The 144179-nt window shown below is 39.5% G+C and overlaps 1 protein-coding gene and 1 long non-coding RNA gene across 9 annotated transcripts; one reads left to right on the top strand and one right to left on the bottom strand.

Annotated features, from left to right (window-relative positions):
• Window positions 1-38422: 38422 nt before the first annotated feature.
• On the bottom strand, window positions 38423-109187 carry LOC104226925 (uncharacterized). 5 transcript variants are annotated; one of them, XR_011402283.1, is made up of 4 exons: window positions 108963-109187; window positions 107723-107763; window positions 87040-87096; window positions 38423-38783 (listed from the first exon to the last, which is right to left on the bottom strand). It is a non-coding gene; the product is annotated as an uncharacterized lncRNA (long non-coding RNA). The 5 variants fall into 5 exon arrangements; XR_011402285.1 differs by lacking the exons at window positions 38423-38783; window positions 87040-87096 and adding exons at window positions 42509-42532; window positions 93924-93980; XR_011402282.1 differs by lacking the exons at window positions 38423-38783; window positions 87040-87096 and adding exons at window positions 92706-93060; window positions 93924-93980.
• An 8729-nt stretch (window positions 109188-117916) lies between these two features.
• Window positions 117917-139822, top strand: LOC104226924 (uncharacterized). Of its 4 annotated transcripts, none has more exons than XM_009779026.2 (7): window positions 117917-118161; window positions 123076-123183; window positions 123927-124355; window positions 124437-124678; window positions 124758-124960; window positions 126782-126875; window positions 127161-128498. In XM_009779026.2, the coding sequence occupies exons 3-7, from the start codon at window positions 124151-124153 to the stop codon at window positions 127380-127382; spliced, it is 966 nt and encodes a 321-aa protein (XP_009777328.1). In that variant the 5' UTR covers window positions 117917-118161; window positions 123076-123183; window positions 123927-124150; the 3' UTR covers window positions 127383-128498. The 4 variants fall into 4 exon arrangements, with proteins under 4 accessions (XP_009777328.1, XP_070011998.1, XP_009777330.1 ...); XM_070155897.1 differs by lacking the exon at window positions 127161-128498 and adding an exon at window positions 139685-139822 and having other exon boundaries at window positions 117919-118161; XM_009779028.2 differs by lacking the exon at window positions 127161-128498 and adding an exon at window positions 129186-129501 and having other exon boundaries at window positions 117919-118161.
• The last annotated feature ends 4357 nt before the right edge of the window (window positions 139823-144179 follow it).

The raw sequence follows: 144179 nt of genomic DNA, 5'->3' as shown, positions 1-144179 counted from the left end.
ACATTGGCCAACCACTCGGGATATCGAGTGACCCGAATGACCTTCGCCTGCAACTGCTTAATCACTTCTTCTTTGATCTTTACACTCATTTCTGTTTTAAATTTCCTTAGTTTTTGCTTGACCGGAGGGTATGCCGGGTCAGTGGGCAATTTGTGAACCACTAAATTGGTGCTTAATCCAGGCATATCATCATATGACCATGCAAAAACATCTTTGAATTCCACGAGGGTTTTGACCAATTCTTCCCTGATATTCGGCTCAATGTGGATGCTAATTTTGGTCTCTTGGACGTTATCATCGTCTCCTAGATTCACAGCCTCAGTGTCATTTAGGTTAGGCTTGGGTTTCTTTTCAAATTGGCACAGTTCTCGGTTTATCTCTTTGAAGGCTTCACCTTGGTCACATTCAGATTCATCGTCACAAATGACCTCTTGCATCATTGAGTCGGATTCAGATTGATTTATTAGACTAGGTCGAAGATCCGTTGTGCATGCCATGTCATTAGAACCAGTAAAAAGAGAACTGTTCAGAAAGAAAAAGAACAAAACAAAATTAAAATGGGACAAAAGAAAAGAACTTTATTAAACTTGCGGGATAAAAGGGTTCACACTTTTACAAAAACGAAAGTAAAATTTGGATTACACCCTTGAATAATCCGAACAAACAAACAAACAAAACATAAATCAAAGCCTACTACCAAGACTCCCCTCGGACAGGAAGAGGAGTAACTGTCCAATTGTTGGTCTTGGCCTCAGGCCCCACAAACTGTATCTCTGTTCCGCTGGAACCTTCTCCAGCTTCCACCATACTGACATCAGCGAATAGCCTCTCAAAACTCTGATTCAGGTCCTCATTTATACCGACCAATGGTCCTAGAATCTTCGGGACCGGTGACCCCCTGGCACTTGCTTTGACAAAAGACCGTGAGAGACGCGGCACTGGTTTAGGCAGAAACCAAACCCTCTTCTTCATTTTTCGTGCTCGCTTCCTATCTGATGCGGTTGGTTTGAACCCTAATCCGAAAGTTTCCAGATTTTTAGGAAGGGAGACAGGTTGGACAATCCCTTGAAGTTCGACTCCCAGGCCTTTTCCTGGTACAAATCCATTACCCAGCATTTCCGAGACCATCATGACTGTCGCGGCAGCTACCCTAGGGTGCGGGATGATTTCTCCTTCAGAAATTTTGTTGCCCGACCCTGTGTCAAAAATCTGGTAGACCCAAGGACCTTTATCATCAGCGGTCTCTATGAAAGGTACAATGGCTCCGCCCATGGTGCATGTTGTATCCTCGCCGTGTAACACGACCTCTTATCTTTCCCACTCAAACTTCACCATCTGATGTAGGGTGGAGGGCACCGCTTTGGCTGCATGAATCCATGGTCGTCCCAACAGCATGTTGTAAGATACTGTGGCATCTAACACCTGGAATTCCATGGTAAACAGGACTGGACCAATGGTCAATTCAAGCACAACATCCCCTACAGTGGCTGTTCCGTTTCCATCAAACCCTCGGACACAAATACTGTTCTTGTGGATCCTTCCGTGGTCGATCTTTAACTGGTTCAAGGTAGATAGTGGGCAAATATTGGCGCTTGAGCCGTTATCCACCAATACTCGAGTTACCACCGAGTCTTCACATTTGACAGCTAGGTATAGAGCTTTATTATGCTCCGTACCTTCCACCGGCAGGTCATCATCTGAGAATGTTACCCTGTTCACCTCGAAAATCTTGCTGGCAATGGTTTCCAGGTGGTTTACAGAAATCTCACTGGGTACATGAGCTTCGTTCAATATCTTCAACAGGGCCCGACGATGCTCCTCAGAATGGATCAGTAATGACAACAGTGAGATCTGGGCCGGTGTTTTTCTCAGCTGTTCGACCACAGAATAGTCTTGTACTTTCATCTTCCTCAGGAACTCTTCAGCCTCTTCTTCGGACACAGGTTTCTTGGTTGCAACTGGGTTGGTTCTTCTTAGCTCCACCGGAGCAAAACATCGACCTGATCGAGTCAGCCCTTGCGCTTCACAACTGACTTCTTCCACCTGTTTTCCTTTGTACATCACCACCGCCTTTTCATATTTCCAAGGCACAGCCCTGCTGTCAATCATCGGCAGCTGGACCACAGGCTTTATGGTCACCCGTTCTCTACATACCCCTTTCAACACGACCGCCGGTGTGGGCGGGATCCCTGGTATTACCAACTTGCTTGGCTCGGGTTTGCTTGTTATGGCGGACGGGCTCTTTCCCAATATCACTACCGGCTTGACGCCTTCTCCCTGCGACTGTACACTCGTTCCTCCACTGGTTGAGACTTCTTTCGGGGCGGCTTGGATCATCATCACTGTTTGTGAGGGTTTTCTCAATTCTCCTCCCTCACACACCAACTCAATCATGTGAGTTTCGTGGTGCGCTGGCAGTGGGTTTTGGTTGATGTTAGGAGCTTCTGGTGTCTGGACCTCGATCTTATTGGTGTCGATAAGATCCTGTATGGCATGCCTTAACTTCCAACACTTCTCGGTGTCATGCCCGAGCATCCCTGAGCAGTATTCACAACTTATTGATCGATCCAAATTCTGAGGTGGGGGATTTGGTTCTCGAGTCTGGACAGGACTAACCAAACCCAATTGCCTCAGCTTGTGGAACAAAGCGGTGTAGGTTTCTCCCAACTCCGTGAAAGTTCTCTGTTTCCGCAACCTGTCATTCCTAGCATCTGGATTTCCCCGAAATCCTGCCCATGAAGGGTTTCTATACGCCCTTGGTGGTGGATAGGTATTTTGTGGTGGTGCATATATGTTCTGGGGAGCCGGCGCGCGCCATTGCGGGCGAACCGGAGGCTGGGTGTATGCCTGGGCCTGGTGTACGGAACAATGTGGTTCTTGAGGTGGATAGAAATTTTGTGGTGGGTTGTATGGGTAGTTTGACCTGTGAGGTCTGGGTTGGTTGTAGTGTGGCCTGCCAGCCCTAGACCAACTGCCTGCCTCGATCGTGGCAACCTCTTCTTTCTTTCTTCTCAGCGCACCTCCCGTGCCGCTTTGAATAGCCTGGGTTGTGGCCTTGAGTGCCGAATAGTTTAAGATTTTGTCAGACCTCAGACCTTCTTCTATCATGACCCCTATTTTGACCACCTCGTTGAAAGATTTTCCAACCGTTGTCACCAAGTGACCAAAGTAGGTTGGATCCAATGTTTGCAAGAAATAATCCACCATCTCTCCCTCTCTCATGGGAGGATCGACTCTAGCTGCTTGTTCTCTCCAGCGGAACCCGAACTCACGAAACTTTCCCCGGGTTTCTTCCCAGTTCTTAATAAGGTGAGACGGTCAGGGACTATCTCGAGATTGTACTGGAAATGACCTGCAAAAGCCTGGGCCAGATCATCCCAAGTATACCACCTACTGGAATCCTGCCTGGTATACCATTCTAGTGCAGATCCGCTCAGACTTTGGCCGAAATAAGCTATCAGCAGCTCATCCTTGCCGCCTGCCCCTCTCATCTTGCTACAGAATCCCCGCAAATGTGCCATGGGATCACCGTGTCCTTCATATAAATCAAACTTAGGCATCTTGAACCCAGCCGGGAGTTGGACGTCTGGGAAAGGGAATAGATCTTTGTAAGCTATGCTAACTTGGTTGCCCAGTCCGTGCAAGTTCCTGAAGGACTGCTCCAGGCTTTTGAACTTTCCCAATACTTCCTCCTGTTCAGGGGCCTTAGCCGGCTTCTCAATCTCTGCCGGAACTTCCAAATGTGGATTGTAAGCCTGTGGTTCGGGGGCATGAAACGTAGGCTCGGGGGGATAGTATTGTGTATCGTGAGCCTGAAACAATGGCTCACTGGTCGTTCTTTGCAAAGGGGCTGATGTTGGTCCCACAAAAATGGGAATATTGGGTGTTGGGAGAGGTTGATGGGGTGGTGGAGCTTGGGAATCATGAGGGCTTCTTTCTTGATGATAAAGGGGATTTGGGCGGCTTGTGGAAGGGCCAGAGTGAGGGTATTCCGGCGTGTGTCCCAGTGTTTCAGGGCTCTTTTGTGTTTTGGCTATGGCTAGCTGCATTGCATTCATCTCTAGTCCCATCCTTTCAATCTTTTCCATCGCTTCTTTTAGCAACTGGCTCATCGGCCTCTCTTCCTCATTACTATTCTCTGAAGTAGTCATGCTTGTTGCTATCGGTCCTTTGGATCTGGTTTGATAGGAGTGTGTTGCCGGAGTTCTTTAACAACTAACTTGTCTGAATCAGACAACAACAAACTTTGTTAGCGTTAGTGTTAACAGATTTGATCACAACACATAGAGGATGCAATGCTCCTAGGCAGTTAACCGTTTCTACATGCTTTGTTTCATACAACATGTGTCATCCCGGCTTGGTCATTTGTCCCTTTTTAAAGTATTTTGGAAACCCTGTATTTTATTTGTATTTTCTTTTCTTTCTTTATTAAAAGCGGTTGAATCTTATGGGGATTGCCTACGTATCACGTCCCAGCGCGAATCAGACCAGGCGTAGTTCTGCCTTAAGGTAAAGAAATACAAAATTCTTGTGAAATCATTAAATTCATTCCCAAAATTTTGCTATTACAAATTACTTCAAACAAGGAATAACAACAATACAGACTCCACAGTTCTTTGACCCTATTTGATTGAAGGAAAATAGAAAACAACATATGGGAAAACATCAAAGCCTAAATAAACAAGACTCGACCAAAGGTTAATTTTCCAACTTATGGACCCGCGAGGCATCATTCGGCCTTTTCGCGGTTCAAGGTGCGAGATCCCTTTCGAGCTGCTCCAACTCGTGGATGGTCTGTTTGACATAACCCATTACTGCTGCGAGAACGGTAACACTGGTCATGTTCTCACACCGCCGACACCATCTGATGATGGCGTGGGCAATGGCCCTGATCTTATCTCTGGTTTGTTTTTTCTCTATGAGTAGGTGTCTTATCTGATCACTGCACGTCTTGAATACCTGTGAGTCATGTATATGCTGATTCTTCAGCTGCCGCACTTCTGTCTTCATTTGGGCCAACAAGTCGTAACAGTATCTACTCTCCAATTGGAAATCCCTGGCCTGCTTAACTGCTTTAAACTCAAGTGTAGCCATCTCTCTCTTTATTTTGGCAACAGTCTTCTCGTGGTCACGTTTCAATTGGTTCAAGCATCGACGATGCTTATCTACTCTTGTTCCCCACTGTGCCTTGAACTCTGCCATGACCTTTTCGGATTCTTCTAACCCGTCTCGCCATTCCGTGATTTCTCTTTTCAAACCCTTTATCAACTGCTGGTCTGATCGACTTCTGGGCTGCTCATCAAGATACAATCTCAATTTTTTGATTTGGGCCTTAAGTTCTTCATTCTCTTGGATCAATCTATTCTTTTCGCTTCGATCCGCCGCGATTTGTACGCTGTTATCGAATTTCAGGCTGTCCATTTGTAGCTTCAAATCACCAATCTCTGCCCGATAACCCTTTTCTTTTGCTAACCAGTTCCATTGCCCTTGGGATGATTCTACGAAATCTTTGAGATGCGGTCTCTTAGCCGGTCTTTCGTAGGACAGGCTACCTCTAAACCAAGCGTGATATCCTGGGGCGACTTCCCCTTTTGCCGTATCAATCACACAAGTGTTTGCTGTCAGATGTTGGCACTCACTCCAGATTTGGCGAACTTCTTCTTCAGGGAAATGACCGTTCGGACTGATTTCAATCACTTGGGTACTCAAATCTTCATCTTTCGGTACCACTTGGTACCTCCCAAGTTGCCTCAAAACCCGATACGGTGCATAGGGTTGGATACTTTTCAGTCCCATCAACAGAAAGTGAGGCCGGGTTGCCGGCATGTATATGATTTCCTCAATAGGTGACCATCCGAGCGTCCACTGGATTTGGCTGGCAGTGAGAGTTCGGAGAAATGAGGTCCATGATGTGACTCCCTCAGGTAAATTGAGCCCTTTGATTCTCGTGTAGAATTCTCCAATACAAGTTTTTTCTGGCGAACCATAACCCAAAAGTGAGGAGCGATGGCATAAATGATCGGTCATCCACATTTGCAACAGTAGGTTACATCCTTCGAAAAAGTCGCCCCTGGCTCGACAAGCAGTGAGAGCCCGGAAAATGTCAGCCATAATCATAGGCGCCAGAGTACTTTTATCTTGGGTAAGCAAAGTATTGACGACCCCGGTTACCTTTAGATCAATGTTTCCATCTTTCCTAGGGAACACTATAAGACCCAGAAAGGCTGTCATAAAAGCCACTAGCCTGTGTTCGCCCCACTTTTGTCGGTTGCCTCTACTGCATAGTTTGAAATCCGGCTTATTGAACCCGCCCACGTGGCCGTATCCAGCATATATGAGGTGGAGACTGCAGAACCCTTTGGCAAGATCTGGATGGTGGAACGTTCGAGGTATTTTTAGGAAATCCAGAAACCGGTGTACCGTGACAGCTCTAGGTGCAATCAAGTATTTGAACCTAAAAGGGGCTTCATCACTTCCGATGTACCCTGCTATTTCTTCCAACGTCGGGGTGAGCTCGAAGTCCGAAAAATGGAACACGTTGTGTGCGGAATCCCAACAAGTGACCAATGACCTGATAATATCACCCCGAGGCTGAACGTTTAGTAGGTCCGGGAGACCTTTCAGATATTTCCTTACTTTGTCTTGCCCTTCTTTGCCTAAGTCGTTCCACCATAACCGCAACTCAAAAGGGATCTTGGTCATTACTGAAAAAGGTTCGTTTTGTATCGTGTTCATCCTGCACATTTATTAGGGTGATTATGCCAAGTGAATAAAATAAAAACTTTATTACTGAAAAAGGTTCGTTTTTTTTTTTTTTTTTTGAAAATTAGGGGTCTAAAAACTTTTCAAGACTTTTTGGCAAGACAAATATTTTTGCAACAAATAAAGACATATATTTATATATATATTTTATTATTATTACTCGGATTTTCATAAAAATAATAAAAAAACATTTTTTTAAAGAAAAAATAAGACTCTTTTTCATCTTCATTTTTATGACAAGACAAACTATATATTTTTGAAAAACAAAACAGAACAACGACCCTTTTTTCTTCTTTTTTTTTTCTATTTCTCCTTTGCTTTTAATAAAACAAACTAATAAGACGTTTTTTTTTTCATTTTCTCAAAATTTCGGCAGAGTTTTGACAGTATTTTGGCATTGGTTTTTTTCAAAAATAAACAATTAGCTCTTTAACCGCTATTTCTTCTTCTTTTTTTGTTTCCAATTTCATATTATTCATAATATTCAAACATCGGTCAGCATGCGGGCGCGAGACAAATAAATGCACGGAAAACAAATAGGATGCATTAGGATGGTCCTTTCATATCAGGTTGCTAGTCCTAGACGGACCCAACCCCTGTGTTGAGTCCCCTAAGTCAAATGCAACGTGATGCAAATAAGCGTTCCTACTAGGGATCCGGCATGGAGTTTCGTTATACTAGGTTTATAACCTGGGTATATGTTCTAGACTGTGTACCCGAGCGGACAACTCGAGTCGAGGAGGGGCAACTTACCGGGAACCAAAAGGCCGTCCAGCTTCGTAACTTATCCGTCCTCTTTCTTATTTTGGGTATTGACACTAACAGAATAGGGAGCCTCGACCAGCGAGCTTCTCCCCGGAGGTAAGAAGAGAGAGGTTTCGGCACAGTTTATATACAGTTCAAATAATATCAAAGCGGTAAAAAGTAACATTTAGCACATTAGGCCTAAACATGTAAAAATTAGATAATAATAAAGCCAAATATAACAGTTACTATAAGCTTGAATTCTTGAACCCTGAACCAAAGATTCTGGGTTCCTTCCCCAGCAGAGTCGCCAGAGCTGTCACACCTCCTTTTTACATACCCGCGAGGGTGCTAGGGAGTTTTTTCCAATTAAAGGACAGTCGAAACGGGATTGGTTTAATTATTTCAGAGTCGCCACTTGGGAGATTTAGGGTGTCCCAAGTCACCAATTTTAATCCCGAATCGAGGAAAAGAATGACTCTATATTACAGTCTGCGTACCAGAAATCCGGATAAGGAATTCTGTTAACCCGGGAGAAGGTGTTAGGCATTCCCGAGTTCCGTGGTTCTAGCACGGTCGCTCAACTGTTATATTTGGCTTATTTATCTGATTTTAAATACAATATGAACTTATGTGCAAATTTTAACTTTTAACCGCTTTTGTCGTTATTATTATTTTACAAAAATTGCAACGTCGTGAAAACATATCTCGAACCACGTTACATCAATGCACCCGTGGCTATCGATATATCTTGACTCGGTTGAGATTTGGATTTGGGTCACATAAATGTGCACCCGAATTAAGAAAAATAAATTATTAAGACGTGCCTAAAGCAACTAACGTATTATTATATTGGGGAAGGCCGCAAAATTTGCTAAACGGCATGTCCCGAATTCTAAGTATTTTTAAAATATATACATTTAGAGGGCCCCGCAGCTTTTACATTTTTTGTTTGTCGAGGCTCGTCTCATTTATTATTAAAAGGAATTTACAACGTCATGGAAATGCATCTCGGGCCACACCATAATCAATATACCCGTGATTAGAGACACATTTCGATTCCGTTGAGATTTGGATTTGGGTCACATAAATGTGCACCCGAGTTTAAGGAGATAACATTATTAAACACGCGCTTAAAGAGGCTATCGCGTTATTATTCCGGGAGGGTCGTGAGATTCGCTAAACGACCCACCTTGGAAACTGAATGCTTCGATATTTACATTTAACGAGGGCCCCGCAGCTTGTACATTTTTCTTTATTTTTTTTGTCGAGGCTCATCTCGTCCTTATTTTAAAAGGATATCCTATAGCAACTACGTTTCTTGTCGCGTTTGTCTCTACTAATAGAAAACGGAGATAGTCCTAGTTAATTACATGCTTGCCGGCTTATTTATAACTGGATTCAAAATGCTTTTACAGAATAATAAAAACGTGATTACGCCCATGGACAACTAATCGAACATTATGGGCCCAAACCTAGCTCATGCGAGATGGGCCATACTTGGGCCACTGTTTATCCGATACGGGCCTGCTTGGTCTGTTTCGATCTGGGCTCGACCTTCATGAGGTTGAGGCTCTGAACTGGTTCTTTGTTCTGAGAAATGAGTTTATCAATTTATATGCGACAATTTGACAGAAGGGAAAGAACTTAACTAATAGTGAATAGTTTTCATACTTGACCTACATTAGAGAATACACTACACCATCAAACTAAGTCTAAGATACAACTTATGGCAATGGGAATATTTTCATCTAACAGCATACATATATGAACTAGCATTCACTAACCTGCATCGATATACTAAGCATGTAGGCTACTTCTATTGTCCAAACGAAAATGTAACTATTATATATTACATGACATTTAATACAACAGTCCAACAATCTGCAGGTCTTCTCTTTTGCATTCATGCTCAAATTTTCAAATTACATTGGTGGTATTAATTGTGTACCTAGTAAGGAAAGGAAAGGAAGAAGGAGAGTAATCAGTTGAGTAGTATGCAACAAGCAACAGCAACAACAACCAAACAGCAACAACACAGCAGCAAACCAACAACCACAAATGTTCTCCACAGTCCACAGACAAACAGCAACAGTTTCCAGAACAAAAGAACCCACAGATGGTCTAGCCCCAAACAAACAATCCCAGAAAAAGAGTAATGAACCAGCAGAAAACCCAAGATACCGAATGTAACAGCAACAGAAAATCCAATAACCACAAAGCTCAGCAAGTACCCAGTACAGTTCCGACAATCAGGAAGACTAAAACTCAATCCACAGCACACAGAAAACTCAGTGTGGCAACAATCACAGCAGAAAACACACAGCCTTCTCTTAATGGAACAGTAATAACCCTAGTTAGAATAACTGACTTGGCCAGAACAGCTCAACCAACTTAGTTCCTTGTGTAGTTTTGGGCAGTGTTTAGTTAAAGTGTTCTGAAAATTTTCTCTTTGTTTTCTCTTTTTCTGAAGACTAAAAGTCTAGCCCCTTTTAAGTTCTGAAATGGCCTATTTATAAGCCAAACAACCAGTGCAGTCAAGCTGCCTGGATTCTGCCAATTTGCAGACTGCCCATACCCTTTAAACCCATGCCTAAGCATCTTTTGATGCCAGCCATTTGTTCCCCACGCCTGGCTTATTCTTTAATCAAGAGTTATGGGCTCATTTTAGTATTCATTTTAAACCCCATACTCTTGTGTCTTGTTCCCCATTGGTATTAGTTTAATCCCAAATTAGTACCCTACTTGTCAGCTCATTTAAACTAATCATTTTTGTTCTTTTCAAACCCCAGACTACCCCTGTCAACCTTGATTATTACTGCCCCTGCCTATTGCAGCATCAGGGCATTTTGAACTTCTGAAAGTTCAAATTCAGAACTGCCCATGGGCTAAATCTTTTCAGTCGTTTTGCAATACAGAAAAACCCATTTCAAACAGTGTCGGGCATTCAGTTAGTGACATGGTTCGATCAGTCATGTGACATTATTAGTTCATTTGATCAATTAGTTATAGAAAACTAATCGACGATGTTTATCGAGTCGACTATACTAAATACAACAGGTAATAATCAATCGTTCACATAAACAATACGTACAGGGACCCAAAGGGCATCGGACAACTTTTGTTCAATTACTGGGAACCTATATGAATTATTTATGCGACGACTATCCTAATCGAACATGTATATCACAGAATATATTCAGAACATACACAGAAAACAAACGACCAAATAAAAGGTCTTTGACAGAGATGGAAGAAATTAAGAAAATTATCAGACAATAACACACAGTCACAACAAAGCATGCTAACAACTTAATTAGCAGTTGAATAAACAAAAAGGAAAAGAAAAACTTACCAAAAAATGTTTAAACCCAACTGACCCAAATCTGACTCAACTTTGACCGTTTGAGGCCGAACAAATTTTAACCAGGGTGTTCTCACATGAGAACACCTTGGTTAAGGTCCATTAGACCTCAAACCCCTATCAAGACCGGCCGGAATCCCCAGGTTCATGTGTTCTAAGGTCTGGCTTTTCGGATCTGGTTTTTTAGAAGTTGTGGGTAGATTCGGACCAAACCAAACTTGATTTGGTCACGAGTGAGGTCTGGGGACTGTCTAGTGTGAATCTGGGGTGGTTTGGTATAGATCGAGCTTCGTCTCGAATCTTCAAATCCAGATTCGAGACGATGGAAGATGATTCGAGGTACATGGCTAGTGGATTCGTGCTCAGGGTGGTTGGATGTATTGGTGGTGTGAAGGGGGTGGTCACCGGCGTTCATGCCGCCGGGTTCTGGTGAAAGGGAAACTAGGGCGGCTGCTAGGGTTTGGGGGTTTCAGGGCTTGGGGAAGGAGATGAGTGAAGGGTGGGGTTCGGATGGGGGCGTGGGGTACGATGGAAAGCTTATATACGATCTAGGGGTTTAGATCCTGGCCGTTGGATCAAATGAGATCTATGGCCAGGACCTATTCACTTGGGGAAGATGATGTCGTTTTGGGTTTGATAGTGGGTGAGACCGGGTGAGGCTGGATCGGGTCGAAGTTTGACGGGTTTAGGGGGAATGGCCTAGGTCCGTTGGATCAAGGGGTTGGACGGCTTAGATTAATCTGCCTGAAACGACGTCGTCGAAGTGAAGTGATCAACCTGATCAGGACCGTTTGTTTGAGTCAGATCAACGGTTCTGATAAGGACGCTGATACGGCGTCGTTTGAATCAGTGTTTGGGCAGGCATGACTTGGACTGGGTCCTTGTGCCGGTTTTGGGCCTATTTTTATTTCATTTCTTGGGCCCAAATCACTCTTTTCTTTGTTCTCTTATTTTAAAACAAAAATGAACTAACAAAATAAATAATAAAACAAATGAAATTAAAATAAACAACATTGTGACACTTCAACACCATTATCACACCAGATTAAAATATTTAAGTAAGTTAAATCACAACCTAGAACGAACGATGCATATATATTTTTTGAATTTTCGTTCTTTTTAATGATCGGATTATGGTTTTAATTACCCTGACATACATGCTTTGTATTTTGATCGGTAAGATTAAATGCAGAATGGACAGACCCACAAATGACTAACAACACATGTCACGGAAAACTCGAAACATTGTACAGCAAAGTCATTTGTCACTATTTTTATTTTCTTTTGGAGCGAATGTCCGTGAAGCAAAAATCTCGTGCTTACACCTTCCTCTTTATGATACTGGGAACCCGAGCTGATCGTCCTCTATCCTTATTTTTGACTCATAACATTTATGGACGTCCACCCATGTGGTTGCTTGGAATTCGAGCAGTATTTTCTTCAACTTTTAGGAGGCGTCGGAGCTCCATGGATTCAATCCCTTTGTGATCATCTCTGATTCTCACTCATTGGGTATAACCGGCAGCAACATCCTCTCTTTCTAAAATAGAATCACAAATTCTCGCAGAAGTCTGGACTCACCTTGTGCAATCCTGAATATGTCCGCATTTCTGGATTGGACCTTCTGTGCCCCGCGTAGGACTTAATGAATGAATCTTCAAGCATCTCAAAAGAGTTAATTGAATGCTTGGGTAAAAGATAATGCCATGTTAAGGCCCCCTTTGTGAGGGTTTCCCCAAACTATTTGAGTAATACCAATTCAAGCTCATGTTGAGCCAAATCGTTCCCTTTCATAGCCCTGGGGTAGGTTGTGATGTGTTCTTGCGAATCCGAAGTCCCATTGTATTTTGGTATGTCTTACATCTTGAACCTCTTTGGAATTAACCCTAGTTCTACGCTCGGCTTAAATGATAATTATGTGTATATTTTCGAATATGGGCCCTTTAGTATTGGTGGTGCGCCCGAAATCTAATCCATTCGAGTGTGAAACCCCTTTGCATTTTGATCCATTTATTCATTCATTTCCCTCAAAAACCTCATGAGTTAGTTTTTGAAAGTATCATTCTCGTTGTTGTTTCAAGATCGCTATCGGTCCCCCGGCTTTGTCGAAATAATCCTCGCCTCTTAGGGTGTTGTTGTTGACCCTCTGAGCCGTTTGGTTTTCAGGAGCACTAGGAGGAACCGGTCCCATTTCATTCGCATTATTGGAGGTGCCTGACAAAGCTTTTTTCAACTCCGTTATCACCCGATCCTGACTTGAGAGGTGTTTCATGATTCCTTTTCACGGCATGTTCCTCCTCCACATCATCAGGAGTTGGCTCCTGCATATACCGAAGGTACCGTCCTTCATGAACCGGGGTTGTTTCACCACCCTCGTTGTGGGTGACGTTGATTGAATCATCATGTTGGGATAATTATTCAATTATTCATGCTCCTCTATGTTGTGCATGGTGTTGACATCATTAGATGCCATATTTATTTTGCTAAGGAAAGAATCAAAACAAGTTAGTAAGAAACGTAAGGATTAAAGCAATTATGCAACATTCTGAGCCCCACGGTGGGCTCCAAACTATTTACACGTAAAAAGGTATAATTAAATTTGTTACATGGTTTATAGACAAGCGAACTGATTTGATCCAAAAATGATAAATAGGTAAGATTAAAAATGAGATTTAGCAATTGAAATTGAAGAAGATGACAGCCTGGCTCCGTATGTAATGCCTCCAAGGACAAAAGTGAAAGCAGTGATAAAGAGCAAGTAAAGTTGTTTAATTGAGAGCAAAAGTAAAATATACCATATGTTTGCAAATAATTTCATGTCTTATAATGGCTATTAAGACTGCTATTTATAGTTTTACCTAGGGAAACAATATCCTAGGATCAAGCTCCTCTTAAATGATAATAAATGAGTCATTGGTGAATATGTAACGGCATGCGACGAATGCAAATATTTTTTGCAATGGTCTCTCATTTAATGTTAGAGAATATTCCCTCATTGAATTCTATCCGGTGGAAAACCCTTGATCTTCTCCCTTTAAATATGCTCCAATTATGATTTACCGGGGGTCGATTATATTCGTTGTGTCTGGTATTGGTTGTTCTCTGACTTGCCTTTTTCTTACCTTCGGTTCCACGTGTCATACTATCATTCGACCATCTGTTAGTAATGGAGCGCAAAAAGGCTCCAAACAAATTTTACCGTATACAATCATGATGGAATTTTAGAGGAGCACGGAAAGGGCAGATTTGGAGTGGCTTACTGTGTTATTTAATGTTAGTTTTAGAATGACAAATATGTCCGAGGAATGGATGTTGTCATGATCTAAAATCCCACCAACGGTCGTGATGGGGCCTAACTCACTTGCTAGACAAGCCAACACTAACATCAATAACAGAATTTGATTATTAAGCCTCTAATTGATTCATGATATAAAAGCAAAATGGAAATTATCATAATTCAATATCAAATGTGCATAATTCTATCCAAAAATACAACTGTCTCACAAACTCTCCCACAACTCGGGTGTCAAAACTAGTCACAAGCATCTACTAAGAGTACAAGTTCTCAAATGAATAAAAACACTATTAGGAAATAACAAAGATACAAAGACAAATGTAAAGAATAGGGAAGAGGGACTCATGTGCTGTGGATCGGATCAAGTAAGTAGCTCACCACAAAGTTCAAAAGCACTCCTACTCTGGTTGATGAATACCTCCAAAGTCAGACTCGCAACCTATAAAATGCGTAGAAATGTAATATGAGTACAAAATACGTACTCAATAAGTATCAAGTATAGTCTCCAAGAAGTAGTGGCAAGAGATCAATAGTTAGACCTACTAACAACTCAATAATCATAAGAGGCATAAACAACATATGAGTCAACTGTTAACAACATATGAGTCAAATAAGAGATATCACACATTATTAGATATCTCTAATCTTTCGCAATCATGATATAAGTCAATTAACAACCATATAGAATAAGAGCGAGTCTAAGCTACAAATGCAAGCTCACAATTCAGTACTAATTCTCGCAGCACATTTTTCAGTATATCCAACACTGACAAAGTGTCTAAATCATTACCAATTTTAGTATCTTGCACTCATGGGGCCCAAAGTAACATAGGTAATCACTTGACTTCGAAGGGATGATACCAAATCCAAGCGCCATTGCAAACATGCAACCCAATTCAATAATAGTAATAATATTACGGCGTATAACCTGATCCACAAATATTTCTCTGGCAGCATGCCACCTGATCCTCACATACTCTTGTGATGGTATGCCACCTGATCCACACATAATATTGTTGCAGCGTACAATCCAAGCCATAAAATATCATCACTAACCAATATTCACTCGTAATATCTTTGATGTCAAAATTCTCACCTTTTCACAATACTCAACTCTCAAACTCATAGATATATGTACGAGACAATAAAATTAAAGGCACCAAATCATAATAATAGCAATGCGAATAAAAGCGCACATATGGCTATGGCTAATCATATAATTCAATTTAGCTCAACAATTCAATAAAATATTTCATCGTTCAAAAGATTTATCATTTGTTATCATGAATGAAATAAATCATTTAACCACCAAATCATGAATTAATAAGACAAGTTTATGACTACAGCTCGACAAAGAATCTCAATATGGCAAAATAATCATTCATGCCCTCTAAGACATATTTACAAGTCATCACATAGTCATAGGATTAACGAAACATGAATAAGCAGTTCACATAATCCACACAAGGCATAATCATAAGACAAACATTTACGATATATGGTCATTAGCTAACTACACATTTACACTCATCACCTCACATATACATGGCTCCTAAATCGAGCAACAAATAGCATATAAATCACTGATGCGGAGAATTCCCTTTTACAACGATAGACAAGAGACTTACTTGTACTCTTCAACCTTCAAAAATAACCTTCCATTTTAAGTCAACCTCCAAATGAGTCCAATATAGTCAAATACAGTTCAATAACGTCAAACAAAGCCATAGGAATTAATTTCAAACTCTAAAGCTTCAATCCTAAATTAAATCCCCAAAAGTCAATAAAAGTCAACTCGGGCCCACTTGGTCAAAGCCCATGTCAAGGGGTAGATCAAAGCTACCCATAACCCTATGAGTCCAAAATATGTTATTAGATTCCAAAATCGAGTCAAAATCGACTCCCAAATCCCCAATTTATATTCTCCAAAGTTTTAGACAAAACCCACAAATTTCTCTTCAAAATTCCATGACTAAAGTGTGTAATTTTATGGGGATTAAAGATATATAATCAAATCCAAATAGAAATCACTTACCCTCAATCCAAGTAGAAATCGTTTCCAACATCGCTTTTAGCCGAGCTCCAAAACTCAAAATAGTGATAAATGGGTCAAAATTTGACTTAAAACCCTTCTGACAGGCCTCTCGCATCTGGGGCCCTTAATGTTCCTTTTGCGACAAAACGCCAAGCATCCGCAAGCTTCACTTAAATGTCGATCCTTCAAACATGAAGCTAAACATCTCGCATTTTATACATCGTAGGTGTGACAAAACAACATATGAGCGGTCTCCGCTGGCGCAACCAACTTGCGTTGCTGCGCTTTTCTAGCTAAAAGAATGCCTTCGCAGGTGCGGACCACAAACCTCGCAGGTGTGACATTGCACCTATGCCACACCTTTTGCAGAAGCAGCATATCTCCAAAGTTTAACATCTTTGCATATGCGAGTTGAACCCTCGCATATACGACGTCGCACCTGCAATCAAAGCTCCGTAGATGCGACACACTAGCACAAGAGCCATCAAAACCCAAAAACACTCCGGAATCAATGCGAAGCCCACTCGAGTCCCTTGGTCCCCCATCCAACCATACCAATAAGTCCAAATACTTAATTGATACACCTCACATGTTTCACCACACATAAAGTAACGAATTGACAAGTTTGATTTTTAGCACGGCCAATCCGCCGGTGACACGTATGAGGTCAGAAGGTGGCTACAAGTTTCATTTGACTTGCGCCACCCGTTCCACCGGGTGCAACAATTGGGGTAGGACAACCCATTTTTCATATAGGAGCGATGGAATTTTCTGGACATGGTATAATATAAAAGGTAGTGCAACTCTGTTCTTCTTCACTCCAGAAGGCATTACCCATTTTAGCTCACTTAAAATGCTCTAAAACCCCTTTTAAGAAGCTCCCACACAATCTAAAACTGAATAAACGACGATTTTAGTAGGATTTAGTGTGAAGAAGCTTTGGATCATCACTATCATACATGTCATCTCAATTTTTGTAGACTTCTTAAAGGTTGAGTAATCACCACGAAGATGTAGGAATTTAGGAAAATGTAATTAGTTTTTCAACGAGGTAGGTAAGGCATCATTCTTTCTTTGCATGATTTGGTATAAATCTCTCTCTCTCTCTCCCTCTAAAAGATCTCTGTGTTGTAAGACTAGTTTGTCCTAATCCCTTCCCAATAACATTTGTCATGTTCATGTATGTCACCGACAGTAATTCTTTCAAGCCAGGTATGTTTCTAGAAAGCTTTTGATTTCGGAAAATGTGATTCACTATGAGTCTAGTCTTGATATCCCCTAACATTGATCATGCATTTTACATATATATATATATATATATATATATATATATATTTTACTTAACCGAGCTCCGCTATAGATGGCTGGGTACAACACCTATTGTGCAATCACCGATCAGTTGGGTATAATGAGATGCAAATATGAAATACTGTCGAGTGCTTGTGAGGCAGGGTATGACCGATCTCTTAGTGATGCCGGGTACGGAATAATGAGCTCCCAAATGCTATCAAGACCTTGTGTGGCCGGGTACAACCGAGACCTTCTGAGACCGGTAAACTTCACCGAGTCCTCTAAGAGGACGGGTACGATACGAAATGATATGCCCCAAATATTGGCTGAGTAACATTATAATATTTTATATTTAATGCACAGTCTTTATGAGTGACTTAACCTTTTATAAAGCTAGTACACTTTTAAATTTATGGTTTCCACGTTTTACGCCCCCGGTGGCTTGCCTTTAGCATTCAAGTTCAAATCTAATGGTATATCTCTTATGCTAAGACTTGAATTTATGTGCCTTCTTAACACTTTTAAGCATACTAATACCCCTTTTCTTTTGGGTGTTGTGCCCATGCCCACAAATGTAGATAGTCCCGGTGGCGTTCTTCCCCAGTAGGGTGTACGTGCCAACTGTTGACCATCACACTCCAGTTCTCCGGAGTAGATTCTCATAAGTCGATAGGTACTAAAGTGTATGTTCCAGTCAATTTGGGTACGGTGGGGCCCTATCTTGACCATGTTAGGTGGTATGGTACTCTTAGAGGCTTGTTGACTAGTGTTTAGTTGCGTCTATGTAACTCTGTTGTTAACGATAGTATGTATATAAAATGTTAATGGTCCTTCCATGGTCAGCTATGCACTTTTTTTATTCTGGTATTACACTTGGAGGCCTTGTTAACGACCAATTATGACCCACATTTTTAAAATTAATTTACTTGTACTTAATAATTTACCATAAATGTTTTAGAAGTATTTTTGTGGATAAATACCTATTTTACAAATTAATTAATTATTAATTTCAAAATTAATCCCCAGTATTAATATTATGTGACTACAATGTACTTTTACTTTAATATTGTTAAAACAATCTTTTACACATAACATAGGCTTTATAATTAATTTAACACGTCATTTCTCAATTTTAGTTAAATAGGCTACTATGTTAATAATTTGAAATTAGTGTCATAATTTAGAAGACAACGTATTTTACAAGTAATTAATTACAATAATTGGTAGTATATTTGACAATTATAATTTTATTATATTTTATTGAAAATTAATTAATTTTAATTAAATTAAATTTAAAGAGGTTAAAGACCAAATGGCTACAATTGCAATTCCTTAATTAATTACACAATGGCTATTCTTTAAAATAATTCTAGCCCAAATACTAGGCACAAATCTGGATATGGTCCAGTCCAAACAACTCCTTCTCTCCAAGTTGGCAATCTGCCTTAACCCATTTGAACCAATCAAAGCAAGCCACGTCATCAATATCTATCACTCACAAAATAAGCACAATAAATCCCAACCGTCCACCCTACAAATCAACACCCTTATTTATCTTCGGTTTTCTTTTAATTTTAATACCCTATTCGATTTAATTCCAACTGTTAAAATCAGAAGATCCAACAATCTCCATAATTCTTCAATTTTATTATTTAATCCCTAAATTATCAAGGCTGTTGATCTAAATAATCAACGGCCCATATTCCATCTCTAAACTTTAACCCTCAAAGACCCCTCAATCTTCTAACCCTAAATCACATGTTACTTCTTCAACCGCCTCTCTTTCTTCTTTCCCTCTCATTTCTCTCAAGCTCTCATGAACATCAATCAACAGACCTTGCATAAATTCGTGCAAGGTCATGAAATCTCTCAACAAATCATTCTCTCCCACTTCCCTATCCGAGAATCCTATTGATCTTTCCCTTTTGTTCTTCAAATTTTGAAGCGCCAGACTCTGACCTTAGCATTGAGACATTGCTTTGTCTTCATTCTTTCAAATTCAAACTTAGAAAATCATCTGCTTTGTCCCAAGGCTATGGGGCTTGCAATTTGCTTTCCATTTCACTGATAGGATTCAAAAATCCCGAATTTAAAACACTAGACTCAAAGGTGAAACTTCAAGTCTCTGGATTTCTTTTATGCTCGGAGCATGCATGAGCTCATATCGAAGCCTCATTATGATTATTTGTCACGACCCAAAACCCAAAAACCGGTCGTGATGGCGCCTATCGTGAAATAAGGCTAGCCGACACAAATCTCCAATCCATTTAAATAGTTATAATAATTCGATTTAAGTCATTAATATGTAATAAATCCCAATAATAGAGTGAAATAGAACAAGTGCGGAAATAAACACAGCCCGACATCGGAGCGTCACCAGTCATGAGCATCTAAACATCCCATCTAAAAGTAGGAAGAGTCTACATAGTCTACTACAATCTAGTACAAATTAAAAGAAAGATAGGAATGAGAAACACTGGGCTGCGAATGTCAAGCAGCTACCTAGTGAACTCCGAACAGACTGCTAGAAGCAGTCAACCGTCGCTAGCAGCACCCGAGGCTCCTGAATTTGCACACAGGGTGCAGGGAGTAATGTGAGTACGCCAACTTAGTGAGTAATAAAAGTAAATGTAGTTGAACGATAAGAAAACATGTAAAACACAGCATAATGCTACGAAGAGGCAGTATAAAACAAGAATGATGCAATAAAATGGTAAATAGCTCGTAGAAACATCTTAGTTCGGTAAAAACTTCTTTAAAACACTTTTTAACAGATCAAACGAATGAATGAAAACTGTGAGAAAGGATAGAAACATAAATCAGCCCCTTGGGCAAAATACCAACAGAACCAGCCCCTTGGGCAATAACATGGAACAACATCAGCCCCTTGGGCTATATCACATCTCACACTGGATACCCGCGCTCACTGTGGGTGTATAAACTCCGGGAGGGGCCCCTTACGACCCAAGCGTAATATCAAGCCATCTCGTGGCATAATCAAACAAGCTCTCAGCCTCATATCAAGCCACCTTGTGGTGTACAACTCAGGTCCTCGGCCTCATAATCATAAATCAGTTGGCACGAGGCCCAAATATGGCATTCAACTCAAAACATGATGTTAACAAATTGTTTTCAATCAAATACGTAGTAAAATAGTCATACGAGACGGACTAAGTCACAATCCCCAACAGTGCACGACCCCACGCTCGTCATCTAGTGTGTGCGTCACCTCGAAATAGCACAACGATGTGAAATCCGGGGCTTCATACCCTCAAGACAACATTTACAATCATTACTCACCTCTATCCGGTCCAAACTCTAGCCCGTGACGCCTTTGCCTCTCGAATCGGCCTCCAGATGCTCCAAATCTAACCAAAATTAGTATATAACCATCAAAATATGCTAAGGGAACAAAGCCCACTCGAAAGTAATCAAATTACGACAAAAATCTCGAAATTGACCAAACCTGACCCTCGGGCCCACGTCTCGGAATTCAATAAAAATTACATCAATAGACTCTTTGTCTTCCCATGAGTTCATACATATCCAATACATCAAAATCCAACCACAAATGACCCTTCAAATCCCTAGATTTAGGTCTCCAACTTTCAAGCCCTAACTTCAAATTTTTAGGCTTAAATTCCACAAATTCCATGATTAATTAGGTAGAAAATACATTAGGATTGAGTATTAAGTCCATAATCTTACCTCCAAGTGTTTTCTCTTGATTCCCTCTTCAATCTTCCTCAAAAAGCTCTAAAATCGCCCAACAATGGTGAAACTTAGGCTAAAAATCGCGGAATTGGTCTTTTAAAACATTCTGCCCAGCACTTAAAACCTTTTCTTCGCGAACGCGGTCAACGCCTCACGTTTGCGAAGTACAACCTTGCGTTGACCACTTTTTCCTTCTTTGCAATTTCGACCCCCGTATGCAAACACGAAATCTTGACTTCTCCACTCATCGCGAACCCGACTCCCCACCCGCGAACGAGAAGAACAAACCCTCCAGGACCCCATCTGCTGACTTACCTCTATGTGAACGCGGCAAGAACCTCGCGAACGAGATGACCACGAGCCTCAACCCTTCGAGAATGCGGTACCACCTTCGCGAACGCGAAGTCCAACTTCCCAGCCTCACATCTCAACCCTTCGCGAACATGGGACATGCATCGCGAACGCGAAGGTCAAAAACCTGCAACACCAACAGCAATTTTTCTGCAATTTCCTCCAAGGTAAAATAGTCTGTTTAACCACCCGAATCTCACCTGAGGCCCTCGGGACCTCAACCAAACATGCCAACATAACCCATAACATTATTCACACTTGTTCCAACCTTCGGAACGCTTAAAACAACATTAAAGCACTAAATTTGCATCGGATTCAAGCCTAAGAATTCCAAAAACTCCGAAATTCCGCGTTCGATCAAAACGTCTACCAAACCACGCCCGAATGACCTGAAATTTTGCACATACATCCCAAATGACACAACAGACCTACTACAACTTCCGAAATTTCCATTCCGACCCATATATCCAAATCTCACAAATCAACCGGAAAAAGCCAAAATTCCAATTTTGCCAATTCTAGCCTAAATGTACTCCGGGCCTCCAAAACACATTCTGATCCTGCTTCTAAGACCCAAATCACCTACCGAAGCTATCTGAACCATGAGAACTCGCATCCAAGCCCATTATCACATAATTTAATGTCCGGTTGACTTTACCAACTTAAGTTCACTCAAAAGAGACTATGTGTCTCACACCTTACCAAAACCTCTCCGAACTCGAGCCAACCAACCCGATAACACATAATACAGCCAAACAAGGCAATAAGAAGCAGAAATGAGGGAAACGGAGCGGTAACTCATGAAACGACTGGCCGGGTCGTTACATCCTCCCCCTCTTAAACAAACGTTTGTCCTCGAATGAGTCAAGAAACATACCTAAAGCCTCAAATAGGTGAGGATATCTGCTCCACATCTCCCGCTCGGTCTCCTAGGTAGCCTCCTCCATGGGACGACCTCTCCACTACACTTTCAGTAAAGCTATATTCTTTGACCTCAACTTCCGAACCTGACGCTCCAAAATAGTTACTGGCTCGACATTATAAGTCAAATCATCATCTGACTGAACAGTGCTGAAATCCAAAACATGAGACGGATCCCAAATATACTTCCGGAGCGTAGAAACATGAAATACCAGATGCACACTCGACAAGATGGGTGGCAAAGCAAGCTCATAATCCACCTCCCCAATCCTCCAAAGCACCTCAAAAGGCCGAATGAACTGAGGACTCAATTTACCCTTCTTCCCAAATCTTATAACACCCTTAATGGGTGAAACCTTCAATAGAACCTTCTCACCAACCATGTAGGAAACATCCCGAATCTTCCTGTCAGCATAACTCTTTTGTCTCGATTGCGCTGTACAAAGTCTCTCCTGAATCACCTTCACCTTTTCTAAAGCATCCTGCACCAAATCTGTACCCAATAGCCTAGCCTCACCCAGCTCAAACCAACCAACTGGAGATCTACACCTCCTCACATACAAAGCCTTATATGGAGCCATCTAAATACTCGACTGGTAGCTATTGTTTTAAGCAAACTCTGCGAGCGGTAGAAATTGATCCCATGACCCCCCGAAATAAATGACACAAGCGCGCTACATGTCCTCCAATATCTGAATAGTGCTCAGACTGCCCGTCCGTCTGAGGGTGAAAAGTTGTGCTCAACTCAACCTGAGTACCCAACTCTCGCTGCACAGACCTCCAAAACTGCGATGTCAACTGAGTGCCCCTATTTGAAATGATGGAAACTGGGACACCATGCAAATGAACTATCTCCCGGATATAGATCTCTGCCAACCGCTCTAAAAAATAGGTAGTACACACAGGAATGAAGTGCTCGGACTTGGTCAGCTGATCCACAATCACCCAAATAGCATCGAACTTCTTCAAAGTCCGTGGGAGCCTAACTACAAAGTCCATGGTGATCCGCTGCCACTTCCACTCTGGAATATCCATCTGCTGAAGCAAGCCACCCGGTCTCTGATGCTCATATTTCACCTGACAATTGAGACACCAAGCTACAAATCCCACAATGTCCTTCTTCATTCTCCTACACCAATAATGCTATCTCAGATCCTGATACATCTTTGTGGCACCCGGATGAATAGAATACCGCGAGCTATGGGCCTCCTCCAGAATCAACTCTCGAAGCCCATCTTCATTGGGCACACATAACCGGCCATGCATCCTCAACACCCTATCATTACCAATAGTCACATCTTTGGCATCATCGTTCTAAACTCTGTCCTTAAGGACAAGCAAATAAGGACCATCATACTGGCGCTTTCTGATTTGATCAAATAAGGAAGATTGGGAAATTAAACAAACCAATACCCGACTGGGCTCCAAAATATCCAACCTCACGAACCGATTAGCCAAGGCCTGAACATCAACTGCAAGAGGTCTCTCCCCAACAGGAATATATGCCAAACTCCCTATACTCACCACCTTCCGACTCAAAGCATCGGCCACCACGTTTGCCTTCCTCGGATGGTACAAATTAGTAATATCATAATCCTTTAGCAACTCCAACCATCTCCGCTACCTTAAATTGAGATCTTTCCGCTTGAACAAGTGCTGGAGGCTACGACAATCAGAAAACACCTCACAAGACACACCATACAAATAATGTTTCCAAATCTTCAACGCGTGAACAATGGCAGCCAAATCCGAATCGTGAACAGGATAGTTCTTCTCATGGGGATTTAACTGACGAGAAGCATAAGAAATAACTCTACCCTCATGCACCAACACACACCCAATACCAACTCTCGAAGCATCACAATACACAGTATATAAACCCGAAGATGATGGCAAAACTAACACTAGAGCTGTGGTCAAGGTAGTCTTGAGCTTCTGAAGGCTCTCCTCACACTCGTCTGACAACCTGAATGGAGCACTCTTTTGAGTCAACTTGGTCAAAGGCGATGCGATAGATGAGAATCCCTAAACAAACCGGCGATAATAACTCACCAAACCAAGAAAGCTGCGAATCTCTATGGTTGAGGATGGTCTGGGCCAACTCTGAACTGCCTCTATCTTCTTCGGATCAACCTGAATACCCTCGCTGGACATCACGTGCCCCAAGAAAGCCACTGAACTAAGCCAAAACTTATACTTAGAGAACTTTGCATAAAGTTTCTCCTCCCTCAATCTCTACAACACAACTCCCAAATGCTCTGCGTGCTCCTCCTGACTGCGCGAATACACCAGAATATCATCAATGAAAATTATGACAAATGAGTCAAGATAGGGCTGAAACACGCTGTTCATCAAATGCATGAACGTTGTTGAGGCATTGGTCAACCCAAAAGACATCACCAAGAACTCATAATGACCATCTCGAGTCCTGAAAGCTATCTTAAGAATATCCGAGTCCCTGATCTTCAACTGGTGATAACCTGAACGGAGATCAATCATGGAGAACACTCTCGCTCCCTGAAGCTTGTCAAACAAATCATCGATACAAGGTAAAGGATACTTGTTCTTGATTGTTACATTGTTTAACTGCCTGTAATCAATGCACATTCTCATCGTGCCATCCTTCTTCTTCAAAAATAGAATAGGCGCACCCCAAGGCGACACATTAGGCCGATTAAACCCCTTATCAAGGAGTTCCTAAAGCTGCTCCTTTAACTCCTTCAACTCCACTGGTGTCATACGATACGGTGGAATAGAAATGGGCTTAGTGCTCGGCACCAGATCAATACCAAAATCAATATCTCTATCTGGTGGCATGCCCGACAGGTCTGCAGGAAACACATCGGGAAAATCCCTCACAATAGGAACAGAATCAATACTAGGATTCTCTACACCGACATCCCTCACAAAGGCTAAGTAAGAAAAACAACCCTTCCCAACCATACCCTGGGCCTTCAAGAATGAAATCACCCTACTGGGAACATAATCGGTCGAACCTCACCACTCAATCCGTGGCACACCCGGCATAGCCAAAGTCACTATCTTAGCATGATAGTCCAAAATAGCGTGACACGGAGATAACCAATCCATGCCCAACATCACATTAAAGTCCACCATATATAACAACAATAGGTCCACTCCGGTCTCCAGACCCCCAATAGTCACCACATACGACCGGTCCACATGGTCCACAATAATAGTATCGTACATTAGAGTAGATACATGAACATATGAAACAAGAGACTCACGGGGCGTATCCAAATAACGAGCACAGTATGATAACACATAAGAATAAGTGGAATCGGGATCAAATAATACAGAGGCATCTCTACGACAGACTGAGAGTGCATAGAAACGGGCCTGACCGCCACCTGAACCTCCCCTTCTAGGGCGACCCCTAGCTGGCTGACTGGGTAGGGGTGAAGTAACTGGCGCTGAAGATGATGGCTGACTTCTCTACTGAGATGAACCCCCAAGATGATAAGTACCTTGCCTCCACATATGACCCAACTCTCCATACTCATAGAAACTCCCGAATGCTGGAGACGGGGACTAAAGGGAACCCCTAACACCGGAATGACTAGCAAATGTGCATGGAATAGAAGAGCCCTGATCTGATGGAGCAAGGGACGAACTATGGGCTGGAAGGGCATTGAGTGATGACTGGCCCTAATGAGAACTGTGAGAACCATGACCCGATGACGCCTCACAATAACCTAGGCAAGCTGACTGAGCATGTCTGAATGGGCAGCCTCTGCCGTGCTGAAACTGACCTCTCGAAGGAGCACCACCATAACTACCAAATCCTCGAGGCCTCTTAGCATCGCTCTCATCTCGTTCCTGGCGACGAACTGACTCAATCTCGCGAGCAATGTCAACAACCTCCTCAAAAGTAGCACCAGACACCCTCTCCCTGGTTATAAGAATACGAAGCTGATATGTGAGGCCATCAACGAACCTCCTAATCCTCTCTCTCGCTCTCCATAGGAACCAACCAAACAGCATGACGAGCTAACTCCGAGAACCTCATCTTATACTGCGTCATAGTCATCTCTCCCTGATGCAACCACTCGAACTGCCTGCGTAGCTCATCTCTATGAGGCTGTGGCACATACTTCTCAAAAAGAGAACGGAGAACTGCTTCCAGGTAAGGGGTGCTGCACCAACAGGCCTACGCCTCTCATAAGCCTCCCACCAAGTGAAGGTAGCTCCAGAAAACTAAAAAGTAGTGAAAGCGACCCCGTTGGTCTCCAAAATACCTGTTCTACAGAGAATCCTCTGACACTTGTCCAAGAATCCCTGGGCATTCTTGCCCTCTACACCACTGAAAGTTGGAGGCTGAAGTCTACCAAACCTCTCCAACCTGTGTTGCTCATCCTCTGGCATAGCAGGAGCTAGATAGTCCTGAACAGCTGCAACCGGCTAGGCTAGAGGTGCCCCCAGTGTCTGAAGTCAATGCACGACCTACTCAGGTGTATGAGTGGCGGGAGTCTGAGTGCCTCCCCCGGCCTGAGAAGTAGTTGCGGCTGCAGTAACTGAGACCGCCTGAGGTAGGCTAGTGCATGCTGATAGAATCTGAGTCAAGTCCTCCTGAAGACCTGGAATCACAATGGGCACAACTGGTGCCTGAGCTGGTGATGCTAGAGCGTCCACAACTGGGACCTAATCCTGAACTTGGGCGGCTGGTGGATCTGCAGGTGTTTCCCTAGCTGCTGTGCGGGCAACATCCCTGCGCCAATCGCGACCTCGACCGCGTCCTTGGCCTCTAGTGGCCCCAGCCAGTGGTACTAGAGGTTGTCCATCCTGACCGATCACTCGTGTCCTCACCATCTATAAAAGAATAGAATAACAGAAGTTTAGTACTCAGATCAACAGATTCGCACGACAAGAATTTCAAGAATATGAAGTTTTTTCCTAAAGATTCTATAGCCTGTCGAGGATAAATACATACGTCTCTGTACCAATCCACGAGAATCTACTACACCTGCTCATGACTCATGAGGCCTATGTAACCTAGGCTCTAATACCAACTTGTCATGACCCTAAACCGGACCCGGTCGTGATAGTGCCTATCGTGAAACAAGGCCAGCAGACACAAATCCCCAATCCATTTAGACAGTTATAATAATTCAATTTAAGTCATTAATAGTAATAAATCCCAACAATAGAGTGAAATAGAACAAGTGCAGAAATAAACACAGCCCGAGTGTCACCAATAATGAGCATCGAAACATACGTCTAAAAGTAGGAAGAGTCTACATAGTCTACTACAAATCCAGTACAAATGAAAATAAAGATAGGAAGGAGAAGCACTGGGCTACGAACGCCGAGCAGCTACCTAGTGAACTCCGAACAGGCTGCTAGAACTAGTCAACCCTCGCTAGCAGGACCCGAGGCTCCTGAACCTGCACACAGGGTGCAAAGAGTAATTTGAGTACGCCAACTTAGTGAGTGATAAAAGTAAAGGTAGCTGAGCGATAAGAAAACACATAAAACACAGCACAATGCTACGAAGAGGCAGTATAAAACCAAAACGATGCAATAAAATGGTAAAAAGCTCATAGAAACACCTTAGTTCGGTAAAAATATCTTTAAAATACCTTTTAACAGATCAAACGAATGAATGAAAATAGAGAGAAAGGATAGAAACATAAATTAGCCTCTCGGGAAAAATACCAATAGAACCAACACCTGGGGCAATAACATGGAATAACATCAGCCCCTCAGGCTATATCACATCTCACACTAGGTACTCGCGCTCACTGTGCGTGTACCGACTCCGTGAGGGGCCCCTTACGACCCAAGCGCAATATCAAGCCATCTTGTGTCATAATCAAACAGGCTCTCAGCCTCATATCAAGCCATCTTGTGGCGTACAACTCAGGCCCTCGGCCTCATAATCATAAATCAACACAATACCGCTGCGGCGCGCAGCCCGATCCCATAATAGCCTCACAACACAGACCATCGGCCCTACTCAGTCAAAAATCTCTAAAAGCCACTCGGGCACAGTAAAATATGGTGCTCAGCTCAAAATATCATTTAAGATGTGAAAACAGAGTAAACATGGCTGAGTTATGAAAATAGTAGAATATGGCATGATTGAGTATAAGTATAAAGTTAAAATAGTAAGGAATAGTAGTAAAAATCCCCTAAGGATCCAAAATAATTGGCACGAGGCCCAAATATGGCATTCAGCCCAAAACATAATAATAGCAAATAATTCTCAATCAAATACGCAGTAAAACAGTCATACGGGATGGACTAAGTCACAATCCACAATAGTGCACGACCCCAAGCTCGTCATCTAGCATGTGTTTCACATCGTAATAGCACAACGATGTGAAATCTGGGGTTTCATACCATCAGGACAATATTTACAATCATTACTCACCTCTATCCGGTCAACTCTAGCCCGCGACGCCTTTGCCTCTAGAATCGGCCTTCGGATGCTCCAAATCTAACCAAAATCAATACATAACCATCAAAATATGCTAAGGAAACAAAGCCCACTCGAAAGTAATCAAATTATAACACAAATCCCGAAATTGACCAAACCCGACCCTCGGGCCCACATATCGAAATTTGAAAAAAAATACATCAATAGACTCCTTGTCTTCCCACGAGTTTGTACATATCCAATACATCAAAATCCGACCACAAATGACCCCTCAAATCCCTAGATTTAGGTCTCCAATTTCCAAGCCCTAACTTCCAATATTTAGGCTTAAATTCCATGATTAATTAGATAGAAATCACATTAGGATTGAGTATTAAGTCCATAAATCTTACCTCCAAGTGTTTCCCCTTGAGTCCCTCCTCAATATTCCTCAAGAAGCTCTAAAATCGCCCAACAATGGTGAAACTTAGGCTAAAAATCGCGGAATTTGTCTTTTAAAACATTCTACCTAGCACTTAAAACATCTTCTTCGCGAACGCGGTCAACGCCTTAAGTTCGCAAAGCACAACCTTGCGTTGACCACTTTTTCCTTCATCGTGATTGTGACTCCCCGTATGCGAACGCAAAAGCTTGACTTCTCCACTCATCACGAACGCGACTCCCCACCCGCGAACGCGAAGAACAAACCCTCCAGGACCCCATCTGCTCACTTACCTCTATGCGAACGCGGCAAGAACCTCGCGAACGCGATGACCACGAGCCTCAACCCTTCGCATATGCGGTACCACCTTCGCAAATGCGAAGGCCAACTTCCCAGTCTCACATCTCAACCCTTCGCTAACGCGGGACATGCATCGCGAACGCAAAGGTCAAAAACCTTCAACACCAACAGCAGATTTTTCTCAACTTGGAATGATCCGTTTAACCACCCAAAACTCACTTGAGGCCCTCGGGACCTCAACCAAACATGCCAATATAACCCATAACATCATTCAAACTTGTTCCAACCTTCGGAACGCTCAAAACAACATCAAAACACTAAATTTGCATCGAATTCAATCCTAAGAATTTCAAAACTCCCAAATTCCGCTTTCGATCAAAAGGTCTACCAAACCATGCCCGAATAACCTAAAATTTTGCACACACATCCCAAATAACACAATGGACCTACTACAACTTTCGGAATTTCTTCTGACCCATATATCAAAATCTCACCTATCAACCGGAAAATACTAAAATTCCAATTTCGCCAATTCAACCCTAAATCTACTCAGGGCCTCCAAAACACATTCCGACCATGCTCTCAAGTCCCAAATCACCTCCCAAATCCATCCAAACCATCAGAACTCACATCTGAGTCCTTTATCACATAAGTCAACATCCGATTAACTTTTCCAACTTAAGCTCACTCAAAAGAGACTAAGTGTCTCAAACCTTACCAAAACCTCTCTGAACCCGAGCCAACCAACCCGATAACAAATAATACAGCTGAATAAGGCAATAAGAAGTAGAAATGGAGGAAGCAGAGCGGTAACTCATGAAATAACCGGCCGAGTAGTTACATTATTCGAGGTGCAAAGGTCTAATGCAATGACCTATGGACACTGGAGCTTTGACCGATGGATTTTGCCTTCAACGGTCAACAACTCTTTTTTCAGGTAAAAACTCTCACTAATTTTCCTCTTTGTCTCTGAATTTTTACTCGCCTATGCTTGCATCATCTGGTAGTCGTCTCTCTCCACTACCTATGCTTGAATATTGCTGAAACCCTAATCCATTAATGGCACTATAAATTGCACCTTGATTGCTCTTACCTAAGATCACCTAATACAAACCGAACAACCCACAATCACACTATGCAATACCTGCTAGACCTAACAATAGTCTAAATTTTCATACGATTTAAGGGGCCAGGTTTCTTTTTTGATTTATCTCTGTTCCTTTGTTTCCGCGTTTCTTCATTTCTCAAGATCTTGAAATTTTGGTTTTCATATGCATAAGTTAGAAACTCTGTTTGGTCCATTTCCCTCAGAAATGTCAATACACTTCCACCCTTTCTCTTTTGATTGCAGTCATTTGAAAACCATGAGAATACTACTATCTTTTCGTTAATTGATTCGTTTATAATGTTTGTTATCTGTATGTAATTGTTTACTTTGGTTTACCATGACTTATTGTTGATCTATGATTAGCAATCATATTTTATTCAGCATTGATTGAGTGTCCATGTGACCTTAATGACTTCAATTCCGTATTAAAACAACCTATGTGATTAAGCTGCTTAACATGCCTTAATGATTTCTCATAACTACCTAAGCTTCACACTTTCCTATAATGTTCTATTAAATCTTCATACCTATCACACTATATTCTTCTGAGTTCTGTCATTTTATACTTGGGGTTTCTGGTAGATGGTTCTAGCTAGAACATACGTGAAAGTACATAGTGTAACCCTGCATCACTTGGTTAAGGCTTGTAAAGTCTAAGTGTTCAAAATGCTTCCTCTCTTTACATAAATACTTGTTAACCTTTAAGTATTGTTTGTGGCATCACCATGAAAGCTTTATATCCATGTCTAAGTATTAGTTGTATCTCTAAATATGAAACAATCATTTTAGGATGAACTTCTGTGAACATCAGTGATCATTCAACACATAAGGCTATCTCTCACGAGTTAAATTGTAGTTATGTTTGCTATAGTTATATGTTAACTATTTTACAAGTTGAATGCAACTTCATCATGCTTAGATGCTAATCATAGTCTCTACGGCTGAGTTAAACATGTTTGATATATTGTCTCCCCTATCTTTGACCCTTAATAACATTGTTGACCTCATTTTACAATGACTGAGACTTATCCTGTTTTTGTAAGACTATGACATTAGTTGAAATATATATATGAGTGAAGGTTCTGTATGTATCTATGCATACCTCTTATGATTTCATGCTTCTATGTACAGTCTTGAAACTACATACAGTCTCCTTTTTCCTTTTTAATCTGAATTGGATCTAGTTTATGAACTTTAAGAGAAACTCTTATTGCTACTTTTGGGACATAATTGTCTGCTTATTTCATAACAAGATTAATATTCTTATAAAGGGTTGGTTCTATCACCAATTTTAATGTTAAGTAAGACTGATAGTCTGTGATCTTGTTAAGCATTCTTAAGTGTTCCATTTGAATCTGCAAACCTGTAATCATGTTAAAGTTCTGATTACATTCTGGTAGCTCTAATAGAACATATAGATGTTCTAACTATGGTTGTTTGTCTCAACCTTTGTTGATACTTTCAAAGGTACCAAACAATATTGTTAACCTATGTGTGCAAGACTTGAGTTAAACTAATATGTGATTAGTCTACTAGAGCAAAATCATTTGTCTATCTTTGAGATGTTTGATTCCAATTGTTTGGTTCTTTAGCAATAACATTATAATATTCCTGCCTCTATGTATGTGTTTGGAAACTTGAGCTTCAGGTCTGTTTAATATGTTAATCATTCACTTAGATTTAGAGGTATAGTTATAAGAAACAAAACTGTTTCAATATTCCTTATATTTTTTTGGTAAGAAAGTGTATGCTTCTATGGTAAGGAATGTTATAGTAGATGGTTTACATTGAAAGAGCCTCATTGGCACTCAAACCTATAGGTAAGAATGAGTCATTAGTAGTTAAGGGTATTTGGGAGTAGAGTTTAACTCTAGGTTGGGTTGCTCTCCCAGGCACAAGCATTGCCCTGGGCCTTGAGACCCTTGGGAACTTTGAAGTGTTGCGAGATTCAAATGGGACATCGACCTTGAGTGGAATTCTCTCCTTTGCCCTTAATTCATTAGCACTTGTTATTCTCTCTGGGTTTAGTATTTAATGATAACGAAGGGTGTTCAATGTAGATCATTTGCTATACATAACTACCACATTAGTATAACTTTCTTAGTGTTTGAATATTGTTAGTCAGCTTTCCTTTATTCTTTGCTTACAAATTTCATGTATGAGCATGTATATGGTATTGTCTTTCTAATGACTTTATTTCTTCTTTTTGAACATGTACAATTACTTGGGCCTGCTGAGTTCTTAAAGAAATCAGGCCCAAATCCAACATTGCTATATCTTGGGAGTCTAGAGTCGGTTGTCGTCCCTATTACTGCTGGGCCTGCCTCTTTGACGCCCAAACACCAGAGTCCTTTCTTTCTCTTTACCCATTTATTTACTTCTTTCGCTATTCTATAGCTCTAACATGTCGTTGTCCTTTATTGTTTTCCTGTTGTTCTATCTCACATGTACACAACAATTATATATTAGATTGAATACTTTAGTTTATGTCTTAAACCATGTGAAACAACTTAGGCAAGCTTTCAAAAATCTAAGATTAAAAGAAGCATTAGATAGTAATTAACCTTTCATCCGTTGATCATGAGCTGTTATTATTAATTTATTATGCTTTGCTAACTCTTCTTAATGATTTTGAAGCCCAAAGGCCTAACAAAAGGCAGCAGTCCCTCTTTCAAAAAAGGAAAAATCAGAACTGAATCACGAGTTTAACTTTCTAAAAGGAAATCAACATCTTTCGAAAACCAAGGTGCTGGTGCCCCAAACAAGGATTTTCAAACGATTCCTTCAAGTCCAATATTCAAAAACCAAGGTATATCATAGGCTTATTTTCATAACAACTTCATCTCCTTAGAGTAATATGAACTTCCATGCGTTAGGAAACAAAGTGTTTTAACTTAGCTTCTCTTTTACACATTTTCATACAATCACCACATCTTTATAGCTCTTTTCAAGCATATATAAAGTAATATTATTCTTCTATAAACCCATACCTCTTTAACTACACTCTTCCTTTATAGGTGTTATACCCTAATATATAGTAAGCTACACTCTTTAAACACTAGTTAAGCATATTACAAATAATTGGCCCTAAATCTAGTCTAAATCCTATGGAGGTACCTCAGGTAGATTTTAAGGGGTGCATAACACCTTCCCCTTAGAAGAACAAGAACCCTTACCCATAATCTCACCGGTTAGCAGAAAGAATATGACCTTTAGTAATTAAATAAGTACCCTAGTATACCTTTAAATATTTGGTGTCCACTCTCTTTAATGAACAATAGAGAAACCACAAGTTGAATCTTGTTTTGACTCGTGTAAACTAGGGTGCAACAACATGGCGAGTCTATTGGGGATTCACACTTAGGTTCTGACCTTCATAGACTTAGACTGAATTTGGCACTTAGATTTGTTTGTACATTGCTTTAACTATATTTCATTTGACATTACATGCTTACCTGCTTTACTTATTCCTTATGCTTGCATATTATCAAGTTTATTATTGTTACCCCATTATCTATTACCGTTTTACATATACAGTCATCACACCTCTTCCTATCGAGTCTTGGTCGTACACTATCACACACAATGGCACGCGAGGGTTGTCTTATATATCCCTTCGAACCTTCTTTTCCAAACTCTTTAGTTTTAGAGAATGGCTTTGTCAGGTCAACTGACATAACTTATCGCAGTCTTCAGTCCAATTCAAAAGTAGGAAACACTCTACTCTATAAAAAATAGGTCATAAACCTTAGTTGAGTCAATTCTTGGTATCAACACACAATTAGGAAAGACACCCTAATGTCAACGAGTCATACACCTAACGACATGAATTTTGTGGAAAGAAGAACAAACCTGACGAGACATCTAATGATCCGAAGCAAACATTTACCCAAAACCTTTCTTTACCTCTTTCAAAAACGAAACTCAACCTAAACATCCTCGAGATCAATATGGTGATGGGAGCGCCACACAAGTTGAAGTAGTGGTGGAATAATATCAACCGAGAATACAGAGATGAGATTCAGGCACGCCTGAGGGCACTGACCACTTTGCTAATCATTCGAGCGGACAGGGTGCTCACTCGCCTGCTGATAAAGTTCTAGGATCCGGCTAAGGTGGTGTTTAAGTTTGTTGATTATGTGTTAGTACCAACATTGTAAGAAGTTACTAGTTTCACGGAGCTGCCATTTACAGGGATGAGACCAATACTACCAGTCATTATGTACAGCTACAGGTTCCTAGATGCTCTAGATCTAGCTAATAGTTGAGGTTTGAGAAATATTGAGGACGGATGGGTGAGCCTAGATCAGCTATTCAATAGGTTCGAACATCGTGAAAGCTATGAGTGGTATTCAGGGGAATTTCAGTGTGATCAAGAAACATGGGAGAGCATCAGGCCAATCACTTTCTTATTGGCGTTGTTGGGATTGTTGGTCTTCCAGCAGAGGTCGGATAAACACCAATTTGTTACTCGTAGTTCTAGAGAGCTTCTATGGCAACCTCCAAGCTTCTCTGGTATCGATGGTGCTAACTGAGATTCTAAGGGATTTGTTTGCATGTGCACGGGGGTATGATTTCTTTAAAGGTTGTAACTTGCTACTTCAGATCCGGGCCACAAAACATTTCTTCCAGCGAGAGGCCACCATTGACTACTTTGTGGGCGTCAGCAACATGATTCACAACCACAACGAGAGGATGAGACGTTGTGTCTCCCCGCATGGACAAGAAGAGTTGAGTGAAATTATGACCAATCTAAGTGGAGAATGAGTCAATTGGAATCTGTCATGGTTAGGTGGGAGGGAAATCTTAAGGACTCCTCATAAATACTTCAATGAGCTGATAGAACTTGAGGGCATCCAACCATACTCACAATTGCGGGTTCTTAGACAATTCGGGATGATCCAGGATGTGCCTTTATGGACGAGGACAACTCTATTTGAGGATGAGTACAATGGACAGATTCCAATACCAAGGATAAAAAGGCTCCAAGAAGAGTGGAATGATTTGGTCACAATGCTGACGGGTCAAAACTCGTGATGCACTCCGGAGTATTATGTCTGGATAAATCAAGAAGTCAAGCTAGCCTGACCAAGCAAAGAGGTCATAGCGTGACTAGAGGATGCAGTGGCTGCTTTGCAAATTAGATTCAGCCGCATTACCTTGTGACTACCTCGATACACCGTCAAGTGGTCCAATCTATCACATGTTGCCACCCGCTGAAGACAATGACCTGGTAGTGGAGTGCATCCAGATAGAATCAGGGATAGAGCCGGAGGGAGATTTAGGAGATGAGTCTAAGTTAAACGATGATGAAGAGGAGTTTGAAGAAAATATGGAGGAAGAGCCAGAGGAAGAAGAAGGGATGGGGAATGATTCCGAGGATGGTTACTAGAACTTGGTTGGTTTTTCCTTCTTTCCCACTTAGTATCTTTATCCCTAGTTTTCTTAATTTTACCTAAGAACAAGTTTTCTAAGTCTATGCAGTTCTATGAATGCCTGAAACAGTGATGTAGCCTCTGTTCCCACCTATCTCAATCCAATTATTATAAATGAAAACAAAACTTTCTTCGGATCTAAATGTGTCAAGTTTAATTATTTGTCAGACATTCGTGATTTAGGCCCACCTCCGGCAATGAGAGGTCCCCCGAGTTATAGAAAAACGCGCTTCCCTGAAAACGTGAATTAATTGCTTTGTGTGATCTTCTACTTGTATTGATGAAGAATCTGACTCATATTTCTTTTTTTGTTTCTCACCTTATTATTACTCCCGAAAAGAAAGTTGGTTTGTGTCGACCCGAAACTGACGGAACCACCGTACAACTTAAGATCAAAGGGGATGATGTCTGCTACAGAAAACCCGACCGAACATGCTCTGGTCATAGCCGATAGCCTGGGGCGATCATGATATAAGGACGATACAAGGAATGATGAACACGTGACCAGGATGACACAAGAGATGGAGTCTTTAAGGAAGAAGTACAACATATAAGGGAACTAGCACATTTGGCTGTGACAACACTCCCTCAACCACATTGCTTTCCTTCTTTGGATTAAATCCCTGACAACTTTCCTTCTATATCACGCCAAACCAACAACACCCCGACTTCAGTCCTCACCACTCAATTCATACCTCCAATAACTGCCGCAAACCCACCAAATCCCCATATCCACACTTCCTACGTACCACAGTACATTCAAATGCCATAAAACCTTCCTATTACCACTAATAGCACTCACACCCCTCCTTGTGACAGAGTCACTTTTACCACTCACACAAATCAGAACATACTCGTGGCACATACCGCCACCCATGAGCGATATACTCCTCCTATGTATACCATTGAAACTACCTTTACAACGCCTATCACGATCAGGGTGCTTATGAGATTGACCAATACACTGAGATGGAAAGGGAAGCTAGGCGTAAGGAAGCGGAGTCAGTGTTTGAGAAGCTACAAATCTTGAGAAAACAAATAAAGAACCTCCAAGTGGCTTGAGGAAGCGAACGTTTGGACTACGAGGATCTATGTATCCATCCGGATGTGAATATGCCAGTACTGTATAAGCCTCCAAAGTTCGATATCTTCGACGAGATGGGTGATCCTCACGCACATTTGAGGACATATTGTGACGAGTTAGTTGGAGTGGAAAGGGACGAGAATCTGAGAATGAAGTTGTTCATAAGGAGCCTGATGGGAGAAGCACTTACCTGGTATACTCGACAAGATCTTGCGAAACAGGAGAACATGACAAGATATGGCAGAAGATTTCATGAATCGCTTTCAATTCAACACATAGATCACTCCTGGTATATTCGCACTGGTAAACCTATAGAAAAAGTCATCCAAGTCATTCTAAGAATATGCATGTCGGTGGAGGTCAGAAACCACCATGGCACAACCTCCATTGGACGATAGTGAATTAACCAAGTAGCCAAGAAGGGATATACTTTGAAAACATGATTGATGGGACAGAAATTCCCTGAATTGGTCAAGATGAGAGATTTCTTAGAAGAAGGTATAAAATCTAGCAAAGTACAATTCATGGCTGCACTACAAATGGCCAGCAATGCAATCCAATCAGGGTCAATCGGTAGCGAAAAGAAGAAAAAAGAGGAAGTCTCAAAAGTCATCCCTTACTATCAACCCAACTCACATCATGGAAACATATCTTATTCCTCAAAAAATCATTCACTACCACCCGCTTACGCTCCAGTCTACAATACCCAACCATATTACCACCCCTAGCCTCAATATAACCATCCTCGAACCCATAGCGACCCAAATCCACAATGACCATATGCTCATATCCAAACCACCACTCACCAAAACTGACCCACTTATGCACCACGCCATCGTCTCAATTTTGAGGAGAGGGGTCCTAGAAATTATACCCCGATTGCTGAGCTTCTGGCCCAATTATTTGAAAGATTGAGGAGATCAGGCTTGATATATCCAGTGGAAGGAAGGGTTCCTGAGTATCTGTCATGCCACGACCTCGGGGAGCGTGACCGGTGATGTCTTCTACCCAACCTTACCCATGAACAAAATAAGATCCAATAATAAGAGATAAGCACGTGAAAAGCAAATTGTTCAACATTCGTTTTCCATTACTTAAAGGATGTTCATTTACTATTTTCAAAATATCACAAATTCATATTTATGAGAGAAAAACATGTTACCAAAATACCAAATCTTCTAGTTTATTTCCCAACATTAAACACCACCCACAACATGTCTACGGAGCCTCTAAGTACAACAGAAGAGTAGTTTGAAAGTGCCGGTGATAAGGCCTCGGCTATACCTCAAAACACGAAATATAACATCAAGTGAAATCAGGCTCGTAATAGAGTAGGGCTCACCAAAACTTAGTGAATAAAGAGTAATCGAAACTGCTAATGAGGACAATAGAAGAGTAGTATAAAAGAGCTGGTGATAAGGCCCCAACTATACCTCAAAACACAAAACACAACATCAAGTGAAATTAGGCCTGAAATAGAGTAGGGCTCACCAAAACCTACTGAATAAAGAGTAACCAAAACTGCTAACAAGGACCAAAGTTGCCCGCTGACAAACCACCTGCATCCATTGAAGATACAATGCCCCCAGCAAAGGGACGTTAGTATATGTGGAATAGTATTACTATGTAAAGCTAAATGTCCTTTTTGAAATAGAATGCCAATATAAGAAGGGGAAAACCATGGAAACAACAAGTAACAATCAACAATGTCCAAATGCCAAGTTAAAACATAACAATTTTTCAAAATACGAAAATAATTTTATTTTTGGTTGGGAGATCAATAGAACCGATATACCACTGTGTTTTAGCACGGAGTCCAATCATACCCAATCGGCTAGGCCATCTTTCCACGAACAATGTGGATTGACAAGTGATACGAAAAGAAAGGTGTTACCAAGAGTAGGAACCACCATGCGTGCGACATGGCATCTGATCTCCACCCGATCTGCTAGACTGCTTTCCCACATATGTCGTGTGGGTTGACTTCATCATTTTCAAGTCAAATCTATGATCAATATCATCCCAATAAAGGGTAATAATATTATTACATCAATATTTCAATCTCATCCCAAATAAGAGGATCACAATCCACTTCTACACCGGCATGTGTAGTTTCAGGTGTGGGCCTTACGACTCACCCTTCCTTGTCTCATTAATGATACTCTCAAAAATATTTTATTTTGCACATGAAGGAAATAGAAATACAAATACATTCACCTCATAACCTTTCACACCATATGTCACTTCATTAGTACTTTAAATCATTCACAATATTATTATTTCCTTAGCTTTCTTGGCCATACGTATGATTCCTCATTCATGGCATATTGGTTGTATTTCATATACCACACTATCATCTCATTTCTTTCAAGTATTATCATCATAAACATCAAAACATAGAATATTTAGAAAATTATAACCTTAAGTTCATTAGTAATGAAGGCTTTAAACACAATAGTTTTCTTTCCAAAGTACAGAGCAAAATGACTTGCAATAGCAACACAAGTTAAAAATCAATGATTAATACACCATTTCTTTTTGAAATAATTCTCTAAAAGGCAATGCATAGTTTCAACTCATGGGTAAATAAGGACTCAAAACACATTGAAAACTCTTACAAAGGATTTCATGGTTATTTACGATTGAAACACAAATTCAAATCATACGCTCTAGTTACAACATCCATGGCCATATTTCATGCCTCGCCCTCACTTCTTTCACTTCCAAACATCGTCATAGTTATCAACAACAAGGGCATTTTGAAATAGAAGTTTTGTATGTATACAAGCTATATGAGTTTTAAGCACATTGGGTTTTCTTTCCAAGTTAAGCATAATGAACTTTCATTTTAAACATGAATTGAAGTTATAACACTTTAACACATAAAGCATACTTGAACACATTCCCGAATGAGATCATGATAAGATAGGAGTAATTGGAATACGTCTTGAGTATATACATCTTTTGACACAACGGTTATGTAAGGCCTCGTGGAAGTTCACCTAGAACCTGAGGTTTTGTGGTGCGAAGGTGCGGACTTTTGGGGTTGTTTAGTGCATCAAGGAGTTGAAGGGAAAAGGTTTCAGAACATGGCACTTCTGTGGTCCACTATGCAATCACAGAACTAGTTTGCAGGTAGCAGATCGGCCGCGGAATGAAGCAGAGAGATTTGCCAATTTTGAGGACCATTATGCGGCCGCAGAACCGTTTTGCGGGCCGTAGATCCCATCGCAAAACAATCATGAGAAATTTTGGAAGGAGGTTCAACAGTCCATTATGCGATTGCAGAATTGGTCTGCGAACCGTAGACCTATCCTAGAGTGAAGCAGAAATGTCAAGTTCTAGAGGGCCATTATGCGGACTGCAGATCTGCGTCGGGGCTTCATTATTCTAATTTTATAACCCTACTCCCATTTCATTATCTAGCCTACGGGTTTATTTTTTGTGGATTACCTAATATTTAGAGATAGGAGAGGGCTATTCTAGAGAGAGAAAAGGGAGGATTAAGGATTCCACTACTCATACTTTGATCAAACCTTGGAATTTCATCAAAAGGAACTTGCTAGGGCTTCAAAAAGGTAAGAATTTGTTTCCCTAATTCTTCAATTTTGGGTTTGGGTTGATTATAGGTGATAAAAGTTGGTTTATCAGATACATGAGCTAGTAAGGATTGTAGGAAGTTGTTGAACCATCTTGGGTGGTTTTGTTGTTGAATTAGTTGAGGGAAGGTTGGGTCATCAGTGTAGCAGCTCTTGCCATACGAATTACTCTAATCATGTTTGTAATTCTCCTCTCTTCTATAAATTAACTACGTTAGAGGTGTCGGGACATTATTATTACCCCAATGAAAGCCCTTTCGAGGTATGAAGTCTAAACTCTTCTTATAGTATCGGAATTCCCGAATCCTTGCAAAACCCCAACATGTGTAGTCAAACTTGAAACATTGTTGAGGTGAGATGTTCAAGCTAGTAAATTGATTCTCAAATTGCATAACGTGTCTGAACCCTCATCTATTAAAGATTTTCTATTGTGACTTAATTATATTATACCCCTTTTGGGAAGAAAACTTGTATGAAATCAATGTGATCATACACTTAATTCTCATATGATGAAACCTTGTGAACTCACACTTGCTAAGGCCAAAGGTTCCAAACGGTTGATTTGAAGAGAACTCTTTTGTACAAACTATTATCGTTTTGCTAATCTGAAGTGTGGCATTGTGAATACACCTCCACCTGTATACATTGGGGTGAGGCCGCGGGGCTACTTTGTAAAGTTGTGGTGTTGTGATTACACCTTCATCCGCATACACTAGGGTGAGGCAGCAGGGCTGCTTTGTGTAGACTTTATGGTATTGTGATTGCACCTCCACCCACATACATTGGGGTGAGGAGGCAGGGCCGCTTTGTGTAAAGGTGGTTACAAAGGATCCCCGACTTAAAATTTATAAATGTTAATGAAGGATCCTGATAAATTTGCTTTGAGTTTAACGGCAATCTAAGCCCTTTTATTGTTACCATGAATTATTATATTTATATTGTATTTCTAAATCCTTGAATAGGTGTTTTGATTTTCATACTAGTATTATTCGACATGTACTAATGTCCCTTTTTGCTGAGGGCGCTGCATCTTTAATGGATGCAGGTGGTTCCACAGCAGGAGGCATTGACCAGTGATAGCGGTACACTCTCTTCCCAGTTGACTTGGTGAGCCCCACTTCATTTCGGGATTATGCATATTTTGTTTTGTGTGTGTTATATTTTTAGGTATAGCCGAAGCCTTGTTGCAGGCACTATCATTGTACTCGCTTGTATCTATTAAAGGCTCAGTAGATATAGTGTGGGTTGTGTATTGGTATTGGGAAATTCAAGCTAGTAATGTCGTATGCGTATTACATGTTCCACTTCAAACTATAAAAGTGTGTATTTTGAGACTTTATAAATGAAGTAACTAATGGTGATGTAATTAGTGTCGTTCATGAATCCACTTGGTGTTACTCAATGAAATTTATCTTCTATTCATTTATGGGAGAGTTAGGTAGAAGGCAATCTAGCAGGCTTGCTCGGTCGGGTTATCTTAGTTGAGCGCCGGTCACACTCCCCAAGGTCGGGGCGTGACAGCTTACTTGGGATAATCGAATTCATTAGGAACAATTCAGAACATGGGAATTAAAAACTTGGGCCAAACCATAGCCGAAACTTACGGAAACGTCATGGAATTCAATTCTAAAAGAGAAGTTTAGCCAACATACCTTGCTTGAGCCTTCAATAAGTTAATATAATATCCCAACACCTCTAGCAATATCAATCTATAGGAAGATAGCAAAAATCGAATAATAATTAGAAGGATTCTCATAGTGTAACTCTCTTAGGAATTTTATGAAACACCTAATATGCAGAAATCGACTACAAGGCTCTACAATGGTAATCTCGTCCTCCCTCAACAAATTTCAACAAGAAACTACCCAAAATAGTTTAACAACCTCACATACTACCACCTTATGTCACATGCATAGCCTATCTCCAACCCCATAACATACTTAAACCCATAACCTATTACATAAATGCTTAGAAGAAAGACTTAATCGGGTTCCATAATGATGGTTTAGTGAGTGGGTTCCATAATTCTTGAAGATTGGGGCAAGAATGGTTGATTAGGTCTTCTCTCTCTCTCTCTCTCTCTCTCTCTCTCTATAATACTCTCACTTCTCTATACAATTGTCAGATGTATGCTCCAAAATGAGCCCCAAAGGCTATTAATCAAAAGGGGTCACGATATTAAAATAGATAATGGACCCTCCGAAAACAACTTTGCGGTAGCAGAATGGACCACATAACAGATATACGATATGCAAAATGGACCGCGAAAGTGATTCCATAAACAAGGCTGGCCTAGACCAGTCTGTGGCAAGGTTTGCGGTCCGCAGACTAGTTCTGCAGCCACAAAATGGACAGCAGAACCACCCTCCAAATTTCATCATGCTAACTCTGCGACGAAAGTGAGGACCGTGAAATGATTATATGGTCGCATAATGGACCTTACTCGATCTTCAAAATTAAACAATTTTTCTGCTCAACTTTGCGATGGGTGTGCGGCCCGCAGAATTGATCTACGGCCGTGAATCTGACCTCATAATTGCCTGCTTTGGCAAAATTTTCCACAAACTCTTTGATTCATTCTTCAACCCAAAAAGTCTGTACTGCGGCAAGGTTGATTATCTTCTACCACCGAACACTTTAGCCTGCATCGACATCACAAAACCTTAAATTATTTGCCGAAAATTTACGGGGCCTAACAGTATCCCTCAAAGTATTTTGATGCAACCAAAAGGTGCATGTACCATTCAAGCATGCCTGTGCATGATACTAAAGATTTTTTTAAGCTAAAAAATTAAATTGAAACACTGATCAAGAGCGGAGCCATTCAGTGCATGCCGACTCCGCCCAATGTGAATTGCAATCCGCTCCAGATCACTAGAACTAGGGGGTCAACATGATCACCTTGGACAAAGAATATGATTTGAAAGGAACTATTGTCACAATAGGGAATGCAATGGCCACAAGGATCCTACCTCAAAGGACTCTGATGATGATAGTACAAGTAAGACCCACAGTGACGGTTTAGACTTATTAGCGACAAACTGCCATTGCTACAGAGGATGGAGAGAGTCAGGAATACAAAATTGACGAATGGACAAACAAACAAAAGGGGAAGGCGAAGATGACAGACTTTTCAACAGCCTACAGTATGACTAGGTCAGGGATATGTTACGCTTCTGAAGATGCAAATCAAGGGAATGTGGGAAGAGAGAAGATCCAAAGAAGGAACATAACAGACCTAGAAGCCGCAGAATTCTAGAAGAGAATGTCAACTAAAGAGTACTCCGTGGAGGAGTAGCTGAAGAAAACTCCAGCACAAATATCAATCATCGACTTGCTGATGAGCTCTGACAGTCATAAAAATGCCCTGATGAAAGTACTAAGTGGGGTAAGTGTGCCAAGAAACACCACTAATGAGGCACTAGTTGTAACAATAGGGAAAATAGTCGAATAAAAAATGATCACTTTTAGAAGAGACGAGCTTCATGTCGAAGGCGTAAGTCACAACAAAGCTATTCATATCACTGCCAATTATGGGGACAAAATTGTGTCCTGAGTACTGGTTGATGGAGGTTCAGGGGTCAACATATGTCTGCTCTATACTCTGCGGGAGTTAAGAATCCATCTGAGGGAAGTCAAGGAAATCCATGTGAGGGTAAGTGTCACACCCCAAAAATCATGGAACGCAATCGGCGTTCAACCGAGTAAACCCGACTGAGCAAGCCTATTAGATTTCATTCTACCCAAACTAGTTCATGAATAAAGAGGGAATGTTAACCCACTTTATCAAAACATTAAGCAATCTTCCATTAGAAACTTTCATTTCATTTCCGTTAATGACTTCGTTTAAAGTTTTCAAAAATATTACAAGTTTACAAGTTTAATGAGAAACATGTTTATCAAGTGCTAACATTTCTAGTTTGTACTCCCAGCATCAACCACCACCCACAAACAGTCTACGGAGCCTCTAAATACAATAGACGAGTAATAGGGAAACGCTGGCAACAAGGCTCCGGCTATACCTCAAAACGTGATGGAAAAATGAACAAAAGATACGTGAGATGACCCCGGAGTGGAGTGGGGCTCACCAAGACTGCTGGGAAGAGAATACCGCTATCATTGGACGATGTCGCCTGCTGTGGAACCACCTATATCATTAAACGATACAGCACCCCCGGCAAAATGGACGTTAGCGCCGTCGAATAGCACTAATATGTAAGGCTAAAAGTCCTCTTCCAGAATAAAATAACCATATAAACAAAGAAATATGAAACAAAAAGTTCAGTCAACAACATACAAGCTTCCAATTTGCAACATGTAAGTCTTCTAGTTTACAAAAATAAAATAAAATAATATATATAAATTTTTTGGTTGGGAGATCATTAGCACCGATATGAGTTATACCACCGTCTTTGTTAGCACGCAGTCCGATCACGGCCCTATCGGCTAGGTCGTCCCTTTGGAGACATGTACCACAATCACAATTTCTAGTTTTAAATTTACAGTTTTTGATTCCCAGCACAATACCACCATCTGTGCCGCATGGTGTCCGATCACGGCCCAATAGGCTAGACTGCCTTCCCCCATATGTCGTATGGGTTGGCGTTACCAATTCACAAATATTACCAAGTTCATCCCAATTAAGGGGAAATAACCACAATCCACCCCTACATCGGCACGTGTAGTTTCAGGTATGAGCCTTATGACCCACCCTTCCTCGGTTTTGCTAATGATACTCCCAAAAACATGTTTTTTTGATTTGATTGGATATTGTACACAATTGTAGTATAAATACAAGGATTCAAATATAGCATGAATACAATTGTGCCTACCTCAATATCTTTCACATTTTATAGATTCCAGTTAGTATTTCCAATCACCAACAACAACAGTATTTCCTTGGCTTATTTGGCCATTCACAAGATTCCTTATTCCTGGCACGGTGGCCGTATTTCATATTTCACATGTTTCACATCGATATCAATTTTAACAACAAGCCATGCAAGTCAAGATATCAAGTACACATGAGAGGAAACATGAATCATGGCATATAGAGTATTTCTGTAACCATACACCTCAGATTTATTAGCAATGGAACTTTAAACACAAAGGATTCTTCCCAAAGGAATGGGGCACACAAACAAGCAATAAAAACTCACATTGAAATCATTAACAATATACCATTTTATCTTGCAATACTCTTTCCCAGAAATGACGTTGCACAGTTTAAACACATAGATATGTAAGATCACGAATCACACCGAATATACTTATAAATCAAAGCAATAGTGATAAATAGCCATTTATGGGCGTGAATTGAGCACAAGAGCTCTTAGGCAATTCTATCTTTGAAGTTAGTTCATAACTGTCAGGTCGAGGCCTATTACATAATCTTTAACACATTCCCAATTCACTTATTTTATTTTTCAAGCATCTTTATAGGCTATCGACAACAAGACATATTCAATCAAGACATTTTGTACACATAAGAGCAACTAGGAGCATTAAGCAGATCGAGTTCTTCTTACCTAATAAGTATACTAACTTCCATTTAAAATGTGACTCAAGGCCATACCATTTTGGTAAACAAACTACACTTAAACTTACGAAACAATATAGAATTCACTTCCGAGAGAGAGTTTAGCCTACGTACCTTTCCTGAGTTTTCCTTTAATTACTACGATATTCCGGAAATTCTAACAACTTCAATCTATTTTGAGACATAACAAAATTGAACACAAATTAGGAAGATATTCATAATTCTAGCTCATTTGAGAATTTTATCAAACACTAGTTGAGCATCTTGATTTCAAATCTCTTTAACAAGATTTCTTTCATTTCCCCAACCCAATCTTTACTTATTTATGTTCAACAATCTTCCCACAAACCTAATTTGTACATGCATGTATACATAATACTATTACACCCAAGAATCATACCTCAATAACCCATCTCACAATCTCTACAACACCAACACAACCTAGGTTAGGCACCTATGGCTTCAAATCACCATCCCAGGAGTTACAATACTTGACTTATACTCATAATTTCATAATAACTCCATATATGTAAGTCTAAGGGTAAAAGATTACCGCTTGTAGACCAAATCTTGAAAGACAACTTTGGGGTGTTCTTGAGATTTTGAAGAAATCCTATGAAATCCAATCAAAATCATGTTGTAACTAGTGATTGAGAGGTGAAATCACCATGAAAACACACTTAAAAACTCACCTTAGGTATGTAATTGAAGCCTTGACCGGATGGGTGATGGAGAGGATGCCCTATTCTTGAAAAATGAATTAAATCCTCTCCTTTCCCGTCCTTAGGTGTATTTAGGGGTCTGCTACTAGCGCCCCCGCGCTAAGGCCGCGCTAACGAGGGAGAATACTTCGCAATATGTGTGGCCGTGCTAATGGCCGAGCTAAGGCCGCGCTAATGATACATGCCCGGTAAAATGGTCGTAACTTTCTGTATACACCTCCAAATGACGAACGGTTTGATGCGTTGGAAACTAGACTCAAAGGGATTTAATTTGATAGGTTCTGCATCACACAACTTCTTAACTAACCGGAGATATGATTGTCCAAAGTGAGGTCTTGTGAGCACTCATTTACAACTTTAGTCTATTATGAAATTTTCCAACTTGGCTTAGACTTAGGCCTCTTCTTAGACCCCAATTCACTTATAATATGATTTATACGCTTATTAACATATCCAATTGGTATCCATTATTTCATGAATCCTCATTTGCACACAAAATAAATTAATTAGCCTACCTTGGCACCACAAAATCTTATATTACTTGGCAAAATTTTCCGGGGCCTCACATTCTCCCTCCCTTAGGATCATTCGTCCTCGAATGAGGATCGAGGTTCATTAATTAGTCATCCTTATGTAACTTCAGCTTGTTCACATCATGAAATATATCAACAGCCCCGAATTTGGCTAACTCCTTAAGTTTTCGAAAATTTTGCCAGAGTTTCCTTTGTAATTTGGCCTATCCACCTGTCAGAAAACCACTAAAACCATCCTAAACACACATCCACAACTCGACAAAGTACCATAATGTATACATCAATAACAAGAACCTCAGCATTACAAGCACCACATTATCACGATGATACCTGGACATGGACTGCACATTTTTAAATCACAACACCTATAAGGTACCTTTCAAATCAAACCAATTGTTATACAATCAAGCGAAAATATTTTCTTTCCACGACACTTTTGGCCTTCAAGGTGGCCTTCTCGACTTACAAGCTTTTCCATAACACATTTACGAAAATAATCCCAACCTCCAAACTTATCTAACAAGCATGACATCTAGATACCTCGCATAAGCTAACTATCCATTAACTTCACCTTCAATAATTTCCACCGGAATGATACACAAAGGATCTCCAACTACCTTCTTAGACATAAACGTGTGAATACACAAAATATATGGCGAACAATTATGGGGAAACTTCAAACTCCTAGTGCGGCCTAATGTGGAATACACTTATGCAATTTTCATTATCAACTCACATAACATCTTTAGGGGAGAGTATTGAGAATAACCCCTTCACCTTCCTAAACTTTAAATCTCTACATGAACGCCCAGCTAAACCTTTGATGACCTTCCACAATTACTCTAAGATGTGCTATCATAAACTGACGATAAATTACCTATCGAATATATGGGATCACACGGGGATACTTCCTCTTTGACATGTTTGTTATTTCATGAGGTTACATGCTAAGAGACACGAGGATTTCTATTAATGATGCTGATATGGTTAATCATTGTGATGACATCAACTATTAGACAATTAAGGCATAGGGGTAACTCATACATTGGCAATAGGAACCACTAAGGAGGAATATTCAAGTAGGTGACTCAGTCACCTCCTGGAGTGTAGGGAAAATCCAGTTATCAAGAATGAGAATATTCTGGCACCTTGAATGCGATATGGGTTTCAAAACACTTGAAGTTGAATTACACTCTTAACGTTAACTGACACAAGGAATATATGCCACAAGCCCATGAGGATGAAAAGAAGTTGAACACTTACAAGATTATCATATTTCAAACAGCTTAACCCTTCCTGATAATTGATCCTATAAGAGAGAAGTAAAGATACAATAACTTGTCTTCCAAATAAATATGCTCATGATATGTGCAAAAAAAATCTGAAGGCATCTAATCTCAACCTTTCACGGGTGGAACCACATAGCTAGGACATCTTAATATTGGAATGAAATCATGTATTGGTTAGAGCGCTTCTAATGGTTAACATGATGCTCCGGGGAGAAAGACAAATAACACTCTTACCCAGCCAAGAAGGTGGAATACCAATGGTAGCAAAACTCCCCGCACATGATAATGACATAGTCAACAATTATAGAAGTCGAGGGTGTAAAGACAACCAAACTCAATGAGATAGTGCAAAATAATCATGGAAGGCTTGCAGATGTTCATGATGAATTCTCCATGGATTTTGACTTGAGAAAGAAAGTGTCATAGTGACACATAGAAGGGCACGTTCTCTCGTGGTTATCGAACAAGTGTTGGGAAACTAGCACAATGAATTCACTAACTAAGGAATACAATTAACACGTTGTGGAGGTATAAAGAGAAAATAATCATTTGTTATGAGCTGGACATGCTTCTGCTATATTAACTCCCAACTGCAATTCACGAGCACGTCACGGGCAACCACAATACTAGGAACAAGGTGAGCTACTTACTGCGAGATGTCCCAAGTGGGCACGAAAGTTATAATAAGATGGAGACACAAGTTCTTCCTATGACGGAGATGCGAGGATCTCAATTTTCAGAGAGACTTTATGCATATAGTGGCCATTCCGATCGACATGCACTCATATAATAGGTGCTAAGATATGCTCTTATGTTACTAGATAGTGAGGAGCTTTCATGATGATACTCGCAAGAGAGTAGAGTGACTGTTCAAACCATATAAGCCATATACACAAGTGAGTAAAAGAGTGACTCATCGCAACACTGGGATGCTTTACATGGAACTTGACACCACATGGGTAAACTTTGCGATGGAGCATGCATAGGCACAAATGAGCAGACGTTGTCCATAAAAAGATTTTGTAACAAATTCATCGGATGTAGTCCCCGGTTGAGAATTTGGGAAAGAAAGTGGGAAGTATTAATCCTATAGTTATAACTCCATTCAAGGACGTATTTATAGAACTTAATTCCACAAGAGGATGTAAATAAGAGTATTTGTAATAGAGAGGCTTCACGAATAATACATCTCGCTTAAAGAGTAGATACACAGAATGGATCATAAGGTTGTCCTGACTCTATCCCAAATCCCTCAGCAATATAAGGATTGACATATGACAAAGCGGAGGCAGAGTCGATAAGGGCATACTTATCACGAGATTGAAAAGTCAACATACCTGTAACCATATTTGAAAAAGCATAGAACCTGTTGGGCCCTACCGAGCTCTGAATACTACCCCCGACTGCTCCACGTCCTAAAGGCGCTACTGATGAAGTAGCTGTAGAACTGGCTGGTCGCGCCGCACCCCTGCCCATGACCTGGCGAGATGAATGACAATCTCTTTGAAGGTGACCTGACACACCACACCTATAGCATACATTGGTACCATAGCGACATACTCCCGGATGACATTTCCCACATTTCACACAACGGGGGCGAGGTCCACTAAACTGACTCGCCCCACTAACCTGATACTCACCACTTTTGCATACCTTATAAACTTCCCCCTTATCCTTCCCCCAAGCTTCCAATGCGGGAGTACCAATTCCAGTATTGGTTTGCTGTGTGGGCCCTTGGAATTGCCCTGATCTACCACCCCAAACATGTTGCTGAGCATACTCACAACACGACGTTAAATGTTCCTTTCCACATACCGGGCAGACCAGAATAGGTGTACCCAACCTAGGGCATTTATTCTTCTTGTGCCCTCTCTTTCCACAACCGTAACATATCTCACGAGTCATCCAACATCTCCCCAAGTGACGCTTCTTGCAAACTGAACAATTCGACTCATAACAACCCTCTTTCGTTTCTTAGATGCTCTCACCACACGCTCTGGTGGTGCGGTGACATTGGCAGGGATAGGGACACTTCCCTTAGCAATAAGTTCTTCCAATCCTTCCACGGCTTGACGCATACTCCCTACGAACTCATGTGCAATCTCCCCCAAATTCAATGGCGGGGTTATTCCTTCCTCGCTGCTTCGGACTCGTGGATTACTCATCTGGAAAATGGGTCATAACAAGGAAATTAGATCTCTATCTTGAGCTCTATAGCATGACCCGGAATATCAAAGAAAGGTGGGATTTCCTAAATGTCTGAATAGCCTCCAACTTATAGATGTGGTCGACAACACACCGATAAGAAGGACTCTACTAGACATGGCTCCGATATATCCTAGGACACTTTAAAACCTTAGGCTCTGATACCAAGTTTGTCACGCCCCAAAAACCGTGGAACGCGATCTGCGCTCAACCGAGTAAACCCGACTGATCAAACATATTAGATTTCATTCTACCCAAACTAGTTCATGAATAAAGAGGGAATGTTAACCCACTTTATCAAAACATTAAGCAATATTCCATTCGAAACTTTCATTTCATTTCCGTTAATGACTTCGTTTAAAGTTTTCAAAAATATTACAAGTTTACAAGTTTAATGAGAAACATGCTTATCAAGTGCTAACATTTCTAGTCTGTACTTCCAGCATCAACCACCACCGACAAACAGTCTACGGAGCCTCTAAATACAATAGACGAGTAATAGGGAAACGCCGTCAACAAGGCTCCGGCTATACCTCAAAACGTGATGGGAAAATGAACAAAAGATACGTGAGATGACCCCGGAGTGGAGTGGGGCTCACCAAGACTACTGGGAAGAGAATACTGCTATCACTGGACGATGCTGCCTGCTGTGGAACCACCTGTATCATTAAACGATACAGCGCCCCCGGCAAAAGGGACGTTAGCGCCGTCGAATAGCACTAGTATGTAAGGCTAAAAGTCCTCTTACAGAATAAAATAACCATACAAACAAAGAAACATGAAATAAAAAGTCGAGTCAATAACATACAAGCTTCCAATTTGCAACATGTAAGTCTTCTAGATTACAAAAACAAAATAAAATAATATATATAATCTTTTTGGCTGGGAGATCATTAGCACCGATATGAGTTATACCACCGTCTTTGTTAGAACGGAGTCCGATCACGACGCGATCGGCTAGGTCGTCCCTTTGGAGACATGTACCACAATCACAATTTCTAGTTTTAAATTTCCAGTTTTTGATTCCCAGCACAATACCACCATATGTGCAACATGGCGTCCGATCACGACCCGATTGGGTAGGCTACCTTCCCCCATATGCCATATGGGTTGGCATTACCAATTCACAAATATTACCAAGTTCATCCCAATTAAGGGGAAATAACCACAATCCATCCCTACACCGACACGTGTAGTTTCAGGTATGAGCCTTATGACCCACCATTCCTCGGTTTTGCTAATGATACTCCCAAAAACATGTTTTTTTATTTGATTGGATATTGTACACAATTGTAGTATAAATACAAGGATTCAAATATAGCATGAATACAATTGTGCTTACCTCAATATCTTTCACATTTTATAGATTCCAATTACTATTTCCAGTCACCAACAACAACAGTATTTCCTTGGCTCATTTGGTCATTCACAACATTCTTTATTCCTGGCACGGTGGCCGTATTTCATATTTCACATGTTTCATATCGATATCAATTTTAACAACAAGCCATTCAAGTCAAGATGTCAAGTACACATGAGAGGAAACATGAATCATGGCATATAGAGTATTTCCGAAACCATACACCTCAAGTTTATTAGCAATGGAACTTTAAACACAAAGGATTCTTCCCAAAGGAATGGGGCACACGAACAAGCAATAAAATATCACATTGAAATCATTAACAACAATACACCATTTTATCTTGCAATACTCCTTCCCCAGAAATGACGTTGCACAATTTAAACACATAGATATGTAAGATCCTGAATCACACCGGATATACTTATAAATCAAAGCAATAGTGATAAATAGCCACTTATAGGCGTGAATTGAGCACAAGAGCTCTTAGGCAATTCTATCTTTGAAGTTAGTTCATAATTGTCGGGTCGAGGCCTATTATATAATCTTTAACACATTCCTAATTCACTTATTTCATTTTTCAAGCATCTTTATAGGCTATCAACAACAAGACATATTCAATCAAGACATTTTGTACACATAAGAGCAACTAGGAGCATTAAGCAGATCGAGTTCTTCTTACCCAATAGGTATACTAACTTCCATTTAAAATGTGACTCAAGGCCATACCATTTTGGTAAACAAACCACACTTAAACTTACGAAACAATATGGAATTCACTTCCGAGAGAGTGTTTAGCCTACATACCGTTCCTGAGCTTTCCTTTAATTACTATGATATTCCGGAAATTCTAGCAACTTCAATCTATTTTGAGACATAACAAAATTGAACACAAATTAGGAAGATATTCATAATTCTAGCTCATTTGAGAATTTTATCAAACACTAGTTGAGCATCTTGATTTCAAATCTCTTTAACAAGATTTCTTTCATTTCCCCATCCCAATCTTTACTTATTTATGTTCAACAATCTTCCCACAAACCTAATTTGTACATTCATGTATACATAATACTATTACACCCAAGAATAACATCTCAATAACCAATCTCACAATCTCTACAACACCAACACAACCTAGGTTAGGCACCTATGGCTTCCAATCACCATCCCATGAATTACAATACTTGACTTATACTCATAATTCCATAATAACTCCATATATGTAAGTCTAAGGGTAAAAGATTACCTCTTGTAGACCAAATCTTGAAAGACAACTTTGGGGTGTTATTGAAATTTTGAAGAAATCCTATGAAATCCAATCAAAATCATGTTGTAACTAGTGATTGAGAGGTGAAATCACCATGAAAACACACTTAAAAACTCACCTTAGGTATGTAATTGAAGCCTTGACCGGATGGGTGATGGAGAGGATGCCCTAGTCTTGAAAATAACTTAAATCCTCTCCTTTTCCGTCCTTAGGTGTATTTAGGGGTCTGCTACTAGCGCGCCCGCGCTAAGGCCGCGCTAACGAGGCAGAATACTTCGCAATATGCGCGGTCGTGCTAATGATACATGCCCAGTAAAATGGTCGTAACTTTCTGTATACACATCCAAATGACAAACGGTTTGATGCGTTTGAAACTAGACGCAAAGGGCTTTAATCTGATAGGTTGTGCATCATACAACTCCTTATATAACTGGAGATATGATTGTCCAATGTTAGGTCTTGTGCACACTCATTTACAACTTTAGTCTATTACTAAATTTTCCAACTTGGCTTAGACTTAGGCGTCTCCTTAGACCCCAATTCACTTATAATATGACTTATACGCTTATTAACATATCCAATTTGTATCCATTATATCATGAATCTTCATTTGCACACAAAATAAAATAATTAGCCTACCTTGGCACCACGAAATCTTAAATTACTTGGCAAAATTTTTCGGGGCCTCACAGTTAGGGCTTTTGATGGTTCGCAGAAGGATGCTATTGGAGAAATTTATTTGGCTTTGCAGATCGGACCGATTGAATTTTCCATGTTCTTTCAAGCAATGGATATTTTCTCTTCATATAACTTGCTGCTGGGAAGTCCCTGGATACACATTGCAGGGGTCATCCCATCCACCCTACACCAATATATGAAATTTTAGTGGGGATGTAATGTCGTATAGATCCAAGATCGCCAAGAAGGTGACGATTATAGATGGATACAAACCATGAACCGGTCTAGGAGACAGGTCATAAGGGATTACATAGCCAATTAAGCCGAATGGGCAAAAAGGAAGGGCCGACATAGAATATCAGCCTCCGATGGGAAAAACTCATACCAGTAGCTCTAGGAAAAAGGCTTTTGTGCCAGAGCATATGTCAAATACGGCCAGAGTTCAGCACCGGAAGATGATATCATTGATCGAATGGGAGGCTGTTCGTGAATATGATTAAAGCATGTTGTGAAGGAACTAACATTAAGATACCAACTATCAGGAATGTCGAACCAGGAAAAGAGCTGCGGAATTTGAGCGCCAGTCCATCTTTGGTTCACTAGGAGTCATGGTAGTGTGGAACTGTAAAAAAAAAATCTTTTGAAAAGCACACGGTCAGTTGATGCATGCACCGTGTCTATACCTTTTTGTCATTTGCCTCTTTTGAACGCTTAGACGCTCATCTTTTGATGAAATAAAAAGAATCATTTTCTTAAAATATGGCAACTTTATTTACCACTTCATTTATACTTAGTTTTTCTTTTTGGTAACTGAAACGATAAAAACCCGCATTTCACGATTGTGACATGCAACAAAACTGTCGAGAGAAACGACCCAGATTACGAGGAATATGACGAGAGTATGATGCCAGACAATCTCCTGTCGCACCCCTTTTTCTCGCAAAATCGGGTTTCGACACGTGACAACACTTTTAAGGAAGGGTGTTAAAAGAGAGAGTCGTCACCTAATGGATTAAGGTGCGTTAGGGCACCTATTTGCAAATAATTTTGTCTAACCAATTTGTGTCACCAAATATCGGGTAAGGGCTCGAAATTACCTCGAAGAGAAGGTGTTAGGCAACTGTGGGTCCTGGCCGAACTTAATTATATGAATTAGTCTATGTGATCAAATCTAAGAAACAAGGAATTACTAAACATGAACAACAGGTTGAAAGACAAAGGGGGAAAAAGGGGGTCCTAAGTTTTTAGCCTAAAGGATCACCCCGTGCAACATAAATAATACTTTGTAACTCCCTCGAGATGGGTGTTACTCATATTATTTAGCGGGCACAGACTATCATATCCTGATATCCCATTACTATCTTTAAGTCGTTAACCTGAAGCGCACTAGCCAATTCTAAGTCGTGCCCTACGCGTGCACTATCTGTCTCATGCCTATGGTCCAGGAGGCATTTGGACCTCTATCTCAAGGTGGTTCTAGACTTTAACTTAGGCTGCTCAAAATGTCAAAAGCTAGGCAACATACAAAACACATTACACTTTCATTTACAAACAAGTAGGGGCTCAAGTTGACCTCCTCAATTAGACAATGATTGCACGCAAGTCAGATTTAAAAAGATAGTTGCTGATTTTAAATAGTTAAGCTTTCAAAAACCTATAGGCAGGATCTCTATGTGAATCTGAATTTAATGAGCGGGCAGTTTATGACCTACAAAGTTGCCTACCGATTATATGTATAAGCGACTAAACCTATAGACATGATATCTAGGCATTTTATGTAGTAACTAACAGTGGTAATTACAGGATCATATTTAGAATTGGTTGAGTGAGTCCTATAGGCATGGTTTCTAGTGAGTATAATTAGCACAGCATTAAAAGTGAGTGGATCGATTAGTTGACTGATTCAAATTCTATAGGCACGGGTTCTACACTTAAACTAATTTTAGATCCTAGAGGCATGATTTCTATAATAAAAACTGATTTTAGATCCTATAGGCCTGATTTCTAAAACTGATTTTTGTTCCTATAGGCATGATTTCTAACAAGCAGGCGTAGAGCATATTTTAACCAAATAAAGGACCTATAGGCAAGATTTCTAATGAAAATAATACGTTTTGAGCAAGGATAGAGTACCAATAGGCATGATTTCTACAGTAACTGAAAGTAGCATGTTTTGAGCAAAGACAGATTACCTAAAGGCATGATTTCTATCACATGAAAGCTAAACATGTTTGAACATAATAGCACATTTTAGCTAAGTTATGAGCCTATAGATAGGATTTCTACCCCCTTTAGTGCAAGCATAGGATAAAAGCCCTTTCCCCAATTTTACTAATACCCCAAATTATTATTACATGAATTATTACAGACCCAGAATGAATAGAATAAATTACAATAGTAGAATAGCTATAGGGAGCCTACAACAGGCCCAAAAGTACACCTGGCCAGGCCAGGCCTTCATTCTCATAGTTCACTACAGCACAAAATCACATGTTCATGTACATAAGGCAGCCAGGACTTGAGGGATTCCCCAGTGGTCTTAAAAATAGAACTGAGCATATAGAACCAAAACTGTCACGACCCTAAAATCGGCCCAGTCGTGATGGTGTAAGGCCCCATGAAATTTCTACTTAAAAACCTGAGTCTTGCGGAGCCAAGTTAGGATCATGTGTTAGAAATTCATAAAAATTCTTCGCGGCGAGCTTGCGAGCCACGGTTCGGACCTTTTGGAATGATATGTGCATTAAAAAGTTAAAGAATAGTGTTTTTTAGAAAAGTGCAATTCTGCGGTCAACTCTACGATCGCATAATAGCTATGTGGATCGCATAGTCACTGCAGAGTCAGGCAGTGTGAAGATTAATTCTGAGGTCAACTATGCGGACAAATATGCGATCGCATAATCGATATGCTGGCAGCATAGTCGTCGCATAATCCCCTTAGAACTTTTGCGAGGAGCAGTTCTGCGGTGCATTTTACGACCGCAGAACGGGTATGCAGACCGCATTCTGATCGTATACCCAGGCAGATTGTTCAGGTTTTTTTGGGAGCATTTTTGCGGTCCATTCTGCAGGCCGCATGTCAATTTTGCGATCGCATATGCGATCGCAGATCTGAGTCGGAGCTCCAGATTTTTAAATTTTAAACCTGACCCGCTGTCGTTATATTCTATGCAATAGCTCATTTTGAGCCTATTTCCTGGTGCTTTTAGAGTGAGAGGGAGGGTCTAAGAGAGGGGAAGTGCCTTTTCATCAAAAGTGCTCCACAAATCCTTGTTAAAACATTCTCAAGTGGAGCACCAAAACCTTTATCCCAGGAGGTAAGACTTCATTACCTCGGCTCTTAATTTTATACATAGCTATAAGGGATCATTAGTGAGGAAATTCATGGGGATAAGGGTGATTGCATTTCATGCATATGTTCTTAGAAGATATGGGGAAATTATAAATAGAGAAGCATGGGGAATGGGCTAAGTGTAATCTTGCATAAAAGGACCATAAGGCCTTAATGAACACTCAATACTTGATAAAATGCTCAAGTGAGCTTAGATTATGATCTTTTCCTGATTATGGGTTCAATTATGCTATATTGCTTAAATAGATTGAAGTGCGAACATTCCAGAACGTTATAGGATTAAGGAAAGCTCAGTTGAGGTATGTATGGCTAAAACCCCGTCTTTTAGAAATCGAGCTTCGTCGGTGTCTGCGTAATTGTGCTAAGATTAGAGTTGAATTGTTTCATGGATTTTTGTTTCACATGAATTTGGGGTTGCGACTTTGTATGCGTGAAAGATGTGCCTTAATATGATAAATGTGCAATTCTTGTTAACTTGAAAGGGTGCCTGGAATATGAATCATGTATTGAAATGCTTAGACCTTAAATTGAGATTGAAGATGTATATGTTGTGTCCTCTATGTGAAGTCTCATCTACACTTACAACTTTATTTGCTCTTGCGTGCACATATTATCCTAAATTACCAATCTAACATTGAAATTGGGAATGATGTGAAATGTGGCCTAGTGCCAAATATATGACGTGATAGATGTGGCCCCAAGTCCCCATGAAATGATATATGTGATACAAAGATTGAATTGAGATGATTGATGGAAAAGGGTAATGCCTTGGTAAGGCGGCCTAGCCGATCGGGCCGAGATCGGATGTCATGCCGCACACATGGTGGTATTGTGTTGATATTGAACCCCGGATAAAAAGGGGAAAATGAGATTGTGATTGAAGTGTATGTCTCAAATGAGGCAACCTAGTCGATTGGGTTGAGATCGGACTCCGCTCAAGCTAGCTGTGGTATAGCGAACAATGATGAACAGTATAAAATGCCCCAAACTAAAGGCTATGGAAACATAATGCGAAAATTGTATGATTCTTCCACATTGATAATGTTGTGATCGTTTAAAGTTTTTAAGTTATACTTGTGCTTTCCTTATGTTTGGTATGAAAGTTCTTTCTAACTAGATGGTGTTTAGTTGTACATACTAGTACTATTCTATGATACTAACGTCCCTTTTTGTCGGGGGCGCTACATTTTTAAATCAATGTAGGTGGCTCAATTGCGGATAGTGTCGATCGCGCGTAGCGGAGTACCTTCTTATCAAAGTCTTGGTGAGCATCTTTCTCTTTAAAGGGGTTATATTGCACATATTTTGTTGTAGACTTTCACTTTTGAGGTATAGCTGGAGCCTTGTTGTCGGCATTGTCATACTTGTCTTTTACATCTTTAGAGGCTCTGTAGACATATGTGTGGGTTATGTATGGGTGTTGGATGGGTCTATGAACTATGTTGTAATTATAACTCTTGCTTCTATAAAGTGTAATTGTATGGAATCTTGGAACTTAACTACGGCTTAACATTATGATATAAATTGAACTAACAACGTTGAATGTACTATCTTTCCTCGTCTAAATCAATGAAAGCATGGTTTCCTTATTCATATTGAGTCGGGTAGGAAGTGTTTGATAAGGCTTGCTTAGTTGGGTTCACTCGATTAAGCGCCGGTCATGCCTCCCGAGGTTGGGGTATGACAGATGGCGCCTATCGTGAGACTAGGCCAGCCGACACAACTCCCGAATTAACCATTTAATCATTAACAATCATTTTTTAAGTCTTTAATTAATCAAATATGTCATAATGAAAGTCTAAATGAACAGTGCGGAATAAATATACAAGCTCGACATAGGGGTGTCACAAGTCACGAGCATCTACTAAGGTCTGAATGCAACGAAGAGTCTAAAAATGTACTAAATACAGTCTAAGGAAGACAAGAGGGAGAAAAGTAGTGCTGCAAATGTCAAGCAGCTACCTTGCTAACTCCGATGACTCTACCACTAAGCAATCAACACCCACTACCGGATTCAGAAATATCTGAGTCTGCACACAAGGTGCAGGGAGTAATGTGAGTACACCAACTCAGTAAGTAATAAAGGTAAATGAAAGCTGAGCAGTAAGAAAACATGTAAACCACGTCAAAATGCTATAATAAAAGCAGGACATTTCCAACACAGTACAGAAACCATTTACTTCAAAACATCATGCTCAATTTCGGTAAAAACCTTTTAAAACAATTTTCAATAGTTTCAAACGAGTGATAAGACAGTGAGTAAAACTGATAGAAAACGTAAACAGCCCATCGGGCAAAACATGTATCACATACTGCCCCTCGGGCATATCATCAACAGAACCAGCCCCTGGGGCTACCTCACAATCACTCGTAATTAGCCCCTCGAGCATGAAACAAGAACCGCCTCTCGAGTAACAATATGAATCAAACAACAGCCCATCGGGCTACATCACATCACTCACACTGGGTACCCGCGCCCACTGGGGTGTACAGACTTCGGGAGGGTCCCTTTACGGCTCAAGCGCAATAATAAGACATCTCATGGCATAATCAATATATCACTCACTTAGGGTACCCGCGCTCACTGGGGGTGTACAGACTCCTGAAGGGGCCCCTTACGGCCCAAGCGCAGTAACAAGCCATCTCATGGCATAATCAAACAGGCTCTCGACCTCATATCAAGCCACTTCGTGGCATAACAAATCATGCCCTCGGCCTCATAATCATAAATCAGTACCACACTGCTGCGACGCGTAGCTCGATCCCATAATTTCCTCACAACACAGACCCTCGGCCTTACTCAGTCAAAAAATCTCTCAAGCCACTTGGGCAATAGTACAACATGATGGTAAACCCAAAATATCATTTAAAATATCAAAAACGGAGTAAAAATGGCTGAGTTATAAAAACAGTAGATCACAGCATGACTGAGTACAAATATGAAGTAAAAACAGTGAGGAATAGTAGTAAAAACCCCTAAAGGTGCAAAACAATTGGCACGAGGCCCAAATATGGCATTAAGCCCAAACAGGATAATACTTTCCAAAACACACTGATAACAAACTGTTTTCAATCAAATACGCGGTTAACAGTTATATGGGACGGACTAAATCACAATCCCTAACGGTGCACGACCCTACACTCGTCATCTAGCGTGTGTGTCACCTCAAAGTAGCACAATGATGCGAAGTCTGGGGTTTCATACCCTTAAGACAGGCATTTACAATCATTACTTACCTCTATCCGATCCAAACTCTAGCCCGCGATGCCTTTGCCTCTCGAATTGGCCTCCGGATGCTCCAAATCTAAATAAAATCAGTATATTATCATCCATATATGCTAAAGGAACAAAGCCCAAGCGAAAATAATCAAATTAACTCAAAAATCCCGAAATTGGCTCAAACCCGGCCCCCGGGATCGCGTCTCGAAATCCGGTAAAAATCACAAAATTGGAAAACCCATTCGCTCACGAGTCTACCCATATTAAATTCACCAAAATCTGATATCAAATGGCCATCCAAATCCCCAAAATCAACTCTCCAAACCTTCTTCCATATTTTCCAATTTTCACCTCAAATTCCCAAATTAAATGATAAGAATCAAGACATAATCATGAGATTTAACCAAATTTGAGTGAAGAACACTTACTCCAATCATTCCTCTGAAAATCCCTTCAAAAATCGCCTCAATCCGAGCTCCATAGCTCCAAAAATGCAAAAATGGCCGAAATCCTCGAAATAGAGTACTTTATAATCTGCCCAGGATTTACCCTATGTTATCGCGGACAAACTAATGTGATAGCCAAGCATAAAATTTTCCAGCCCTTCTTTTACCCTATGCGATCGCGGCCATTCCCCCGCGATCGCGTAGAACAAAGTTTTCCAACAGCCTTCACCAACTCTTCCAAACAGCCTCTAGTATAATGGCCATAACTTTTTATACAAAACCCCCCAAATTATATTTGGTTTAACTTTCTGAAAACTAGACTTCAAGGGCTACAACTTTCATTTTTGGATCATCTTGAAATTCCTTATAGATTGTGAGATATAAGCTTCCAAAGTCGGGTCAGTGCAGCAGAGATTTTACTCTATGCGATCGCGGGAAGACTTACGCGATCGCATAGCACAACTCCATTTTTCCAAATTTTCTCTATGCTAGCGCGGTCAAATCTATGCTAACGTACTGTACACCCCTGAAGCCAAAAACCAGCAACTTGAAATGGCCTAAAAATGGTCTGAAACCACCCCAAAACTCACCCGAGACCCTCGAGACCTCAACCAAACATGCCAACACATCCCATGACATCATTCAAACTTGTTCCAATCTTCGGAACGCTCAAAAAAACATCAAAACATCGAATCACTCTCGGACTCAAGCATAAGAATTCCAAAACTTTCAAATTCTGAATTCGATCAAAAAGTCTATCAAACCTCATCTGAATGACCTGAAATTTTGCACGCACGTCATAAATGACACAACAGACCTACTCAAACTTCCAGAATTTCATTCCGACCCCTATATCAAAATCTCACCTATCAACCGGAAAACGCCAAAATCCCAATTTCGCCAATTCAAGCCTAAACCTTCCACGAACCTCCAAAATGCATTTCAATCATGCTCCTAAGTTCCAAATCGCCTAACGGAGCTAACTAAATCATAAAAATTCCAATCTGAGATCATATACTAACAAGTCAAAACTTTTTCAAACCTTTCAAATTTAAAGCTTCAAACTGAGAATTGTTCTTCCAAATCTATTCCAATTATCTAAAAACCAAAACCGATGATTTACATAAGTCATAATACATCACACGGGGCTAGTCATGCCTGAGAACTGGCGAGTGAAGTGCAAAAGCTCAAAATGACTGATCGGGTCGTTACAAAAACTACTATGTGTCAGAGCTCCCAAGGGCTTCAAGAACCCAGGGCAGTGCTCACACTAGGGCAGTTAACAGAGATCATTCAGAGGAAGGACTAGATACCAAGTCCTAGTGTGTCAGAGTTCACAAGGGCCTCAAATGGGCTCCGAGAAGTGCTCACACTAGAGTGGTCAGAGGACAAAACCTAATAGCCTTGGCTTTCAGCCAGCTAAGAATAGGATTCAAAGAACTTAAGCAAAAGGTGAAAGAGAAAAGACAAAAGTTGAGGGGCAGGAATTGAGGGATTTAAACAGATGCAACCAAATTGAACATATTAGGCAAACAGTTGAACAAATCACATAACTTAAGATCCAGCTTAATGTAAATTTAGGAAAACAGGTTCAACACTTAGCACAGAAATAGTCACATACTAAAGAGAGGCTGATAAGAACATGTTTGCAGGATTGACCGGGGTTATTATCACTAGACAAGTTGAAACATATTTGGGAATTATGCTAAGTATATAGGCAACATTGTGCTAAACCATGCAATCACAAAAAGAAGAGGGCATCATGTTAGCAATGGGGCAGGATCACAGACACATATGCCCGGGCATTTTACAGAGATTCTGGATAGCATGAAAGGTACACAAAGAGCAGATAAGCATTCAAGCATTGTTATAGAGGTCTAATTAACAAAATGTGATTCATTTTGTGCCAAAGGTTTAGCCTAACACCTTAAAGCAACAATTTAAAACATGCTAAGATAACTGTTATAAATCACAAGCAAATGCTAAAGGGGTATGTGATCAAATAAGCATGCTGAGGGCCATAATGACTAACGTTGAAAGTCTCAACACAGACTACTGCAGGGATTCAGGGGGGCGGGTGAATAAACATGTTCATAGGCATTCAAGAGTCAATACGCTAACTGAATAGGCCCTAAAGGATTTCAAATAACTTCAAAACAGGCAACAGTAGGAGCAAACAAGTGTTAAAGAGACCAAGACATACACAACTAACAAAGATAATGCCTAAACATCACTCATATGCATATTGGATCATGGATTCAGAGATAATAACATATACAAATTAGGGATATGTAAGAATGCAAGTGCAGAAGTTAAGTTACTCACCAATTAAGCGAGAAATGCAAGAAAAGAACAAAATCCACAGTGTTCTGAATCGCCAATAAGAAAGCAAAAACCCAGAACTTAATGGCTTTGGCTTTCAGCCGGCTAAGACCACAGTATAGAATAAAAGAGTAAAGTTTTAGATCTAGTAAGGTTATAATGAATTTCCCCGTCTGTTTAAATGGGAATGGGAGATGGGTTTATAGAGTGTAGAAATCGAGCAAGTAAACATGGCAAACAAAAAAGCAGGAAAAAAAAAACCTAAAAAAGAGTAGTCAAACACAGAAAAGGAAAAGTATCGGTTGAGAATCGGTAAGGAACAAAGGGAAGTTCAAACCCTAGTTGACTGGAGTCGAAGATTGGCCAAAAATCTCGGCTAATCGGACCCATATAGCCAAGATTGTAAAGTATATGGACGAAATTCATGTCCAGATTCAGGCGGTCAAAAGGCAAATGGCCGGAATCTGGGATAGGGTACTTGCCATGTTTAGGCAAGTACTAGGAGATAGTATAGATTCGTAAGAGATGGCGGTATAACACACAAAGGCAAGAAAATCATGGAAAAATCCATGGTTGAGACGGATTTGGCGAGTTTTTTGAGAGACGACTAGGGTTTTCAATAAAAGATGAGAGACAAGAGGGTTTCAGGATGGCGGGGTGGGGAATAATATGAGGGTTTGGGGTTTGGTTAGGTTTAAAGGAGTAGATGTAATGTGGACCGTTGATCTTAGAGATCAACGGTCCTGATTTAAAGGGTTCTAGGTCGGGTATTCAAATTGTTATGGGGACTGGGCTAATGGGTATTGGGCCAAGGGTATTGGGCTGGTGTATTGGGTAGTTTTAGGTCCGAATTTGGGTAGGAATTTTAGGCTAGTTTTTAAATACCCAATATTTAATAAATAAATAATTTATAAAAGCAATTAATAAATAATAAAAATATCATTTGTACACTAAAACGATTTCAAATAATTGCTTAACATTTTAAAAATATAAAAAATCATTTTTTGCGTAAATAATGTAATTATAAATTAATATGGCTATTATTGCAAAGATATGCAATTTAGCCTTAAAAATACAAATATAATTATAAAAAATGCAATGAAAAATATTTAAATATTATGTTAGTATAAATGATAAATTTAGATTATTAAATCATCATAAAATAATATAAAAGATAATTATTGGATGTTTATATATAATAAAATGCAGGAATAAATTGGTTTAGAGTCTTTAAAAATTATGAAAAATTATGAAAAATATTATTTTATCCTTATAAATCAAATGATGATGCATATGCATTATTTTTGTGTGTGTGTGTGTGTATATATATATATATATATATATATATATATATATATATTATATATATATGAGAGAAAAAATGGGTATCAATAGCTGCCTCTCTTTACCCGGGAAGGATGAAAGAGTTGTCAGGTAAAGAAATGATGATCGATTTTGACCGAATGGAGTGGTTTTGAAAAATATAGACCGAAACCTGGTTTCTAAGCTACCTACATATCCCTGGTTTTACTGGAATCAGGCCATATGTAATTCTAGATCCAACGGTGAACAAAACCGATAGCGTTGTTATAGGAATGGTCGTGTGCTTCAGAAAGGGTTCTTTTGAGGAGGATAGTATAGGATGAATTTATGTGAAGTCACGAATGTGAATTTGAGATGTGATGGATGTATCATAGAGCAGATATTTGACTGGTCATAGAGTCAAAGCGAGTAATTGATGGGAGTCAGTTACGTTTGAAATAATGGCAGGGTGTGAACGGCATAAGTGGAAGTCGGAGCGATGATTGCTCCCGTTTGAAGAACGGTTATTTCCTAGATTACCTGCAAAACTTAAAACACGATGTACGCAAATAAATATATATATATATATATAGGTTATTGCGACAATTTAAACATGATGCAAATTCCCTTTGGACCATGAAGGTTGTCTTCGGACGGTAAGGATGATGTCTTTAGACCATGACGTCCTGGGCCATGAATAGTGAGATAAGGGATTCGCAAGCCATGAAATGATGTTCTCGGGCCATGAGAATGGTGCCTCTGAACCATGACGCTTTTGAATAATGATGTGCAATATTGAGACATCCTCAGGCCATGACATGGTGTCTTCAGGCTATGAGGATGATGCCTTCGGACTATGGCGCCTTCGAATAGATATTCAGCCCATGCAATGTAGAGACATGATGATGGATCATATAGGTGAAACAAGACAGAGCTTAGTCTTGCATAGGATTGGTAAAAAGCTTAGCCCAAGGAAAGGTAAAATAGTGCTAGGTTTCAAGTAGCATAGCATTCTGCATTAGGCAAGGAAAGGCAGAGCTTAACCTTATGCAATTGGAGAGGTAGGGCTTCGCCTCATGCAATGAAAGGGAGACATGGCTTAGTCTCAAACAGTGAAAGGCAGTGCTTAGCCTTATGCAATTGAGGAGGTAGGGCTTAGCCTCATGCAAGAAGAGGAGACAGAGATTAGTCTCATGCAATGAAAGGCAGTGATTAACCTTATGCAACTAGGGAGGTAGGGCTTAGCCTCATGAAAAAAGAGGAGACAATGTTTAATCTCATGCAATAGAAGGCAATGCTTAGCCTTATGCAAATAGGGAGGAAATGCTTAGCCTCATGCAAAATGGAGACAATGCTTGGTCTCATGCAATGAAAGGCAGTACTTAGCCTTATGCAAATAGTGAGGCAATGCTTAGCCTCATGCAAAAAGAGGAGACAATGCTTAGTCTCCTATAGTGGAAGGCAGTGCATAGCCTTATGCAATTAGGGAGGCAGGGCTTAGCCTCATGCAAAAAGAGGAGACAGTGCTTAGTCTCCTGCAGTGGAAGGCAGTGCTTAGCCTTATACGAATAGGGAGGCAATTCTTAGCCTCATGCAAAATGGAGACAATGCTTAGTCTCATGCAATAGAAGGCAGTGCTTAGCCTTATGCAATGTTTAATCTCATGCAAGGAAAGGCAGTGCTTAGCCTTATGCAATTAGGGAGGCAGGGCTTAGCCTCATGCAAGTAAGGAAACAAATGGAAAAGTAAAGTATTTCTTAGTTGAAGATGTTCATGCTATATAATTCGTTGTCTTGAGGGTCGTGTTTTGATGTATCTGCGAGTATCGTTGTCTTATTGTACCTACATTCAAAGAAAGATTTGTGAGTTTTGTGGGGGAAGGTCGGTTCATGTCTTCGTCTTTTTGATTTGCTCTCTCTCGCTCTGGAGGTCCTGTTTAAGTTACCCTGGGTAACATCTTGCTGCCATAGAGATAAAGTTTTCGAAAAATATGCATGCACTTGATAAATAGAATTATTTGAAAACATAATTGTAAGTAATATCAAGTAAATTAGATTAACCAATTACTGTGACACTTTTAGAGACGTTGCGACTTCTTTGTACTAGAATTTTGAGGGTCCTCCTCAAAATTCTGCCCCAGTTTAATAAGCGATTCTTCGGCTGCTCTGCATATGACGAAGTTTGCTGGATTTGTTCCAGAATTTTGAGGGTCTTCCTCAAAATTATGCCCCAGTTACTTAGCCGATTCTCTGACTATCTTGCATATGATGACGTCGGCTAGACTTGCTCCGGAATTTTGAGGGTCCTCCTCAAAATTCTGCCCCAGTTTCTGGTTTTGGAAAAAATGAAAATTTTATTGAGATGTGACATAACCCATAGGGTTGCCTACGTATCCTCTCTTAAACGGGAATCAGGTCAATCATAGTTCAGTTAAATCAGTTGAAGAAATGTAAATAATTTAAATATAATATCTCTTGACTGCATCTGAATTGATAGGCTTTGGCCAAACTTCTCCGTCCATTTCTGCAAGTATGAGTGTTCCTCCTGTTAGTACCTTGTTAACCATGTAGGGCCCTTGCCAATTGGGTGAAAAATTTCCTTTGGCTTCATCTTGATGTGGGAAGCTTCGTTTCAACACCATCTGCCTCGGTGTGAACTGTATGGGTTTGACTCTTTTGTTGAAAGCTTTGGACATTCTATTCTGATAAAGTTGACCCTGACACACTGCATTCATTCTTTTTCTGAAGATAAGAGCCAATTGTTCATAGCGACTCCATATCCATTCTGCATCACTGAGTTTTGCTTCTGATATAATTCTCAAAGAAGGAATTTCGACTTCGGCGGGAATGACAACTTCAGTACCGCAGACCAACATGTAGGGAGTTACTTTGGTTGATGTGTGAACTGTGGTACGATACCCTAATAAGGAAAATGATAATTTCCCGTGCCATTGTTTGTGGTTGTCTACTATTTTCCTCAGCATTTTCTTGATATTCGTATTGGAGGCCTCTACAGCTCCATTCATTTGAAGTCTGTATGTTGTGGAATTCTTATGCTTGATCTTGAAGGTTTCACACATAGCTTCATTAAATCATTGTTGAGGTTGGCGGCATTGTCGGTAATTATAGATTCTGGTACCCCAAATCGGCAAACAATACGATCTCTGACAAAATCTATGATGACTTTCTTGGTTACAGCCTTGTAAGATACAGCCTCAGCCCATTTTGTGAAGTAGTCTATGGCCACTAAAATGAACTCGTGCCTGTTTGAAGCAGCGGGCTCAATCAGACCGATGACATCCATTCCCTAAACGGCAAAAAGCTAAGGTGAACTTATTGCATTGAGTTCATTTGGTGGTACCCGTATCATATATGCATGTACCTGCCACTGGTGACACTTTTGGACATACCTGATGCAGTCTATTTCCATAGTCATCCAAAAGTATCCTGCTCTTAGTATCTTCTTGGCTAGAACGAAACCATTCATGTGTGGCCCGTAGGTTCCAGTGTGTATCTCCTCGAGTAGTTTGGAAGCTTCTTTGGTGTCAACAGACCGTAATAACCCTAGGTCTGGAGTCTTTCTAAACAGAATTCCTCCGCTTTGAAAGAAATGATTGGACAATCTCCGGAGCGTGTGTTTCTGAGTATGATTTACATGCTCTGGGTATTCTCCTTTTGCCAAGTGTTCCTTGATATCATGGAACCATGGATTCCCATCCGTTTCTTCTTCAATATGAGCGCAATAAGCTGGTTGATTATGGATTCTTACCGGAATTGGATCGATGAAATTCTTGTTCGGATGCTGTATCATGGAGGACAAAGTGGTTAGTGCATCTGCGAACTCATTCTGGATTCTCGGAACATGTTTGAATTCTATCTTTGTGAATCTTTTCATCAACTCTTGAATATGATATAGATATGGTAGCATTTTGGTATTCTTTGTAGCCCACTCTCCTAGAACCTGATGTACCAGGAGGTCTGAGTCACCAATTACCAGCAACTCTTGTATATTCATGTCGATGGCCAACTGAGACCCATGATGCAAGCCTCGTATTCTGCCATGTTGTTGGTACACGAAAACCTAAGCTTTGCAGATACTAGATAATGTTGACCTATCTCTGACACCAAAACAACTCCAATACCCACTCCTTTGAAGTTTGCAGCTTCATCAAAAAAGATTCTCCAACCATCATATGTTTCGGTGATATCTTCTCCTACAAATGGTACTTCTTCATCAGGAAAATACGTTTTTAGTTGTTCGTATTCTCCTCCTATAGGATTTTCTGCAAGATGATCCGCTAATGCCTGTCCTTTGACCGCCTTCTGAGTCACATAGACAATATCAAATTCACTCAACGGTATCTGCCATTTTGCTAGTTTCCCAGTAGGCATGGGTTTTTGAAAGATGTATTGTAGGGGATCCATTCTTGATATAAGATATGTAGTGTAGTCACAAAAGTAGTGCCTCAATTTTTGAGCTATCCACGTCAGGGCACAGCAGGTGCATTCCAGCAAAGAATATCGTGCCTCATAGGGTGTGAACTTCTTACTCAGATAGTATATGGAATGTTCCTTTCTTCCTATCTCATCGTGTTGTCCTAAGACACAACCGAAAGCTCCATCTAGTACGGACAAATAGAGTAGCAAAGGTCTACCAGGTTCCGGCGGGACCAAGACTGGTGGTGTGGATAGGTATTCCTTGATTCTGTCAAAGGCTTTCTGACATTCTTCAGTCCATTTTGTTGCAGCATCTTTCTTCGGCATTTTGAAAATTGGCTCATAGTTCATGGTCGATTGTGTTATGAATCAGCTGATGTAATTGAGACGCCCCAAGAAACTCATCACATCTTTCTTGCTCTTCGGAGATGGAAAATCTTGGATAGCTTTGGCCTTTGAAGGGTCCAACTCAATCCCCTGACGACTGACGATGAAGCCTAGTAATTTTCCAGTAGGGACTCCGAAGTCACACTTTGTAGGATTCAGTTTCAGATTGTTCCTTCGAAGCCGATTAAAGAATTTCCTCAAATCTGCTAGATGATCTGCGCTTCTTCTGGATTTGATGAGGACATCATCCACATATACCTCTATTTCTTTGTGAATCATGTCATGAAAAATAGTCATCATGGCTCTCATGTAAGTGGCTCTAGCATTCTTCAGGCCAAACGGCATCATTTTCTAACAATACATTCCCCACGGAGTGATAAAGGCTGTTTTCTTGGCATTTTCCTCATCTATCCAGATCTGATGATATCCCGCAAAGCAATCCACAAAGGATTGGAGTTCATGCTTGGCACAATTGTCGATCAGTATGTGTATATTGGGTAACGAGAAATCATATTTGGGACTTGCTTTGTTTAAATCTCGACAGTCAACTCATACTCTGACCTTCCCATCCTTCTTTGGAACTGGCACGATGTTGGCCAACCAAGTAGGATATTCAACCACTCTGAGAACCTTAGCTTTGATCTGCTTGGTGACTTCCTCTTTGATTTTCAGACTCATATCAAGCTTGAACTTTCTGAGTTTCTGTTTTACAGGCGGACATATTGGATTGGTAGGTAGTTTATGAGCCACTATAGACGTGCTCAAACCAGTCATATCATCACAAGACCATGCAAAAATGTCTTCACACTCCTTCAGAAAACGGGTGTATTCTTCTTTCTCTAATGGTGACAAGTGGATACTTATGCGGGTTTCGTTGACTGTTTCAGAATCTCCCAAGTTGACTATCTTGGTTTCATCCATATTTGACTTAGGCTTATTCTCAAAATTTTCCACCTCTCTGACAATTTCCTCAGGGATTATATCTTCTTCTTCTATTTTCACTGAATCACTATCTTTATGTTGTGTTGTCTCATTACATGTCACATTCGTCGGTTCATCAGGATAAGTAATAATAACGCTATAAAGAGAAAGATGTAAAGGATACTAATAAATACTAAAATAGCAATGCATTAGATAAATCTTGAAACGTTAAAACAAGTACGACTCGATGATTCGAGTAATTATTTCAAAACAAAATGTGTCTAAAACAGAATACTGAAAATGTCTTTAAACGCTTAAAATTGCTTAAAAATAGATCATGTTAATTGCCAGGCTACCCAGGAACTCGACACGCTCGGGATGGTGTAGCAGTGCAATTCTTGAAAATAGCTCGTTTCTCCATGGTCTGAATTGTAAGGTCTTCCTCCTCCTCCTCCTCAACTATTACATTGCAGTCCATGCCTTCATCGTCCAAAAATAGATTCCTTAGGCCAGCTAAAGCCTCATCTTCTTCAGATCCCCATATCACGTCAGCTTGTTGAAACGCATGGTGTAAATGTGGTATTGGCTATTCGAGAGGGTAATATGTACCAAGCCTGGAGGCGACCAATCATCGTACTCCTTCAAGGTGTATTCGTACCCAAGCCCAAAAGTTGTACTGTGGCGCTTTAATTGTATCGATTTGGTGATCCCTTGGAGATTCTTGCCGAGACCTTTACCGGGTTCATACCCTGTCCATAATAGTATGCTTTCAATCTTATTACTTCACCACTTATCTTTCTCGATTGCATTGGCGCGCTCGATGCGATGGTACGTTTCTCCACCCAACTTCCTCCTATTCTCGACAACCGGAATAGTTTGATTGGTGTAAATGGAATTACTTCCGTCTCCATGAATGATCACTTCTTGATGATTCCATTTGAACTTCACATCTTGGTGCAGCATAGAAGTTACGGCTCCAGCAGCATGTATGCAAGGTCGTCCACACAGCATATTGTATGTGGCGGATATGTCCAATACTTTGAATTCAACATCAAACCAAGTCGGGCCCATCTGCAAACAAAGGTTGATTTATCCAATTGTGGCCCTTTGAGATCCATAAAATGCTTTCACATTCATACTCCCTACTCGTATCTCATGGAAATCCTTACCCTACCTTTTCAAAATGGTTAATGGACAGATGTTGAGACTTGAACCCCCATCTATCAGGACCCTGGCGATGAATTTGTATTCAACTTGTACTGTAATATGCAGTGCCCTGTTATGACTCAACCTTTCTAGTGGAAACCCGTCTTCGTAAAAAGTGATCTTGTGGCTTTCCAACACTTGTCCCACCATATTAGCCATTTCTCCGCTAGTGATATTATTGGGTATATAGGCTTCGTTCAATACTTTCATCAATGCATTCCTATGCGTCTCAGAATTCTGTAGTAGCGATAGAATGGATATCTGAGCAGAGGTTTTGTTCAGGTGATCAACCACGGAGTACTCTCTTGCCTGCACCTTTCTCTAAAGATCGTCTGGGCCTATTTCAATGATAGGTTTCTTGGGAGCAGCTTCCTTACTTGTTCCTCCCAAATGCTCGGGTGTGTAAACCATGTTGGTCTTGGTCATGCCTTGTGCGACGCTTGTTTCTTCCATTTTCCCTTTTCTTTTTCTTCTCATTTCTGCAGCATAGTCCCATGGTATAGCATTGGAATTAAAGGACGGTGTGGGTGCTACCATCACAGTGAAGGGTGTGGTCACTTCCACCTCAAACGGAGCTGGTGCGGCTGAGGGCATTGCTGTTTTAACCTTAAATAGAGTTGGCGTGGTTATTTCAACCTTAATTGGCGACTGAATCTATGCTATAATAGGTGTGAGATTGACTGGAGGTACTTTGGGTTTATCCCCTTCACAAATGAGTCCAATTGATCCTTCCGGATCCTATTCTTCATCTGTTTCGATCACATTTACCCCCTTGCCCCTGTGATTCGAGAGGGGGTTGTTGCGGACATTTGGTGCAGCCTCTTTTGCTTGTATAACTTTGGTGTCAATCAACATTTAGATTTTATCCTTCAAAGTGCGACATTCATCAATAGTATGTCCTTTCATGCCTGAGTGATAGGCACATGTCTTGTTCGGATTGACCCACTGGGAAGAGTTTTCCATAGTAATAGCAGGAATGAGGGTGACATAACCGGCAGCCTTCAGTATTTCATAAAGCTGATCGATGGGTTTCACAATAGGAGTGTATTGTTTGGGTGGTCTACGGTCAAAATTTGGTTTAGGTTTCTGGTAGTTTTGGTGGGTTGGTGGTGGTGAGTGGTAATATGTAGGTTGTGTGTTATAAGTATGGTAGGTGGTAGCGGGTTGTTAGTAACTGGGAGGTGAAGGCTGATATGTGGGTGGAGGTGTTTGGTATGTGAGAGGATATTTTGGTCCTTGGGCTACCATTAAGGCCTCTACTTCCTTCTTCTTGGATATGCCTCCTGGCTGCAAGGCCCTGTTTGTAGCTTGGAGTGCTTCAGAATTTATCACCATTCCACTTTTAATTCCCTCTTATATTCTTTCTCCTAACTTGATGATGTCAGAAAATTTATGATTTTCAATAACCATTAACCTCTCATAGTATTGCGGATCATGGGCCCGAATAAAGAATTTGTTCATTTGCTCTTTCTCTAATGCCGGCCTTACTTTCGCAGCTTCCGATCTCCACCGAGTAGCATACTCACGGAAAGTTCTTGTTGGCTTTTCCTTGAGATTCTGTATATAGAAGACTTTTGGTGCATTCTCCGTGTTGAATCTAAACCAATCCATGAAATCTGACGCCATGCTTACCCAGTTAACCCACTTCTTTGGATTTTGGCTGATATACCAAGACAAGGCATCTCCAGTGAGGCTCCCCATAAATAACTTCATGTGGATTCTTTCGCCTTTACCAATCCATACAAGCTTACCACGATATGTTATCAAATGTACCTTCAGATCACTGTTCCATCGAACATTTCGAACTTAGGAGGTTTGTAACCCTTCGGCAGTTCCACGTCCAGCTGAATGCACAAATCGTCGTAGTTCAAACCTTGGATGCCTTTACCACCTTCTACGCCTTGGACTTGTCTGGTGAGCTTCTTAAGCTCCTCCGCCATATTCTTGATGAGCAAGTCCTTCTCCACAGACTCTGGTATGTATAAGGTCTGTTGAGGAGTGTGGGGTAACGTTTCCATATATATGGGGTTGCTTTGATGGACTCTAGGAATTTGGATATAGTGGTAGTTGTTGGTTGAATTTTGAGGATCGGGGATAGGTTGTGATGCGTTATGAGGAGTGTGATAGGTAGTAGTTTGTGGATTCTTGTGAGGCCCCGTGAAAATTTCCACTCTAAACCTGAAAACTCGTAGTGGCAATTAGGATATGTGTCAGTAATGCGTAAACTTGCCGCGGTTCGGACCTTTTTGACTGATCTATGCTCTAAAAAGTCAAGAAATAATGTTTTCCAGAAAATGCGATTCTGCGGTCGAGAATGCGGTCGCACATCAGGTATGCGGACCGCATAGTCGCCGCAAAGTGAGTCAGTGTGTTGGTCAATTTGAGGTCAACTATGCGGTCGATTATGCTATCGCATAACCCATATGTGGACCGCATAGTCGTCGTATAATTCCCTTGGTATTTTGTAAGAGGAAGTTCTGCGGTGCATTATACGACCGCATAACGGGTATGCGGACCGTATTTATGCCGCATACCCAGATAGTGTGTTCAGGTTTTGGGGAGTATTTTTGCAGTCCATTATGCGGACCGCATGTCGACTTTGCGATCGCAGAAGGCGATCACAGATCTGACTTGGGACTCCAATTTTTTAAATTTTAAACCCGACCCCCTATCATTATATTCGGTGTAATAGCTCATTTTGAGCCTATTTCTTGATATTTCTAGAGTAAGAGAGAGGGGTCTAAGAGAGGGAAAGTTCTTCTCATCAAATTACTCCATGAATCTTTGGTAAATCAATGAAGATAGTCAAGTGAGGGACCTAAACCCTCATCCCAAGAGGTAAGACTTCATCACCTCAGCTCTTATTTTTATACTTAGCTATAAGGGGGTCATTAGTGAGGTAATTCATTGGTATAAGAGTGGATTTCTTTCATGCATATCAAACCTTAGAGTGTTGGGGGGTAGTGAACTAAAAAGAAAAGCAATTGGGGTATAGAATGATAGAAATTTCTCTCAAAAAGGGCCTAAGATCACAATGCCCCTTTCGTGTTTGATAGTATGCTCAAAACAAGCTAGAATCTCAATCTCATCTCTAATTCTCGGTTTAATTTGTAATTCTTACACAAAAGATCGAAGTGCTAAAAGTTCCGGAAATTTGTAAGGAATAAGGAAAGCTTTATTGAGGTATGTATGGCTAAAACCCCGTCTATTAGAAATTGAGTTTCATCGTTGGTTGTGTGAGTATGGTGAGACTAAATTGAATTGTTGTATTGATTGCTATTTCACTTGACTTGCTGTTGCAACCTTATATGAATGGAAACCGTGTCTCAAATTGATCAACATGCTATTCTTGATAATTTGAAAAGGTGCAAGGACTATGAATCATGTATCGAAATGCTTAGACCTTAGATTGATATTGAAGTGCGTTGTTGTGCCATTTACATGAAGTCTCATCTACGCCTACAGCCTTATTTGCTCTTGTGTGCTATACTCTCTTGAATTACAAACCTAATGTTGAAAATGGGAACAATGTGAAACGTAAATTGTGGAATGTGAAAGTTGTGGCCCCAAGTGCTGGTAAACTAATACATGTATAACCAAAGATTGGAGTGAGATGAATAATGGAAAATGGTAATGCCTCGGTAAGGCGGTCTAGCCGATCGGGCCGTGATCGGACGCCATGACATATACACATGGCGGTTATGCATTGATGATTGAAACTGGAAAGTGTGAATAGAATATTGGTAACGTCTCCGGGAGACGGCCTAGCCGATCGGGTTGAGATCGGACTCCGCTCAAGATAGCGGTGGTAATGTGAACGATGTGGAACAGTATGAAATGCCCAACTAAAGGCTATGGAAACATGATGTGAAGGTCGTGTAATTCTTTCATGTTGATAATGTTGTGATTGTTTAAAGCTTTGGAGTGATACTTGTGATTTCCTTATTTGTGTATGAAAGTTCTTTCTAATTTGATGGTGTTTTGTTATACATAATAGTGCTATCCGATGGCACTAACGTGCTTTTTTCCGGGGGCGCTACATTTTTTGTAATAAATGTAGGTGGCTTCATAGCAGATAGTGTCGGTCATGTGTAGCGAAACATCCCTCTTCTGAAGATCTTGATGAGCCCCTTTCTCCTTCAAGGGGCTATATTGTATATCTTTGTGTTGCGGACTTTCACTTTTGAGGTATAGCTGGGGCCTTGTTGCCGGCATTGTCACACTTGTCTTTTACATCCTTAGAGGTTTCGTAGACATATGTGTGGGTCATGTGCAGGTGTCGAATGGGTGTACCGACTATGTTGAATTCTAATTCCCGTTTCTCTAAAGTATAAATGTATGGGACCTCGGAACTCATTTATGGTTTGATGTGGTGATTTAAAATGAACTAGTAATGTGGGATGCACTATCTTCCCTTGGTTAAATAAACGGAAGCATGGTGTCCTTATTCATATTGAGCTGGGTAGGTAGTGTTTGATAAGGCTTGCTCAGTTGGGATTACTCGGCTAAGCGCCGGTCGTGCCTCCCGAGGTTGGGGCGTGACAATATTGGGTTGGCTGATGATAATATTGTGTAGGAGTCGATACTGGCGGAGGATTGGGATTTTGAGGCGGTGTGGCATATTGGTGAGGTGCGGGAGGATTTTGTGGATGCTGTTTTGGCGTATTTTGGGAAGGTGCTGGGTTTTTGGTGTTTTGTTGGTTGATATCGGGGACGTTTAGGGTGAGGGAAAGGTTTGCCAAGTTCTGGACCTGCTCAAGTTCCCCTTGTAACTCCAATATCTTTTGTTCCAACCGCAAAACCAAGTCATTATGTGTTGGAGTGCTTCATCCATCTGAAGTTTTGACATTCTCTTCATGTGTAGCATTGTCTTTCCTGATGTTGCTTGTATCATCCATTTTAGCCTTTCCTTTGCTTTTTGGATCGTTTGGAGGAGGGGGAGATGGAGGACCTCTTGATCTGGTATGATATGCTGATGATGCGAGTATGCACGAACCAACCTTAGGGGATGGGAATAAACAAATAAAGAAAAAAAGAAAACAAAAAGGTAAACAAGTCAGTGAGGAGTATTAAAAGGTTGTTTGCGGTATTTAAACACATATTACGGAATTATAAATTTACTTCCTAATTTGGGGACCTCATTGTGCCCGAGGTAGGCCTAAACTACACATAGATTTGGAAAAAATTGATGCTAGTAACTGTGTCATTTCATTAATATGATAAATAAACCGAATCTCTACTAAAACCACAATAACGATAAAGAGTCACTAATGGCATATGCCTTATTACAACCAAAGCCTAAAACGAGTCTAGAAAGCAAGTAAAATATAATTCCTAATCTATTTGGTCCAAGAGGGACCTTCTCCATGCTTGGCCTTCTTTGCTCCATCGATCAAGTTCCCTAGGTCGCGCATGTCCAGCAGCAGATACGCCCTTGCTAGGAGACCTTCTTCATTTCCATCCATGTTTTGACATCCTGTAACCCTGTTTCTCATCTTCCCTTCCAACTCCATCAACCACTACTCTAAATACTCCAACCTGTATGTTGATTTAGTAGCGATTCCTCTCCATTCATTGATTGTTTCCATGTCTGCTTTGTGTTGTTCCAAATGTCTAGCCTCAGATTCAAAAATCCTTTTGCGTAATCTCCTATATTTGACTTAGGCCTCGGCAGCGTCATCTATGACCCTACTTCCCAAATTAAACTCTGGCTTGACTTCTCCTGCTATGTTATCGACCAACCATGATGGTTAGAAACACACATGGCCAGCATGGTATCGATCTAGCTCGATAGTATCCTTTTCCACCATGACCTTTAGATGCCACATGTGTTGTGCCTCGTACTTGAATGGAATAGCATCACCTTGGAAATATGCTTTGTAGTGAACCATCTTGGAGACTCGGGGTATGACTTGTTTCCTCCCAGCTTGCCTCATGACTCTGATAGGAGCGTAAGGATAAATACCCCTTAGTCTGATTAGCACTAGGTGATGAACATCTCTTGACCTGATGATGAACTCGCTAGTAGGGAACCATTCAAACATCCAATGAACCTTGTCATCAATCAAATTGCTAAAGAAATGCACCCATCTCATAGTGTTTCCTAGTTGTGCAAACCTATCCGGGATTAAAGTCATTCTTTTTGGGTGGTAAAACGTTATTGGGTCATTCCACGATCATCGCGGAAATTCTTGCCGGTATTATCCCCTTCGAATATGCTCTAGCAGCCATATTTGTAGTAGCAAATTACAACCCTCAAAATGCTTATACCGTTTCTTGCAGCGGTCCAAAGCTTAGTATATCTCTGCTACGATCATTGGGATAATATTGTAGGTTTGTCTCTCAATTCCTTCCATTAGGGTCTTAGTAACCATAGCTAAACGGGTGTGAGTCTTTTCTCCGTGCATTGGGAATACCAGCATCCCCCATAAAACAGATAATGAACACAAAAACTCGACGGTGGATCCAACCCAACGAAGTAATGGCAAACTCATCATGGTAAAGGTGGTAGGATTTGTTGTGCCTGTAACGTTCGTAAAGGAAGTCAAAAGGTATATTGGATTTCTTCAGGCAGACTAACCCATCATTCTTTCTAAAACCCATCATTTTCAAAAACCCTCGAGAAGTGCGATTCTCTGGTATCAATAGACCAGGGTTATCCCGAGAAAGTCCAACAAAGCCTCATATTTCCTCTAGAAGGGGAGTTATTTCTACATCACCGAAATGGAAAACAGCACTCTTTTCATCCCAGAACGTAGTAGCGGCCTCAATTAGTACATTGTTCGGTTGAATGTCTACAAAGAAGGTAAATTCCCAAGAACTCTTTTCACATGGTTTTTGTCACTTGGTGCGAGATTTTCTCACCAATCCAGTAGCAAAGGTGGGATATTCCGAACCATGCCGAACCTGGGGACCTCGTGCCTCATTTCTGCAAAACAGATAAAGTTAGCCCTTTCCCCCTCCAAATTCAACTATTTACACATTAATGATCAACATATTGGCATGTTTTCTCCAAATACTACATAGATCGTGATTGTGTCCATTAGGATTATGGAAATCCCAGCGGACTTTGGACAAGGTTTGTCTTAGTGCGTTATTGTGCGGACAGCGTTCTAACTCGTACTAGGTTTAGACATGATGCATGCACAGCTGATATTAGAATGGGGTTTCTAGGAGAGTCTAGATTGGTACCCTCAAGCGTACAACTTGAGAGGGAAAGGCACGGAACCATCGATTGCACCGCTGATCGACTAGTTTTACCGCAAATAAGCCTTTCCAAATTTAAATAGTGGTTTTAGGAAGAGCGCAGACACTCATCAAGTTCCACTATGGTATTAATACGCACAAGTGGAATATGATGTGGAGCATGCTTTATGCAAAGATAAAATAACACGTTGTCAAGTATTTTTGCATGTTTGAAAGTAATAAATGTAGTATTGAATAAACGTAAAGACATGAAGGAAAGAAAAACAGGGAAGAAGTTAGTTCGCGTGATGAAAGGATTGTAATAAAGTAAATAAAGGGGTAGGGATTGGGAGAGGCATGATATAGAAAAATTAAAAGGTTTGGAGCAAGTGACCATGATTAGGAAATAAAGGGAAATGCAAGTTGTAATCAAATTAAATGAAAAATTTCATATGAGTTCATACAAAAGGGAAATAAGGAAAAGGATGTGCATGTAGCAATAAAAGGGAAAATAGGAGCGGGATATTCAAGTAACAGCAAAATAACAAAAACACGCTTATCGAGAGACTAATTCATGCAGATCAAGTTCGTAATGGTAAGAGCCTAAAAATATCCCTAGCAGAGTCGCCATGTTGTTGCACCCTTGTTTCTCGCAAAATCGGGTTTTGGCACGTGACAACTCTTTTAAAGAAGGGTGTTAAAAGAGAGATTTGCCACCTAACGGATTAAGGTTCTTAGGGCACCTATTTGCAAATAATTCTGTCTAACCAGTTTATGTCACCAAAGATCGGGTAAGGGCTCGAAATTACTTCGAAGAGAAGGTGTTAGGCACTCTTTGAGGTTCACAACTGTTGGTCCCGACCGAACTTAATTATATGAATTAGTCTATGTGATCAAAGCTAAGAAACAAGGAATTACTAAACATGAACAACAGGTTGAAAGACAAAGGGGAAAACGGGGGTCTTAAGTTTTTTAGCCTAAAGGATCACCCCGTGCAACATAAATAATACTTTGTAACTCCCTCGAGATGGGGTGTTACTCATATTATTTTGCGGGCACAGACTATCATCTCCTGCTACCCCATTACTATCTTTAAGTTGTTTACTTGAAGCGCACTAGCCAATTCAATGTCATGTCCTATGTGTGCACTACTCATCTCATGCCTATGGTCCAGGAGGCATTTGGACCTCTATCTCAGGGTGGTTCTAGACTTTAACTTAGGCTGATCAAAATGTCAAAAGCTAGGCGACATACAAAACACATTGGACTTACATTTATAAACAAGTAGGGGCTCAAATTGGCCTCCACAATCAGACAACAATTGCACGCAAGTTAGATTAAAAAAGACAGTTGTTGATTTTAAATAGTTAAGCTTTAAGAAACCTATAGGCAGGACCTCTATAAGAATCTGAATTTAATGAGAGGGCAGTTTACGACCTACAAAGTTGCCTACTGATTATATGTATAAGCGACTAAACCTATAGGCATGATATCTAGGCATCTTATGCAGTAACTAACAGTGGTAATTACAGGATGATAGTTAGAATTGGTTGAGTGAGTCCTATAGGCATGGTTTCTAGTGAGGATAATTAGCACAGCATTGAAGGCGAGTGGATTGATTAGTTAACTGATTCAAATTCTATAGGCACAGGTTCTACACTTAAACTGATTTTAGATCTTATAGGCATGATTTCTATAATAAAAACTGATTTTAGATCTGGTAGGCCTGATCTCTAAAACTGACTTTTGTTCCTATAGGCATGATTTCTAACAATCAGGCGTAGAGCATATTTTAACCAAATAAAGGACCTATAGGCAGGATTTCTACTAAAAATAATATGTTTTGAGCAGGGATAGAGTACCTATAGGCATGATTCTACAGTAACTGAAAGTAGCATATTTTGAGCAAAGACATATTACTTATAGGCATGATTTCTAGCACATGAAAGTTGAACATGTTTGAACATAATAGCACATTTTAGCTAAGTGATGAGCCTATAGACAGGATTTCTACCCCCTTTAGTGCATGCGTAGGATAAAAGCCCTTTCCCCAATTTTACTAAAACCCAAATTGTTGTTGCATGAATTATTACAAACCCAGAATGAATAGAATAAATTACAATAGTAGAATAGCTATAGGTAGCCTACAGCAGGCCCAAAAGTACACCTGGCCAGGCCAGACTTCATTCTCATAGTTCACGACAGCACAAAATCACATATTCTTGGACATAAGGCAGCCAGGACTTGAGGGATTCCCCAGTGGTCTTAAAAATATAATTGAACATATAGAACCAAAACCCCAGTGTGTCAGAGCTCCCAAGGGCTTCAAGAACCCAGGGCAGTACTCACACCAGGGCAGTTAACAGAGATCATTCATAGGTAGGACTAGAGACCAATTCCTAGTGTGTCAGATTTCACAAGGAGCTCAAATGGACCCCGAGCAGTGCTCACACTAGAGAGGTCAAAGGATAGAACCTAATAGCCTTGGCTTTAAGCCGGCTAAGAATAGGATTCAAAGAACTTAAGCAAGAGGTAAAAGAGAAGACTAAAGTTAAGGGACAGGAATTGAGGGATTTAAATAGACGTGACCAAATTGAACATATTAGGCAAACAGTTGAACAACTCACAGAACTTAAGAGCCAGCTTAATGTAAATTTAGGAAAACAGGTTCAACAATTAGCACAGAAATAATCACATGCTAAAGAGAGGCTAATAAGAACATGTTTACAGGATTGACGGGGGTTATTATCACTAGACAGGTTGTAACATGATTGGGAATTATGCTAAGTATATAGGCAACATTGTGCTCAACCACACAATCACAGAAAGGAGATGGCATCATGTTAGCAATAGGGCAGGAACACATACACATATGCCAGGGCATTTTTACAGAGATTCTGGATAGCATGAAAGGTACACAAATAGCAGGTAAGCATTCAAGCATTGTTATAGAGGTCTAATTAACAGAATATGATTCAGTTTGTGCCAAAGGTTTATCCTAACACCTTAAATCAACAATTCAAAACATGCTGAGATAACTGTTCTAAATCACAAGCAAATATTAAAGGGGTATAGGATCAAATAAGCATGTTGAGGGCCATAATAACTAACACTAAAACTCTCAACACAGACTACTGCAGGGATTCAAGGGGATGGGTGAATAAACATGTTCATATGCATTTAAGAATCAATACACTAACTGAATAGGCCCTAAACAAGCTCAAATAACTTCAGAACAGGCAACATTAGGAGCAAACAGGTGATAAAGAGACCAAGACATACACAACTAACAAAGATAATGCCTAAACATCACTCGTATGCATATTGGATCATGGATTCAGAGATAATAACATATACAAATCAGGGATATATATAAGAATGCAAGTGCAGAAGTTAAATGACTCACCAGTTAAGCGAGAAATGCAAGAAAAGAACAAAACCCACAGTGTTGTGAATCGTCAATGAGAAAGCAAAATCCTAGAACTTAATGGCCTTGGCTTTTAGCCGGCTAAGACCACAGTATAGAATAACAGAGTAAAAATTTAGATCTAGTGAGGTTATAATTATTTTCCCCGTCTGTTTAAAGGGGAATGGGGGAGGGGTTTATATAGTGTAGAAATCGAGCAAGTAAACATGGCAAACAAATCATTCAAACACAAATAAGGGATAAAATTATTCTAGAATTAATTAGAATCGATTTTTGGGCACAATTCAAAAGGATTTAGTAAATCGACACAGAAATCACACAAATAACACAAAAATCGGTTTTTAAGGAAAAGAATAAAGCATAAAAAGGAAAACCTAAAAAAGAATAGTCAAACACAGAAAAGGAAAAGTATCGGTTGAGAATCGGTAAGGAACAAAGGGAGGTTCAAACCCTTGTTGACGGGAGTCGAAGATTGGCCAAAAATCTCGGCTAGTCAAGATCGTGAAGTATATAGACGAGATTCATGTCCAGATTCAGGCAGTCAAAAGGGAAATGGTAGGAATCTAGGATAGGGTACTTGCCATGTTTAGGCAAGTACTAGGAGATATTATATATTTTTAGGAGATGGCGGTATAACACACAAAAGGCAAGAAAATCATGGTAAAAACCCATGGTTGAGTCAGATTTGGCGAGTTTTTTGAGAGGTGGCTAGGGTTTTCTGTGAAAGATGAGAGACGAGATGGTTTATGAGGGAACAATTGGGTATCAACATCTCCCACAAGAGATCTAATAGCTGGAGAGTCAGGAAAAGCCCATCCTCGAATAATTAGAAGTTTCCAATCTCGAAAACGAAGAAGACGTGAAAGAAACCAAAATCAATATTCATCTAGAAGTCGAGTAGAGGGAAAACTGGTTGAGCTCCTCCGACAATACATCAATGTGTTCGCATGGTCATATGATGACATGTGTGGATTAAATACTGACATTGTCTCGCATTGATTGCCTACTGATCCTGCCAGACCGCCAGTCAAGTGAAAACCCAAAAAATCCAAGCCCGATTTGAGTCTATGGATAAAGGAGGAAGTAACCAAGTAAATAGTGGCCAATGTGGTAAGTGTCACCAATTATCCCTGATGGTTGGAAAATATCGTCCAAGTACCCAAGAAATATGGGAAGATTAGGATATGCGTGGATTATCAAGATCTCAAAAAAGCTAGTCCAAAGGATGACTTCCTTTTACCAAATATCCACATCCTCATCGAAAATTGTGCGAAGAATTAACTGCAGTTGTTCATGGATCATTTCACTGGATATCTCCAGATCTTGATGCACGAGCAAGATGTAGAAAAGACAGTCTTCACCATACCTTAGGGATATTGTTATAGAGACATGCCGTTCGATCTCAAGAACGTCGGTGCCACTTACATGAGGGCCATCACGACCTTTTTTCATGATATGATTCACAAGGAGATAGATGTATATGTGGATGACATCATCTTTAAGTCTCGAAAGAGTTCAGAACACTTGGACAATTTGAAGAAATTTTTCAAGCGCCTACGTAGGTACAATTTGAAATTGAACCCGGCAAAATACGTGTTCGGAGTCCTTGCTGGAAAATTGTTACGCTTCATCATAAGCAAAAAAGGATAGAACTGGACACATCAAAAATCACTGTCATTCAAGAGTTTCCACCACCCAAGAGTAAGAGAGATGTGATCAGTTTCCTGGGTAGATTGAATTACATCTGTTGTTTCATAGCCCATTCCACGATAATCTGCGAACCCATTTTCAAGTTGCTAAAAAAGGATGTTGCCACAAATTGGACAGAAGAGTGTCAGAAAGGCTTCGACACAATTAAGGAATATTTGTCAAATCCACCAGTGTTAGTTCCCCTCGAGTCGGGGAAGCCATTTTTACTATGTCTGCCAGTCTTGGATAATGCCTTCGGATGTGTGTTGGGATAGCATCATGAAATTAGGAGAAAGGAACAGGCCATCTACTACTTAAGCAAGGGTCTATTACTTCTATGAATAGAGTCATTTATGAAAATGTATGTTTTCTAGTTTCGTTGTATCATATGGATCATGCTAAAAGGAAAGAAGGGATAGCCCTAACATACCTTAACCCATTGAGTCCTTAATACCTTCCAAGCAACTCTTCAAACAACTCAACTCAATCTACCATAACATAAGGACATTCAAAATCAATGCTGAGTAAAAGCTAAGTTCGTAACTTAAGCTAGTGGCTCATTTACGTAAATTCGGCAGCATCTCCCCTATAACAAGGGCCTCCTGCAATACCATATACCAATAGCAACAACCAGAGCAATCCAGAAATATATAAGTATCAATAACAAGACACCATATAACAACAACAAGTCACAACTACTTCATGACGAGTGGCAAGCTCTGATTGGAATCTGTATACCCCATATCACCCTTTATAGACTTCTTACTTTCACTTAACGGTATTAGTAACATGATAATGAAGTCATTCATCAATGATTCCAGCTTTATACCATATGTTTATAACAAAGAAAATAATCCACAGCTCCAACTATCCTCAATTAGCAACTTTATTCACTAGTTCATGTCTAGTCCATCTATTTAACTTAATCAATATCAAGATAACCTTAAACACATGCAAGAACACAGTATACTTAACTACTACAGTGGATTCAAGTCAAAATCCAAGTTATATTTAGCTTACAATAACCCTAAATGGTAACACAACACCATAGAAGTGACTTAAGTTAATCTTCATTTTCAATCTCAAGCTTCATATGTTTCTTTCATCAATTTACTTGATAAACATACAGAAATGCATAAAAACATAAACCTTATCATAATCAAGTTATTTTCCCAATTTTTCAGTTATAAATATTTTCCCAATTTTTCAGCTATATATATATATATATATATATATATATATATATATATATAGCCTTAGAACAACCCAACAAAAGATAACATCTCTTCCCCTTTCAAGTGCTATCTCGTAATCTTTCACTCCAACACCACAACCAACATGTAATTAACCTTAAACGCCATCAAAATTATGTTACACAAACCTTAGGTAGTAGGTAAAATTCGAAACATAAGCTTAACTTAGCTCACTATCATCCTTATTCACATTACAACACCATATAGAGGTTATTCTTCACCTTTGGCTAAATTTGATGTTGCAATATGGTGTATTTTATTGAAATTTGTTTGGATCCTTTGGGGAACTATTTGGGAAGGTTTGGAGAGTGTGAGTATGGAAGGGGTTGAAAATGAGCAAATCTCATCCCAAAAAGGAGATAAAAACAAGTGAAGGTCGGCCCGACCAAATGGGTCCTATAGGGGCTTCATGCGCAGTCTCGCGAAAACGCAAATGTCTCTACACTGATGTCATATTGACGATCAATTTAGTGATTTAGAATCATAGATATTAAATTTGGTAGGTGGATCATCCCGTTATTCCAATTATATTGGGGGAAAAACTCATTGATATTTGACCTAATTTTCAACACATTTATGAATGTAACTTGTGATGACCTTTGCCAAATTTTGTTTCACAACTCGCTTGACTTCAAAAGAATGTATAACTAAACACCATCTCATTAGAAATAACAATCATACAAGAACAAAGAAATCATAAAGATTAAACAAAAGCTTTAAACAATCACCACATCATCAAATAAAAGGAATCACATAGCTTTCACATAATTTCCATAGATTTAGTTTGGGGCATTTAATATCGTTCATCATCATTCAAAATACCACCTCTTTCTTGAGCGGAGTCCGATCACGACCCATCGGCTAGGTTGCCTCATTTGATACATGTACCTCAATCACAATCTCATTCTCACTTTCTGGAATTCAATATCAGCACAATACCACCATGAGTGCGACATGGCGTCCGATCACGGCCCAATCGGCTAGGCCGCCTTACCAAGGCGTTATTCCTTTCTCATTAATCATCTCATTTCAATCTTTATTTCACATATATCAATTCATAGGCACTTAGGGCCACAATTATCATATCATACTTGGTATTAGGCCACATTTCATAACTCACATTCCACATCACTTTCACTTTCAACATCAAACTTGCAATTTAAGATAATGGGCACATACAAGATCAATTCAAGTTGTAAGCATAGAGAGGAATTCTCATGATTCAGCATAATAATCACAATTTAAACTTGACTTGAAATCTAGGCAATTTAGCATATAGTTCACATTCTCCACATATCCCCAATTCACCAAGAATAGCACATTGAACACATTGAGACACACCTTTCACATATATTCTTGCAACACCAAATCCTTTGAAATAACAAATACTACATAAATCAAATTCCGGACTTACAACATATGCGGGGACACCATGGGAGCTCAATTTTTAAGAAGAGGGGGTTTTAGCCATACATACCTTGTTTAAGCTTTTTTTAAGTTTCTACAATCCACCAACACCTCCAGCAATAACAATCTATAACGAGAAAGTGAAATCAATTAATCATTTAGAAGGATTTCCCATGCTATAACTCTCTTAGGAATTTCATCAAACACATAATCATGTGAAATAGACTACAAGGTTCTACAATGGGAATTCCTTCTTCCCTAATCCAATTTCATCAAGAACTACCAAAATAGTTCATTAATCCCACATACTATAGTTTAGTGTCACATGCATGGCCTATTTCTAACCCCACAATATGTTTTTGAACTCATAATCTCATATATGAAATATTAGAAGTAGGACTTACCCGGAAGATAGTGAGCTAGAGATTAGCATGCTTGATTCTTGAGGGTTTGTGCAAGATTGATGATTAGGAGGCTAAGTTCCCTCTTTCTCTCTCTAAAATGTTCTCACCTCTCTCCAGATTTAGTGTAAAATGGTCCCAAATGAAGCCCCAAAGCTTATTTATCAAAGTGGGTTCGGATATGAAAATTTCCAAAAATGACCCCCGAAGTCAAATATGTGTTGCAATTATGCTATAGCATAATCAAAATGTGGGCAGCATTGTTGCAGCATAGTCATTATGTGATAGCATAATCAACATGCGACAGCATAATATTTTTCCGACACTGCTTCATAATGCGACGCATATGAGGTCCGCATAGTCATTTTGCGATCGCAAAATTGGTCGCAAATCTAGCCTTTGGTAATTTGATCATAACTTTGTGTAGGAATGTCCAAATGATGAACGATTTGAAGCGTTAGAAACTAGACTCGAAGACCTTTCATTTGATAGGTTGTTCACCACGTAAAATCTTATATATATTTAGATATGCTCGTCCAAAGTGTGGACTTGTGCGAACTCATTTGGAATTTTAGCCTAGTATGAAATTTTCCAATTTGACTTAGACTTAGGCCTCCCATTACACCCCACATTACACATTATAAGACTTATATACTTATTTACCAAATTGAATTTATGCACATCATGTTAATAGCACATAAAATATTATAATTAACCTATATGGCACCAGGAAATCCTAATTTACTTAGTGAAACTTTTGGGGGCCTTACATTCTCCCCCCTTAGGATCATTCATCCACGAATGAGGAGTAGAGTCCTCCCCAAACACTTAACATAACATATCTCTTTTCTAACCTACCTTAAGTCCCTAAATTTTGACTAACTCTCAAATTTTTCAGAAATTTCAGTAGCATCTCCTTTGTAACTAGGCCTATCCACCTGCCAGAGAACCACCAAAATACCCTAACAACTCATCCACAACTCGACAAAGCACCACAATGTATATTTTCATAACACTAATCTTACAATTACAAGCACTAAATTATCATAATGATACCAGAACATGGACTACACATTTTTAAATCATAACACCTATAAAGTACTTTTCAAATCGAAACAAATTGTTACACAATCAAGCGAAATTGTTTCTTTCCACGACATTTTCGGCCTTCAAGGTGGCCTCCTTGACTTACAGGCTTTGCCAAAACACATTCACGGAAACACCCCAACCTCCAAACCTATCTAACAAGGATGACAATTAGATCTCGCATAAGCTAACTATCCATTAATTTCACCTTCAATAATTTCCATCAGAATGTTACATAAATGATCTCCAACTACCTTCTTAGGCATAAACATGTGAAAACACAAAATATATGGGGAACAACTATGGGGTACTTCATACTCCTAGTGCGGCCTAATGTGAAATAAACTTATGCAACCTTTATTATCAACTCACATAACGTCTTCAAGGGAAAATATTGAGAATAACCTGCTCACCCTCCTTAATTCTAAATCTCTATACGAACACCCACACTAAATCTTTGTTTACCTTCAACAATTACTCTAAGATGTGCTATCATAAACTGACCATAAAATTACCTATCGAATATATGTGACCACACGGGGATGCTTCCTCTTTGACATGTTTGAACCTTCCCACTAGATTTAATACAATGAGGAGCAACGGAATTCAAGATCAGGTTAGAATTATCTAGGAATCCATTAATGTGTTGAGCAGAGTATTTCATGAGGTTATATGCTAATAGACACGAAGATTACCACTAACAATACTGACATGGTTAATTATTTTGACAACATTAATTATTAGACAAATGAGGCATATGGGTAACTAGTACATTGGCAATAAGAATCATTAAGGAGGAATATTCAAGTATGTGACCCAGTCGTCTCCTGGAGTGTAGGGAAAATTCAGTTTATCGGGAAGGAGAATACTCTAGCACCTTGAATGCGATATGGGTTTCAAAGTACATGAAGTTGAATTACACTCCTATCGTTAACTAACACAAGGAATCTATGCCACAAGCCCATGAGGATGAAAAGAAGTTGAACACTTATGAGATTATCATGTTTCAAATAGCTTAACCCTTCCTGATAATTGGTCCTATATGAGAGAACTAAAGATACGACAACTTGTCTTCCAAATCAATATGCTCATGATATGTGCAAAGTCTGAAGGCATCTAATCTCAACCTTTCACGAGTGAGGCCACATAGCCAGGACATCTTAACATTGGGATGAAATCATGTATTGGTTAGAGGGGTTCTAATGGTTAACATGATGCTCAGGGGAGAGACAAATAACACTCCTATCCACCCAGGAAGGTGGAATGCCAAGGGTAGAAAAACTCCGCGCACATGACAATGACATCGTCAATAATCCTAGAAGCCGAGTGAGCTGAAGGCCACGTAACCCATACAATCCGACCTATTTAAGACTTTTGAAAAGGGGATGCACTTTGGTTTGAAATCATGGCAATATAAGCTTGAACTTAAGGGAAATAATTACTTTTGGAACCCATGAGACAAGCCGACATAGCCTTAAAAATCGTTAACAATGGAGGTAAATTACTTAAAACCATTACGAGTTGGTGTAGAATAAGGCCTCAAAGTGTCCACGTCAATAAGTTTGAAAGAATGAGACATCTTAATGTATTTAACGGGAAAAAGTAACCTGGGTTATCTACTCACAGGGACAAGCAGAGCAGGTAAATGGTTGTTAGAAGAACATCTACAAGGAATACCAGCAATATTTATTTATTCTAACAAAAAGGAATACGTCCCCATCCTTGATGCTATAAGACTTCCTCTTTGATGCCATAAAACATAAATGAATTTTACAATGAGAGTTATCAAATTTAATATATAGTAGGTCAGCAAACCTACTGAGCACCATTTGGAACCAACAAGCTTAAACTGAGTTGAAGACATTAGAAGTCTATAGTCAAGAGGAATTTACCCACTTCTAGTGTCTCCTTTTTTTTTAAAAGGGGGCTTGTAGAGTACATAAAAGTGAGGTGAATTGAATTGAATCATATAGTTGGATAGCTAGTTGATAAAATGAGATAAGATCGTATTGAAAAATATGGAGAAATGACACATGATGCAAGGTAAATGAAAATAAAGTGAGAGAGCCTATGGAAGTATCCTTTACATTGTAACCACTAGGAAGGGTGGTAATATCAGGGATTACGAGAAGCTAAATTTTTGAAAGAAGATCTCTATATGTAGTCACATGATGTATAGCTCCAGAATTCAAAAATCCAATTATGTTTAGCAACTCTACTTCACAATGAAGCACTACAACACACTTCTACACAACCAGCTATTACCAGCCACATTGGGAGATGCTATAAGACTTGACTGAGAGAAAGGCTTTGACATATGAATGTGTTACTAGGTGTATTGCTCCTTGGTCAACCCAAAACCAAAAGGCGGGAGTTAGATTGATAAGCAGATCGTTTGACTAACATATGTAGATAATCCATTATCGAAAGGAGATCATTCAATCTCAACAATTGCGGCATGCTATCAACCCTTGATGAACTTGAAGCGAGGTGGGAACCCAATAAGATAGTATAAAATAACCATGGAAGGTTTGCAGGTGTTCATAATGAGTTCTCCATGGATTTTGACTTGATAAATACCCAGATGCTAATGAAAGACAGAAAAACATGAGAAACAGGCGTTGTGCTATGATAACCCCCAAAGTTGCGCTTGGTCTTGACGGAGAGCCTAGTAAGGATCCTTATGAGAAAGGAAGTGCTACAATGACACATAGAAGGATATGTTCTCTCATGGTTATCGAACAAGTGTTGGGAAACTAGCACAATGAATTCACTAACTAAGGAACACAATTAACACATGTTGTGGAGATGTAAAGAGAAAATAAACATTTGTTATGAGCTGGACATGCTTCTGTTATATTAACTCCCAACTGCAATACATGACCACGCCACGGGCAATCACAATACTAGGAACAAAGTGAGCTACTTACTACGGGATGTCCCAAGTTGACATGAAAGTTATACTAAGATGGCGACACAAGATCATCCTATGACGGGGATGTGAGGACCTCAATTTTCAGAGAGACTTTATGCACACGGTGGCCATTTCGATTGACATGCACTTATGTGATAGGTGTTAAGGTATTCTCTTATGTTACTAGATAGTGAGAAGCTTTCATGATGATACTCGCAAGAGAGTAGAGTGATTGTTCAAACCATATAAGCCATATACACAAGTAAGTAAAAGAGTGACTCGAGAAGGATCACAACACTAGGATGCTTTACATGGAACTTGACACCACATGGGTAAACTTTACGACGGTGCATGCATAGGCACAAATGAGCAGATGTTGTCCATAAAAAGATTTTGTAACAAATTCATCGGATGTAGTCCCCCGTTGAGAATTTAGGAAAGAAAGTGGGAAGTATTAATCCTAGAGTTATAACTCTATTCAAGGATGTATTTATAGAACTTAATTCCACAAGAGGATGTAAATAAGAGAATTTGTGATAGAGTGGATTCACGAACAATACGTCTCCTTCAAGGAGTAGGTACACACAAGTTTTTGTGACTCACATCTTATTAAAACCATATTTATGAGGACTCTTCAATATGGATGTAGACATGTAATGAGTAAAATTTTTGTGTTGTTCATAATGATGTACTAGGGAGTGACTTACTTGGTGACTTTAGGTTCATAGGGCAATAATTTAATCGATGCCCCTCGACTCCACATCCCTAACGCATGTTGGTAACATACTAATATACTACATTATCTGGTAGTGCAGTGATATTAATAGGAACAAGGGTACTTCCCTTAGCAACAAATTTTACCAATCCCTCCATGGCTCGATACATTCTCCTAACAAACGCTTGGGCAATCTCCCTCAGATTCAATGGTGGGGTAACTCCCTTCTTAATGTTTCAAACTCGTGGATTATGGTATCGGATTACTCATCTGGAGAATAAGACATAGCGAGGAAATTAGCTCCCTATCTTGGGTTCTACCGCACGATCTGGAGTATCAAAGAAGGGTGAAATTCCTAAATGTTCGAATAGCCTCCAACTTATAGATGTGGTCGACAACACACCGATAAGAATGACTCTACTAGACATGGCTCAGAGACATCCTAGGACAATTTAAAACCTTAGGCTTTGATACCAAGTTTGTCACGCCCCAAAAACCGAAGAGCGCGACCGGCGCTTAACCGAGTAAACCTGACTGAGCAAGCCTGTTAGGTTTCATTATACCCAAACTAATTTATGAATAAATAGGAGATGGACTCCATTAATCATACTTTGTAAGTATTTCATTAACAACTTCCATTTTATTTCCATTAGCAGCTTAATTCATAATTATCAAAATATTACAAGTTTTATAAATCTTTGCCAAATATCAAGATTTCTAACTCAATTCCCCATTATCAAACACCACCCACAACCTGTCTACGGAGCCTCTAAATACAACTGAAGAGTAATATGGAAATGTCGGCAACAAGGCTCCGGCTATACCTCAAAATACAAAGTACATGATAAACAATTGATACAGAACCCCGAAATGAAGTGGGGCTCACCATGTCAGCTGAAAGGAAGATTTGTCACTAGCTGCGACCACCACTGCCTGCTATGGAACGACCTACATCCATTTAAAGATGTAGCGCCCCTAGCAAAAGGGACGTTAGTGCCATCGAATAGCACTAGTATGTATAACTAAACACCATCTAATTAGAAAGAACAACCATACAAGAACAAAGAAATCATAAGGATTCAACAAAAGCTTTAAACAATCACCACATCATCAAATAAAAGGAATTACATAATTTTCATAGCTTTAGTTTGGGGCATTTAATACCGTTCATCATCATTCACAATACCACCGCATTCTTGAGCGGAGTCCGATAACGACCCGATCGGCTAGGTTGCCTCATTTGAGACATGTACCTCAATCACAATCTCATTCTCACTTTTCGGAATTCAATATCAGCACAATACCACCATGTGTGCGGCATGGCGTCCGATCACGGCCCGATCGGCTAGGCCGCCTTACCAAGGCATTGTTCATTTCTCATTAATCATCTCATTTCAATCTTTATTTCACATATATCAATTCATAGGCACTTAGGGCCACAATTATCACATCATACTTGGCATTAGGCCACATTTCATAACTCACATTCCACATCACTTTCACTTTCAACATCAAACTTGCAATTTAAGATAATGGGCACATACAAGAGCAATTCAAGTTGTAAGCATAGAGAGGAATTCTCATGATTCGGCATAATAATCACAATTTAAACTTGACTTGAAATCTAGGCAATTTAGCATATAGTTCACATTCTTCACATATCCCCAATTTACCAAGAATAGCACATTGAACACATTGAGACACACCTTTCACATATTTTTTTGCAACACCAAATCCTTTGAAATAACAAATACTACATAAATCAAATTCCGGACTATCATATGCGGGGACACCATGGGAGCTCAATTTCTAAGAAGAGGGGGTTTAGCCATACATACCTTGTTTAAGCTTTTCTTAAGTTTCAACAATCCACCAACACCTCTAGCAATAACAATCTATAACGAGAAAGCGAAATCAATTAATAATTTAGAAGGATTTCCCATGGTATAACTCTCTTTGGAATTTCATCAAACACCTAATCATGTGAAATAGACTACAAGGTTCTACAATGGAAATTCTTTCTTTCCTCATCCAATTTCATCAAGAACTACCCAAGATAGTTCATTGATCCCACATACTATAGCTTAGTGTCACATGCATGGCCTATTTCTAACCCCACAATATATGTTTGAACTCATAATCTCATATATGAAATATTAGAAGTAGGACTTACCCGGAAGATGGTGAGCTAGAGATTAGCATGCTTGATTCTTGAGGATTTGTGCAAGATTGATGATTAGGAGGCTAGGTTCCCTCTTTATCTCTCTAAAATACGCTCACCTATCTCTAAATTTAGTGTAAAATGGTCCCAAAAAAACCTCAAAGCTTATTTATCAAAGTGGGTTCAGATATGAAAATTTCCAAAAATGACCCCCAAAGTCAAATATGTGGTGTAATTATGCTATAGCATATTCGAAATGTGGGCAGCATTCTTGCAGCATAATCATTATGCGATAGTATAATCGACAGCATAATCGATTATACTACAGCATAATCAGCATGTGATAGCATAATATTTTGCCCGACACTACTTCATTATGCGACGCATATGCGGTCCGCATAGTCATTTTGTGATCGCAAAATTGGTCGCAAATCCAGCCTTTGGTAATTTGATTATAACTTTGTGTAGGAATGTCCAAATGATAAACGGTTTGAAGCGTTAGAAACTAGACTCGAAGACCTTTCATTTGATAGGTTGTTCACCACGTAAAACCTTATATATTTTTATATATGCTCGTCCAAAGTGTGGACTTGTGCGAACTCATTTGGAATTTTAGCCTAGCATGAAATTTTCCAATTTGACTTAGACTTAGGCCTCCCATTAGACCCCACATTACACATTATAAGACTCATACACTTATTTACCAAATCTAATTGATTCTCATCATGTTAATAGCACATAAAATATTATAATTAGCCTATATGGCACCACGAAATTTATTTAGCGAAACTTTTTGGGGCCTTACAGTTATGTGCTACTCTTTTATGTTGTGTTAGGCGGTGAGGTTGTATGATTATACCCCACGCATGTTGTAACTCTATTCAGGCCTTATGGCGAGGCGGGCGAGATAGCCCTCGTGATGTTGATTTGCTCATTGCACCTTATATGTGCATACTTCTCTCATAATTTATTACTTCTATTCATTATTCCCACAGTTTTACTTGTGCACTTTGCTATGCCTGATATCAATATTTATGTGATCAGTGGACCCGAGCTTTTTGGCTTGATGAGTATTTAGGAGTGGGTTGCGTGCCGCAGCGGATATTATGTGGGGTACCCTTTCATTGTGTTTATTTGATGTTGTGTTTTCCCTCTATGGGATGATTTGATCAAAGACTATACTTTTGTTGTCACACATGTTGTACTTTTTAAATAATTCTTATACGTAGCTTTCCCTTATTTGTGCTGCATAATTTAGTTATTGCTGGTTTGGTGTACGAACTGTGTAGTGTGAGAATCCGTGTGGTTCTGTGGTGAGTTGTTAGTTGGGCTGCTTGTACTGGCTGAGATGAGGTTCTTAGACCTGAGATTTGTACTATCGTATTGGGGGTGAGGAGTGCTTGGATGTATGTGGTTGTTTCTGCTAAGAGTTGGGTAATGGCCCTTGGCGGGCGAGAGAGTTTCTTGACTTGTTGACTTCATGAGCAGCTATGAATATCCGCATGTTTCTTTATCATGGGCAGTGTTGTGGAGGTCCGGAACAAGATTATATTCAATGTGAGGTGTATTGCCGGTATCCAGGATGTTATTTGAACAGCTATGGTGGTCAGAGATTATTGCTTCGGGCATTTGAGTTGTGTGGAACAGCATGTGATTGTATTCTGGATTGGAATTTTGGCTTGATTCGGCTTGTTCAGGTTCATGCAGTGTGATGATGTGGGATTCGGGTCCTATGATGAATTTCAGACATTGAGGTTTGGGTTCTGTCCTAAGGTTATGGACTAAGGATGACGTAAGACCATCAGTTAAGTTGCATTGTCACTCCTACATAGGTTTGGGTGATGAGGAATCACCCCGGGTGTATGTATGAGGAGCTTATGTAGTGGTTCGATGGCTTTAGAACGACTCTGGGCACGTTCGAGGACGAACGTATGTTTAAGTTGAGGAGAATGTAACGACCCGACAGGTCATTTTGAGCAATTTCGTCCGGTTCGGTAGTTTGAGGTCATGAGTAGCTTCATATTACGTGTATCAACTTGTGTGCGCAGTCCAGGCATGAAACCGGAAAGCTTTTATGTGAAAATATAAAAAATATAGTAATTTCTAGAGTTAAAATTTGGTTTTTAGATGACTTTGGTCAACATTTTTGGTAAATGAACCTGAATCTGTGTTCCGATAATCCCGGGAATTCCGCGATAAAATATGGGACTTAGGCATATGCCCGGAATTGAATTCCGAGGTCCCTAGCCTTAGAAAATAATTTATCAAGAAAATTATTGTGCTGGTTTTTAAAGGAATAAATAAATGAATTACTGTTTGAACTCGTTGGTATCAGGCCCATATTTTGGTTCCAGAGCCTGGTACAAGTTTGTTATGATATTTAAGTCCTATCTGTGAAATTTGGTGAGAATCGGAATTGATTTGACGCGATCTGGACGTCCGGTTGAAAAGTTAGAAAATCATGAGTTTTGAAGTTAAATTCATAGTTTTTGATGTTATTTTGATAATTTGATCACACAATCAAGTCTGTATAATGTTTTTAGACTTGCGTGCATTTTGGTTTGGAGCCCCGAGGGCTTGGGTGAGTTTCGGATAGGTTTAAGCTATGTTGCGCTTGTTTTTGGATGCTTCATTGTCGTTTCTTCAAGAAAAATGATACCACATTAAGAAAATGAGATACAAATTTAGTTTTTATTGAACCATTAGATCCTATCGAAATTACGGAGCCATAGGAAAAAGAATCATCAAATTTGGACATCGTATGAGGAAGTTATGCTCATTTTCATGTCGAGAAAATTGCTGGTTTCTGGTGTGGTCGCAAATGCGAACCTTTTCATCGCAATTGTGATGCCCAGTACGCAAATGCGAAATTTTTGTCGCAAATGCAACTTCTACCAGCCCTACCTTGTTCGCAAATTGCGACGGCTCGCAATTGCGAACCCTGGGTCGCAAATGCGACATCTGATGCCTGTTAAGTGAGATTTTTGACGAGATTTCACCCATTTTTCAATTTTCTCAAACCCTAAACCTTTATAGGCGATTTTCCAAAGACCCAAACATCTCCAAATTATTGGGTAAGTGTCTCCAATCAATTTTCAACTATATTTTGTGATTATATCTTAGATTTAACATCAAATTCATGAGAATCTAAAGGAAAATTTGGGGAAAATTGTGAAATCTTTCAAAAATGTAAAATGATGATTTGAATGATCAAATGGTATCGGAATTAGATAATTTTTTTATGGGTGAACTCGTAGCGGAATGGGTGTTCGTTCTTTTATAAATTTTGTCAGGTTCCTAGATGCGGGCCCGGGGAGTTGACTTTTGTTGACTTTTTGCAAATTGTATAAGAATCATAATTTTGTCAATTGAAATTGTTTTCTCTTGCATTGTTTGATGTATTCAAGTTATTTTTGGCTAGATTGAGCCGAGCGTTAATGAATCGGTAAAGGAAAAGCTAAATGAGTATTGAATTGGCCGGATTGAGGTAAGTATCCTGCCTAACCTTGTGGGGGGGACTTCCCCTTAGGGTTTGAATCTTCTATGCTAATTGTAGTTTGTGCACGTGAGGTGACGAGTGTGTGCTCGGACTTATTTGTGGGAAATTTGCCTCAAGGGTTCTTAGGTCCTTATGTTCGTTATGTGCAAAGTATTCCATCATGCTTGAGTTTCCTAATTGCTTAAATTACCTCTATATGCTCCATATGATGTTGCTAGCTTTCCTCTAATTCTTACGTGTTACTTGACCCCTAATTGCCTTAATTGAAGTGATTGTCTTCCTTATTATTTTGGTACTTCTTAATTGTGAGTTCCCCTATGACTTCGTGCAAATATATTACATGTCCATTCCATTTGTTGTGGTTATCAATGTAATTATTGTTTACCGTAAAAATGGTAATAACAATTAAATTTGATTTTATGGTTCTAAAAACGTGATCTATTTTTTATGCTAGTTGTTTGGGAAATAGTTGTTAAGTGAGGTACTTGGAATCAAGATAAGAGCTTAAAAACAAGATGTTAACCAAACCGAATAGCTGTCCATCGGGGCCTCGAGCTTGCTTATTCGGGGCCTCGGGGCCAAGTCCGATGTCCGCCGAGGGTAGTCGATAGACGACTAACAGTTATAATAAAATCAATGACGGTTATTTATGGCCATTAATAAGCAATAAATGAAGAACAATAAATAGAACACAATGGATATGAACAATAAATGCAAGTAATAAGATCAAGAGAATATGTTAGAGAGAAGAGAGAATGTTTTTATGTATTTAGTATTGAGCAATGGGTCCCTATAAAATGACAATGATCTCCTTTATATATGAGGGGGAATCCCAACATAGTACGAATGTATTAATTACAAAGATATAGGGCTGGTACAGCCATTTAATGTCTTGATTCGTTTTCTGGACTAGTCCACTAGGCTTTGTTAGCTCTATTCACGCGCCTTAGGAACTTCACCCCGATCCACCGAGACCACTAACTAACATTGCCTCGAGGCCGGTCGTTACTTACACTACCTCGAAGTCGATCACCTAGAATCCTTGAAGTCGATCACTGAAAATCCTCGAGATGCCTTGATGATCATAAAATTGAACCGTTGATTTCTACCGTATACAGATAGTCCTCATGTTTCCTAGAGCAAAGTGATAGGAAACGATTTTGAACTCCTACTCCTTAAGCATCATCATCATGACATAAGCCCATCAGAGCATTAAATGTCATAACTCAAAAGCCGCACAAGGGTCGCCGTCAAACACGACTATCTAGAAGCCCACGAACCACTATTAGTTCGTCTTTTACATTGCCCATATGGCTTCTATAAATGCATCAGTCGTTTGATAATCCACACTTTTACAACATCTTCAAGCTTTCAAGGCCAAATCCATCCTCTTTCACATTCTTTCTTCGTCTGTTCTTGATTCCTTACTTACTTTCTCAAAAAAGCCTTTCCACCACCATGGCTAGAAGCTCTAGAACAGTGCCTCGAAAAGAGGATGTTGTCTCTTCTTCTCGAACATCCAAAGGAAAGCTCAAAGTGATACCCACCGTTGAACAGTGTACCCCTACCGAGTTCAACACGGTGAAGGATTTTTCCATCGAGAGACCCTTGTCTACACCGGGTCAATGCGACCACATGTCCCGGTATATTAGCATCATGACCAATATAGGGAAAGTGAAGGAAGACTGCCAATAGAGGGAGGCAGTGCTGGTTGAGATCCCCCATTCTAACGAGAGCATAACAGACCACAAGGCTGGCTTCCTTTATGTATATACATACCCATTCACTTTGGGTTTGGTTGATTCTTCAAACCCTTCTTCCCCAGCAATAGATCCGGTCATTCTCGACTTCTGCAACAAGTACCGAGTGACGCTCGGCCAAATCTATCCATCTTTTTGGAGAATAGTCTACATGCTCCGCCACTTATCCAACAAGGTCGAGGGTGCGACCTTTACCCTTGACCATTTGATTAGATTGTATAGCCCTCGACTTTATCGAGGTTTGATTAAGCTTCAACCTCGATCCAAGAAGCTGTTTTTCTCAAGCATTGATAAGGACAAGGATCGAGGGTGGATGAGCAGGTTTGTCCGTGTGAGGGCCTCGGACATCATCCCGGCCGAAAGGATGCCATTCCCGGAGGAGTGGAATATGCAGTATAAGTACCTTTCCTTCAAACTTGCTTTATTGTCTTCTTATGTCTCTTCCAAAAAATGATCTCCTCTTGGTTTTTGCAGCTACCATTTGGTATCCTGAAGCGGTTCAGGATCTACCGGGATGGATTAGGCGATTGGATGCTTCATTCCCATTTCTCGGGCGGTCTTGGCCCGACCTGGCTAAAATGTGGTGGGTGGCCAAGAATCATGGTAAAACCCTTCTTGCCACTTCTATCATATTTTTATATTTCTTCCCCGTATTCTCCGTGCTGATATATTTTGGCCACTATGTTTGCGCAGGCCTTGGTGACAGAGTGCAGATGAGACTGCCTCCTGACGGTGAGGCGGAGACTTCGGAGCCTGATAAGGTCAAGAAGAGGAAGAAAAAGGCGGTTGTTGACTCTCCTGTGGCAAAGAAACCTAAATCACGCATGGCTCGAGCTGCTTCCAGGACCTTAACTCCAACTTCCGGAGCAAGTCCCAGTACTGGGGATGAAGATGATGATGAGGATGAGTACCATTTGGTTCAAAGGATAAGGTTGGGCATGGATGCCCCCTAGGTACCTATGCTGATGGTTGCCGAGCGAGAACAGCTGATTCGACTTGAGCTCAAGCTTCAGAGGATCTCGAAGAGGCCGCGGATACGGTCCACGAGCCTTTGGTCGGACGTGATGCAACCTCTTTCAAGGAGACCGTTTCTGTTGGTTCCAAAGGGTCTGGGCCCGGAGCTTCTCTGCGATGGAGCTTGCCCCTTAGCGACATCGACACCCTGGGCGGCCTTAATTTGGCTCGTCGGTTCTCGAATAGGGAACTCAAGGACGCTCAGGACCCAAAGGCTACCTACGTGGAGGGTACTCCCAAGGGGGGAGACGGGCTTGACAACTTCCTTGATGGCGTTAATGATGTTAGTAAAGACATTGATCTCGATGCTCCCAATGCTATCGAGGCAGCGGAGAAGTTCCAGCGGTAGGTGATAGTTGTTCATGTATACCTTTCTAGTCTCAAGAATTTTTCCTCATTTTTCTGACTCTTCTGTTTCGTTGTGGTCTAAGGAGATGTATGATCACACCTTTTCTAGACTCCAAGATGAGCTTTTATGCCGTGAAAAGGAGCTCGAGAATCTCACATCAGGGCTACAAGAGTCGGAGGCCTCCTTGTCCCGAAAGGAGAAGGAGTTAAGCGAGCTTCAGGCGAGTTTGGAGGGAGTGCTCCAAGAAAAGGCTAACCTTGCTGAGCAGATAGCTTGCTATTCGTAATTCGTTCGTCGTTCTCTTAATTCGACGTTTACTGACTTATCTTTTCCTTTGCAGATCGGCCAGAAGAATGTGGAGATCCTCGAGCTGAGGAGGCGAAACGAGGTAGCGACTCGGAATTGGCATCGACCCAGGGTCTTCTCCAAAATGCTCGAGAAGAGACTGATACGTGATCTACGGCCAAGTTCGAGGTCAAAGAAACAGCCGCTATTTATCTGACAGACGCCGCCACTGTGAATCAAATAGCCCGAGATATATCGGTGGAGGCCGAGCAAAAGCTGATTTGGGATGTTGCTCACACTAGTGCAAAGGCGAGGAGGCAAGCCTTGGAAGAAGCCAATTCTAAAGGTGTCGATCTCTCAGCTGAGATCGAGGAAGCCCGAGAATCGGAGGGAGAGTTGGCACTCTTAGTTGCTTTGGACGAAGGTCCCAGAGATGGTTCAAAGGGCAGTAACGATGGAAAGTAGGCATGCGTCACCTTTTCTTCTCTTTTTTCTTTTTGTGTATGTATTCCCAGGGAAACAGGTCTTGTAAAGACACCCCTTGTAAATATATTTTTTGGCAATGCAAGAAAATTTTTCTGCTTCAAGTCTTTAAATTCTTTATATTCCAGCGTTCATGCGGAGTTAGCCTTCGAATTTTGATGTTGGCTCTTCGGAGTTCATACTTAGACCAATCGGGACCCTCAAGATTGGGCACCAATCGGGTCTCAATATTTCCCAAGCACCGCATGACAGCATTATTCATGTGACACAGTAGTGGGGCACCCGGGATGGTCCCACCAGCACATTTCCAAAAAAGCGGTGCTATCATGGTCAGACCTAATTGGTCTTCTGGATAGGTGAACAGTCGTCGCTTGCCTCTATATATGCATTCGCTCATTTCTTAACTGGAGATTCTACTATTCTGGGTAATCATCCCTCTCATAGAGCTTTTGTTCTTTGTGCTAGCTCTTTCGTCATTTCAACTCACAGCCTTTGCCCAAATTTTCATCCTCATCTTCCTATTTTACCGTAGCCATGGCTGCTACACCGAAATCCATTCATCAAGGGAAGGAGAGTTCTGCCTCTGTTCCGGGTGCGATCGATGGTACACCGCCGGTATTCTGTGAGCTGACCTTGAGGTGCTTCATCTCGAGAAGAGACTTTATGTTGGAGAGACCTCCCAACGTTCAAGGGCATCGGTAGCATGCATCGAGGTTCATCTCCTCAATAGGGGAGGAACACCTTGAAATGATTAGGAAAGACTACAGATGGGGAGAAGGAGTGGTATTGCAGGTACCTTCACCGAAGGAGAGTATCATGACCCATGTCGAGGGGTTTTTGAGCGTATATACGTATCCTTTTACGTTGGGTCCCCCCGACAGGGTCGTGCCTGAATTCTGTAGGAGGTATCAGGTTACCCTAGTGCAGGCTCACCCATCCCTTTGGAAGATAGTGCTAATGAAAAGGTACTTTGCGGATAAGGTCGGGCTCGAATACACCCTTAGTCATCTCGTTAGGTTATATCAGCCTCTGCATTACCAGGGCTTGATTACTCTACGATGTTGATCCACCCGGTCCGTTACCGTTAATGATGAAGAGGACGAGGATCGAGGGTGGATGAGCCGGTTTGTTCGAGCACGGATAGTCGATATTATCCCTGGAGAGTTTTTGCCATTTCTTGAGAAATGGAATTTCACATGTAAGTGGTATACTTGTATTTTTATCGTTTTGTCCATAGTGGAGGCGGGATCCGTAAAGGCATTTTTTCATTTCATTCTTTTTTAGCGATGCCTTGGTTGCCGAACGAGGTCCCTGATCTGGCTGAATGGTCTCGTAAGCTGGCAGCTTGCTCAATCTATGATAAGCGCAAATGGTGAGACCTGTCCAAGGGGATATGGGAGGCAAAGCATCATGGTAGGTGTTTAGTGGCTTGTTTCTTCAGAAAGGTACTTTCTTTTTAGCGCACTAACTCTGCCGCCGCAGGTGTTGGAGGTTTTTTCGAGATGAGGTCGTGCCCCCTGGGGGAGGAGGAGAGATTGTCGACCTCGGGGTCGAGGATCGATAATAAACGAAAAGAGTCTCTGAGGTGTGAGGATGCTCACGCCAGGGCGAGTCCTTCTTTGAGGTTCAAAATAGATGAGTCGGCCGATCTTCCGGCTTCGGAGGCCTCTGTTTTTGAAAAAACATTTCTCATTCCCGTCGAAGGTACTTCGAGGGACAAGGGTCATGCGGCACCTTCCTCTTCTCCTACCGAAGGCACTTCGGGGGAAACTAAACCATCGAACGTAGGCTCGACCTTTGGTGAGGCTCAACATCTTAGCTTTTTGGTAAGCTTTGGTAGCCGGTATAGGCTTCCTTTGGTTTTGCGCCCTCCCTTTCTTATTGAGTTTTCTTTTGCAGGCCTTTGACAAGCTTAAGTTCGAGTTGCTTCGTCGTGAGGCCAGGCTGTGGAAAGCTTTGGATGGGGAGAAATCCCTTAGGCTCCTTTGTACGAAAAAGGAAGATGAGTTGGTATACTTGCAGTGTGAGGCGGATCGAAGTCAGAACTATGAAAGCCATCTCAAAAAACAGGTAACCAACGTAGCACTATCTTATCCTCAAGCTTCATTTAGGTTATCACTAGAGGATGCATGATGCATGTGCCACTCCTATCATCAACCATGATACGTCTTACGTCAGTATCAAGTACACATAAAGTAATGACATAGTGAGGAATGACCAAACTGTGGGTATCTGACTTATCGAAGATGATACTTTCTTTGAGTTTATTATACCGTTTGTGGGTGATTAATCGCTTGAGCTTATGGGTGGTGGTGAACTTCATGTTGTTGATGGATGCGTCATCACCTCCCCTGATGATCATTTGAATGGTCCGAACCGGGAAAGGTGGTTTGGGCAGCCCCTAATGCTATTCTCTCCCTCTGGCAAAGTTGGACCTCCCTCGATCTCTCATTAACTATTTTAGGTGGCCTTGGTGAAGCATGTTCACGACCTCCTGTCTAAGGGCAATACAGTCCTCAATCTTGTGACCCCGTTCTTGGTGAAATTCACAAAGGGCGTTTGACTTTCTGGTGCTTGGTCCGGATTTCATCTTTTGTGGCCACTTTACCTTTGGGCCGAGCTTTTCCAATGCATAGACTATTTCTGAGGGGGGAAACACAAAACTTGTGAGCGGATAACAAGGGGGGCATCCCTCTTTCATTTCGGTGAATTCCTATTCGCAGCCTGGATGGACCTTCATCGTGATATAGAGGCGGCATGAGGGTGCCTCTGATGTAAGGCTGATGTCTTTCTCGATTAGGTTGTGACCCTACTAGATCTCTTCTGCTTTCGTTTCTTCAGTCTTTCCTAGACTCCATTTGGACCGAGGTCAGGCGTTGAGTAGGTCCGTTGAGATCATCCTTGTCGGCTCTTACCTTGGTACAGTAGGTGTTGTGTATCTCATCCCAAGTGGTTGGAGGGTATTTCATGAGTCGGCTTAGCAACTTCTTGGTCGCCCGCGACCCACTTTTGCTCAGTCCATTCTGGAAAGTTGCCACCGCCATTCCTTCAGATATATTCGGAAGGGTCATGTTGAACCGGGCAAGGAAGTCTCTAAGTCCTTCGCTAGGTGATTGTTTAATGAAGAATATATCGTTCACCCTTGCCTCCGCTTTCTTGGCCCGGGCATGAGCAGTGACGAACTTGTCAGCCATTTCCTCGAACGTTTCTATGGAATGCGCAGGTAACTGCGAGTATCAAGTGAGGACCCTGCCGGTTAAGGTCTCTTCAAACTTATTCAGCAATATGGAAGATGCTTGTTCCTTTGCGAGGTCATTGCCTTTCACTGCAATAACATAGTGGGTCACATGATCCTCTGGGTCCATCATACCGTCATATATTTTCAAGTATGGCGGCATTTTTAAAGTTTTGGTATAGCATGTGGTGCGTCTTCGTCGATATACAGTTGTTCCACAAACTGGTTGGCGTCCCGCTTTGGTAGGAGTTTTGGGGCGCCTAGTATCTTATCTACCCTTTCTTGATGCTCTCTCATTTGGTCATAGAGTGTTTTGTTCTCATTCTCCATCTCTTTTATTTTTCTAAGGATGGCAGCGAGGGCATCGTTACCTGCATCATTAACAAAATGAGTGATACCTGTCGAGGGAGGCCAGGTGTGTTGCTTATTGGTTGTTGTGGTGATATCGATTCGCACACCTTCTCTGCTCGCCATTTGAGCGGGTTTTTCAAGTATATTATTCAGTGTACTCGTTAGTATGCTTCTAGTAGCTTTTTTACTGCCGGTTGTGCTTCTTCCGTAGTGGACGTAGAGGCTCCCCTTCCATAAGAAGCGATAACGCTGCTATGAAAGGGGGTGAATCACTTCGCTTGGGTGAGGAGCTTAGTGTCAAGTTCTCTTCGTCTTCTCTGTGAGCCTCATTGATGGTACTTAGGAGATTAGTAGTAAGGCTTTCCACTGCTTTTAGTCTTTGTTCTCCATTTCCTGCCATGTTAGATTATGCAAGCAGGGGAAAGAAAATTTTGTACTTTGCTATCGATGTGTTTTTGTAGATCTAGAAAGACTATGATTTTGACTAGAAAGTCCCCACAGACGGTGCCAAATTGTTTGACCAAAAAGTGTAGTACTCTTTGTTAAACTAACTAAATGATAACTGATGTGAAAGGTGAATCCTAGTCAAGCATAATAATTTTTAGATCTAGCTAAGAGTTTAAGTGATACTGTTTACCTGGTGCCCAGAGTCGTGTATTCAATCATTAAATGCACACTTTAGAGAATAAATGAAGAATGAATGATGAGTATTAAATATGGGAAATGGCAATAAATGTAAATAAGAAGAACAATTCACCCAAATATCAAATGATGTGGAAGATTCTTCCTTCTGACAACGAAATGTGGCAGTAAACAAGAATATGAATAATGCTTTCTTGGATCATGTGAGTGAAAGAGAAGAATAATCGATAAAATCAATCACTACGGAAAGGTGAACTTTGTATTTTCTTTCAAGGGTCAACTTCTTACAATAGTTTTTTCAGAATAAATCTCTCGTGCCTCTTTCCTCTCTTTTCTTTTCCCTTTATATGGAATGTTTTCTCGAAACCCTAAAAAAGTACAACAAAGGGAATATTCAAGAGAATATTCACATCTCTCGTCCCGAGACTGCACTAGCCGTTATTCCTATCCCTCGCTATTCGACCTCAGCTTCAACGGCTTGCTCAACGGCTGCTCGTTGTTGGGCTTCGGTCGACCTCAACTTTGCCACCCAATGTCAACCTCTTCTCACTTAATGACTTTTCCATGCCTGATTTCCTAAGTCCGATTTTGACCTATACAAGGTCAACAATGAAATACGTACTACCCATATTTTGCCCCTTTTTTCCTACAAAGCTATAGAAGAAAACTATCTTACTACTATAGTGAGCACCTCCAGTGCTATAATGTTAAATGGCAGATAAAGCCTTCTATTTATACGATGATAATGCGAAAAATGGTCTACATAACACTCAGGAAACCCTGATACCCAAGTGGGGCTGGACAGTCCTTTAGTTCTTGTCCTTAGTAATAAATATCATACACTCAATCCCCACAAGAATTTAGCAAGTTTAGCTCTAAACAAAATATCATTTTACCTAGAACAACTGGAAAAATTTACCTTATTTCGCCTTTGCAATGACCATAGATGTCGAATAACAGGTACATTGTCAAATTTCTCGTTTAATCGGCATCACGTCATAGGAAAGCTAAAGCTCCATATAAATGTCTCTATTTTTATTTTTGGGGTAACTGCGTCTAAATATCGTGATTCCTAGGCACGCCAAGCCTTAGAAAAGAACATCAATTGCATTTCAAGTGTCTCTCCTTCTTTGGCATTCTTATCATCAGCTTTTATCACCAAGCGAGGAACTTTTTTGGATGTCGACTATCCATTAATGTGTTTATTCACAAGTGTCAATACTCTAGGTACCTACACATTTTTCTGCAACATTATAGTAAAATTTTCTTCGCCAAATAGCAGAAGATGTTGAGAGCTAAAGGAAGTCTATCCAGATGTTTGGCAAGACCCTTCTCTTTTATCTGTCTCTCTTGATTGAGAGTAGACATAAATACCCTACCCCCATACCATTTGAGATGTAAATATGTTGCACGAACAACTTTTTTTGAGGCTAGCATACAATATTTAAGACCAGATTATGTGGTTTTCTATTTGTATATAACAATATATGGCTTAAGACATCAGATAATCTAAAATTTATTTTGTCTCAACTGTAAACACAACAGTGAAGAGAACATTAAGCAAAGATAAGTTGAGATCAACAATTTGTTACAACTTTAGTATTAAGAGTCGGTATATATGTTGGTAGGAGCTAAAGATTATACCCGGTATGAGCTAAAGGATTATACTTGGTAGGTGCTAAAGATTCAACCCTCCACAAATAAAAATCCTACAAAGAGATTTGAAGCATAAAAGACCTCAAAACCTCAAATGAGGTAAGCACAACTACTTACCCACCGTAAACAATATCCTCACTTAAATTGGAACAAGAATACATGGACAAAATAAAAGAACCGAGTAAAAATCAAGAATCTTTACCTTAAGAGCAAGGAAACGCTTATTGGCCTTCGAAGCAATTCCTGAAATGAAATCGACAGATGTGGAAGGGGAATCAGAAAGAGAACAGCCCTTTTATGCAACAAAGTAAGACTACCATAAATAAGCATACAACTTTAAAAGAGGAGCTATCAATTTTTTTTTATGTCCATCATAATTCCTTTCGGCCAATTTCACAGACATTTCTAATACGAACCCAATGCAGTTTGAGTAATAACAAACTCAAATATGGTTTTACTGCACTTCGATAGAGCTAAAATCGATAAAACTTAAAACTAAGCTAGGGAAAGATTAATTTGAAGACGCACAACATCGAGCGCAAACAATATACCACCAATTAGCTAATAATTTTAGACAAAAGTAGTCTACATATTTTATCCAAATTCTGAACATGAGAACGCAATATTCTGCAGATTTAAAATGCTTAGTCAAATGTTTCTAGCTTCGTGGAGAAATAGCTACAAAGTTTTATCAAATGAACACAATAGAGGATAGGGGAAACATGTAAACAATTCCATGTGATTGGCAACTAAGCACTTATCATCAACGAAATTATACTCTATTAATGGAACATCAAATGTATTTGTCTTCATCCCTTCGGACCCTCATTAACAATTAATAATTTTTGACAGAAAGCTACTTCAACCTCTAGCTAGTTTTTGAATCTCTTTTATCCAAGTAAACTTATCTTTGTGTAGATTTCTCATTCTTTCCAACCATGAATAGGACCTACAAGCTGAAGTGAGTGGCATGTAATGTATAAGAACAATAAATCATCAACTTTTTGTTGGTCTACGGATCCTTTGCTAAAATTGCATGTTCACGTTTCATAAATTGATTTGGTCCATAACTAACTGAACAAATATAGATATGATCTTTTGGCATATAATTTGAAGCCGTGAGTTAAAGTTAAGGCCAATCATAGTTTCTTTCGGGCAATTTCACAAACATTTCTAATACAACCCCAATGGCAAGATAATAGACTCAAATTTGTTTTTACTGCACTTCGACATAGGCCGAACAGATTAAAATTAAAAGTAAATCGGGGAAAGAGCAAGTTGAACACGCTGAACAGTAAGCGCAACAACATGTCACCAATTAGCCTAAAATATTACACAGAAGTAGTCTAAATCTTCTCTGCAAGTTCAGAATATGAGAAACAAACATTGTTCAGATTAACAACCCATTAAATCTTAAATCGGATTAAGGGCGGTAATCATACCTTTACTGTATATCATACAAATAGCAAGAGCTCGGAAGGGTTTGTCCAGGTATGTGCAAAGGAGGAACTTGAGAAATCATCAAAGAAGAAGGGGAGAAACTTGAGATCAGACAAAACATAGGAAGGCGGAGCCATGAACGACGTGTCAAACCTAGAACAAAGCGGGGCAGCACCTGTCGAACTATAACGTCGGGTATTTTGATTAAATTACAATTAAACCCTTGTGACCCGATTTCTAACCGGATGTTGCTCTATTGTTTAACCAGATGAAGCTCATCATTCCCACTTATTAATAGTAGTAAAATAAGTAGAGTAATAAAATTAAAAACAAAAGTGTGTGTGTGTGTTATATATATATATATATCGATATGGCAGAGTCTCGTGCTGATAACGTGTTATAAATAAAGACTGTAAAGTAAAGACAAGTATAGAGAGAAACTGATATATTATTCGAATTCAAACTGATGTACATAATGAATCTATTTATAGAAGAAAGGAAGCTACTGTGTAAGCTGCTACTATACCAGATATGAATAATCTTCTACTGAGAGTAATGTTTATCCATAACGGAGTACTGAAAGGATAAGCTCATTGTACCAGGTATAGATAATCTTCTACTGGGGGTAATGTTTATCCATAATAAAGTACTGAAAGGATAAGCTCATTATATCCGGTATGGATAATCTTTTACTGAGGATAATATTTATCCATAACCGAGTATCAAAAGGATAAGCTTATTATACCCGGTATGGATAATCTACTACCGGGGGTAATGTTTATCTATCACCGGGTACCGAAGTGATAAGCTTCTTCAGGAGGCTTATTTCCAATAGAGTACTAAATAGATAAACATATTTACGACGGAGTCCCATATGGATAAGCTTCTTCAGGAAGCTTATTTACAATGGAGTACTAAATGAACATCCATAATATCATATATTTATAACACTCCCCATTGGATGTTCATTAAAGATAATGTGTCTCATTAAAATCTTACTAGGAAAAATCACGTGGAAAAAATTCTAGTGAAGGAAAAAGAGTACACATATTTAGTAATACGCATTGCTAGGTGCCTCATTGAAAACCTTATAAGGAAATCCCATGGGAAAAAACCTTAGTAACGGAAAAAGAGTGCATCACGTATTTTACTCCCCCTGATGAAAACCTTGTTTCAAATATTTGAGTCTCCGCATTGCAATCTTGTATACCATCTTCTCAAAAATTAAAGTTGGCAAAGATTTAGTGAATAAATCTGCTGGATTATCACTTGAACGGATTTGTTGCACATCAATGTCACCATTTTTCTGAAGGTCATGTGTGTAGAATAATTTTGGTGAAATGTGCTTCGTTCTATTTCCTTTTATAAATCCTCCCTTCAATTGGGCTATGCATGCAACATTGTCTTCGTATAAAGTTGTAGGTCTTTTTTCACATTTCAAACCACATTTTTCTCGAATAAAATGAATTATTGATCTCAACCATACGCATTCCCTACTTGCTTCATGAATATCTATTATCTCAGCATGATTTGAAGAAGTAGCAACAATAGATTGTTTTGTATAGCGTCATGATATGACAGTACCTCTATATGTAAATACGTACCCGGTTTGGGATCGAGCTTTATGGGGATCAGATAAATAACCTGCATCTGCATAACCAACAAGATCTGCACTATCTTTGTTAGCATAAAACAAATCCATATCAAGAGTTCCCTTTAAATATCGCAATATATGCTTAATCCTGTTCTAATGTCTCCGTGTAGGAGAAGAACTATATTTTGCTAGTAAATTAACAGAAAATGCTATGTCAGGCCTTGTAGCATTAGCAAGATACATTAGTGCACCAATTGCACTGAGGTAGGGTACTTTGGGATCAAGGAGTTCCTCCTCCTCTTCTGGAGGTCGAAACAAATCCTTATTCACTTCAAGTGATCGAACAATCATTGGTGTACTCAATGGGTGCGCTTTGTCCATGTAAAAGCGTTTTAAGACTCTTTCTGTATAGGCAGATTGATGGATAAAAATCCCGTCTGCTAAATGTTCAATTTGCAGACCAAGACAAAGTTTTGTCTTTCCAATATTTCATCTCAAATTCTTTATTAAGATATTCAATTGACTTTTGAAGCTCTTTTGGAGTTCCAACAAGATTTATGTCATCAACATAAACAGCAAGTATAACAAATTTTGATGTCATTTTCTTTATAAAAATACATGGACAAATAACATCATTTATGTAACCTTCTTTCAGCAAATATTCACTAAGGCGATTATACCACATGCGCCCAGATTGCTTTAAACCATACAAAGATCTTTGTAATCTGATTGAATACAATTCCTGAGATTTTGCTTCATGCATTTCAAATCCTTCAAGGATTTTCATATAAATTTCATTATCAAGTGAACCGCACAGATAAGCTATAACTACATCCATTAGATGTATTTCAAGCTTTTCATGTAGTGCTAAACTGATGAGATATCGAAATGTTATGGCATCCATAACAGGTGAATATGTTTCATCAAAATCGACTCCAGGTCGTTGTGAGAATCCTTGTGCAACAAGGCGAGCTTTGTATCTTTCAACTTCATTTTTATCATTCCTTTTTCGCACAAAAACCCATTTATGACCAACTGGTTTTATACCAGCAGGTGTTTGGACTACTGGTCCAAAGACCTCTCTTTTAGCAAGTGACTTCAATTCCGATTGAATTGCCTCTTGCCATTTTGGCCAATCAGATCTTTGTCGACATTCTTCGACAGATCGAGGTTCAAGATCCTCACTATCTTGCATAATATTAAGTGCAACATTATATGCAAAAATATTATCCACCACTATTTTAGATCGATTTAAATTAATCCCATCACTGATAGAACTTATTAAAAGTTCCTCACTTACATGAGCTTCAGGTTTATTGATTTCTTCAGGAATCTCAGAACTAATCAGATCTTGGGTCTCTTTAGGAGATCCCTTCATAGTATTATTTTGATCATTTGTTGATCACTCCCAATTATGCCTTATAAAAAGGACTAAGCGGTCGTTGCAAATATAATCCGGTTTACAAGTCCGGAGTCGAATCCCACAGAGAACTAAGGCTTAGCTATAACTGTTCAATACTGATAAGAAGACAAGCTCGAACAATTCCTAAGTTATAAATATTAAGATTCTTATATCTAATTAACTAAATAATTAAATTAGTAGATTAACAACTAAAGATACTACGGGTTGGAGAAAAGATTAAGGAGGTCTAGAGTTATGATTTCCCCAATTATCGGAATCCTTCCCGCTATATTTTCTATAAATTTGCCTAAGTCTTCTCTATCGACCATGAGCACTATGACTGTCGTAACTCTCTTCCGAGTAATTACAACAATATACTAGATATATTCTCCCGAATTACGCTAACTAGCTTTAATTGCAGCTCACTTAGATCGCACCCAAGGTTCGTTATCCTTAATCTCACCTTTAAACCCTCCGTATTGATCCCTCATATACGTTAGGAGTGATGTTGTTCAACAACTACCTAAATATGCACTCTCTCCCGAGTAATACATACTAAATAGGAACAGCTAATTGAGGGCCCTTCAATCAACAGCAATAAACATATAGTTGAACAAATAGAGATAATACTACGACAATCTATATTAATATAACGAAAAAATCATCCTTCAACAGGTTCCATCGAAACCCTATGAATAACAAATTAGCTATTCATAATAGTATGCATAACTACAATACTGGAATTCATAAACAATAATGAAAATAGGAAGAAGGAAGTGAAAAACTCGTAGAAGAATTCTCCGCCTTGCTCCTAGTGTATTCTTGCCTCCTTAGGTCCAATCTTCGGTCTCCTTAGCCTCCTTATGTCTAAATTATGTCAAAAGTATGTCCTCCTTCTCAAAATAGCGTTTTTACATGTATTTATACCTAGTAGGGTCGGGTCCGGACGAAAATACCTTTTTCCGTGCGAAATAGGATAATCACTCTGTAAACTTTGCACTACCGCACTGCATGGGGTGACGCGCCATGCGGGGCGGCAGTGGAAAAGCTCAGATTGCTGATTCTGATAGGCTGCAGAAAATTTCCACAGGCACGACGCACCGCTATCTGCACCATGCGCCGCTGTAATTCGAATTTGCGAAAATGCAAAACATGAAAGTTGTAGATCTTTCAAATAGCTTTCCAACTATATATTGTGAAGCCCAAACGGAGTTCTGAGTGAAAAGTTATGTGCATTTTACTAGACAATGCATCATATGCCCGCTCGATTCTTCATTCCGTTCTTAACTATCATTCGTCGATCCCCGAATACGATCCTGACTTGATTCCTTGGGCTTTTACTCAGACTTCAAAGCTCCAAATCACTTAAACTCATTCCATAACATCTACATAGCTCGAAATCACTCCTTCAAGGCATAAAACACATAATTAGTGCAAAACACTAGCGATTAAAGCTCAGACTCAATTAAAGTGCAGTAAATTAGAGTGTAATAAGAGACTAAAATACGCAATTATAGCCTATCATCATTTGTCGATTTTCTTTTTCGAGAATTTTGATTCTTAGAACACAAAGTCCTACCACACTTCAGGTGTGCTTTAGGTTAATTAGCTCTCATGCTAGTAGATGGTCCTATTGGGATATCAATTCGGATAGACACATTCTCTGCAGGGATATGTGACTTAGTTATCCTTTTCAAATCAGTAAATGCGTCTGGCATTTGATTTGCTATATTATGCAAATGGATGATCTTCTAGACCTCCTGATTACAAATTGGGGTACGTGAATCAAAGTGAGATAATGATGAAACTTTCCACACGATTTTTCTTTTGATTTCCTTTTTCTCTCCCCCTAATTGTGGGAAATTTGTTTCATCAAACCGACAATCTGCAAATCGAGCAGTAAATAAATCTCCTATCAATGGTTCAAGATAGGGAATAATAGAGGGTGATTCAAACCCAACATACATTCCTATCCTTCTCTGTGGTCCCATCTTATTTCGTTGTGCTGGTACTACTGGCATATATACAGCACATACGAAAATTTGTAGATGGGAAATATTTGGTTCATGACTAAAAACTAATTGTGACAGAGAATATTTATTATAATGTGTCGGTCTTAGACGGATAAGTGATGTTGCATGCAAGATAGCATGGCCCCAAGCAGTAGTGGGCAATTTTATTTTCATAAGTAGTGGTCTTGCTATCAATTGCAGGCGTTTAATAAATGACTCTGCAAGGCCATTTTGAGTATGAACATAAGCTACAGGATGTTCAACATTTATCCCAACTGATAGACAATAATCATAAAAAGCTTGAGATGAGAATTCTCCAGCATTATCAAGGCGAATAGACTTTATAGGATAATTTGGTAATTGTGCCCTTAATCGAATTATTTGGGCTAATAGCTTTGCAAACGCCAGGTTGCGAGATCATAGTAGGCACACATGAGACCATCTTGAAGATGCATATATTAGGACCATAAAATATCTAAACAACCCACTTGGTAGGTGAATAGGTCCACATATATCCCCATGTATACGCTCAAAAAGGTTAAGGCAGGGGATTCAATGCCAACCTTCATTAGTGATGGTCTAGTGATCATTTTGCCTTGATAACAAACATCACAAGAAAATTTGTCATTTGTAAGAATCTTCAGGTTCTTTAATGGATGCCCACTCGAATTTTCAGTAATTCGTCTCATCATTATTGATCCAGGATGGCCCAAACGGCCATGCCAAAGCACAAAAGTATTTGAATCCGTAAACTTCTGGTTTACGACAGAGTGTGCTTTAATTGTACTAATTTTGAATAGTATAAGCCAGAAGATAAAGTCGGTAACTTTTCTACAATGCATTTCTGGCCAGAAATATTCTTTGTAATACAAAGATATTCCACATTCATTTCATCTATTGTCTCAACATGATACCCATTTTGGCGGATATCTATAAAACTCAACAAGTTTCTTCGGGACTTGGAGGAGAATAATGCATTGTCTATAATGAGTTTTGTTCCTTTAGACAGAAATATAATGGCTCTTCCGGAGCCTTCAATCAAACTTATATTACCAGAAATTGTTGAAACATTTGCTTTTTCCTTATGCAAATAAAAAAAGTATTTCTGATCCTTGAATATGGCATGAGTTGTTGCACTATTAATAACACAAATATCTTCATGATTTGTCTTTGATCCAAACATAATTTGAGAATTATCCATATTCTTCAAAATGACATAAATAAAATATATTATAGTAAACATCATTATTAATGCATAACTTTTATTTATGTACAATAATTACATAATCATATTATCTATTACAAACAACAATAATTAAAATATTTACATTTTTACAGATTCACCACCGATTACATGACTTGTTTCTCCTTTTGGGAGTGCAAAGTAATCAGCTACATCTAAATGCATGAAGTCTAAATTATCTTAAGAAATAAAATTTGCTTCAACATTTTTCTCTGTCTTCTTTAGGAAGGCTTGATAAAGCTCAACCAAGTGTTTTGGCGTACGACAGGTACGTGACCAGTGCCCTTTTCCTCCACATCTATAGCATGCATTTGGTGCTTGCACCACTTCATGTTTTTGTTTCTTCCTTTTCCATTGCTGGTGGCAAGGAGGGTTCTTTGGTGCATTATTATTACCATGATTAGAGTTTCTTCCCCGACCATGACTGGGGCCACGACCTCTTCCACGTCTAGCTTGGTGGAAGTTCGTCTCATTCACTTCAGGAATGGACAAGAACCAGTAGGTCGGCTTTCATAGTTTTTCATTAATAACCTATTATGTTGCTCGGCTATTAGAAGATGTGAGATAAGTTCAGAATACTTTTTAAATCTCATCTCTTGATATTGCTGCTACAGGAGCATATTCGAGGCGTGAAAAGTGGTGAAAGTTTTTTCCAACATAACATGATCAGTAATATTATCATCACACAATTTCAATTGGGAAATAATTCTAAACATAGCAGAATTATACTCACTTATAGATTTAAAATCTTGTAGCCTTAGATGAGTCCTATCATAACGTGTCTATGGAAGAACGACCATCTTCAGGTGGTCATATCTATCTTTCAAATTATTCCACAGTATGACTAGATTTTTAACAATAAGATATTCCATTTTCAGGCCCTTATCAAGGTGATGACGTAGGAATATCATTGCTTTGGCATGGTCTTGGTTTGATTCCTGATTTTTATCCTTGATGGTGTCTGCCAGACCTATCGCATCAAGATGAATTTCAACATCAAGCACCCAAGACATGTAGCATTTGCTCGATATATCCAAGGCTACAAATTCAAGTTTAGAAAGATTTGACATTATATAGAAACAGAAAGTTCGTACCTCAGATAATTTCAAAGTATTTGCTCGAGATGGTAGAGTCTCGTGCTGATAACGTATTATAAAATAAAGACTGTAAAGTAAAGACAAGTATATAGAGAAAGTGATATATTATTCGAATTCAAACTGATGTACATAATGAACTGAAATCTCCTCTATTTATAGAAGAAAGGAAGCTGATGTGTAAGCTGCTACTCCAAGCTACTGTGTAAGCTGCTACTGCAAGCTACTGTGTAAGCTGCTACTATACCAGATATGGATAATCTTCTACTGAGAGTAATATTTATCCATAACGGAGTACTGAATGTTTATCCATAACAGAGTATCGAAAGGATAAGCTTATTATATCCGGTATGGATAATCTTCTATCGAGGATAATGTTTATTTATAACCGGGTACTGAAGTGATAAGATTCTTGAGGAGACTTATTTCCAATAGAGTATTAAATATATAAACATATTTACGGCGGAGTCCCATGTGGATAAGCTTTTTCAGGAAGCTTATTTATAACAGAATACTAAATGAACATCCATAATATCATATATTTATAACAATTATTATTATTATTATTAATTATTATTATTATTAATGTAAATATTACTACTAGTTAGAAGCGGGAATACTTTAGAAGCTATTTATTATTAATGTAAATATTTATAACAATTTAAACCCCTTCTCTGAATATTTCTTTGCGAAAAGCAAGCTTTCTAGAAGCTAACCGAACAAAATACTTTACCTTGTACGGAGCTTTGCACTTTCAAATATTCTTTCATAGTTATTTGGAGCTTATCTTACTTGTGGAGCCAAAATTTATGTAGTAGTTTTTGAATGTAAATTTGCCACTTTGTTATCTTTGGTGCAATTAACTGTCGGATGATATGCTTGGAAAAACTAAATGATTCTTATGCTCCTCTACGAGAGGAAAATCCATGAAAAGTAGAAGCCATTGTTAAAGGAATATAAATAATTTGAATGGACAATTTACTGTCAATGTCCAAGTTTTATGCAATAATGATTCTAGAATTGGATTGACTTTATTTGAACGTTTTTATAGGATTGTTGATAAATATTTGTTGAAATTTCGAAGGCAAATTGACCCATCCTTTCCTTCTCAATAATTTTGTCTTTACTTTTAACATATCTTGGCTTGAAAATGTTGTCACTTGCCGTTGCTGACGTCGTTTTGTTTGCAATATTGCAGAAAACATGGACAACACAGTTCACTTTGTGTAACTTACTAGAATGTACATTTATATTTTTGTTAGCCGGTAAAATATATTGGTGTTGTAACTGATGTAAATAGTGGGTTGAAAGACTGACAGTAATATGACCTCCTTTTTTGGCTTGAATTTGTTTTCTTCACTGAATCGAAAGAAATTTATCGCCATCCAAAGGATAATTCAAAGGGATTACTACACACTTAGTCCCAGAGACCATAATGTTTAACAAATCAACTCAAATATCTCAATACATAATTGATTAGAATGCAAGTTGTTCTATGTAGAAAGTAATTTATTTTCTTTATAAATTAATATAAGATACTACTTTAATCAAGTTTGGGCCCGGGCTCAGCACGGGCCATTCCCACTAGTAATAAGTAAAGAATCCATCTATCTCCCCCCTCCCACAAAACTCACAGTGTCGACACATCCAAATCTCTTTTCATTGGCTAACCCTAAATTCCCAAGTACCAAAATGGATTGCTAACCCAAAGTCCCAAATCCCCAAAATCCATTTGTTTTACTCGAAGGAGATGAAGAACAGAGGAATAATTTAAAGGCAGGGATTACAGGTGAGAAAAATATTTCAATCGCGAGAAATTTCGACCCAAAAGGCAATATGTGCGAAATCAACTTCAGGTAATTTTCTTTTCTAATTTGGGTATTTTCTTCTTTAATCGTTCTTTTTTTCTTTAAGCTTTATGGTGTGAGCAGTGTATATGATTTCTGGCTTTTTGTTGACGTTTTGAACCCAAATTATTTGGGTTTAAGTTTCATTTGGGTATGGCTAACGTGGGTCAAAATTTCTTTTGGTAAATATTGTGAGTTCTTCTCTGAACTAAATTTCTTTGGAAAGTTACGTTAAATTTCCTGTTGCATGAGCTATTAAGTTTGGGTCTAAGTTTGTTTTTATAGCTATGGCAGAATTATTTTCTTCAGTCTGCTATCCGATTGTAGTTTAATCTTGGCCATTGCTGATTTGATTTGTTGGGATGAAATTGGGGAGCAAATAAATCGAAACAGTAGAATTCAAAGAGAGGTCTATTTGTGAGTGTTTATTAGAAGCTGTAAATTTGGATATAAAATAGAGCCCTTTGAGGTTCTGTGGCTATAGGCAACAATTATTTTTAGTAATAAATCTTGGATTTCGATCCGAATAAAGAGCAGTTTGCCAATTGAGTTGTAGTTTGTAGAACTGTAGAATTATTTCCTTCCATGTCTGCTATTGTTGAGCTGTAGCTTGTAGAACTGTAGAAATCATTGAACTATAGAATTCTATGGCAAAATTAAGTAAATTGCTTTTTCCCAAGTCTAGTTTTCTCGAAACTAAATAGTAGTAGAATTGTTGAACAGCAGAACCTTTCTCGGGTGGTATCGATACTAATAGATAATTAAAAAATCGTTCACGGCTTATTCTGATTTTCTCTTTTATCATTTGTGGGGGAGGAACACAGGGGCATTTATGTGTAAACAAAAGGAGCTGAAGCATACTTCTGTTAGATGCATATCATATCTGGATATAAAAGACTTAATAATACCATTTGAGTCGAACATAGTAAGCACAATGATTTATCCCACAGTGGCAGTCATTTTCAATCTGCGGATGGAAATCTTAAAATTTTTGTGATCCAATTCTAATACTAATTCTTCTTTTAGAAGAAAAAGAAAAACACAACCCTTAGGTATGACCAATAGGTATGAACTGAAGTATCAGATGTAAGCATGATTCTAAGGGATAGATTCTGGAAACAATAAACATGTAAGCATCTGATCAAATACAAATGATGAACTAAAGTATCAGATAACAGGATGTTCTAAGTGACTAACAAAGACATAAAGTACGTGACAAAGCAAAATATTAGTTTTTCAGCTTTCAGAGAGGAGAGAGAATGAAGTTTAATTCAGAAAGAAACACTGAAGCTCTCTATTCATTTTGGACTTTTGATGAGTTAATTTTGTTTGTTGACTCCTGGAAGTACTATGCCTAGGGCATTAGTTGTACTAAACCTTTATAATTAAAGTTGATCCTTTGTTGAATGTTAAATTAATATGAACCTTGGTTTATTTTGGTTAATTTTGGTGATTTACTTTTGTCGTATAGGATTTTAATGGATTGTGCATATAAAAGTAGGATGATTCGCCTAAGATGGACGGATGAGTATATCCGTGGAGTGAATGATTTTCTTGATAAGGCATTTGAACGAGCTTCCCAAGGAAATGAAATATTATGCTCTTCCAAAAAATGTATTAATCGCTATTGGCATTATAGAAATGTGGTGGAGGATCACTTAGTTGTTAATGTCTTTGTTGATGGTTACACCAAATGGGTTTTCCATGGGGAAGGATTTTCCTGTAGAAATACACCTCATCAACGCAATGAGGTTGAAGGTTATAACATGCGTATTGATATTGATGGATTACTTCATGATACATTTAGAAATGTAAAAGGTGAGCCAGAGCAGGAAGAAGGGATGGGAGAAGCTTTATTTGAAGATGCTAAGAGATTTTTTAAATTATTAGAGGAAGGAAAACAAGAATTGTATCCGGGGTGTGAAAACTTCACTAAATTGAGTTTCACCATCCGGTTGTACTTGTTGAAATCGTTGCATGGATAGAGTAATGTGGCCTATTCAGACATGTTGGAGTTGTCAAAAGACTCATTTCCCTTTGCCCAACTGCCAGAGTCTTTCAACAAGGCTAGAAACATGATAAAAGATTTAGGTCTTCATTATGAAAAACTTCATGCATACCCTAATGATTGCATGCTATTTTTGAATGACAATATAAAGGCCGATAATTGCTCCGTTTGTAGGTTTTCCAGATGGAAAAGTGTTGGTAATGCCTTGACTAATAAAAGCTTTAAAATCCCTGCAAAGGTTTTAATGTAATTTCCCTTAAAACCTAGGCTTCAGAGGATTTTCATGTGTCTCGAAACAGCCGTTGCAATGAGATGGTATGCTAATGAATGACCCAGTAATGGGAATATGAGGCATCTTGCTGATAGAGAAGCTTGGAAGGATTTTGATTCTCTACACCTAGACTTCTCTAGAGACCCACGTAATGTTAGGTTGGGTCTTTCAAGTGATGGTTTCAACCTATTCCGAACCTTGAGCATTTCTCATAACACGCGGCCTATTATGTTAATGAACTATAATTTATCACCATGGATTTGCATGAAGCCAGAATATATCATGTTGTCAATGATCAAAGTCCATCATCTCCGGGAAATGATATAGATATGTACTTACAACCACTTATGGCAGAATTGAAGGAACTATAGGAAACTGAAATAGAAACATATGATGCTGAAACAAACCAAACATTCTGAATGTGTGCAGTCTTATTATGGACAGTTGGTGATTTTCCAGCATTAGCAATGCTTTTAGGATGTAGCATAAAGGGGATATTGGCACGCCCCACTTGTAATTATGACACATACTCTCAACAGTCATAAGATGTGTTACTTGGGTCATCGAATATTTTTGCCTCTTGATCATCCATCGCGGAAAGATAAAGTCATTTGATGGTAGTGAGGAGCATAAACCTGCACCTACTCCTTTGACGGGTGCAGAAGTATTTGAAGAGCTGCTTGAATTCAACAATATCTTTGGTAAGGGCAAAAAAAGACCTCGAGGTAACAAGGGTCACGGGAAAAAAGATCTATTGTTTTTTGAATTGTCATATTGGGCGCATAATAAGTTGAGGCACAATCTTGATGTGATGCACATTGAGAAAAACATATGTGACAGTTTATTTGGGACTTTATTGGAAATAGATAAAAAGTCAAAGGATCATATAAATTCTCGCTATGACTTACAAGGAATGGGGATACGAAAGGTGTTACAACCAAGAGAAGATGATGATGGAAGTGTAAGTTTGGCTAAATCTTGTTTCCACATGAAGGAAAATGAGAAAAGTTTATTTTGTACCGTTATAAAAAATGCCAAATTACCAAAAGGGTGTGCTTCGAATATTTCAAACCGCGTACACGTTAAGGAGATGAAAATATTAGGGTAAAGAGTAACGATGCTCATTTTATAATGCATTACTTGCTCCAGGTTTTTGTTAGAAAGGTTTTGCCCAAGAATGTCTCATTGGCCTTGATTAGGTTGGGCAATTTCTTTAGAGCCATATGTAGTAAGGTCATAAGGTGAAGTGATCTTGAAAAAATGCAGTATGAAATTGTTGAAATAACATGTGGGCTTGAAAAGATTTTTCATGCAATATTTTTCGACATAGTGCCACATTTGGCTATTCATTTGGTGAACGAAATTAAGCTTGGAGGTCCGGCTCATCTTCGTTGGATGTATTCCATTGAGAGGAACTTATGTAAGTACAAAGCATTTGTTCGTAATTGATCTTGTCCAGAAGCATCAATAGCAGAGGGGTTTTTGTCTAAAAAGTGCTTGCGTTTTTGTTCACGATACCTCCATGATGGAGTGAAGACAAGATTCAGTACATACCCAACTACGGAGGATGAGTGCCTTCAAAATTTGTCACCTATATTTCCTATGATAGGCCATCCAATTGGAAGCAAGAAGAAAAAGAATACTTTTCTCATGTACCTACAATTATGTTTTGAAGCACATCGGTATGCTCTGTTCAATACTGGAGATGAACAAGTGGAAAAGGCAAGGCATCATAATCGGGAGTTCAACAATTGGTTTGCAGTGAAAATTAAAAATATTGAAGTGCCCGATTATTTAAGATGGCTAGCTAAACAGCCTAATACGATCGCCAAAAGATATGCTGCATATTTCATTAATAGATACCGATTTCATACCATCGAGCGAGATTCCCGATGCAAGACTCAGAATAGTGGAGTGACTTTATCGGCAACAACCGATAGCTTTGGTAGCTGTAGGGACCAACATTTCATCGATGGTGAGGTTATCTATTATGGAGCTATTCAGAATATCATTGAGATTGATTATTGTGGTTGTTTTAGCATTTAACTATTTAGATGTGATTGGTTTCGTAATGAAATAGATGAATATGAGTTAACACGTGTGTACTTTAAGAAATTATGTAGTATAGATGATCCTTTTGTATTGGCATCACAAGTTTATCAAGTTTTTTATGTGGAGAATCCAGTTGAGAAAGATTTTTATTATGCAAGGAATGGAGTCCCTGTTGATTTGTTATGATTTAGAGAAAGAGAATTGCCCCAATATTGAAGACGCATTTTGGAGGGAGCCTAATGATGACATTGGTTCCTTAAGTGGATTAGTTGATGTTGACGTTGGATGGTCAAGAGATGATGTACCCGTTGATGTTGTTGATATTCCATCTAATGCACAACATTCACATGATACAATTATAGAAACATCGGAAGAGGAGGATGAGTTTGATGATACTTATTGGGACTGGATGGAATCGGATGATTAAAGAAAAACTTCTGAAATTCTTTTAAATATATTTTGTTTTGAGTGAGTTGTAATATGTTTTTATGAATATTTTATAATTACTCTTGTTTATATCTTTTTAATAATATTTTATTTGTTTTTCCTTTAGCATTTTACTGACATGCACTGACATGCTTCAATTTTGCAGGATTTGAGATCTTGTGATATTTTTGCAGTTGTTGATGAGGTTAATATACATCTTACTAAGTAATTGTTGATTACAACCAGTCGAGGCTTGAATTGGTAGAGAATTGAGGTATTGATAATGCTTTCTCCTAACCAGTAAAACTATAGAATAAGTTTTATAACATTTGTCATGTTAAATTCTTGTCGTTCTTTTACTCTCTGTTAATACATTATGTCTTTCTTTTAGTTTGCATATCAAAAACCTGCTAATGATTTAGTTTGCCATTTGATATGTTAGGCAGCAGCCTTGAACAAATGAAATTCTTGGTGAAATGAAGTAGCAGAATTTGTAGTGATTTTTGAATCCTTTTGATAGTTAGGTAGAGGCCTGGAAAATATGAAATTCTTGCTGTATTAAAGTAGCAGAACTTGTAATTTAAAACTTTTTTCATAGAAGTGTGCAAAGCATTATAGAGTGGTGAGTCATTTGGAGTGAATACTCTGTACAATTTGGAAAAAAAAACAATTTTTACTTCTCTGAACATTGGAGGAGAAAAACTAGAAATTAGTCCAGATTCTTTACTTCTCCAGTAATTGACTCACTGTTTGTCGCTTAAGGAAGCTATAGTCCAGATTCTTTTTAACATCCAAAACACCTTCCATTGCCTTGACCACCATTGACATTGAAGGCCTCTTCGTGTAGTCACCTTGTAAACACCAGGAAGCAATCTCCTTGTTTGGTATAGCAAGCATTTACTTTCTGGAAATTTACTTTCTATTTAGTATAGTTCTGTTAATGTATATATATATATATTTGGTCTTCCTGTTAAAGCTTTACTAACCTGTCTTTTACGCATTTTTTAAACTTGACAGGAATTTAAATAGTCATGAATCAGGAAGAGCACTCAAGTAAAAAATAAAAAAGTTAAAAACTGCATTGCTCACTTACATCTTTGCGAAACCAAAAGGTTTCGTCATTGAAAACAAAAAGAATTGTTCAAGGTTCAGGGTCATATGACAAGCATCAGCTAAATCTAGTTGGCAAACAGCTTCCACAATTAGGAGCTCAAGTGCAAGAACAGTTGTTGCAACTGCCTATGCGTTCTACTTCTCCTTCAACACAAACAATACACGAGGAAGTACAACAACTGCCACCACACTCTACCTCTCTTGCATCACAAGCAGTGTGTGAAAATCTGCAGCAACTGCCATTGGATTCTACCACTCGTACTTCACAAACGATACAGGAACAATTTGAGGATTCTATCAATCATGAAACAAATGAACAACTCGAGGAACAAGGCAAGAATATAAAGATTTCAATCGTCAAATCAACTAACAATTGTGACTTTTGGTGATTATCCTTGCTTTATATTATTGCAGGTCCTTCTTCCGAAAAAAAAAGAAAAAGAGGCAAAACTCAGATGTCAGGCGTGCATGGAAGGAAAGAACGTAAACAAGTTGTGTTAAATGAGACGAATCAACCCATAGGTCATACTGACGAAGTTGTAAAAGAGTTGGGTAGCTTCCTCGGCACATTGGCAAGGAATGCAACATTTTGTCCTCTTAATGTGTTTAATTGGAGGAAACTTGAAACAAAAGAAGATATGTGGAAATATGTCAAGGTTTGAAGTAGGCAATATTCAATAGGCGTGGATGATATTTCATATTTTTTACACTAACCTAACTGCACCCAATTTGTAGGAAAAATATGACATTCCTGAAGTCGCAGAAGTATGGGGTTTTAAATCAATTCAGAATGCTTGGAGAAAGTATAAGAATAAGTTAATGAAAGAATATTTTGAAGCCTATGAAAATGACGAGCTTCGAATGGAGAAAAGGCCGATTGATGTTCCGGAGTCTCAATTTAGGGAACTTATAAATATTGGAACTCTGATTCCTACAAGGTAAAACTGAATATCTTTCGATGATTCGCAGAAAATGTCTGATTTTCATTTAATTATAAATCATCTTATTAGGGAAAATCTATTTGACTTTGCAATAATAAAGTATTCCTCATGTTTATTTCTATATGAGTGCTGCTGAATGTTAGTTAACAATGCTACACTTAAAGTGCCAGCGCTACATAAAAGCTTTTCAATTTACAATTTCATTCATTGTCAATCTGTTTGTCACAACGGTGTTCGCAAAGTCATTTTACTGTAGTGAAATATCCAATAGCATTGGCCTAGAAAATGCAGGTCAATAACTTCAGGAAAAGTATGGTGGAGGAGTGTTCCCCATCCTTTATATCTGGGCTATTGGATTGTTGTTTGTTCAAATCCCTTTTGCCCTGATCCCCCTTCTTTGTCTTGTTCAAATCCCTAAAGGTATGTTCTTATCTTCAAAAGTTCTGCGCAAGTGAACTGCTTTCACAGGTCATCATAGGTCTATTTCTTATTCTTTTCGCCTTGAATTTGGAGTTTATCCCCAAAAATGTGAAACATCATTTCATAAAAGTCATCATTTTTATAACAGGTGGGGATCAGTAACTTATATTATAACTGTTTGTGAGGGATATTCTTAAAAGGTAACGAGTATTATTTATTAAGTTTTAGTGTCAATGGGGATTCTAATCTAGATACCGGGACAATGATTGAAATTAGAGGTGGCCTCTTTTTCTACTCCCACTCTTTTTTGAAATGATGCAATTTTCTCACAGTTTATATGAAATCCAAATACTCTTTGACCTCGACTGGATCTGCTGGTACATTTTGTTAATTGTGTGGCCTTCTTCTTTCTGTTATCTGTGTCTCCTGTGTTTTCGCTGAATTTATAGTGTATCAACAAAGTGTAGTACGATGTGGGATTTGTCTGATTCACGTCATTTTAGATTTGTACTTGTCTGGGAAGAAGAAATCTCCTGCATTTTGTCCTGTCTTGATCACTTGATTCTATTGAACGAATAAATTCAAAGAACCTGCTATAGGCGTAGTTATGTAGATTGGCAATCCTTGCCTATTCATTTTATCAGCTTTCAGAGGTAAAATATTAATCTTTGTCGGGGATTATCATACTCTCACATGTTTCATGAGACATATAGTCCATCAGGGCTTTGCATTGTCTCTTAGAATGGATATTTTGTTAGGGGGGGATATAGTTTCACTGTGATCCCTGTTAACATTGGTTGCTGATTAGTTTCATAAAGCTCAAATTCAATGTCCTCATGTTTTTCACCTTGAGATGATAACTGTGAGAAAGTCATAGTTGCCTTGAGTTAGAAGTAGGAAGAATCAAGAGCTCTTTTAATTAGTGATGCTAGCATACTTATTAGAATGTACTAGACATAGTAAGAAGTCATTGTGGTAGTACATATGAACTTGAGTTAGAAAAGCTTGCGTATAAGCATGTTTTGTGTAACTTTATGGCAGAAGGTGTCTTGGGTATCAAATTAAAGTATGCTTCATAGATACAACCCATCCCCTTCCCCAAGAAAGATGAAGAAAAACAGAAAAATAGGGAGCTCCTCACCCTCTTTGAACAGAAAGAGCTCTGAAGAGCATAGACAACAGTTAAAATTTATCACCAGTCTGCTACACCAATCCAAGTACTTTTAAGTTATAAGTGCAACTAATTGTATAAAACGTATATTTGAATAAGATAGAATGCTAATATTGATGTCTATACTACAAAGAAAGTAACTCTAGCATCATAATCTTAATTTGGTTAACTGCCAGCTTATTGACTTGGTCCATTCGCTAAAATTTCATCGACTCATTTGTTTGCAGAAATTGTCCAAAACCAAAAACCAATATGAAGAATCACAGAAAGTTGAGATATCCACACACTGCTGGCATAACAAGTTTTGCTCTAATCCGCGAGGTTTGATATTTTTCTGTCATTGATCTTTTAAATATGAACTTGCTAACTTCAATCTAAAATAATTTTTATACAACTTTTTATGTAACCAGAAAAAAAAAAAAAAAGTAAACTTCCGAAGCTCTATCAAGTAAGGACATCTTTGTGGCTACAAGAAAAAGAAAACTTGATCGAGTATTTAAGGCCTCGTATGCGGATACACTTAATAAAATTGTACGAAGTTTCTAATTTAAAGTTTGTTGATATCATTTAACTGTTCTTAATTATTGACTCAATTTGATCCTGTAGGCTGAAATGGAAAGAGTACAATCAACGCAAGAAAGTGAATATGGCAGTCAATCAGTTGACGCATTTGCATCAGTTATGGGACCTGAGCATCCAGGTCGCCTAAGATTGTATGGACGTGGGGTTACCAAGACTGTCTTAAAAAGAAAAATGGGAGATTTTGGACCCTTTTTAAGTTCTACTGATGAGATGATGCAGCAAAAATGGAAAAAATGGAAGAAATGATGCAGCAAAGAATGCATGAAAAGTTCAACACAAAAAAATGCTATGGAACTAGAAGTTGCAGTTAACGTCATTTCACAACTTAAGCGTCTGAATTCAGGATTACGGGTTGATCCTAACATGCTAGTTAGTAAGCTGAAATGGAAATAGTACAATCAACACAAGAAAGTGAATATGACAGTCAATTAGTTGACGCATTTGCATCAGTTGTGGGACCTGAGCATCCAGGTCACCTAAGATTGTATGGACGTGGGGTTACTAAGACTGCCTTAAAAAGAAAAGTGGGAGATTTTGGACCCTTTTTAAGTTCTATTGATGAGATAATGCAGCAAAAATGGAGGAAATGGAATAAAGGATGTATCAAAGAATATAGGAAAAGTTCAACACACAAAAAGATGCTATGGAACTAGAAGTTGCAGTTAACGTAGGCGACTTGGATGCTCAGATCCCATAACTGATGCAAAATGCGCCAACTGATTGACTGCCATATTCATATTTTTGTGTTGATTGTACGCTTTCCATTTCAACTTACTAACTAGCATGTTAGGATCAACCCGTAATCCTGGATTCAGACGCTTAAGTTGTGAAATGACGTTAACTGCAACTTTTAGTTCCATAGCATCTTTTTGTGCGTTGAACTTTTGCTGTATCCTGTCCTCCATTTTTGCTGCATCATCTCATCAGTAGAACTTAAAAAGGGTCCAAAATCTCCCACTTTTCTTTTTAAGGCAGTCTTGGTAACCCCATGTCCATACAATCTTAGGCGATCCGGATGCTCAAGTCCCATAACTGATGCAAATGCGTCAACTGATTGACTGCCATATTCACTTTCTTGTGTTGATTGTACTTTCTTGTGTTGATTGTACTCTCCTTCTTCTACCACTGCTTTCTCTCAACTCACTATTTTTCTTAGAGGGAAGTTAGTAAGCTGTTGAAGTTTGATTAGTCTACTCATTTTTTATTCTGCTTTTGGCCCTTTGTCGCATTGTAATTCTGTGGTTGACTTTTCTACTTTATTACTATGATGAATATCCTTTTTCTATTGCTTTGCGGGATCTCGTTGTTGTATAATTTTTTAATAAAGTGGTGCAGCAGATCGAGTGTTGCGTTCTTGAGTTTCGTGCTCTTCCTCTTATCTTGCTTGTTAATAATTATGAGATGCCATGTGAGGTTTTTTTTTTTTTGTTAAAAAACTATTAGTGCTCCATGTGGCCTTATTTCATTTCCACTTGGGCTTCCTTTAAAATAATTTGATTTCTGATTTGGAAACTGGGTTTGTCAAGTGTACACTCTTTGAGGTTTTCTGTACTATGAGGGTGGGGTTAATTGGACGAGATGTTGGTAAATAATTATATCTGGATATTCTTGGAGAATAATTGATATGAAAGAATTAATGAATTTGCTGCTACGTGATGAATATTGCTGCTTGGAAAGTAACTGTCAGCGTAATACAGAAACTGGGGTGTTCTAGGTGCTTTTCCTTTGATTTTTTGTTGAACATTGTCAGCGCAATATAGAAATTGGCAGATCTATATTTATTTTGGTGATTTTTCTCCTTGTTTCCAGAATATGCTTAGACTTATTTATTCAGTTTTTTCGTCTTTCTTCAGTTGCTTTTAGTGGTTGTGGCTGAATGCATAAATTTAGAAGTCTGGTTTAATGATTTGGATTTGCTATTGAACTTTGGCTTCTTCATTTGTATAAACTTGTTTCTTTTCAAAATGCTTTATGCTTGAGTTTTTCATGGACCATACCCACTTCTAAAAAACCAACCCTTGAAGGCAACTTTATCTATCTCCTTTGTAGGTGGAGCAAATGGAGATGGAGACTGTCACGACCTAATTTCTCCTATAGGTCGTGATGGCGCCTAACGCTATCGCTACGCAAGCCAACAGTGAATTAACCACATGATTGTTGAATTTTAATATTTATAAAATAGTTGTTTTTAAATTAGTGCATAAATATGAAGTAAAAATTAAACAAGGTGAGAGATACTAATTTTTAAGAGCAATAGAGATAAGTAAAATAACCCAAAACCTCCATGTGTCTACTAGCATAAATCTCCAAGACCTGGTGTCACAAGTGTATGAGCTACTAGTAGAATATACAAAAGAATACTACACTACCGTCTGAAGTGAAATAGATAGAAAATAAAAGCAAAAGAAAGACTTCGGCTGCTGTAGAACGGGCTCGGAAAATAGCTCACTGTTAAGTCTCGTAGTCATCAAGGATGTGCGCCGGACTAATATCCAGATGCAGTTGCCTCAGATCCTGCACGATTAGTGTAAAAGTGTAGCGTGAGTACATAAATAACATGTACCTAGTAAGTATCTACTCTAACCTCGAAAAAGTAGTGATGAGGGGTTGACTTCGACACTTACTATGTGCTAACAATAAAAATACCGAAATTATAATTAAGCATGGGCTATACAAATACCACTGAAAACTCAATAACATGAAATAAATAGTCCATTCTTTCACTAATAGTAAATCTCAATTAATTTCTAGCATTTAACAAATTAATCTCTCAAGCCAATGAAAAAATATCGATTATAATTAGGCTTCAAGATTTACTACGCACGAATTATGTCGAGGTCGTACGACCCGATCCAATATACAAATATATATTATGCATTGTTGAGTGTCGAACAATACGAACCATAGATGCATTTATTCTATTACTGAGGCGTTCGGCCCGTTCCACAAGAAGGGAAAATGCTTTATAAACAACCGATTCAAAGACTATTAAGAGGCTAATATTCAAGAAAACATCAATTCTCATTAACGATCAAGTAACCCTTCCAAAACTCAAGTAAATGAAATTTGACCCTTTACACTCCCTTTATAATGTTTCGATATGATTTAAGCATTTAAATTAGCAAGTAGGGTGCAAATATCGCAAGTATCACATGATTTGGGTCTTAAATTACTCGGACATAAACATAATTAGTAGCTATATACGGACTCTCATCACCTCGTACGTACGTAGCCCCCACAAATAGAAGCACATACTAAATTAATTTACCTATGAGGTTAATTCCCTCTTACAAGGTTAGAAAAGAGACATACCTCGTCTCAAGTTTACTTCCCGGTCCAAAATTGTGCTTTGAACCTTCAATTCGATGTCAAACAACTCGAAACTAGTCAAATGCTATATAAAATAGTCAGTACATGTTCAAAAGTTCATATCCTAACTACTAAAGTGATTACCCAACCCCAATCGGAGAATTCCTAAAATTTACCCCCGGGTCCACGTGCCCAGATTACGAAAATTTTCGAAGAAAGTTGTTACCCATAACCTCATAAACTCAAGTATATGATTTTTACCCCATTCCATAGTCATTTTTGTGGTTAAATTCCATTTTTAACAAAACCATAGGTTTTACTCAAAAATCCCATAAATCCCAACATTTTCCATGTTAAATCTACTTATGATTCGCGTATTTAGCTAAAGAATCAATAGGGATCACTTAACTCTTGATGTTGATGGAACCTCTCTAAAAAATGCTCTCAAAATCGTCCAAGACCAAGTGGGAAATGAGGGAAATAAAGTTAAGTCTCGCATTAAAAGCAGGTGTCGCAAATGCGATAAAATCTTCACAAATGTAAAGCTGAGTCCCCTACTGTCAAGGTCGTAAATACGACCAAATATTCGCAAATGCGAAGGCAAGCTGGTCGCAAAAGCGACTGAAAATCTTGCAGATACAAGTCCTGCCTTGGCTAGGCTTCTTCGCAATTGCGAAGCCTTTCTCGCAAATGCGAGGTTCGCAAATGCGAACCAAATTCTCGCATTTGCGATACCTGAGACACTAGCAAAGAAAAACCAGAAAACTGAAGTCTTCTCATCCATCCGAACACATCTGAAACTCACCCGAGCCCTTAGGGCTCCACACCAAATATCCATACAAATCTAAAAACATCATACGAACTCGCTTGCGTGATCGAATCACCGAAATAATATCTAAAATCATGAATCGGACGCCAAAACGCATGGATTAACTCATGAAACTCAAAACTTTTAAAAACACATCCGCATGTCCGATTCCTATCAAATCACGTCCGATTGACCTCAAATTTTACACACAAGTCCTAAATGACATTAATGACCTACTCCAACTTCCGGAATCGGAATCCGAACCCAATATAAAAAAGTCCACCCTCAGTCAAACTTTCCAAAAACCTTTCAATCTCCAACTTTCGCCAAATGACCCCGAAACGACGTACAGACCTCTAATCTACATCCGGACGCGCTCCTAAGTCTAGAATCACCATACAGAGCTATTCCCAGGATCCCATACGGACATCTATAATGTAAAAATCCACTGCAACCCAAACTTATAAAATTTACCAAAATGCCAACTTTCACTATTAGCCATCGAAACGCTCCCGGGTCATCCAAAACCCGTTCCAAGCATATGCCCAAGTCCGAAATCACCATATGAACCTATTGGAACCGTCAAATCCCGATTCTGAGGTTGTTTACTCAAAATGTTGGCCGAAGTCAAACTTAGCCTTTTAAAGCCAACTTAAGGAACCAAGTGATCCAATTTCAACCCGAACTCTTTCAAATCCCGAACTAACCATTCCGACAAGTTATAAAACAGTAAAAGTACGTACGGGGAGTCTTATTTAGGGGAACAAGGTTCTAGAAAGTAAAACGATCGGGCTGGTCGTTACATCCTCCAGCTCTTAAACAAACGTTCGTCCACGAACGTGTCTAGAGTCTTACCTGGAGTGCTGAATAAGTGTGGATATCTATTCCGCATGTCCTCCTCGGTCTCCCAAGTCGCCTCCTCGACTGGTTGGCCTCTCCATTGAACTTTTACCGCATAAATCTTCTTGGATCTCAACTGTCTATCCTGCCTATCAACAATGGCAACTAACTCCTCCTTTAACCCATGCTCTCATCTAGCTGAACCGTGCTGAAGTCCAACACATGTGACAAGTCGGCATGATAGCTCCGGAGCATAGATACGTGGAAAACCGGATGAACTCCTGATAGACTGGGAGGCAAAGCAAGCTCATAAGTAACCTCCCCAACTCGTCTCAATACTTCAAATGTGCCTTTAAATCTTGGGCTCAACTTGCCATTCTTCTCGAACCTCATGATCCCCTTCATCGGCGAGACCTTCAAGAGAACCTTTTTGCCCACCATAAATGTTAAATCACGCGTCTTCTGATCCGCGTAACTCTTCTGTCTGGACTGTGCTGTACGAAGTCGCTCTTGAATTAAATTTACCTTCTCCAAAGCATCCTTAACCAAATCAGTACCATATAACTTGGTCTCGCTAGGCTCAAACTATCCGATGGGAGAACGACATCACCAACCATATAAAGCCTCAAACGGAGCCATCTCGATGCTGGACTGGTAATTGTTATTGTAAGAAAACTCGGCCAAAGGCAAGAATCGATCCAACTGCCCTCCAAAGTCAATCACATATGCTCTGAGCATATCCTCCAAAAATATGAATTATCCGCTCCGATTGCCCGTCGGTCTGTGGATGAAAGGTTGTGCTGAGCTCTACACGGGTCCCTAACTCACTATGTACTGCCCTGCAGAAATACGAAGTAAACTGAGGGCCTCTATTTGATATGATGGAAACAGACATACCATGCGACCGAACTATCTCCTGAATATAAATATGGGCCAACCTCTCTGAAGTATACATAATCATAACCGGAATGAAGTGTGCCGACTTGGCCAACCTATCGACAATGACCCAAACTTCATCAAACTTCTGCAAGGTCCGCAACAACCCAACTACGAAGTACATAATAATGCGCTCCCACTTCCACTCAGGTATAGTCATCTGTTGGAGTAGGCCACCTGACCTCTGGTGCTCGTACTTAACCTGCTGGCAATTTAAACACCTCGCAACATACTCAAGTATGTCCTTCTTCATCCGCCGCCACCAATAATGTTGCCTCAGGTCGGGATACATATTCGTAGCACCTAGATGAATGGAATACCGAGAACTGTGTGCTTTCTCTAGAATCCAATTCCTCAAGCCTTCGACATTAGGAACGCATAGGCGACCATGGAGTCGCAGAATACCATCCTCACCGATAGTAACCTCCTTGGCACCACCCTGTAGTACCGTCTCCCTGAGAACCAACAAGTGCAGATCATCAAACTGTCGCCTTGATCTGATCCAATAGTGAAGATTGGGCAACGACGCATGCAAGAACTCGACTAGGCTCTGAAATATCCAACCTCACAAGTCTGTTAGCCAAGGACTGAATGTCCAAAGCTAATGGCCTCTCCTCTGCTGAAATAAATGCCAAGCTACCCATACTCTCCGCCTTCCTGCTCAAGGCATCCGCAACTACATTTGCCTTACCCGGATGATAAAGAATGGTAATATCATAATCCTTCAGTAACTCAAGCCACCTGCGCTGCCTCAAATTGAGATCCCTCTACTTGAACAAATGCTGCAAGCTGCGATGATCCGTGTAAACCCCACTGGACACCCCATAAACATAATTCCTCTAGATCTTAAGAGCATGAACAATCACGACTAACTCTAAATCATGCATAGGGTAATTCTTATCATCGATCTACAGCTGACGTGAAACACATGCAATAACGCGCCCCTCCTACATCAACACACAACCTAAACCGATGCGTGAAGCGTCGCAATACACAGTATACATCCCCGAATGGGAAGACATACTAGAACAGATGCCGTAGTCAGTTGTCTTGAGCTTCTGGAAGCCCGCCTCACAATCATTGTACCAACGAAACAAAGCACCCTTCTAGGTCAATTTGGTCAAAGGTGTTGCAATAGTTGAGAAGCCCTCCACAAACCGGCGATAATAACCTGCTAACCCCAAGAAGCTCCTGATCTCAGTCGCCGTAGTAGGACGAGGCCAACTCTGAACTGCCTCAATCTTCTTGCGATCCACCTTAATACCCTCGCTTGATACAACATGTCCCAAGAATGCTACAGAATCTAGCCAAAACTCACACTTGGAGAACTTAGCATATAACTTCTGTTCCCGCAAGGCCTGCAGCACCACACCCAAATGTTGCTCGTGTTCCTCCATGCTACGCGAGTAGATCAAAATGTCATCAATGAAGACAATGATGAACGTATCAATATATGGCCTGAACACCCTGTTAATCAAATCAATAAACGTCGCTGGGGTGTTAGTCAGACCGAAGGACATCACTAGAAACTCATAATGGTCATATCTAGTCTGGAAAGCAGTCTTTGGAACAACTGAATCCCGAATCTTCAACTGATGGTACCTCGATCTCAAGTCGATCTTAGAGAACACCCTGACACCCTGCAATTGGTCAAACAAATCATCAATCCAAGGTAGCGGGTACTTGTTCTTAATGGTAACTTTTTTCAATTGGCGGTAATCAATGCACATCCACATAGTTCTATCTTTCTTCTTCACAAATAACACTGGTGCACCCCAAGGTGATACACTTGGTCTGGCGAACCCCTTTTCTAGCAACTCCTCAAGTTGTTCCGTCAACTCTTTCGGAAGCCATGCGGTACAGTGAGATAGATATAGGACGGGTACCTGGAGCCAAGTCAATACAAAAATTGATATCACGATCTGGTGGCATACCTAGATGATTAGAAGGAAACACATAAGAGAACTTCCGGACTACAGGCACTAACTCATTTGCCAGAGTCTTTACAATAGTGTCCCGGACATAAGCTAGATAAGCCAAATAACCCTTCTTGACCATCTATCGAGCCTTTATAAAAGAGATGATCCGACTAGGTGTGCTGACAGAAAAACCCTTCCCCTCCAATCTAGGCAACTCTGGCATCGCCAAGGTAGCAATCTTGGCATGGCAATCGAGGATGGCATGACACGGAGATAACCAGTACATGCCCAGGATAACCTCAAAGTCGGTCCTATCAAGTAACAGAAGATCCGTTCTAGTCTCATAACCACATAATGTAACAATGCAGGACCGATAGACCCAATCCACAACAATAGAATCGCCCACCAGAGTGGACACATAAACAGGAGTACCCAAGGACTCACAAGGAACATCCAGGAAATGAGCAAACAAAGATGACACATATGAATAAGTGGACTTTGGATCAAATAATACCTAAGCATCCCTATCGCAGACAGAAATAATACTTGTGATCATGACATCTGAGGCCAGTACATCTGGTCTGGCCGGAAAAAGTATAGAATCTAGCTGGAGCGCCACCTGGCTGACCTCCACATGCCTGGCCTCCAACTTTAGGACGACCCTTACCCACCTGCCTTCCGCCTTTGGGCGGCTGGACGGCTGGTGCGGCTACTGGTGCTGTAATCATAGGCTGAGAACCCTGCTGCACTGCCTTTCACCGAAGCTTTTGGGGCAGAACCTCCGCACGTGGCTAAAGTCCCCGCACTCGAAACAACCTCTCGATACGAAGGACTGCTGACCTGAAGTCTGACCCTGATGGCCTGAATGCCCACTAGTGGAACCCTGAATAACTGGTGGGCAGTAGGAACTCTCTGGCACGACGCTCAAATAAGGTCGAACTGTAGCACCCTAAGGAGGCGGTGATGCTGGATATGTGGGCCTGCTAGGTTAACCTCTTCCCCCAGATGGAGCACCACTAAACCCTCTAAAATAACAAAATCACTTATCCCGCAACATCTGCTCTCGGCCCCGCTGACGATAACCCTCAATCCTCTGAGATATCTCCACAACCAACTAGTAAGAAGTCCCCATCTCAACCTCTCAGGCTATAGTGCCTGAATACCAGAGTGCAACCCCGCAACAAACCTCCGTACCCTCTCCACCTCAATAGGAAGTATCATAAGTGCATGGCGAGACAACTTAGAGAATCTCGCCTCATAATGGGTCACTGACCCTGCTGGAACTGCTCAAACTGAAACCCCGACTCTTCCCTCTAGGAGGGTGGAATATGCCTATCCAAGAAAAAGCGTGTAAACTGATTGCAAGTTAAGGGAGGAGAATCATGCTTTGAACCCTCAATTCGGTGCCAAATGACTCAAAACTAGTCAAAGGTTATATAAAATAGTCAATACATGTTCAAAAGTTCATATCCCAAGTGATTACCCAACCCCAATTGGAGAATTCATAAAATTCACCCCGGGCCCATGTGCCCGGATTCCAGAAATTTTTGAAGAAAGTTATTACCCATAAACTCATGAACTCAAATATATGATTTTTACCCAATTCCATAATCATTTTCGTGGTTATATCCCATTTTTAACGAAACCCTAGGTTTTACTCAAAAATCCCATAAATCCCAACATTTTCCATGTTAAATCTACTTATGATTCGAGTATTTAACTAAAGAATCAGTAGGGATCACTTACCTTTTGATGTTGATAGAATCTCTCCAAAAAATGCTCTCAAAATTGTAAGCACGTGATTTTTGCCCTATATGAGAATTACTCCCAAAAATTCAAAAATAAAATAATTTTGCTTGGTGTGCAATTTTTGTGATATTTTATGATATTTTGAATAATTATTTGTATGTTTGTCTATGCATGTTTATTTGTTAAATTATTAAAAAATCAAAAATATGTCGCATTTCGCATGTAGGATTTAATTATACAATTGTTAGTAACTAAGTTTGTTTCACAAAAAAATAAAAATTACAAAAATAGGCATCGTTTGCATTTTTAGCATTTAAGGTCCAAATATACAATTTTATGCTTAATTATTACTTAATTGCGCGTTAATTGTTATTGAGAGTTAATATGCGCTTTTATAACTTAATTTAGTTCTTAAATAATAGTTTAAGTATTTTTATAATTTAGTTTTAGAAAAATAAAAGAAGAAAAGAGAGCGAAAATATAAAGAAAGTCGGAATTGGGCCTCTTCTTCGATTTCAAGCCTCAGGCCCAAAAAATGGCCCAATCTTCCCAAACGACCCAGTCCATTTCGAACTAGGTCGACCCAGTCCATAACCCAACATCCTATCATTTTTCATTTTTACCAAACAAAATAAAACAAAAAAAAGAAGAAGAAAAAACCCTAAAAAAAGACCTAAGTCATCCGCCCCCCCCCCCACTTTTGCTTCTTCTTCTCCAAGTTTCTCCAAAGCTTATCCATGGCTTCCCCCTTAAGCTCCAGCAGCTTCGTCTCCTTCGACACAAGCGCACACACCACCAAGAAGCCCATCTTCTCCATGTCAAGCTCAAAAGGCTCGTCCATGGCTGCGTCTTCGTCGTCGACCCATCGCCATGGCCATAACGCCATGTTTGTTGCTTCTTCTTGCTGCCTCTACGTCGTCCATGGCTTCCCGAACTGCTGCTCCATTTTTTTTCCATAACTGTTGAACGCAATAGCAGTAGACGACCAGCTGCTTCCTCCGTCGTAGTTGTCGTTGCTGCTGCTCGAACTTGCTTCAACTGTGCACGGCTGCTGTCCCTTCTCCTCCGAGTTGCTGCTTCTCCGCCATGGATGAGCACGCACAGGTGCGTCGACCAGCTCTACTGTGAAACGATGCTTCTTCTCCCCGTCGTCCTCCTCGACGGACTGCTGCTGCCATGGTTGTCGTTGCTGCTGCTATCACTGCTTGGACGCCACTGCTGGGTCGCCGCTGCTGGGTCGTCGCCGCTGCTGCCTCGTCGCGGCAGTTGCTTCAGCTGCCCCCGACGCTGCCGCGCTGCCGCCTCACCTCCGTCCTCTTCACTTCGGCCTCGCGTACACGGATGAGTTTTGGTCGATGTCGTCGTCGTTGGTTGGTCGTTGTTCGTCGTTTCAATCCGGTTGGTAGATTTTGAATTTTATTTTTTGTCCGTACCTTGTTTTGATATTCTCGAATCTAAAAACGGCAAATGTTTGTTTTGTTCATGTCTATGGTTAGATATTTGATTTTTTGTTTTGTTCATGTTCATATGTTTTGTTAAGTTAATTTTCAGATTTCAAATGGAAATTTAATTAGTGATTTTTCATGTTTATTTCATGTTTGTTTTGTTGTTTAGGTAAAAGTTGTTAGTCTAATGTTGGTGAGATACAAATTGAAGTTTAATTTATTGTTTCTTCAATTTGTTTCATGTGTTTATGTATTTTTAGAAATTGTTAATATTGTTAAGTTCAAGTTTAAGTTCATAATTGTTTCTTCGTCGATCTTGTTATTTGTCTAAAAAAGAATTTAGTTGTGTTGAAGGAAATATATTGATTTAATCGTTTGAATCCGTCATGCTTGTTGTTTAATATAGATTTCATTCATGTTCATACTTTGTTTGTTTGATCTTGAATCCGAAATTTGTGTAGCTTGATTTTCTTGTTTACCATTTATGATTATTTCTTGAAATTGTCTCATAATCTTGTTTAAAGTTTAATATAGAAATTGTTTGTTGTAATGTTGTTAGAGCTAATCTTAAGTTCAATATTATTGAATTTAGAATTCTAAATATACTTGTTTGATTGTTGTTGTTGTTGAATCCGAAAATAGGTTTGTTGTTGCTAAAAATATTGTTCAAACAAATTTTAGTTGTTCTTTGTTGTTCAATTTTTGTTCATGTGATATTGTTGTTATGATGTTCATCCGTGTTCATATTGTTGTTTGAATTTAGGTAAAAATTGGTCATATTGGCTATATTTTGGTTGAGTGTGATTAATTGATGTGTTATAGCTGATGGGGTAGTTTGGTAATTTGCAGTACGTTCAGGGGTAGTTTGGTAATTTCAGTAAGGTCGGAGGGGTAGTTTAGGAATTGTACATTTTGTAATTTTTTATGTAAAGCATGGGGGACAAAATGAAATGGGGTGGGTTGTGATATAATTGTTTAATATAAAGGGGGGACAAGACAAAATTTAGTGGGGAGAATCTTGTATTTGTTTATGTTAGGCATGAGGGACAAAATATAATGGGGTGGTGTGATATGTTTATTTAATGTAATGGGGATGAGTGGAAAGATAATGGGTTTGGTAGAGAAAAAGTATTGATTTTAATTGATTGAAAGATTTATGGGATGAGTTATATAGAGGAAGTCTTGAAAAAGAAAAGAATACACAGATACGAGAAGACAGACAGAAGAGAAAAAACAAGAGAGAGAAACAAATCTGAAAATAAGAGAGAGAAAAGGGCTGAACATTTAAGAGAGAGAAAATTCCGAAAAATATTTAAACTTTCAAAAATAAAAAAAAACTAAAAAAAAATCTGCTGCTTTCTTTCATTGTTTGAAATCAGAATTAATTGTTGTTTCATCAAAGCTTGAAGCTTTTATTTTGTTTTGGGATTACTACTCCACCAGTCTGTTACTGGGTTGTTACTGTTGCTGGGCTGTTGCTGTGTTGTACTGTTATTACTGCTGCTGATTCTCATCTTCATTTTCTTTTGCTTCCAATATCAGGTACACAACTGTAATTTTGGCCTTTTGTAAGCTGAAAGTGAAGAATGGAAGTTTAGATTTTTAATTTAGTTTTTTCTATTAATTGCATTTAGATTATTCATGTATTATTATTCTGTAAATCACTGTCATTTGACATAACTAGGCATGTTATAGCGATATATTAAATAACGCCTTAACCGGATTATTAGGAAATATATTTAAGCCCGATTACTAATTAAAACTGTTTAATAATCAAAATAGAAGAAATAACGTAAAAATGGCGTTATTGAATCAGTTTGGCAAAAATTGACTAAGTTCCTTATTCATAAGGTTTTTTTGTCAACGTTAAGTTAATCGGAATCATGTAGTTAATTTCAGTTAAAACATGAATTAGTTTGCGAATCAAGTATTAGGACATGATGTGAATTAAAACAAGGTTAGTTAAGGTTAAATTGTTTAATTTCTAGAAATATGGTTTAGTAATCAAGTTTTTTTTTCAATCTTCAGTATTTGCAAATAATTAATTTCAATAAGCTTAAGTCATACTAACAATATGAATTTTAATCCAACTATGGGATAATTAGTTTTTATTTTTTATTTTTTGACGATTCCATGTTGTTTGTAATTATAATTTTAGTAATATTACTTTCCATTAATATTTGTTTTAAATTAGTAATTAATATGTTATTTTTAAGTATGTAGAGATTGACTTCATAATTATAGACAAACTTAGTAATAATAAAGATGTAGTCATTAAAGGGTATTCATAAAATAAGGGAGGATCTCGCTAAAAAATAAATAAATATAAATAATAAAAAATTGCAGTCCTCCAATCTTATTTTTTTATATATAAGAAAATACCTAGATTCCGAGATGGGCGATTTAGTAAAATTCACAGTCCTACCTAATAGTATCATAACGCGTAGTATTTTGGCGCATATTTAATAAGGTTATTTTCTTAAATACGGGTGTACATTTATGTAACCCAAATCACGATCTTGACGAAGTCAAAATGCGTCAACAAATCACGTGTGCACTGGTTGTGGCGTGGTTCGAGATGCGTTTTCACGACGTTGCAATTTTGTATAAAATAAATAATGATAAAAGCGGTTTTAAAAGTTAAATTTGCATATAAGTTCTTAATTGTTTAAAAATCAGATAAATAAGCCGAATATGACAGTTGAGCGACCGTGCTAGAACCACGGAACTCGGGAATGCCTAACACCTTCTCCCGGGTTAACAGAATTCCTTATCCGGATTTCTGGTTCGCGGACTGTAATACAGAGTCATTCTTTTCCTCGATTCGGGATTAAAATTGGTGACTTGGGACACCCTAAATCTCCCAAGTGGCGACTCTGAAATAAATAAATAAATCCCGTTTCGACTGTCCTTTAATTGGAGAAAACTCCCTACGCCCTCGCGGGGGCGGAAAAAGGAGGTGTGACAAAAATCATCCAAGACCAAGTGGGAAATGAGGGAAATAAAGCTAAGTCCCGCATTAAATACTGTTGCACAGGCCGCAGATATCGCATTTGCGACACCTGGTTCGCAAATGAGACAAAATCTTCGCAAATGTAAAGTTGAGTCCCCCACTGTCAAGGTCGCAAATGCGACTAAATATTCGCAAATGCGAAGGCAGGCTAGTCGCAAAAGCGAGTGGAAATCTCGCAAATGCGAGTCCTGCCTTGTCCAAGCTTCTTCGCAATTGCGAAGCCTTTCTCGCAAATGTGAACCAAATTCTCGCGTTTACGATACCTGAGACACTAGCAAAGAAAAAAAACTAGAAAACTGAAGTCTTCTCATCCATCCGAACACGTCCAAAACTCACCCGAGCCCTCGAGGCTCCACACCAAATGTCCACACAAGTCTATAAAATCATACGAACTCGCTTGCGCGATCAAATCACCGAAATAACATCTAAAATCACGAATCGGACGACAAAAACATGGATTAACTCATGAAACTCAAAACTTCTAAAAACACCTCCGCATGTCCGATTCCTATCAAATCATGTCCGATTGACTTCAAATTCAAGTCCTAAATGACATTATGAGCCTATTCGAACTTCCGAAATCGAAATCCGAATCTGATATCAAAAAGTCCACCCTCGATAAAACTTCCCAAAAACCTTCCAATTTTCAACTTTCGCCAAACGACCCAGAACGACCTACAGACCTGCAAATCCACATCCGGATGCGCTCCTAAGTCTAGAATCACCATACGGAGCTATTCCTGCTCGGAATCCCAAACAAATGTGTATAATGTAAATATCCACTTCTACCCAAACTTATGAAATTCACCAAAAATGCCAACTTTCACTATTAAGCGCTGAAACGCTCCCGGGTCATCCAAAACCTGATCCGAACATACACCCAAGTCCAAAATCATCATACGATTCTATTGGAACCGTCAAATCCCGATTCCGAGGTCGTTTACTCAAAACGTTGACTGAAGTCAAACTTAGCCTTTTAAAACCAACTTAAGGAACCAAATGTTCTGATTCAACCCGAACCCTTCCAAATGCCGAACTAACCATTCCCCCAAGTCATAAAATAGTAAAAATACGTACGGGGAGTCTAATTTAGGGGAACAAGTTTCTAGAAAGTAAAACGACCGGTCGGGTCGTTAAAGAGACAGTGAAGATCTAGACCTTACTTAAAGAATTTTGAATTGTTGTAGATGTTCAGGAATCTTTTGTTATCAAACATTTAAAACTTATTCTAACTCTTGAAGTTTTGAATGGTAAAACTTATGCGCTTGGGTTAATTAGAACATTTTGCTTTTATGGATATTATTAGCTTATTGGACAATACAGATTATGAGTATTTTTATTTTGTGATTTATATAAATTTCAGTTTATTAAAAAATATTTATGCATATGAATATTTATTTAAAGCTAGAGCTATATTATTGTGTCAATTAAACTATTACACTAGTCTACTAGAACTGTTGCAATAGCACACCAGTGCTATTTCTATAGACAATGTAAACCGTTCCAACAGGTCTTGCAAATCGTTCTAAAATCGAACGATAAACCGTTGCATTAGGATGTTCAAACCGTTGCAATAGAAAATAAAACCATTACGATAGCAAGATAAAACTATTGAATATCTCTTAGTCGTTGTGGCAATAGCTTACAGAACTGTTGCAGTAAATTATATGGTAACGGGTTTCAACCCTTGCGATAAATAATATGGTAACAATTTAGACCGTTGCATTAAATATATGGCAATGATTTTCAGTCGTTGCTGTAAAAAGAATACTCGTTACTTCAGACAGAGGAAGAATCGTTGCGATAGCTAGTACTATAGCAATGATATGGTGAACCGTTTAAAGAATCGTTCCCTTAGATCTATTGACCCATGGACTGGTGGAATGGTTGGTGTACCGTTCAGATAAATCTATGGCAACAGTTTTCTAACCGTTGCCATTGGCCTATTTTCAGTAGTGTTATAAGTTACTATATTTTAACTACTTTGCTCTTAGTTAGTAAACACTTAAATTATTATTTAATATTCCTCAAGGTTGATTACTTGAATTCTTGCAAAAGTAGTGGTTGTGATTAGTTGGTTAATTCCTTATGGGATTCAATTATGGACTTGTAAACTAGATTATATTTGTAATGACCGGTAGACCTCTTAGGAGGCATAGTTGGGCGTGATCAAATTTTGACGACGTTGCCGGGGAACTAACGGTGTTATTAGTTACAACTAGAAGAGTTGCCAGAAGTCTTACTTTAGTTAGATTTCTCGACTTGAAATTCGTTATATTGAAACTCTAACGTTTGTAGTCTTGTGTGTTACATGTGCATGCCTAGAAATTTCTCAAGAACGGGTGAATTGTACGAAGCATTATCGGACCGTAAGAAAGCTTTCAAGGCACTAAATCGAGCAATCAATAAAGACAAACGACAACAGAAATCAACAGAACGAATCGAACTAGACATGGGTGAGACAATCAAAGCATCAAAAACATTGGGAACAACCCGAACAATCAGGGCGTGGCACCTCTTGTGCCAGAAGCAGCCTTGTATGACTGGGCACCACCCACCGCTAATAATCTAGCAACTGCAATTGTAGTCCCTCAGATGCAAGAGGAATCATTTCAAATCACAAACAACATGCTACATCTGTTGCAAAACACGAGACTGTTCTCAGGGGCTTACATTGAAGATCCACAACAACATCTAAAAAATTTCTTGTCGATTTGTATCACACAAAGGCAACCAAAATGTGACACCGAAAGCAATAAAATTGTTGTTGTTTCCATTCTCAATGACGGGAGAGGCTCATACTTGGCTCAATTCGCTCCCCAGAAAGTGAATAAATCCTTAAACAAGTATAAAATATATAGCAACTGTCGCATCCCGAATCAGATGCTAGATGATCCGAAAATTCATATTTGACAAGACCAACATAATCCTTACGAGATTACACCCAAGATAGCCTTTTGAATCACCCAGTTTGACCTAAACATGAGAAAGATATGATGTTTTTAAATATAAAATGAAGTCTGA

Source organism: Nicotiana sylvestris, chromosome 9 (genome assembly GCF_000393655.2).
Source record: "Nicotiana sylvestris chromosome 9, ASM39365v2, whole genome shotgun sequence".
In the NCBI taxonomy this organism is placed as follows: domain Eukaryota; kingdom Viridiplantae; phylum Streptophyta; class Magnoliopsida; order Solanales; family Solanaceae; genus Nicotiana; species Nicotiana sylvestris.
This window is presented reverse-complemented; position numbering and strand designations above follow the sequence as displayed.

Bases quoted from the DNA above. Each gene is read 5' to 3' on its own strand.
- LOC104226924 (XM_009779026.2), top strand. From the start codon at position 124,151: ATGCGTTCTACTTCTCCTTCAACACAAACAATACACGAGGAAGTACAA. The intron at 124,356-124,436 runs GCAAGAATATAA...ATATTATTGCAG, and splicing joins TGAACAACTCGAGGAACAAG to GTCCTTCTTCCGAAAAAAAA. The intron at 126,876-127,160 runs GTTTGATATTTT...TTGATCCTGTAG, and splicing joins GTTTTGCTCTAATCCGCGAG to GCTGAAATGGAAAGAGTACA.